The 122060-nt window shown below is 53.4% G+C and overlaps 1 protein-coding gene and 1 long non-coding RNA gene across 8 annotated transcripts; one reads left to right on the forward strand and one right to left on the reverse strand.

Moving 5' to 3' along the window:
- Nucleotides 1-38354: 38354 nt before the first annotated feature.
- Nucleotides 38355-121305, forward strand: NEK6 (NIMA related kinase 6). Of its 6 annotated transcripts, none has more exons than XM_010956154.3 (10): nt 38355-38627; nt 79682-79800; nt 88863-89003; nt 90340-90402; nt 93620-93730; nt 98083-98191; nt 99323-99430; nt 109614-109708; nt 116598-116711; nt 119758-121305. In XM_010956154.3, exons 2-10 carry the CDS (start codon nt 79711-79713, stop codon nt 119866-119868), a joined length of 942 nt encoding a protein of 313 aa, XP_010954456.1. In that variant the 5' UTR covers nt 38355-38627; nt 79682-79710; the 3' UTR covers nt 119869-121305. The 6 variants fall into 6 exon arrangements, with proteins under 6 accessions (XP_010954456.1, XP_074218307.1, XP_074218306.1 ...); XM_074362206.1 differs by lacking the exon at nt 38355-38627 and adding an exon at nt 38921-39078; XM_074362205.1 differs by lacking the exon at nt 38355-38627 and adding an exon at nt 39297-39415.
- On the reverse strand, nt 48889-64667 carry LOC123617190 (uncharacterized). 2 transcript variants are annotated; one of them, XR_006725323.2, is made up of 3 exons: nt 62013-64667; nt 52010-52268; nt 48889-50150 (listed from the first exon to the last, which is right to left on the reverse strand). It is a non-coding gene; the product is annotated as an uncharacterized LOC123617190 (long non-coding RNA). The 2 variants fall into 2 exon arrangements; XR_006725321.2 differs by lacking the exon at nt 62013-64667 and adding an exon at nt 55498-56874.
- Nucleotides 121306-122060: the final 755 nt, after the last annotated feature.

Here is a 122060-nt window from a genome sequence, read left to right on the forward strand (position 1 = left end):
GGGGGCCTTCAGCTTTCAGCCACTGCTTCAAATCCAGAATGTTCCTTTTTGCTCAAGCCCTGTGACTTACTCCAGAATCCATATTTTCTAAGATTAATTCTCCCTACGAGGCCCTGCAGCCCCTCCCTGCACCCGCCTTCCACTGGCCATTCCCAGGGGCAAGGAGCAGGAGGCCCAGCTGTCCTGTCTCCCAGACGAGGACACTGGAGGGAGGCAGGGCTGCTCCCAGGTCCCGGCTCTGTGCTAGGTTGGAGTGTGTCGGTCAGCATGTACTCGCCGGCCTCCTCTCTCCTGGGAGGGAGTAGACATCCCCGACTGGCTGTGCTGGGCGTGGCCATGTGGCTGTCTCTGGCCGTTGGAATGTGAGCAGGGCGAACGTGATCCAAGTCCCTAAAAGTGCTTGTGTGGGTTGGTTTGTCTCCCAGCTCCTGTGATCTGCCAGAGAAGGGTTTTCTTCTGCTCACTGTGGCCCCTTCAGCCTGGGCCCCAGAATAAACACATGCGGAACATACCAGAACCCATCCCGCAGCCTGCAGCAGAGTGCCCGGCCCAGCCCAGCCCAGCCTGAAATAGCTGAAGCACTGTAAACCTGCTGGCCCGTGACCTTGAGCTTGAGCAGAAATGCCTGGTGTCACCCACTGAGTTGCAGGGACTGTTGTTTTGTGGCCTTATCAATAGCTGATGAGTCCAGGTGCTGTGGGAGTGGCAGTCACTTTCCTCAAACCTGTCCCCTCAGGTCTCAGATGGCTGCTGCAGGGCCAGGAGTCACGTCTTTAGTCGGCCATGTGGAGAGGCAGAAGAAGGGGGCAGTTTTTCTGCACACATCTTTGGTTTTTAATCAAAGAGGACACTTTCCCCAGAAGCCTCCTCCCCCATAAATATCTCCTCCTGTCTACTGGGTAGATCAGTGTCACAAGCCGGTCATCCATCCTCTGACCCATCAGTGGCAAGAGGGATGGAATCAACGTGATTGGTTCACATTAGAGAACATCGCCTCCCTCCCTGTGGTGGGGAAGGGGCTCCATGAATCATAGGGGCCCCCAGTGGTCAACCAAATTGCGGGTTCCATTAGCGAGGAAGGAAGTGGGCCACAGTAAGTGAATGGGAACCCACAGGTGCAGCCACAGACTTCTGTGGCACCAGGAAACCAATAATCAAATGTAATATTTCTTCATGCGTATGTCAAACGCTGAGTGTTAAAACAGCACCGTGATTCTCTGTGATTCCGGTAGTCCTCTCTCTGCAACCTTAAGGCAGAAGTGGACTGCCAGTTTTTTCGCAGAACCATTAAAAAAACTTAGGCAAAACTCCAAAACATAAAACAGATAAAGACAGAAATACTCTGGTTCGTAAGAGATATGCGTGTGTGGCAGTTGTGGGCTTGGAGGAGGATGGTGGGGAGACCCAAGCCCCATTTTCTCAGCCTCCCTCCACCCCTTCCTGACCAGAGCCCCTAAGATATTGTCAAAGAGCCCAGGATTCTGCCAAAGTCAGTTGGGAATCGTATGGAGAAAATAAAAGCCACATTTATTGAGCATCTGCTATGTTCTAAGACAATTGTGCATACATTTGCACCTTTAATCTGACAGTATCCTTTATGCAGCGCCCATTCCCTACCTACCCCTACCCCAGAGGAATGGACCTCAGGACAGTGCCCCAGGCTGACAGTGAGGAGTCTGGGAAGAACACCCAATCTGGAGGCAAGTGGTGACTTTTGGGGAGGCCTGGGTTTGAGTCCCAGCTTTGACTTTGACTTGCTGTGTGGCCTCGGGCAAGCTTCTTGACCTCTCTGGGTCTCAGTATCCTCATCTGCAAAATGAGATATTGAGTCCTCAAGTTTGACATCCTAGGACATACATTTAGGCCACCCCAGCTAGCCTGGATCGACACGTGCCGGGCAAGTCCTCTCCACCAATGAGGCAGAAACAGCCTGGAGGAACCTGGGCCTCTGACAGAGGAAGTGAATCTGGGGCCTCTGCACCCCTACCCACCCCCATGCGCTGCCACCATCTGACCTGATTAAAACCCAGCCCGTGGGGCCCGCCAGTGACTCAGCCCAGTGCCCTATCTGATTGTCAAAGTCAATTCCTAGAAGTTGAAAGTCACTTCTCTTCTCCAGCCTTGGCCACCACCTCCCCCACGGGGCTAATTCTAATTCTGCCCTTTCAGCACAGAGCCAGGGCGAAGGCGGTAATGGCACTAGGGGGTTTCAGGGGAAAGTCTGGGTTGGAAATCTAGAGGCCGGGCAGCGCTGGAAGGGGTGAGAGTGGCCGGGACCGTCCTAGCCACAGGAGGAAATCGGAAGTGTGAGCGGGATGGGGGACGAGGCCTCAGCTCTGCCACTCACCAGCTGTGTGATGTTGGGTGCGTTACGTAACTTTTCTGTGCCTCAGTTGTATGTAAAATAAACAGGAAAGCTGTCCTTCCCAATTTCACTTCTCAGTGATAACCACTGCTAATGGTTCAAAGTGCATTCTTCCAGACTCTGTGCAGATAGACCCAGAAGAGAGAGAAAGATGGAAAGAAAGAGAGAGAGAAAGAGAGAGGAAGAAAAAGAGAGAGGGAGAGAGAGAGGGAGAGGCAGAGGTGGGAGAATTAGAATGGACTTGACCGTTGCAACCACAACAACCAGCTCACACTGTACAAGGAGGTGGTTGAGAACAGGGTTGAGAAGACGGGCTGGCTACACGGAACCAGTTTTGAAAGCATTTTCTGTCCCCCTCACTGACCTCCAGGAGAACTACAAGCAGGACAAGAGCAGGAATTTGGCCACACCCCAGCACCTGGAATAGTGCCTGGGACACAGGAGAGGCAGGAGGTGGAGGGGCCACTGCTTCACTCCCCTCTTCTGTGACACAATGCACATCCACCCCAGTTCAGACGCTCACAACCCCTTCAGATTACGCTGTGACAGAGCTGGCGAGTTAACGTCATCTGGGGTCAATCAGTGAAAATGCATTGCCCTCTGCCCAGGTAAATATGAACTGCTTCTGACCCCGCTTTCTGACGGGGATGGAAAAGCGCATTCTACAGATCAACAGCCACACTAAGTGCCAGAGGCTATGACATTCTGCTGCAGCACCTGTGATTGGGGCCACCGTGTACTTGCGTTCACGGTGACTCACCATCATCCGTGATCCCCTGGGTTTTTACAGGGGCTCCACTGCTGAACTGAATGGGGATATGACACCACTCAGTCACCACTCCTGTATCCTTCCCGTCTTTAAGGGTGGCTCTGATCTCTGCCATTCCACACGGCATGTGGCATGGCTTTGATTTACCTTCTTGGCTGGCAGGGGAGGGGTGGTTAAGGTTTAGGACCCTCCCCTCCACCTTCCCTATTATGAAGTCTTTTACACCACAGGGCAGGGAAACCAAGTGAGGATGCTGCCAACTGTTAAGTATATCTGTCCCAGTTACACACTCAGGGACCAGAGAGATGACCACAGGTGGGCCCACGGACCCATTAGACCTCCTGTGAGACAGACTTAGGCCAGCTGGCATCTGTTGCCTCTTTCCAGCCCAGGATGGCATGTTGGTGATTCTCTGGTCTTATGATACATGCATTCTCACATGTCCGCCTCTCCTGGCCTTTCGATCCCTTCCCCAGGGATCTTCCAAGGCAGTTTTGTCACCTCTACCTCCCGGTAGACCAGCTTCATGTCTAAGCCTCCTGCAGCCACCCCAGCAGCATTAGAAATGGCTCAGGGCTGTGAGTCAGTCACCTCCCCATCAGCCTTCTATCCCTGCTACCGGGATTTGGACCTTCAAGATCCCTTCCTAGGGGTGTTCTCCTGGTCCCTGCCGGTACACATTAGCCGGATCCTGTAGGTCTTTCGGTAGATGATCTGTTTCCTCCTGCTAAAAGGGAAATCTAACCTCCTTAGGCCACGCTGAGAACCAGCGGTAGATACTGGTCTGGAGATCAATTAGGAGAAGCAGGGGATGTTGTGGAGGAATCCACATCACCCTGAGAGGCAGCCAGCCCGGGGGGGCCTTCGCATTGTCTCCCACCACTGGGAGGCTCTGGCAAAGAGGAGGGACCACGTCTACTAGTCCAGAGGTTCAGGGGAATCTGAGGCTCAGGTTTATCAAGCACATCCCCACAGATGTCTCCATCCCGGGTCTCAAGGCCCTAGCCTTTCCCTACCAGCTCTTCCTTCAGCATGGAGACTCGCTGGGGCTGTGGATTTAGCCCCTTGTTCCTCTGCCGCTCTTTCAGTTCCGTCGTGGGTCTGATTTTCAGCACAATCTGCCCTCCAGCTTCAGGAATTAAAGGTCTATCTAAGTGCTGCCCTTCAGGCTTTCAGACTGGGCCCCATGTTGACAGTGGGCTGACTCCAGCCCATTATTTTCTTCTTTCAGGGCTGTCCTGACAGTTGACCTCAGCCAAACAGCTCTGTAATCCTTCAAGTTACCATTGCCCCCCTATTTCTCAAGTGCTAGAGCTCCCGGATGAACCAGTGCATCCCCTCCCACCTGCGCCTCTTCCTAAACCAGTAAGATGAGAGTCTTAGCAAAAGGGAGGCTACAGCACCCCAGGGGTTAGCACACTCCACTCACCACCAACGGTGTGGTCCCTGTTGCCTTCTGGCTGGTGAGTGATTCAGTTCCAGAAGCCCATCCTGGGAGTCTCTTCTTAGGACCATCTGTGTTACCAACTCTCTTTGGTTGGGTGCCCCCGGAAGCAGATCCTGAGACAAGGATGGCGTATAAGCAGCTAGTTTATTTTAAAGTGCATCCCAGGAAACAGCAGCAAGGAAATGGAGAGGGGACACAAAGAAGGAAAGGCAATGACGTGTGTATGAAGAAGCAGGTTCCCATGGCGGACAACTGTGGCTCGGTCTCCCTGGGACGTGGACAGAGTAGAACATGCCCTAGACTTGTCCTACCCAAAGGGCAAGGCAAGGAAGCTGGGGTATTTATCCTCCCACTGCTCTGCACCCTTGGCTGAGTGCTGCCCCCCTAGGTGTTAACAGCTCCGTGCTTCTGGCCTCTGATAATTCACTCTGCCACAGAGGGAAGAGGAAGCACTCGGGCAGAAAATCACAGGTGCCTGTATCAGACACCATCAGCAAGGGCCCAGGGGATCTAGGTGGGGCACCCACCGTGGGTGCTGCAACCATCTGTTGAGACACAAGATACACATGCATTGAAATCATTAAAGCATGCAAATGGCGAAATTACTAAGAGTGTACTCCGAGCACTTTACATGCTATTACTCATTTCATCATAATAACACCATTAGGTGAGTGCTGTTAGAAACCCTATCTTACAGAGGAGGAACTGAGACACAGATAGTAAGCCACTGGCCCAATATGACACGGCTGGTAAATCACGTACTTCAAGCTCCTCACGGGCTTATAACTGTGCCTGGTTTTGTTTAATAATATATGTGTTAATATTTACTATATACTTAATATATTAAGTGAATGGTGAATTAATTGTGTATCTATGTGCAGTGAACTCTTTGAGGGCAGGAATGAGATCTTTTGGCTTCAGTATTCAAAGCACCTAGCCCATAGCTGGCACTCAATGGGAACTTACTGGATAAAAGAGTGAATGACTTTGGAAGAGACCAAGAACTAGGAGTTTCCCTTCTCAATGGCAGATAACTGTGTGACTTTGGATCAGTCTCCTTCCCGGCTTGGCCTCAGTTTCCTCCTCTATAAAGACCCCACACTGACCCTCGCTGCCCAGCCGCCACTACCGTAATTTTCAGATTTTCATGGAGCCATCAAACCTGTTAGCCCCGCTCCCCTCCTGCTAATGCTGCTCCCCTCCAGTGCCCACTCCTGGCTTCATGTCTCATCTTGATCAGCCCCCTCATCACATCATCATCTTCCACTGGTGACTCGACACCGGGCCATCTCACACTGATGAACATTGCTGGAGAAAATCACACGACCAAGTTGCCAGGATTCACTCTAAATCCACAACCCCAGACCTCACATGGGCACTTTAAGCTGCCCTGTGGAGCCCTCTATGTTTTTCTTTCCTGGGCTGACCATTTCCTATCGTCTCTCTTTCACACTTGCCACCCCCGGCCACCCCTCCTGTTCTCAGAAGACGACCTTGCCCCAAACATCCTTGAAAGGACAGGTGCCAAGGGACGTGACTGTGTTCGAGTCTCACCCCATCCTGTGGGCCTGCTGGTCTGCCTTCACTTTTGCTTCCTCCTTCCTGACACCCAGAGGCCACATCCCCTCTCCTCTCAGCGGCCGATCTTGCCACTTATGCTCTGGACCCTGCTCTTTCTCACCTTTTCAGGGACTTGAATCCTTGTGTTATCTCCTCTCTCTACATCATCAGCCCCTACTTTTCTTCACTGGTATGTTTCCATCAGCACACGGACCTACTCCAGGTCTTGCTTCTTTACAAAACCCTCTCTTGGGCCCCAGCCCATCCCTCCCCGCTCCCATCTTCTCAGAAGTGCCTCCCCCTCCCCACCTTCCAACATCCTCTCCATAGCCCAACCCAGACTGTTCTTTCCAGCCCTAGGCCTCCAGGGAGGCGCTCCAGGGGCTGAGGCAGGAGGCGGGGACCTCTGTCCACCACGTTCTCTCCAGCCTTAGCCACAACGTGCTCATCTGTCTCTACTAGTCTGACCCAGCTTCAGCCACCTGGACTCCCTGTCTGATCACCCAAATGGACCCCCAGCTTTTCTTCCCTTTGGGGCTCCGTTGTGGGACACACTCCCTGACTCCAGGTCTGGGCTTAACTTCAGCCAGTTGAAAGTGTTTGGAGCGGGTTTAGGACAAAGACAACCAGCTAGGACCAGCTCCAGAAGTCTGAATCAGCTGCATCCTTTTGTGTAGCTCAGACAAATTCTGCTGATCCAGCAGGACCAAAGCCGGCCAACCTGGGGAGCTATGGTCAGGTACGATCAGAGAGTCCCAGCCTACGGCACGTAGCTTAAGCCAGTCCAAACCTGTTGGCTGGTCCCATCTGGTTTGCTCTGTTCATAGTGAGCTTTTTAAGTGCACTGTGGGGGCCCATACATTTTTGCTTGGGGGAAAAAAAATAGTGTTTGGAAACCACCAGGGGAAAGATTGCTGAGATGCCTTCCAGTTCTGCTCTTTATGGGGTCAAGGGCTAAGGAAATGGCCAGTGCTGACTTCTGCCCGGTGTTTTGTTTTTTGGTTTTTTTTTTTTGAATTATTATTATTTTTAGAACTTTTGTTTTAATTTTTATTTTTAGAGACTTTGATTTTCTGAGCAGTTTTAAGTTGAAAAAGAAGCAGACAGTACCCAGAGTTCCCATGCCCTCCCCCATTTTCCCTGTTCCATTGCTGCAGTACATTTGTTCCAGTTGAGCTAATATTGATACATTATTATCATCAGCTAAAGTCCATGCTCACACTAGGGTTCACTCTTTGTGTTGTGCATTCAAGGGGTTTTGGCAAAACGTGTAATGACGTGCATCCAGCATTATAGTATCACGCGGAATGGTTAAGAAAGAAAGCCCTGTGCTTCATCTGTTCATCCCTCCCTCCCTTCCACCACCCCCAGCCTCTGGCAACCACTGATCTTTTTTATTGTCTCCACAGTTTTGCATTTTCCAGAATGTCATGTAGTTGGAATCACACAATATTATAGCCTTTTCAAACTTCTTTCACTTAACAATATGCATTTAAGTTTCCTCCAGGTCTTCTCATGGCTTAAGAGCTCATTTATTTTTTTATTTTTTTAATAGTAAAATACACATAACATAAACCTTTTCCACTTTAACCATGTTTAAGTGTACAGTTCAGTTCACCTTGTGGTACAACTATTCCTCTGCAGAACTTTTTCCATTTTCCGGAACTGAAAGTTTATACCCATTAAACAATAACTCCCCATTCCTGCAGCTCATTTCTTTTTACCACTGAATAGTAGTCCACTGTCTGGATGCACCACAGTTTGTTTATCCATTCACTTATTGAAAGACATCTTGGTTGCTTCCAAGTTTTGACAATCATGAGGAAAGCGGCTGTAAACATGTGTGGGCAGGACCTAAGTTTTCGAGACATTTGGGTAGACACCAAGGAGCGTGATTCCTGGACCCCCATCCAACTTTCTCTCTTCAACATGACCGGGCAGCTGGAGTGCGGTGAGAGCCAGTCCCAACACTGTAGATGTCATCTTCTTTCACTGCCTCGATAATCCTGAAAACAGGTACTGCTATCCCCAGTTTACGGAGGAGCAAGTCGAGGCTCAAGGCAGTGGAAGAAAACTTGACCTCGCTCATGCATCTATGAACCAGCAGAGCCAGGACACCAATCCAAGCTTTCGGGTTTAGAGAAATGTGCGAGACTCGGGGGGAGTGGCAAAGAGATGGCTTCCAGTTTTCTTTTTCATCCAGCTTTGACTTGCTGCTTTTCTCCTTTGGGCAAAACAAATTCGTCTTCCGATCTGATCATTCTTGGAGGAGTATCTTTCCTTCCCAGTTACTCTCCAAGCCAACAACCCACTTTGGCGAATAAAGGCATTCCCCCGCACGCCCCCGATCACATACACGCTTCCCCGTGAACCCCCTTGCTCACCCAGCTGCAGCTCTGGGCTCTCTCGGAATCAACAACTCCTCACTATGGAAACACAAAACCTCTTCAAGCTGACAGATCACTTTCTCTGATAGGCCCCTTCTCCCCTCCATGTCCCATGACTCTGGAGTCCCTGAGGAGACCAGGAGAGGCAGGCCTGGAGGGAGACGTTGCAGGCAGCTATTGCTGTGGGTGGCTTTTCATGGTCCTTGGTGGATTCCGGAGATCAAGCTGAGATTCATGGGGTCATCTTTCTGGAGTCAAAGGATTCCCAACCAGAAAAAGGACCGAGCCCACCCACGGTCACAGCTCGGCTCCCAGGCCCCGTCGGTACCCCCCAAATAGCCTCCCTGCTCTTCCCACCCCCTGCCGTTCCCTCCGTCCCCAAGCCCCCTTAAGCACCAATAATGGAAGTGCTTACTAGGCCTCGCAACAATTCACCCTTATATTTTATTTATAGCTGACAAAGCTCCAAGCAGGAAAAATATAATCACACTTTAAATAATGGAAGTTGTAGGTATTAGAGCTACACGGGCAGTTACCGGAGTTGCCGCGATGTCTCCCTGCAGACCTGACGGGGCGCATGCCGACTGCATTTTTAATTTTTAAAACATATTTCTTCCCAAATTATTCCACGTTACAGAGGAGCCACATTTATGGGGGTGATAAATTACTGTAATAAAGTGCCTTTTCCTCAAATATATAGGACGAAGCCACGCTGAGCACAGCCCAGCACAGGCGGCCCCGAGAGAGTGGCGAGAAGTCCCACTGCCTCGCTCCTCTCTTTAATTATTTGGCCGATGTGTCCTACATTTTTAATACAGTCACAACTTTTCTTTAAGCAAAGAATTCGACCAGGCCACTAATTTGTATTTGTGTGTGTCAGGGTTCACGGGGGCACACGGATGTGGGTACCCGTGTGTGCACCCGTGGGTGGTAAGGCGTGCGTGCGTGCATGCAGATAAACGTGTCATGTGTGCGCGTGTGCATCTGTCTGTGAATATGCATCCATGTTGATGCTGGTTTACAGGTGCAAACGTGCGGATGTGTGGTAGCCTCTAGATGCCCTAATGCACGCACCTGTGTGTGAACACATCCCTAAAGCACAAAGTATGTGTGTGTTTGCACAACTTACGTGGGTACATCTGCACTGGCTAAACACACGTTTGGGTAGACTCATCTTTGTGTACACATGGCACACTGGCGTGGAAGTGTGGGTTCAGGCGTGTTATTCTAGGCTGATCTGCACTCTCCTCCCAGACCCTCATGTGCATTTGAATCATTTCTTCTGCATCGAATCAATTCCCCTTCTGCCATCCCTCCTTCCCTGAATGGCAAAGCTCAGGCTCTGAGTTCAGACTGCCTGGATGGAAACGCCTGTTATTACCTAAGCCACTTCAGGCGAGACTTGGTACCTCGCTTTCCCCATCTGTAAAATGGAGTTCGTTTTAAGAGTATCTGTTTCACAGGGCTGCTGGGAAGATGCATGGGTTTCGTAAGTGTCAGGCAGTTTATGCACAGGAAGTACAAGTGTTAACTATTGCTCTTCCTTCCTCCTTTCCTCTCTTTCTGCTGGCCATGGCACAGGCTGCTGGAACCTTCCTGGAAAGTTACATGCAAGAGAAAGCCAGGGTGGGGACATCATGACTCGAGGAGGAAGTGGCTCAGCTCAGCACTTGCCCTCCTCTTGCCCCAGCTCACCTGGTGGGGTGGGGGCTCAGCAGTATCCTCCAGGAACCCACGTCCACCTACAAAAGCTTGTGGGCCCTTGAGGGCAAGACTGTGCCCACTTGGTCTCACCCAGGGTCAGGCAGAGTGGGCACGTGAACACGTGCTGTCTGGACAAACACGTGCACAGATGAACTGGTGGGAGGATGGAGTGGGCGACAGGTGCAGAAGGCTTATTTGGGAGGCAGTGATCTCGGGAAGTAGGAGGGAGGGAGTGGGGAAAATATGACAGAGAAGGGAGAAGGGCCAGTAAGAGGGTTGCAAATGAGCTGGTTACTTGGTGGCTATTTGGAGCTTAGTCTCACTGGGGATCCCCCAAGCAACTCTGTGGAACGTACCTAGAGCTGTCCACCCGGTGACGAGCTTGGTCAGTGTCCACCATCCCTCACTGGACAACGGCTCTCCCGGGGACATTTCCAGCTCTGGCATTTTGGGTGCCCTGTGAGAAGCTGGTCATGCTCCTGGGGTACCAGAGAAAGTTCCAGGCAGGGAAGTGAAGATATGGGAGCTGGGAATGGAAGGTGCCCGCTGTAATGGGGATGGTCACTGCAGAGCAGGGACCTTGGTTGTAGACCAGGAGGACACAGGCAGGGCATGAACGGCATCTGCTCTGGGTAAACACTGCATTGCAGACTCACAGATGGACGTGAGGGTGGACAGACATGAGGATGGACATGGGGGGGGCAGTGAACTTTTTCTGACTGAGGACAGAGCTGGTCAGTGGGGTGACCCTGAGGCCCACATCTTCCCCTGCGGGGCTGGTAAACACCCCTGAGTTGTCAAAGCTGGAAGAGCAGGAGGGAAGGCAGCAAAGGGCCATTCTGGGGCCTTGCCAGGGGCTTCCCAGCCCAAAGACTGGTGTCAGGGGCTGCCTCTGGCTCAGGAGCCTGGGTCCTGCCCTTGGCTGGCACACACGGGCCTGCTCCTCACAGACACTTCTCCCACGGATTGAAACTCTGCTTGGGGTTGGGACCCAAAAAAGAAAAGCAAAAATCTAAAAGCTAATTCTTGAGCTTCATCTGTACTACTCCTGGCTCCTTTTCCTTCCCCATGAGCACTCTTCTGCTTCCTTGACTTCGCATATACTGTTCCCTCTGCCTGGAATGCCTTTCCACTGTGATCAGCTTGGAAAATTCCTTTGAGAATCCACCAGGGCTCTCCTCGAATGCCACCTCCTGCCCCAAACCATCTAGTCAAAAGGAATCCCTCCCTCCCTTCTGCTCCCGGAGGACTTCCCTTGGACCTCAGCATCCATCTGGGGTTCTAATAATGCACATGCTGACACTGCTGCCCCCTCCCCCCAGCTTTGGGCACCTCAAGGGCAAAGACCAGGCCCATGTCAGTCACAGTGGCATCCCTTGTGCCCAACCCAGAGCCCAGCATGGATCCAGGTCCTCAGTTTCCTTATCTGGAACATGGGAGTGATCATAGCCCCGACCTCGTCATCTTGTTGGGAGGACTGGATGACTGAAGGTTTAAAAGCCTGTACTTAGAGCAGTGCCTGGCATGAGGTAAGTGCTAGACGAGTGTTAGTCATCAACGTACTTTGAAATGAACTTGGAAGACCTGGGTGGAAGGGGAAACAGAGCTGCCACGTGCCAGCGCCGCAGAGTGCCCACCACTGTCCTCCATCACCCCATTTTACAGATGAGGCCCCCGAGGCTCCGGAAGGGTCACCCAGCTAGAAAGGGTGGAGTCGGAACTTGCCACGGTGCAGTGTCCTCCCCCTGCTGCGCTGCCCTGGCTCCCTGTCTCACTGTCTCTCATCCTGTCTGTCTGTCTTTCCTCCTCCCTCAGGCCCTCCTCACCCTAGGGAGGCTATGAGGGGCTGTCGAGGGTAGTGGGTAAAACACAGACACTGGTTTTTAACAAATCTTTGTTCAAATCCCAGCCTGCTGCTCACCGGCTGTGTGACTTCGTTGGGCTGGTGACACCTCTCCCTTTGCCTCAGTTTCCCCACTGTCTCCTGAGGACTTTGGGGGCCCCCTCCAGAGGCAGGTTTGCCACAATGCGGGAAAAGCTTCAGCTCCACAGATCCTCAGTTGCACAGACTCTTTCCAAAGAAAAATTCACTTTCAGAAGTAAATTTGTATGTTTGATTCTTTTTGTCTTAATGATGGACTTTCAAAGCCCAAGCTTCAGGTCCCCCGAACCTGATCTTCCCCAAAACACTCTCTCAGGCCCTTCCAGCCAGACACAAGGGAGCATCCACTCCCACCGCAACCCGGTCTCTGCCCAGAGGTCAGTTCCTGCCCAGCATCAGGTCCCACAGCACAGATGGGGACACGGGGGCTTGGAAGATGAAGGAACTTGGAGATCGGACTGTAAGTTAATGTCAGAGCTGGGCTCGAACCTGTGTCTCCCAGATCCAAGACCAGGCTCGTTCAGCTGCAGGGAAGCAGGTGGGAGGTTCCTCACACCTGAATGCTCTGAGCTGTGCCTCAGAGAGTGACTGGGTGCCTCCTCATCCTCAGGGGCCCCGGGCGCCGGGCAGCTGTGGGTGGGGGTGTCCAGGGATCGCGGCTAAAATAAGCAGCAGCTTCCTCTGAAACGCCTCGGCGGTCTGTGCAGAGGAAGGAAGCGGGGGCCCAGAAACGGGAGGGGACAGAAAGGTGAGAGGCCTGACGCTGCTGCCAGCACCTCAGAGACCAAGCTGGGGCGGCCCCCACCCACCCAGACACAACAGGGGGCCCAGGCCAGGCTGCAGCCTCGGGGCCTGGGGAGCTCAGGCCCGGCCCTAACGCAGCTACCCGGGGCGGGAGAACGCCTCGGGCCAATTTTGGCCTGCTCCTTCACCTCCTGCAAAGCACTCCTCACACCCTGACCATGTCTGGCCTTTTTTCTTTGCCTAGAATGCTCTTCCCCACTTCCCCCTTTAAGACTCAAAACCAATGTCACCTCTTCTGGGAAGTCTTCCCTGATCACCCCCTAGACACACGTGCACACATGCACAAACACACATGCGCACGTAGGATCAGATGCCCATAGACCCTCATTATAGTGTTCATTGTAACAGCTGGCGTTTATCAAGTACTTCATGTTTACAGTGGGCCAGGTGCTCTGCCTGGAGGATCTCAATGAATTCTTAAAAAACACGATGCTCAAAACATTATAAATTATCTATGTTTCAATTAAAAAAAAACATGATGGTATGGTTCTATCAACAGATTCATTTTACAGATTGAGTAAACCAAGGCTCAGAGGAGACGACCAACTTCCTTAAGGTCACACGATCAGACAATGGCCAAGCTGGGAGTGTAACCCAGGGCTAACTCCACAGCTGAGTCATTTCACCAGGCACCATCCTCTTAGACTAGGGTGTGAATGGTGCCCCCAGTGTAGTACAACACACCTGCACCAAGGAGGCTGAGCTGAGATGCTAAGGGAGCTTATCTTCCCACCTTGCCCTTGCCTGCTCCCTGGAGTAGCTGGGAGCTATAGTGTGCTCTAAGGGGAGAGAGGAAGCCAGGTTGTAATCAGGAAGCATTTCTGTGTAAACACTTCTGGTAAACTGTGTGGAGAGAGCTCAGAAGTATCTCCAAGGCTTCCCTGCTGAGTGGGGTTTTCTTTGCTCCCACTGGGGTTTTCTGTTTATGGCTCTGCCCCTCCAACCCCACCCACCACCCTGTTGCCTGTGATCTCCTCATGGACAGAGACTGAGCCTTGGTTTCTTGGTCCACTAGAGACTGCTTGGTACCCAGGGAACAGGACAGATTTTTTTAATGAGGGAATGAATGAATGAAGATGGGTCCCTCCAATGCCATCAATAAATACAAAATACATAATCCAGCTTAAAACTGCCAGGTTGATCCCCCTGTGTGCCAGCTTGTGTAGGTGCTGGGGGTGGGTGACCATTTGGACTGAGTTCAACTCAGGCCAGAATTTGACCAGGAGGCCTAGGAACCCTCCGCAGAGGCGGTGCTCCAGCCCCTCGGGCCTGGGCCCACGGCTGCCCCCCAAGGCCTTTCAAGCCCCCAGGAAGGGACACTTCCTTGCTGCAGCTGCGGCAGGTCAAAGCCTCTCCCAGAGAAGGAGGAAGTGAAAGTTCTGAGCGAGTGAGTCATCGAGGGCCCTGGGAGGTTCCAGGCAGCATGGTGGGAAAGGCTGGATGGGAAGAGATGCCAGAGCCAGGAGCCTTCCCAGGGCCCTGGAGGAAGACCTGGGAGGGCTCCCCAATGGGCAGGACCTGAGACCAGCTCCTGGCCCCTCCCCTGACACTGGGGTCCTCAGCCTGGAGACCAGGGCATGTGGGAGACACTATCCTGTTGTCATATCTCTGGGGGCTGTTGTGGGGCATTTGGGACCAGACAGGGAAATCACAGAGGCCACTGCCCACCATCGGGGCAGGGCTCTGAGGCTGAACCGTCTTCTGGCAGTCACGCTGGCCCACAGCAAGTGATGCAGGACCGTGCAGGGTCGGGGCGTGGGCTCTGGGCTTGAACCTCCTGACTTGGAGCCCTAGTTCTGCCCCTCACGAGCTGCACGACCTCAACCAAGTGGCTTCCCCTCTCCATCCCCCTGCTTCCTCTTCTGTAAAGTAGGCTAATGGTAACTAACTCAGGATTAGTGTGACATGACTACATGAACATATGGAAAGTGCACAGAAGAGGGCCTGGTCCAAGGAAATCAGCAATAGATGGTGACAACTATGTCAGGCAGGGTCTTCTCAGGAAAACTGAAGTACTCTAGGTTTTGAACAGAGCTAATACCGGGGCTAGTTACTCAAAGACAGAAGAGCAGAGAAACTATAGGAGGGATGCAGCTGCCGTCCAGAGATCAACAACAGCAGGAAGCCTGGAGGCCAGCAGGAGGAGGTGGCTTATCAGAGTGGAGCATGAGAAGAGTAGGGAGAATCCACATGACAGTGGAGGTGGGTTGGGGGCCAAAGAGGGTGAGGAAAGCGTCTGGGGTGGGGGCAGGCAGAGAACGAAGGAATGCAAGAGAGTGCCACAGACAGGCACAGACTTCAGTTGGGTTCTACTTCCTTGTACTGCCATCTTCATTTACTTATTTTTCCTCACGGAGCTGTAATTTCCTCACTTGTAAAACAGAAATAAAAATAACACATAATAGTAGCAAACACATGGACTTCAGCTCTTACAACAGTCCTGTGAAGCAGGTACTACTATCACCATTACGCCCATTTTACAGATGAGGAAATAAGGCAGAGAGATCCGGTCACATTGGCAGATCTGACCCAGTCTGTTGGCCTCCAAAGTCCCGCTTTAGCCACTAGACCATGCTCCCCAGTTTTACCATCAGTGGCTATCTTCCCAGCTGGCCTCACCCGGTTCCATGCCTCTCTCCATTGCAGAATTTTACCTGGGGCCCCCAACCCAGACTGCTGATCAGCGTCTGCTCCCAACAGTAGCTCCTGACACCTGACATCACTTTTCTCCCAGGCTCAGGTCCCTGGAGTCACACCGAGGTGGGTATGAGCCCTGGCTCTGCCATTTTCCAGCTGTGGGGCCTGGGAGAAACCACCAGTCTTCTGAACACCTCAACATCCTTGACTACAGCACAGCGAGCCTTGTCCTGAGTTTGCTGGACTGTGATGGGGATGGCACAAAGCCATACCCGGGAGCATGTGGCATCAGGAAGGGTGTGTGTATGCAGCCCATCAGACTCTATCAAGAGTTAATCATATCCACAGTCCTGGGGATGGCGTCAAGTATTTCTTTGCTTTTCCCAACAAGTCCTCAGCCCCTGCAGAGTACATCATGGGAAAGCGTGCTGGGCATTGCCCATCTGCCTTCATATGTGACTGCCTACCTCCTGCAAACTGCTTTTCCCAGGCTCCTTTGCCATAGACTTCCTGCTAGGTTGGGCCAATAGGAAGTTCTGGTGGGAGATTGGAGGGTGGGAGAAGCCAGGGTATTCCCACCACTGCTTCTCTGCTTAGTTGCGGGGCGGGCTTGGTGGGGGAAGGTTGGGCGTCGTTTTTTTCCAGCCCTGGTTGCTGTCTTCTGTGTCTTTAGCTCCCACAGAACCACCTATTTCTCTGCAGTTCAGCCGGGAGTGTGGCTCCTGCCCTGATTCAAACTACCCCCGGGCAGCATCATCACCTCCTCCATTTGTCCCTCCGGCCTGGGAGTGGTAGCCGCTTCTGTTGTTGCCCGAACTGAGTTCCCTCCCCATTTGCTGTTTGGCTTTTCAGCCCTTCCCTCTCCCATGTAATCAATTCCCTGCATTAATCTTCCTCTGTCCAAAATACCTAGAGCGGTTTCTGTCTTACTGACTGGCCCTGAATCTTACAGCAGACATCTAGGACTTTCCTTCCCCTAGAATCTTCTCCCTTTTCTCCGAGTCCAGACTCTTTATCCTGGAGGGTTGGAGTCAGACCCCTGACGGCAGGTGACGGGGTCACTGGACAGGGCTCCGGCTCCTTTCAGATCTTTGCAGCGAACCTACTCCAAGGCGACAAAGCTCTCTTGTGCTAACACCGTCTCCTGCAGCACAGATGGGGTGGGCCACGTGCAGTGACGCTGCCTCTTTACTGCGTCTTCCCAAAGGCTCGCCTGCGCAAAGGCTGGGAGGAGCTGCTGGGAGTCAGGGAGAGAAGAAGCAGTGAAGGAGGCAGAGAAGACCTCATCCTGCCACACTTGCAGAGGGCCTGGATGGAGCAGGCATTCAGCAAGCCTCTCTTATCCCCCACTTCAAGATTGTCCCTGGGACTCAGGCCAAATCCTTGAATTTTTAGACCAGCCCTAAGGGGAATAAAGTCCTTCTCTAATCAAGACCCCTGCCCCAGGGTCCTACTCCTTAAGGAGCAAAGGAGCCAGGGACAGACTCCTTTGGGTGAGCAGAGGACTGTGGTCCTGCCTCACAGCCGGTGCCCCAAGACTCCTTTGGGCGCTGCTCACAGAGGTCCTCCAGCCGTTGGCCTCTCCCTTCCCTCCTCCCTTCCAGAGCCCTGGGAGGAGGTCACTTCAGCCAGCCCCTGCCTCCAGGCCATAGTAGAGGCGAGTCAGATGGGACGCTCTGGTGGGTCTCACAGGCCCTTCCTGGATACGTCCCATCTCCAGCTTGGGTCCCTGGCTTCTTCTGTCACTTTGAAGTTTCCTGTCCCTCATCCAAGGACCAATGTAAATTCTAGGATTTCTGGCCTGTCAATTTCCCCATATTTGCATATTTTGGGGGGTGCTTGCAAGGCTCCCACAAAGGTAGGAGGAGCCCCAAAACTCCTCCAATCTAACCTCCCCCTCCATCATAGGTGGGGAAATGAGGGCTCAGAACAAAGGCTTGCTGGGAGCATGCAGAGTCATTGGCAGGTTGGTGGGGAGTCATAGGGATAAAGCATGTGATGAGCTGGACCACGGCCCCAGGGACACGTGACCTGCATCAGCACTAGGATAACATCTATACTTCACATGTGCTCACAGGTACCAAAGAGACCACGCATGTCTACAAACCATCATATGCCCACAGAGACCGCAGGCTCGGCAGTTGGGGGCTCACACAGACATAAACACATGCACACATGAGCACCCCCAATGGGCAGACACATCCACTCACCAAGGCACACGGTACGTGGGTTTACACCCACACGCACACTCATCAGCACACAGTCATAGCCACCTACCTACATATGCCCCCAGGGAATCACATCCATGTGCATAATCTCAAATGCAGTCTGCTACGTGTCCCATGATGTGCACACATGCAAACAGCTTACACACAGCCCAGCTCGCCAAGGTGCCCTCAAACAACTGGACATACATCACACCATGCAGGCTGGTACATTTCTCCCCACGCACCCATACAATCAGCAGCATCCTGACAACCCTCCAGCTTTGCTCCCAAGCAGGTGACTGTGGGAATGACCACAGCCACAGGCACAGTGCCACTGCCCAAATGCACACACATGGTCTCACAGAGCCTCCTCCACCTTCCCCAAGGCACGTGTTCTGACCCCTCTTGGTGAGACCCTCCTCAAGGAACAAGGAGCCACCTGGCTGCCCTTAGAACTAAGAAAGCACCCTGTCTGTTCCCTAGCTCTGTCCCCTAAGCTGAGTGGCCTGGGTCCTGGGTCCTGGGTCCTGGGGGAGGGGTGCCCAGCTCAAAGTCTGGGGCCAAAGTCTTGTTTGCAGGCTCGGGGCGGAAGTTGCACAACCTGCCCCAGCGCCTGGTGACTCCGGCTCATTGTCTCCAGCTTCCCCTTGGCTGCAGGCCCAAGCCTGGCCAACCGACCTGTTTCTCTGAGGGAGGTTGGGAAAGGTGGCTTTTCTCTCCCCTACCCTGGGAACTGGTGGCCAAAGAGGACTTCACTGGTCCCCAGCTATATATGCCACCCTCCCGAGGCTGAGATGCACAGAGCTGACGCCCAGGGAAGGCAGGGGGCGGGCCTAGGGTCACACAGCAAGCTTGAAGCACAACAGGACTTGCACCCAGGCTCAGTTTTCTCTCTAAAGTTAAGAAAGATCACACAGAAGCTCAATAGTTCTAATGCAGATAAGCAGAACTACTCTGGGTACAGATGGAGGGGAGCCCAGAGTCTCTCCAACCTCCACCACGGCTGAGTTAGTTTATCAGAAGATCAGTTTGCCACATCACCAACTCATTGAGCTAACCAAATTTACCCCAATTAAAAAAAAAAAAAGACAACCTGTTTTTAATTTGTAAAGTTTCTAACAATGTGTATGAGAGGAATTGGCAAGGCCTTCGAGAGCCACGGGAAGCCAGACCCCTCTCCGCCTCTGGGAACTGCAGCTCAGGCTGGGTCACAACCCATACTCCCTCGGGTCTTTATTTTGTTTCCCTGCAGTGACAGCATCAGGGAGGCAGGGTAGAGACAAAATGAGTATTCCTGAAAAATCCCGGAAATCAATGGCTATTAACACCATCCCATGCCTGCTGGCCTATTTTCTCTCTCCTTCCCTCCCTTCCTCCCCTCTCCCTTCCCTCTCTCCTTTTTCCCTCCTGCCTGTCTTCCTTTCTCATCTCATCCAGCTGAAATTCACAAGGCAGTTCCTAGTGGGGCAGTGTGGTGGCCCTTACGAGGTCAGAGTTAAAGCTGGGTGGGATCACAGGCTTGTGGGTCAGAGAACAAGTATCTACAGGGGATGGAACAGATAAATAATCCACCGTGGGTTAAAGGAGCTGGGTTTCTCACTGGCAAAGGAGGTACAAATATGGAAAGGAGCATGCTGAAGAAGCCCGTGGTACTGGACTGGAGTTGGAGCTATCACATGGCTTAAAGTGTGTGTGTGCTTGTGTTTTCTCAGCCCTGTTCACTGAGAAAGCCTGGGAGCAGCAACGCTTCAGTAGCAATGAGCTCACTTAACACCATGATCATATTTTCAAAATATCATTCTCCCCTAAAAAGGAATCCAGCTCTTTGGCGGAATGGTTGCTTCCCAGACTGGGTTAGAGAAAGTTCTAGTAGAGCCTGGAACATCTTGAGTCAGAAAGTAAAGAAATGCTCAAAGAATGAGGGGACATGTCAAAAGGACACAAGAGCCAGCTGGAAGGGACTTCTTCTGGCCAAATCTGGTGTAACTTGAACATCAAAATAAATAATAGTGATGGATCATAGCCTGTCAAATGAAATAGGAATGCGTGAATCCTTACCACTAAATGAAAAAGGAATAAATGGACAGAAGAGAATGATTTTTCCCTACAGCAGAACGCCAAATAATAAATGAAGAAGGAAAATCACCTTTTGGCAACGATGATGATAATCATTTCAGGTAGGAAACATCAATGAATGCTAAAACAAGAAGTGCAAATGGAGTGAGAAATGGTATTTTTACATCTTGCTGAAGTATCCCCACACAATATACTTCTTAATCATGAAGGTAACAAAATAACTTGATGATGGGGAAACTGGATACAATGATGAATGGATCAAAGTAAATTCCACCAGCATCAACAAATCAAGGTCACGTAGCACCTGAGAGGAGGCAGTGCTTATAGTTCACTCCTGTGATATTCCTGCTCAGGGCACATGATCAAGGCATAACCACGAGGGAACACCAACAGAGTAAGCAACATTCTGAAAGATGACTGCCCTGTTATCTTCAAAGCATCAAGAGTGTGAAACTCAAGGTGAGACGGAGGAACCGTTCTAGACTGAGGGAGGCTGGAGAGACACAGATGGGATGCTAGATCAGGTTATTCTCTACAAGTGAGAACACAGAGGCAATGGTGAAATTTGAGTGGCATGTCTGGATGAAAGGCACATGGTACAAAGACCTACTCTTGCATATTTTCCGCAATTTGAAATATCTTGAAACAAAATTATTTTGAAGCCCACGCAAGACAACTTTATAAAAGTGTTAAAGGAGGCTCCGGGATGGATGTCTCTACGAAGAAGAGGAAACAGAAGAGTGGCCTGATGATCTCAACCCTGGGAGGAGAGTTTGGGGTGAACTGGGGTGAGCACCTAGAAGCCAAGCAAGTGAAAAGCAGGGAGAAAGAGAAAAACATCCAAGAAAATAAATGTAATCACAGTACTCCACATGGCTGGGCTCTCAATTTACATTGTCACAAAATAAACTCCGAATGTTTATCTAGCCAAAATTCATGATAAGGTCATATACAGAAGATGGTACCAGGAGAAGTAGGGAAGAGACTTGCATGGGAAGAAAATTCCTGTCTTCCAAAGTAGGAAGACAGTAGATTGTATCCAAAACTGAAAATTAAGTAACAACAGTATATTGGGGATAGAAAAGAACTTCTTATTGTAACTTGCATCCTGACTTTTTAAATATAATTGTATATATTATGCATTAAATCCCTCTGTATATACATTGCTATTCTGTACATTTAACACAATAAAGAAAATAGGTCAGAATAAACAATAAATTTATATAAAATTTAAAAAAAGAAAGAACTATGTAAGCCTGTTATTTAGAAGCCTAAAGGAAAAAGGAACCGATGTGTCTTGCTAAAAGCAGTTGCCTCTGGTGTCTGGGAACTGGGTGCAAAGACAGACTAGACAGGAGACTGCATACAGAACAAAGTGTATGTATAATTTTAAAAAAAAATGAAATCTAAATAGGAAAATATAATTAAAAGAAATACATTTTGAGCAAAACAATAATTTTGGACAATTTGTGGAGTTTTCTATTTAGCAAAATCTGCAAAAGAATACTCTAAATGCTAAAGTGCTGGTAAAACAGAAAATCACTTTTTAAGGGATTTTAAAAAGATCAATCTATAATGAAAATTTCCCATATAATACAATGAAAAAACTTTTGTAGGGTATTACTTAAGAAGAAGAATAAATGCACTAGAAGAGTAAATGTCTTATGACCCTTAATTTTGGCCAAATCAAATAGGCTTTGAAACATTGGTAGGAAGGAAATATATTCATTAGAAAAATGTACATTGACATAAAAAGAATATTTCTTAAACAAATGTATGGAAAGTCAGTGAATTTAGTAATATGAGGCAGTGGTCCTTTAATGAGCCTTTGAAGAACAAATTTTGGCCAAATTGGCTTTTGGAGGTTTGACGGTTTCCCCTGCATCCAAAGACTCTCCCCAGGACCCAGACCGTTTGCAACTAGGTCCAGCCCCAATGAGACTGGCAGCCTCCCTGGAGGAGAGGACTAACACTCTTCACAACAGCCCTGTGGTGTAAATTTATAACCTGACTTTACATATGAGAAATTGAAAGCTCGGAGAAATAAATTGACTTGCCCAAAGCCTCGTAGTCAAAAAATAGCCTAACTAGACTTGGCACATAGGTTGATGAACTCCAAGACCAGGGTTCTCTTGCTCCCTCACCCCTTGGCTCTCTCACCTGCTGGCGCCAGACCTAATTAGAGTCTCGCTGGCCCCCAAGATGGGTTGGGAGGCAGATGTGTCATTAGACCATGAGATGCTGGGAGCTCCCACCATGTGTCATTATGTCTAATTACATGAGTTGAGGCTTCTGCGTGGGCTGGTGGAGCCAGAGCGTCTCTGTGCCCAGGTGGCCAAGAAATTTCTGCAGCTGAGTACTGGGACAGTAAAAATCAGTTATATTTCTATGTATTAGTAATAACAGTTTTGAAATTAAAATTAAAAATCAATACCATTTACAATAGCATCAAAAGCATGAAAAATCTAGGGGATAAATCTAATGAAATAATATTTGTACATAGAAAACTGGAAAACCATTGCCAAGAGAAGTCAAAGGAGACCTCAGTAAGTGGAGCACTATACCTTGTTCATCGATCAAAAGACTCACTTCTTTAAGATGTCAATCTTCTTAAATTATTTATAAAGTCAACATAATCCCTATCAAAATCCCAGCAGGCTTTTTTGTAGATACTGACAAACTGATTCTAAATTACGTATGGAAATGCAAAGGACCTAGAATAGCCAAAACAATTTTGAAAAAGAAGGATGAAGCTGGGGGACTCACTCTACATCAAGATTTACAATAAAGCTGCAGTTAGCAAGACAGTGTAATGCTGGCATGACTTCAGACCTATGGATCAATGAAACATAATAGAAAGTCCTGAAATAGACCCATACACAGTCAGTTGACTTTTGACAAAGGGACCAAGGCAATTCAGTGGAGGAAGAATAATTTCACTTTTCAACAAACGATGCTGAAACAATAAGACATCTATATCCACCCCCCCCAAAAAGAACCTCAACCATTACCTTTTACAATATATTAAAATTAATTCAAAATGGATCATGGACTAATATAAAATGTAATATTGTAAAAATTATAGAAAATAATATAGGAAAATATATTTGTGACCTTGATAGATAAAGATTTCTTAGGATACAAATAACACAAACCATAAAAAACAAAACAAAACAAATTGGTAAACTGGACTTCCTCAAAACGAAAAACTTCTGCTTTATGAAAGTCACTGTTAAGACAATGAAAAGACAAGCCAAAGACTGGGAGAGAATGTCTGTTAAAGAACTAATATCCAGAATTTTTTTAAAAATGAAGAAGTTCTTTTAAATAAGACAAACTAATAATAAAATGAGCAACAGCTTTGAAGAGACATTTCTCCGAAGAAGACATATGGATGGATGGCAAATAAGTGCATGAAATACTCAACACCATTATTTATTAGGTCGATGCAAATTAAAGCCACAATGAGTTAGCACTACACACCTACAGAATGGCTAAGATTTTAAGTACTGACAACACCAACTGCTGGGAAGGATGTGGAGCAACTAAAACATACATTGCTGGTGAGAATGCAAAATTGTACAACCACATTGGAAAATAGTTTCTTATTTAGTTAAATATATGACCCAACAATTCTCCTCCTGGGTATTTATTCAAGAGAAACAAAAACACATGTCCATACAAAGACTTGTACATGAATATTCACGGCAGCTTTATTCGAAGCAGTCAAAAACTGGAAACAACCCAAATGCTCAACAACTGGTGGATGGATGAACAAGACTTGGTACATTCCCACAATGGAATACTATTCAGCAATTAAACACAGGGGACCACTGAAACATGGAGCAATCACAACATGGATAAATCTCAAAGGCATAATAATTTAAAAAGTCAGACATTAAAGGTTCACACTGTATTGTTCCATTTCTATAATGTTCTGGAAAACACAAAACTATAGAAGCTGAAACCAGATCGTTGGTTGCCAGGAACTTGGAGTTAGGGTGAGGACTGACTACAAGGGGGCACAAAGGAACTCGTTGGGTAATAGATGTGTTCTGTATCTTGATTGTGGTGGTGGTTATAAGACTGTACTCAATCTTCAAGACTCATCAAAGCCTACGCTTAGAAAGGAGACGTATATCATATGTAAATTATTTCTCAATAAACCTGACTTTCAAATGGCTCAAAGAAAAATATTTTATGTGTATGTGTGTATATATACATGCATAAACATGCCTCCCACATGTATATGTATGTATGTGCATATATGAATGTGCGTATATATGTAAGTATATATTTATACCTATAACAATATCTATATACCTACAGAGAGAGGTTGGAGGGGGAAGAATGATAATGCAGATATACATATATGTGTTGGGGGGGAGGGTACAGCTCAGTGGTAGAGCGCATGCTTAGCATGCACGAGGTCCTGGGTTCAATCCCCAGTACCTCCATTAAAAAATACAAATAAAACCTAATTACTCCCCTTCAAAAAATATCTTTTTTAATATGAGGGAGAGAATGATAAAGCAACCATGATAAAATATTAACATTTGGGGAATCTGAAAGTATGCAGAAATTCTTTGTTCTATTTTGCAATGCTGTCTGAAATTGTTTCAACGTAAAAAGTTAAAAGTGAGATATGATTGCTTTTGTATGATAACATTTGGCACATATGGCATTAGACTACATACTTGTTTTTTACAACTTGATTTTTTTCATACCCCATCATGTTTTTGAAGCATGTCCATCGTTGATACGTCCACGTGTGGTCACTCATTTTCAAGGTCATATGACAGCCCACTGTGTGAATGTCCCACAATACAGTTATCCTTTCCCTGTTGAGGGACACTTAGGTTGTTCCCTTTTCTTCCCCATTCCAAACTGCTGCAGCCAACACCCTTACTTAGTTTTCTTGTGCAAAAATGCAAAAGTCTCTCGAGAGTTTAAACCAGGAGTGGAATTGCTAGGTCATTAGGCATGTGAATATTTGCCTTTATTAGGGGCCATGAGGTTGCTCAGCGATCCAACCAACAACCTTCCACCCATGTCTGCACAGGGCCTTTTGCTGTCAAGCTTCATTCTGATTTGGGCTCACTCCCTCCTTCCAGAGATCCACATCCCATAGGCATAAGCATTCACCTTGACTTCTTGAAGCAGTGGCCAAGGGGAGAGGAAGGGAGGCTGTCTTCTCTTTCGGTGATTAAAAATGTCTTAAAATTGACTGCGATGATATAGTTACGTATCTGTAACTACACTAAAAACCAGATTTTAAGTGCATTTCAATTCCAGCTTTTTTGAGATATTATTGACACAGAACAGTACAGAAGTTTGAAGTACAATGAGATGATTTGATATTTGTATACGTTATGAAATGACGACAACAGTTTAAGTTTAGTTTAAGTTTAACACATCCATCACCTCACCTAGTTACCATTTGTGTGTTTGTGGTGAAAACTCTTAAGATCTACTCTCTTAGCAACTTTCAAGTACATAATATAATATTATTAACTACAGTCATCATGCTGTACTTTAGATCCCCACAACTTACTCATAACCGGAAGTTCGTACCCTTTGAATACTCAAAACCACTGGCTTGTACACTTTGAATGGGTGAGTTGTATTATGCTATGAGAATTTTATTTCAATAAAGTTGTTTTAAAAAATCGAGGCTGGTGAGTTTTCTCCTTCCTCTCCCTCTCTATTTCCTTTCTCCGTAATTTTGCTTCTCATCAATAAGTATTTCTTGGCTCTTCCCAAGCAATCCCTGTTTTTAATGCCCTGTCTCTGCCTCTTTTCACCAAATGTCCTTATTCTGCATCAGCCCATGATCCCAACTGCCAAAAGGAAGGATTCTCCAGGCAAGTGGTGGGCAAGCAAACACAGAATTCTCTCATCCATGGAGGAGGCTGTGGACACCAGGACCAGGGGGTAGAGTGAGGTGAATGCAGTACCCAGGACACAAAATGTGGGAAGACAGTCACCCTCGGGGCGCACAAGTGCAGGTGGACACTGAGAATGACGCTGCCTTACATACAATGTACCAATGAAGCCATTTTAAAGCACACAATTCAGTGGTTTTTAGTGCATTCAGAGTGGTGTGCAACCATCACCACTGTCTAGTTTCAGAACATCTTCACCACTCCAAAAGGGAACCCCGTATTGATCAGCAGTCATTCCCCGTTTCCCCCTCGTGCAACCCCCAGCAACCACCAATTTGCTTTTTGTCTCTGTGGGTTTGCCTATTCCGGACATTTTACGTAAGTGGAATCAGACACTATGTGGCCGTTTGTGACTAGCCCCTTTTATTTTGCATCATGTTTTCAAGTTTCAACCACATTGTAGCATGCACCCATATGCTGTTCTTTTTTATGGCCATGTGATAGTCCATTGTATGAATGGATCCCATTTTGCATTATCCACTCATCTGTTGACAAACATTTCAATTGTTTCCACCTTTTGCCATTGTGAATACTGCTGCTATAAGCATTCATGGGCAAGTTTTTGTTTGAACTCCTGTTTTCAATTCTTTTGAGTGTTTACCTAGGAGTGGAGTTGCTGGGTCATATGCTAATTCCATGTTTAACTTACTGAGGAACCATCTCCTTTCATTTTGCACCTTGGGTGTCCAGCTTGCTTCATCCTAGTCTGGCCCTAGTGCATACTCGCCCACTTACAACTTTTGTCACCACCATCCCCATCCACATCAACAGCTTTGAGGCCAGAGGCGTTGACATGGGCAACAATTCTAAGTCACATTCGGGGGCCAGAGGGTTGTCCTGTGAAGCTGGAACACAAGGGGAACACTGGCAGTAGGGCTGGAGAAGTTGGTAGATGAGATGCCAGAACACCAGGTTGTCATCCTCAGAAGCTGGAACTTCACGTTGTTGGTTGCAGGGAGCCGGGAGAAGAGAAACCAGCAGGGCAACTCTTTCTGAACTGGAGGAGAGGTTACAGGTTACATACTCTGCCTCAAGATTTGCAAGCACACGGGGACACTGGAAGAGGTCACTCTAGTCCTGATCTACCGTAACTGCATGAAGGAATTGAGGTGAGCCCTTTCCACCCTGTGGGCCTCAGGTTCTCAGACTGGAAAATGACATAGTAAGCTCCTCCTGTCGGTTGTAGGTGAGATTCTGGATGTGAGCTGGCTTTGTGATCTGTGAAGCTCAGAGTAGAAGCTTCCACTTGAAATGTCTGCTCAGATGGCTTTCAGAACATGGAACAAATGGACCCTGTTTATTTGGCTCTACAGAAGCCTCTGAGAAGTCGTGTGTAGACTGTAATTCTATGAAGGAAGACCCATTCACAATATATACGGGGGAACTGACTACTTAAATGAACAGTGAATCCTCAGGAGTGACTTTTGTGTTCAGTAAATTGGAATTTTCAGATATTGGGTTTGCAGCTCAGCCAAATTCTGAAAAACTAGTCCAAACCACGTGGTGGCAGGACTCTGATTTGTATGGTTTTTCAGAGTACAGGGACTTTCTCTAGAGCAATAATCTCATCTAAAAGAGGCCCAGGGCCTCCCATGGGCTTGAAAGGAGAAGGCTCTGGACAGAAGGGGTGCAGGGTTGTGCTTTCCCCACCCACCGAGCAGGAAGGTCAAACCAGATTGCGTTCAGGCAAGAAGGCGTGGTGAGCTTACCTGGGGAATTTGTAGACTAAGGAGACTGGCAGGGAAGAAACCAAGGGACTTCCTCTGGAGGGACAGGAATATTTTAGACTCCAAATAAATCCTCATTTGTACAGGGAACTTCAGCCCCACGCTAGTCACTTGGTACTAATTATCCCATTTAATTTTCCCAACAATCCCTTAATTTACAAAGCCAGCAAGGATCCAAAAGGTCAAGTGGCTTGCCAAGGTCACAGGGCAAGTTCAGCACTGGGACCAGGATTTGAAACCAGATCTCATAACTTAAGGCTTGGGGTTGGTTCCACTAAGCCACCTTCAAGTTCCCTTGAGAGTAACAAAGAGTCGGACATGTGGGTGGCATCTGGGACAGAGAGGACCTAAGTGGTTAGAGCTAATGTGACCCTGTGGAGGGGTCATTACTTTCTTCTCTTTTTGGTTTGTCCTGGAAAGTCCCACATCTTTTGCAGAACTGCTTCCTAGTATCCTTATCTGGAATGTATGCCACGGGCAGCCAAAGACCAGGCTTGCCTCTAAGGCCTGAGGAGGGAAGCCCAGGGCACAGGGTCAGTCCATCTCATGTGGCCCTCCCGGCCAGGGGCCTCGCAGGCGGATGGATCGAGCTTGTGTTCATCAGCACCCTTCCCAATGTCCTGAGCAGGGGTCTGGCGGTGCGGGACGGGGCAGAGTCCCACAAGCTGAGACAGCCCTTCCCCTGACTGGGATTCAGAGACTACTCGGAGAGAGCAGGGACTTTAGACTGAGACTTGGATTCAAATCCCAGTCCCATCATTTACTTGGCTGAGTTTCCTCATCTCTCTGTGCTTTTGTTTCTCCATCTGTTCAGTGGAACCCATATGCATCAAATGGAAGGGTGAGCTGTCCTGAGAGCACATGCAACATGAGAGCTCACAGGAAGCAGTTCTCATCAAGGAATGGAAGCTGTCTGAGGCTTCCGAGTGCTCCTCCAGCTCCTGGCTGTCACTTCCCAGGAGCAGAACCTGTGCCCAAAGTGCTGGCACACCAGCCTGGGCACTAGTGTGGCCCAGGGGAGATAACCATGATGGACCAGTCATGGTCCCTGCACTTCAGAACCAAGCCAGCTACTGGGATAAGGGTTGCAGCAGAGGGATGCACAAGACCCGCCAGGAGATGGTAAGGAGAAACTACATAGGGTCAGGAAAGACTTCACAGGGGAGAGTCTACATATTTAACAACCTGCTGGTCACAGTCACTGACCAATCAGAAGAGACACTGGCTGTAAACAATCCATAAGACCCATCAGTGTGATTATGAATATCTTGGAAAGGGGCATTTGATTTGGGTCTTGAAGGATGAATAAGAGTTCTTCAGACAGGTGGGAGAGAAAGGGCACTCCAGGCAGAGGGAACAGCGTGTGCTGAGGCCTGATGATCAGAAAAAGCAGGGTATGCTTAGAACTGTATAAGATGCATATGGGGCGGGGCAGGGAGAAGAGAGAGTCTTGAATATCAAGCTGAGTTTGAGTGACACTGTTAGGACACTTCTGATGTGGCATTCCTCACCGGTGACCCTGACAAATAGGCACTGAAGTGAGAGTTTCCAGGGTCCGGACACTACTCCCATCCCAGGCCCATGACAGCTACTGGGGGCAGCAGGGTTGCTTGGTATCTAGCTCCATTCTCCTGGAAGAGAGTCCAACAAAGGTGGGCCAGGAGAAGAGGCTCAGTCAAGGGGCCCTAGAGAGTCTGTTGGACAAAGAAACTGAGGAAGATACTCAATTGTACGGTTGGGACCAACATAGTGGGAGGTGGAGACACTGGTGACCCAGGCTCTCCTGGCTTCCATTCCAGCCCCAGTGTAACACCGAGATTACCCGCTTGCTCAGGAAAAACTCAGGGATGCTTTGGGAATAAGGGGCCTGGTTCTAGCACAAGCTCTGATGCTTACGTACTGTGTGATCTTGAGTAAAGCACAAATCCTCTCTGGGCCCTAGGGTCTCCAGATCCAGCATGAGGAAGCCAAGCTGATCCTCCCTGACCAGTCATGCTGTCTGGCCTCCTGGGAAACACAAGGGATTTGGGCTCAGGCAGAGCCAAGTTTGAGTCTCAACTTTGAGATGTATTGGACCTTTGACTTGGAGCCAGTGTTAAGCTCTGGGCCTTCATTTCCTCATCTCTAGAACGAGGACTTGATTGCGATGTCAATATTGTATGGAATAAACGAGAAAATTCTGGGGGGCTGGTCAAGACAATAAAAGCGGTAAGAGTCTTGGTCCCTCTCTCACCTTCTTATGGTGTCCTTTGCTTGCAAGTCTGTTCAGCTGCAGGGCCTTTGCTGAAGCTGGAGGTCAGTGGGGAGCGGGGAGGGAGGCTGCATCCTTTACTGCTCTCCTAGGACACTTTTGAGCATGCAAAGGGGCACTTCGAGTAATAAATAACTACAAGTCAGGGCTGTCCTGAGGAAACCAGAATCTAGGACCCCCTGGTGATGAGGAGAGGTGCTGAAATCGAGAAGGAGCTACAGAGAGGGGAGAGGTGGGAACAGGCACTGTGAGAAGAGGGCGTGAGGTCTCGAGCTGGCTTTAGGAAGTTTTCCTGCAGGACGTGCTGATTAGTTTAGTTCCCCTTGCCAGTGTTCCAGAAGAACTTCAATAAAGAGCTGCTCCGCTTTGCAGCAGTTTGGGAATTGGATTTGGGTTGGATGATTTTTTTTTTTAATCTCATGCATTTGCTTGCTGGCTGGTTGCTTCATTTTCTTCTTGGATGAGACTCCCTGCTGAGCCTGCTCTTGGACTGAGGGCAGGAAGGCCCAATTACAGCTGGGTTAGGCAGGTAAAGAGCTTTCCGATGCTCAGAAAACAATCATTGCTCAGTAAATATCCATCCCCTTCCATCTTCAGCTACAGTGCCCATGCATTGGGACCCTGTCCACGGTCGTCTCGAACCCCCAGACTCACCAGTGACTTCATATTCTCCAAGTGGTCTGACTCGCCACCCCTCCCCACACAAGAATCCTGAACCCAGAGTGCCGGAACTCCTCTGAGAGCCTGCCCGATTGGCCCTTTCCGCTTCCTTTCTTTTCCTCTCCAGTGGGGGCTGGGCTGGGATGCAGCTGGCGGGATTGGGGGGGCTCTCCCCCAGACTGCTACTCTGCACAGCCCCCTCAACGCGGCACACCCGGGTCTGCATTCCTCCATCCTTAATGCCTCCTCTGGGAACACAGGCTTTCAGAAATCTGAGAAGACCAACCAGCCGGTGCAGGCCAGAGGGAGGTGGGCCCAGACGGGTGGGGGAGTGAGAGAGGGGGGTACTTGGCTTCTGCCTTCACTGGAAACAGAAACCTCAGGCCTTCCCATCCCCTTTCAGCTGCTCTGGGCTTCCAGGCAAGGGAGAAAAGCGCGTTGGCTTTTGCTAAACCCACTTGGGGAGATGAGGGCTGGGAAAGGAAAGGAAAAGTTTGTAATGGTAGAGGACCTTCGCCACATCTACCTGGTATAAAATCTTCCACATCAGGGACCCTTCATTGCCCCTTAGGCTTCTAGAACAGCAGGGAAGACTACTAGCAGGACCAAATACAACCAGAGAGGTGACGCTATGGCCCAAGGTCACACATCCAGGAAGTGGAGGAAGGGCTGGGGCTCAAATCCAGGTTGGTTCTGCAGCACCACACTGCCTCCAAGTACACGTGTCCCAGGCACAGTTGGAATCCAGCCCTTCCAGCACACCTCTCCCTGGTTAACGTGCAAAATTCCTCCCTTTAGGGATTTATTCATTCCATTGATGTAAGACCCCACCCCCACCCCACTATACTCTGGGAATCTTAGAATTATGACTCACTTAGACCAGAAAGGATGGTTAGAAATTGATTTCTCCAACTCCTTACAGATGGGGAAACTGAGGGGGCCAGGACTTGCTCATGTCAGACCCAGAGCTCCAAAGATGCAGCCTGCTTCAGTGGCAAGAGTCTTGCCAGGGGGACAGTTTGAATCCTGACTCTGCCGCTTACTTTCTGGGTGATCTTGGACAGTGGATGTTACCTTTTTGAGCCTCAGTTGTCTCATCCATTAAATGGGGCTCATAATACCTTCATCAAAGGGGTGATGTAAAGATTAAAGGAGGTTCTAGGTTTGGATGCAGAGGCATAGTTCCTGGTGCACACAGTGGGTTCTTAGTACAAGCTGGCTGCCTTCCTCCTTCCCTAGCAAAGAAAAATGGAATTTTAAAGCACCAAGACCCAGGCCACCCCTTTACAGGGCCTAAGCGAGGGATAGTAGGACCCAGTGATGTTCGAGAGCTGGTTTGCGCTGGCTGATGAGAGCTGACTGTTAAATAAGAGCAGGTTGTTAAATATTTGGGAACCGCAGGGCAGTTGTTGACAGTTTTAAATCAGCTGTTCTGGGAGTACGTTACACCATGGAAATTGGCAGACGCTACAAATCAGGGTTGGTTTTTTTGTTTTGGTTTGGTTTGGTTTTGGTTTTAGTAAAGGCTGTGCCTGTGAGATGTATCTGCATATCTCTTATAAATTCAAGCTTCACTATTTCCCCACTGTGTGACCTTGAGCAAGTCACTTTACCTCTCTGAGACTTTTTGTCGGGCAGAGAAGCTGAGGCAAATACCCAGCAGAATGGGTACTGCAAAGGGAGGTAACCCTGGTACCCACCTCGGTGGGTGACGATGATTAAATGAAATGACAATTGTAAAGTGCTCGGTTCTGAGCCTGGTGAACTGTTGATATTGATATTATTTTCAGCCAGATGCTGGCCTGGTATCCTCACCTCATCCCAATCTGGTGAGAAAGTTATCATCATTTCCAATTTCCCAGTGAGGAAACTGAGGCTCTTGTTCATGAGTTAGCTGTATTGTTCAGGGCCATACAAACCAGGCTTTGAAGACTGGTCTGATTGGCTCCAAAGCTGCGTTTCTTCCAAGGCCTTTGGCCCCAGCCCAGTTCTGGGGGGCTGACTGCAGAGCTTGGGTTGTGGTATTTGGCAACTGGCTTCAGGCAGAACATGTGGGGCCAAATGCTGCCTAGCCCAGTTCGGCCTGAGCACCTCGGCTCAGAACCCAAAGTCTACAGCTCTGAGCCAAGCAGCACCCAAACATGCCTCCATCTTCAGGGGTCCTGGAGCCCCCAGACTCACTGTCTTTCCTCTGGTGTGCCCCTCTACCCACATACCCAATCTCAGGAGAATCACTCCAAAACTGCAATGGCTACCCTGGACTAAGTCCCTGAGAACATGGCTGAATGAGGGAAGATAGATTTTCCTTCCCAAAGATGGGTTAGACCCTCGCTGCTCCCATTCCTGGCACAAAGGGCTGCTTTGGGCTGGGGGCAGGGAATGGCAGTGCAACCCCCTTCTCAAAGAAACCCAATTGAACTTTTTCTTATTCCCTGCCCCCTGCCCTCTTCCTCCTTGCTCCCACTCCTACTTCTCCAGCCTCTAGTCTCCACCTGGTCCCACCTCCCCTTGCCCCCATGACAATCTTGGCATGCTCTGATGCCTGGAAAAATTACACCCATTCCTAGCAAACCAGGGGCAGGGCTGAGCTACCCAGGAACCAAATGCCTGTCCCCTCCTTCAGAGCACTTCCCTCATGTTTGGGATCTGGGATCAAAGGATGGATGGTGTTATCGGCCTTAAATCCAGAAGACCCCTTGCCTCCATCTTCTCTGTCTGTCAGCAGCCAGCCCCATGGGGTGTACAGGAGAGGCTTCAGGCCCAGAAAGAAGACTCACCTTAGCCAGATGTTTTGGGAGTTTCAGGAAGGGCAACTGGAGCCCTCATTTGACCCCCAAAGCTAAGTGGACACCTAGACGCCTGGTGGAGAAATATGACCAGCAGGGGACCCTACTCATTCAGTTCAAAGCAGAATTCTGGACTCATCAGATGCCCCCTTAACTTGTGTCTTGGACAAATTGTTTAATCTCTCCATGTTAATTCTCTCATCTGTAAACTTTCTCATCAGCAAAACAGATACCCACGTCACAAAGCCAATGTGTGGGTTACACAAGTGCATAACTCAGTGCCCGCCTGGCCGCTGATGGTTATTTATTCACCTGGCTGGTTATTGTTTCATTTGACATGAGTAACAGAGTGGCCATATAATTTATTGTCCAATCCAGGACACCACTGAGAGTGAAAAGCGACACTTGTCATTGATGCTGGGACAGTAAGCAGAAGCCTGGAGCGTGCTGGGCACGTAGGGACCTCCAGTCACGCCACAAATCTTGTGTCTCCCCCGTGCCAGGCTCTGGGCCGCTGCAGAAGGCCCAGGCGAATCCATCACCACCCCTGCCCCAGGAAGAGGAGAAAGGAAGCCATGACCACGTAGTCTCACTCAGCTCAATGTCAGGAGAGAACAGTCGTGCAGAAAGCAACGCAAGGCCAAAGTCCCAGTGCTCTGTGAGCTTATGAAAATCCTTCAGAGGCCAAAATAACATTTCCACTGTTCCCCATCTCCAAGTCTGGTGCCTCTCAGCAGCCACAAACGCCAGCCCTCCTACGCAGGAGCACAATGGTTTTGAGTGTTCCTAGCGGGGACTGACAGAGCCCTCACTCCTTTGTTAGTTTAGGATAAATAGTCTCTGCATCTCAGTTTCCTCATCTGCAAAATGGGCAACAATTAGTACCTCAAAGCGTGGTTGAGGAGCTCAGTTACGAGAACACGCGTGAATGGCACAGTTCTCGGTGTTCATTACGAGTCAGGATTCGAATCTGTTTGCTGAAACACACGTACTGGAGGGTGAGGGAGGGAACTGCAGGCAGGTAGCGGGATGTGGTAACATCAGTGGGTGGCACTCTGCCTCTCACTGGCTGCATGGCCTTGAGCCAGTCCCATCTGTAAAGTGAGAGTCGGTGTAACAATCCCCAAAGCCCCCCGCCCCGCTGTCCCTTAATTGAAGGCAGTTAACTTATGTTGTTCCCACATTCCAGGGCCTCCTGGGTGTGGGGTCTACCAGGTCAAACCTCTAGCAGACTCGAAGTTGGCAACTGTCGCTGCCAAGAGCTGGAGGAGATAACTGTTTAGCAGGCCCTATCGCGGGATCAGCAAAGCATGAAAGGCTTACAAGATACTTCCCTCTGGGCAGGAAGAGCCCTGACACCCTGCGCTTAATGTACCGTTCCTTAGAGCATTGTCTTAGCTTTCCCAGATCTTCTGGCCCAAGAGTGCAGCATTTAACTCTTCAGCAAGCATTTTCAGAAATACACTTTCATGTGACCACCGTCCTCCTCTGACAGAGGCTGACTGCCCCCATTTTACAGATGAGCAAACTGAGGCCCAGAATGAAGAAGCAGATTGCCTGAACTTGCACAGCTGAGTTTTCAAGTTTCAGAAGAACCCATGTTTGGGCCCTTTCATTGACCCTGCACAACCCTGGAGCTGAGAATAAAAAGAAAGCAAGCAAGAAAAATTAGCTCCAAAGCCAAACCTCACAAATGAATTTGAGAGCTGTTGGAGAAATATATCTCTCCATTGTCGTCTGTTTTTCTGGTCCCCCAGTGAGACTGTAAGTCCCTGAGGACCATGGCTGGAACTTCTGTCATCTCCTGCAGTGCTTAGGACAGTACACGGAGCAGTGGCTTGCTAAATGTGGGTTAAATGCAAATATTTTGGGACACTATACAGTAATAAAAAAGGGAATAGCACTTCATGGATTAATAGGAAGTAGTCTCTAAGAAGTGAAGGAAACACAAGGTTTACAGCAATGTGGATCGGATGCTATCATACATGTGAAAAAGAAAAATATATACACACACATATACATACATACATATGTATATACACAACCACACAAAACACATTGTCTGGGAACAGAGTGTGTTTGGTAACACCAGTTCCCTCCAGGGAAAAGGAGGTACCTAGGGATGAAGGTAGAAAGGAAAGTTTTCACCCCATGCCCTTCTGCACCTTTGAACTTTGAACTGTGGGCAAATATGATCTATTCAAAAATAAATAAATATTTTCAAAATTAAACAAGCTAAAAATAATGTTTGTTACTTTTAAAAGTGAGCCACATGATGGCATGGAGGGGAGTGATGCTTCCTGCCAAAATGTTCATTGCACTGAGCAACAGGAAATCCTAGAAGGTCAAGGTCGCATTTTGCCAGTCAAGAAACTGACCCAGGGTCACACCAGGAGTGAAGGGCAGAGCTGGGGTAGGAGGGAGCTCTGAAAGCCCTAACTCCAGTCCTGACTCCTTCCCCAGCCAGCTGGGTTTGCTGCTCCTGAAAAGCCCCATAAACTCTTGTGAAAGTCCTCGGTCAGATACACAGACACCAGGATGTGGAGAAGAGCCCAGCAGACAAGAGGCCCCTGTCTTGTAATGTAAAATCTGAATCCCCCAATGGGGAGACCTTTGCAAACAACCAGAGTGACCCTAAAGCTAATCATTTAAACCAAGACACTTTGGGGAGTGAAAAATGGTGTTGTTAATAATCACACCTGGACTACAATTACAGACAAAATTCTTGGGAGAAACCAAACCATCCCCCACAAATGTCCACCATCAGGAAGCTGGCAAGAGGACATTTTGGACAAAGGGCCTTCAAAGAACATGGTCTGATCCTAGTACTTTGTGCCTCCCCCTCCCCTGACTACCAATCCCTCCAAATATTGACAATAATATCGGTTCTGGGTAAACCTGGGTTCCAATCCGGGCTACATTAAAATCACTTTATTTCTCTGAGCCTCAGCTTCTCTGTCTGTAAAACAGGAATCCTGACCCTTATCTCGAGGGATGCTGGCAGGATGAAAAGTCTCATGCAGAGCCAGGCATGGAGAAGGTGCCCAGCAAGAGGAGTTTCTTTTCCCCTAATGCAGAGAGATAATGAAACGACACAGGCTTAATCCTGAAACTCTTGGGGGCTAACGGAGAGCCTTTCTTCCAGACCAGATTCACAGATGCCACGTGGGAGGAAGTGTCAGGCACTGTGTGCAGGGAGATGTTGATTCTAATTCTGGGAGTCGTTTTGCAAAGCACCTCTACACAATGACTCATATGGGGACTCAGAAAAAAATCCTTTGCATTAAAAACCAAAGTTGAGTGGGGCTCAGGTTGCATTGTACCATTTCTCTCTACCTATCCCTGCCCTGGCCAGGGTAGTATGGGTCGTGCAGGGAATTTGGAGGGGCAGAGTTTAACCTGCTTTTCCCCAGCATGTCACCAGTGGTTGGGCCCTGGCCAGAGGGAAGGAAGTAGGCGATGAGGAAGAGGAAGGCCAGGAAAACAGGGTGGAGATGACTTATCCTACCACCCCCCAAGTCTTGCTGCAGAACCCTCCTGTATCTAGAAACCTACAGCGAATGCCCCACCCACTCCTGTTCTTGAGTTATAGTCCCAGAGGGAGGGAAAGGGGTGGCCAGGGCTTCATTCCCCTAACACTCAGCAGCAGCCAACAGCTGGCCTGCAGCCAGACCCATCTCTGCTCATAGAGGCTGGCTGTGTGACCTGGGGAGCATTTCTTAACCTCTCTGAGCCTCCATTTTCTAATTGGCAAATGAAGATTTTGGGAGTACCTGTTACAGGGGTTGTGAGGCTGGGAACGGGCTTTGCAAACAGTAGACTCTTACACAGATATGTGCAGGGCCCCACTGCTTCTCTTCTCAGGGGTCTGGTGCTGCTTCTAAAGATTCCTTCAAAGAGGAATTTCAGGTTCTTGCTCTGAAGTGTACCAGATGGTTCTCAGAGGCCTCTCCTGCACACAGAAGACCTCTTCCCTCACTCCTTCAGATGGTCCTCTGTTCAAATGTCACCTCATCAGAGAGGACTTCCCCCAATGCCCTCTATGAAAAATCACCCCTGGGCTCTCCTCCTCCTTCCTTGCTTTATTTTCTCCACCAAACCTATTTTCCTTGCCATACCAGGTAAATTTCTTCCCCCCCAACCTCCACCACCAGATCGAAGCCCCAAGACAGCCTGGGCTATGTTTTGTTCATGACTGTATCCCAGTGCCTAGAACAGTACCTGACCCATAGAAGGCGCTCGGAGATATGCGTCAGGTAAATGAATGAATGAATGAGGGTTTGTTGCAGGAATAGAGCCAGTATCACCAATCTGCTAGCAACACTGCAACATACTGTCTCAGAACTTCTATTTCTTTCTATTATTTTATGCAATGTTTATTTCTTGTATTTAACTCTTCAATCTATCTGGCATTTATTGTGAAGTATATCATGTGAGGTGAGGTTGTAAACAGATCCGCAGCTGACAGCGAACCAATTTGCAGAATGATCCATTTCATCACCGTTGGTTTGTGGAAGGGCTGGTTCCACGGGACTGGCTGCTGCCCCATCAGCAGCACAGAGCGATGCTGTTCACATTCATGAGGGGTGACTCCTAGGTCAGGCACACAGGCACTGGAACCAGACAATCTGCAGTCCAGTTTCTAGCTCAACCACTTACCAGCTGGATGACTTTAGGCAAAAGAATTTGCTTCCCTAAGTGTCAATGCTAGGCCTCACTTACTCCATCTGTAAAATGGGCGTGAAAGTAGCATAAAGCCTCCTTCATGGAGTGGCTGTGAGTCTGAACAGCAACAGGCAGGCAAAGAGTGCAGCCACAAGTCTGGCACACAGTAGGTGTTCAGTTGGTGTCGTTATTGTCCTAGACCACAGCTAGTTGAAACATGCTCACTCACTGGGCAAACAAGGCCCAGTGGGCAACCCCCCCGTGCCCAGCCGAGACCAAGCTGGGCTGCTGGCAAGGAGTCAGCATCAGTCTCTGGTTCCTGCCCTCCTGGTAGACACAGCAGTTTTGTATGTGGAGAAGCAGCGAGTGTGGAAACAGGAACTGTCTGAGACAGGAGCGTCCCCTTAGGTGGTGGTGAGGGGGTTGGGGCACTCTTAGGAAGTGAAGCAAGGAACTGAGCTGCTGCCTCTGGAACCCCATGCAGACTCCGTCTCCTTAGAGGGGGCATTAAGCATTCATTAACTTAGGTCTTCCAGAAACCTCTGTGCAATGACTCGTACTGGTCTTGGGGTCCACAGGAAGTGGGGAGCTCCAGATGAAGAGACGTTGGCCCTTTGACTGCAGGGAGCAGCGCCTTCAACACATGGAGATACCCCTGGAGCCTACTTCAGAGCCCGCATTCAGCAGGTGCAAAATAAGCGCTTGTTGATTAGCCGATTTCTGTAAGACCACGGCTGTGACAGGAGAAATATTAGGTGAGGAGAACCCAAAGATGCGTGGGAGGGGTCCACGGGGGTCGACTGACTGCAGACCCTAATCCTAAGTGTCCAGAGCCAGAGAAGGAGAGTTGCTGGGCCTGACTCATTCTGTGAGTATGGGCCTCAGTTTCCCCAGCTTTGAAATGGGGAGGGGATCCTCGGCTAAGTGGACTGGGGAGGGTGGGGGGATCTGGGCGTAGTGAGAGCGCCGCCCAGGCGCCCCCCGAGCCTGCGTGGCGGCAGCGCGCACGAGCGCAGGGGGCGGCGCGGCCCCGCGGCGGGGAGGGGCGGGAGCGCGCGCGCGGGCCCGCGCAGGCGGCGGCGGAACCCAGCGGACGAGCGTGCGGCCGCGGCGCCGCCAACTCGTGTGGGACCCACCGCTTCTGCCTGCCGCCCGCCGGTCCGCGCGCCGGTCCTCCCGCCGGCAGCCGAGCCCGCCCGCGAGCTGGTGAGTGGCCTGGGGCCGGGGACCGGCCGGATCGGGCCGGCGCGGGCCGGGAAGGGGCGGGGGCCGGGCCGCGGGGCCGTCACCCACACCCGGGCCGAGCGGGGTGCGCGTGCCCCTGCGCGCGCGCCTGAGGCTCCGCGGGGTAGAGCGGGCGGGTGTGCTCGGAGGTCGGGGCGCGCGTGAACGTGCAAGTCTGAGTATGGCCTGGGCCGTGCGTCCAAGCGTGCGTGGGCGGCGTGTCCCTGTGTCCCTCGGGGTTTGTTCGCAGGCGTGTGCGTCCGTGTCTGTGGCTGAGTTGGTGCGTGTGCACACCGGAGAGTCGGGGGCGCGGGGTTTGGTGAGTGCCAGGCTAGCGGGCATGGCTCCCATTTATCCGTTTATTGAGTATTTACTATGTGCCAAGCACTTCATGTGGGATCTCATTTTTGTGACCGCGTATGTGTGGATTCTGGGGGTATGTGCGTGCGCGCACGTGTGAATGTTCACAGTGACTTGTGTGCGTATTTACCAGCCCAAGAACACAAAAGTGTGCCTTTGTGGATGTGAGTGTGTACTTTGTGTACAAGAGTGTGTGAGTATGATTACTATGGAGGCTGAGGGACCCCCTTTGCGCCCACCAAGCCTACTGCATGATGTGCCAGCTGCTGGCCCGGATGCCAGGGAGCTGGTGGAGAGACGCAGGCCTGGTGGGGACACCCAGTGGGTGCTGGGCCTTGTTTGGTGAATGAGAGGCCAGAGATCAGTTCCAAATAGCCCAGGTGCGCCTGGCAAGGGGTCAGCCTCCAAGCCAGGCCTGGGCAGAGCCACTGGCCAGACCCTCTATGGGGCTCCAGACTGAGCTGCGGCTGTGGTGGGCCTGAGAGCCTATTGGCCTGGCACTGGAAGACTTGTATTCAGTCTTCCTAAATACTCTTCTGGGTTCCCTGACTCTGTTCTTGCCACTCTCTGTCCCTGGTGACTTTTACCTGTTCCCCCAGGCCTGGGGTGGGGCTGACCCTGGGGAGACCACGGGTCTGGGGACACTTGTCTGTATCTGGGGGATCTCTTTCTGCCTTCCTTGCTAAGTAGATAGATATTCATCTGACTTATTTGTATTGAGCCTGGGCTCCAAGTGTGAGCCCCCAAGACAGGAACAGATTGATCACAACAGGCTTGGGACACCATCTTCCAAGGTCTGTCCTTGTGGTTTTGACGGACAGTTTCTTTTGTGCTTTATAATTGTTGAAAATCTCTGCAGTCAAAAGTCTTAATTGCTTTAAGGCAAACTTTAGAAACTCTGGAGCTCCCTAGTTCCTCTGGATTGTCAGAATTCAGCTTGCCTTTCCAAGGGAACATGTCGTCTTAGGAGCTCAGTGTGTGCGCAGGCGAACCTTGGAGGCACATTTAAAAACCGTGGCGTTAATGGAAGAAGAATTTCATTGAAAGGGATGCGGAGCCGGCTGGAAGCGCCTGTTCCCAACGCAGCAGCCTACCGAGTGAACTTTGGACGTCTTCTTTTTGCAAACAAAACCTGGAAGGAAACAAAAAAGACCCACATTCTTTTTCTTTTTTGTCCTAAAAGAATGAAAAGAAACACTTCTGGGTGTGCTGGAAATGCTGCCTCCCCTTCCCCCAGCAAGGAAGGCCAGGCCCTCCTTCGGTCCCCCACCCCCAAATAAAATATGCCTGTGGGGAGCTGTGGATGAGTCACTCCCTGGCAGAGAGCCCCACGGGCAAACATTTGGGAAGGTTCTTGCCTAACTTCCCAGAAGAAAGGCCCAGGATTTAAAATGGTCCCTGTGGTTTGTCAGCCTCTGCCGTCCCGTCTGCTTCGGAAATGGCTAAAAAGTAGTTTCTGCCTCCACAAAAAAAAGTCTCAGACTTAAGCAGCAGCCCAGGTTGGTCTGGGTATAGGGCCGTTCAGGTTTCAAGAAACAGAGCTCCTGGCTTTGTCAGATGGCACTTCTGGACGCTTCAGGCAAGGATGGAGCAGGGAAAGGGGAAAGGAAGTCAAGTTTATGGAGCACCCACCGTGTGCCAGGCACTCTTCCGGGCACCACAATCCTCCTAAAAGTCAGGCTGCAGAGGATGGCTTTTCGTTTTCCGTGCATAAGGAAATGAAGGTTCAGAGAGGTCACACACCAGTTTTTGCCTTCTGAAGGTGCATAGACTGGGCGCTGAGTGCTTTAACATACATACACTGTTTTAATGTTCAATGTGAGGGAGGGGTTTTTATCCCCATTTTACAGATAAGATAACTGAGGCTCAGAGATGAAATGATGTACATACTTTTATGAAAGTAGCCCTACAACTAATAACCACCATTTATTGAGGGTAGGATACATCCCAGGCACAGTACCAAAAGCTTTAGTTGCCTTATTTCACTCAGTCCACACACCAGCACCACGAAATGGGAACAATTGTGATGCCCATTTTACAGATGAGGAAACTAGGGCACAGAGAGATTAAGTAATGTGCTGAAGATCATGTGCTAATGTGTGGTTGTCCCTGGATTTCAACCCAAGCTTGACTGAGCAGAGCCCATGGACTTTCCACTGAACCTGGAAAGTCGTGGTCACCGTGTGCCATGTGTCTGGCCCAGTGCGAAGGTCCAGGCTTGTTATCCAGATCTTACTGAGAGGAAGATGGAGGTTAAGTAACTTGGGCAGGGTCGCAGACTGGCAAATGGCCAAGGCAGAATTGGAACTCGTATCTCGGATTCCAGAGTTGAAGTTCTTCACTTTAAGCCAGGCCTGTCTGCCTTTGTCCTGCTGCGGATTAAGACATGCTGGGTTTCTTGCTGGGCTCCAGACTTCTGGGAGAGGTCTTCCTGAAGGCACTGCCCTCCTTCCTCACCCATCCTTGCCCCTCTGGTGCAGATGGCCAACACCCAGGTCCAGAACTGTCCCATAGAAAGGGCCACAGTTCGCATTTTTTCTTACCCCTGCCAGAGATTGGTTTCAGAAGGGAAGTGTCAAAACAATTGGCAAAAAGAGAAGAATATTCCCTTCCTCTTCTTGGGTCAGACCAAGCCAGGGAGCTGGAGGGTGGAGAGGAGAGGGCCCTGGTGAGTCATCCCAGATTAAATATGGGTTGGCACCTCCAGGCTTGTGTGGGGAGGAAGCAGGCTGGGACACTGCCCTCAGGAAGAGCCCAGCGTTCTGACCCCGATGATGGAGAGTTACCCCCACGGGGCCTGACTCTCAGTTCTGAGTATCTGACAACAGCATCATTTCTACATAGGCTTCTTGTCACTTGCCATTTCAGTTCCATGCTCTCTTTCTTCCTGTTCATTTCCATTTATATCACAGTTTATACTACGTTGTATTTGAAAGGAATGTTGTGTGCGAAGACCTGTGTGGTTTGGGGTGTGTGGTGCCCCTGAGAGTGTCCTTTGGTGTTGAAAGGAAAAGGTATTTCTCTCCCTTCCCAGTGTGTTCTGCAAATTGATGAACATTTGCAAATTGCTTTGAGATGCGTTAATTTAAGGTGTGAAATAATAGATCTTGTGCGAAGGCCCAGCCACGTTTCTGGCATTGATGGATTTCTCTCCCGTCTGGCCTGTGATTTGGGGAGGTAAAAATAGTCCTGGTTTCTGCATTTTTATCTCTCTCTCTCTCTCTTTTTTTTTCCTGCTGACGTCATTCTTAGGAAGCGGTTTTGCACATGCCACGGGCCACTCCTTGGCCATGGCCTTGGATGGTGGTCAGACCTCAGAGCTCTGGGAAAAGGGTGCTCCTGGAGTGAAGGGCTTGTCTGGGTGGTCTGGGCACCCCTAGGTGCCTGTGAAATTTGCTTTGAAATGAACGGGTGGTGGATGCCACACTTGGCCAAAGACCCTCAGTGGCTTTTAGGTAGTTGGCCATTTTCTCATTTCTGACTCTCGGGTAGTGACAAGATAGCCTTTCGGGAAAATGTTTAAAAAGAAAATATCAGACCAGTGGCCTCACCCCTCCCTGTCTGAGCTAGGTGACAGACACACAGCCCCTTCCTTTGGCCAAAACTGAATTAGACCAGCGGCCTCCTCAGACTTGACTTCCAGACAGGAGCTGACAGTGGGGCAAACCAGTTGGTGGTGTAATTTCCTGTGACGCTCAATTTGGGAACTTGAACTTGGAGAGTGAGCTAGCATTTTGACATCTGTCCCTCTCACAGGACTTGCCTGTGTGGAAACAAGACCCTCATACATGGCCTCTGCCGCTGTCTCCAGTTCTGGATTTTTCCACAACTTCGGGGGTGGTCCGGTGGCAAAGGCCGGGTGTTCTAGCCAGGCCTTCTTGGCATCTACCGGCAGGATCACTGCACCCCCAGACCCGGCTCAAGTCTGGAGCTGGCTCTGCTTAGAGGGAGGGGGGCCGGTGAGGGGCCACCAGAATTGAAAGGTGGCCAGCCGGGATCTGAAATGCGTTCTCCGTTCCAGCAGCCTTGATCCGCGTGGAGCCGGTCTTTCTTTCTCTTAGACATCTGTGTGATGGTGACCTCACAGAGAAGAAAAAGGGGCTTTATGTAGGAATTCCACAGAGTGTGAAGGAATCCCGACAAGGGAAGGGGGAGGGAGGCTGCCCTTGAGAGCCCGCAGGGCCTGTGTTTCCCGGAGTTGTTTAACCCTCACACTTCAGAATTAGGCTGGGGGAGGGGGCCGGGCTGGACCCTAGTGAACAAGGAGCCGTTGAAGGAGAACGTTTCAGGTCCCTGAGTTGCAGTTGAGGCCCGTTCTCACCATCCCCGTTTCCCCAAGGCCTGCCCTCTCTGGTTCCTGGTTGTCCCCAAAGCCTTTGAAACTGGGGGTTGTCAGGAAGAGACGTGCAGAGGGACAGAGTTACTTTACGAACCACTTTCGGCTCTGATCAGTCCCAGCTGTGGAGGAGGAATTCAGTAGTCTTGCCATCTGGAGAAGAGCTGTGTGCCCATTTTACAGGATGGAAACTGAGGCCCAGGGAGGGGAAGGCACCCACCCACAGTCACGTTCAGAACTTGAGCTTTGGCACCAAATAAGTGAGGTGGGAGGTCCAGACCTGCCACTTATGAAGTTGTTCACCTCTGGGAGCCTCAGTCTCCTCACCTGGAAAACAGGGACAGTATTATGACCCCCTAAAGTCTGAGGGAAGAACTAAGTAAAATAATGCATACAGAATGCTCAGAATGTGAGTGACACTTCGTGAGGGCTTGATGAAAGACTAGGAACTATTTAATTAGCAAGGACCTGCCCGGGATCACAGGGCCGGGGAGGTGGTCTCTTTGTCGGGGGTGCTTTCAGTGTCCCTGTATCTTGAGGTTGGAAACAAGACTGAAGCGGGTGTCAGGGGGCCCTCCAGTTGCCACTGAAGCACTTTCCTATGATCATGACCCTCAAAATAGACCAAGAGGAGACAGTGGCAGTTTGGAAAGAGGCAAGCTTTAAATGTCAGGGTGGCCCTGGGCATCTCAGGAAAATGTGTAAAAATCAGTATTTTGCTTTCCTGGCCACCCACCACCCGGAAGGCGAGGAACGTGAGCCTAGTAAGTGTTTGGTGTGTCCTCTTGGAGTCGGAGGGTCTCGGGAGGCCCCGAGAGCTGTGTCAGCCACGGTGTGTTATTAAGCAGGGCAGATGGCTCATTAATTATTTACATGGCGTCGGCCCCATCAGAGGTCTGTGCCCACAGAGCGGCTGGCATAGACCCGGGCTGGGGGCAGGCAATTCTTGGTCGGAGGTAAGCAAGTGGCCCTCTCCCCAAACAGGGTTCCCAAGGAGGGTCTGCACAGCAGGGCTGAGGGAGTCTGTGCGTGTTTGGCGCCTGCTCTTAAGCCACTGGGGTTCCCTTGGGCTGGCTTGTTTTCCCTGAGGCTAGGGAGAGGCGGTTCCTTGTCCCCAGGAGTGGCAGCTGTCCTGTGGGCCTTTGTCCGGCTCTTTACATCCGAGGCCCCCCCCCACGGTGTATGTGGTGAGGGGAGAGCCTCAGCGGGCCCCGGCGATCTTTGAATCTTCTCCTGCTTCATGTGGCCCAGCCTCTACTTCCTCATCTGTAAAATGGGCCAGTATCACTAGGCTCAAGGCTTTTGATTCCCAGGCACCATTTGGGATGATTTGCCTTCAAAATCCAAATTTAGGATTAGACTTCTGAAAAGAAAGGGCCTGGGATCAGAGCCTTCCCTGAAAGGCCACAAAGGATGAGGGACGTGAGCTCCTGTTGGGGGAAGGAGGGGCGCACACCGACCCCTCTCTCCAGCCACAGCCCTTCTCCGGTTACCTGTTTTTCATAAGGAGGTTTTGCTCAGGAGTCATTTTAAGAAAAGGGTGTTAGGTGAAATATTCAGAATCTATAAGTCCGTAGAGACAGAAAGCAGAGTGGTGGTGTTCAGGGGTGGGAGAGAGGGGAGAACGGAGAAACTGCTTGATGGGTACGGGGTTTCCTTTTGGGGTGATGAAGATGTTTTGGAGCCTAGGGAGAGGTTGTGGTTATTACACAACACTGAATGTACTAAATGCCACTGAACTTTTCTTTAAAATGGTTAATTTTGTTATGTGGAAAAAATTTTTCGAAGAAAAGTTTCTGATACATAAAAGTAAAATGTTAAGAGCCTCTCATTTTATCAACAGGAGAATGAGGCCCAGAGAGAGGCTGTGATCAGCCTAAGATGGTCCGTGCGGGCCATGGCTGCTCTGTGGCTGAAATCAGATCATCCTCCCAACTTTCAGGCCAAGGATCTGATCATGGCACCTGGGCCCAGGCTGTGGGTGAAAAGTTTGACGCAGAGACACAGACTATTTGCTGTTGTGTGGGTTGAGGGGACTTGATTTTGTTAACCAGATAACGCCCTTACCCGCTGCTCTGCGGTCATCAGTCCAGTCACTCGCTCAGGAAACCTGACGTTCTGGGCCCGCGTTATGCTGGGAGCTAGCACGGAGACCCTCTAACGGCCCCACCGCTGGGCCCGTCACCACCTGGTAGGGACAGGAGTTGTGTCATCACCCCCTCTGAGGTGCCTGTGAACCGTCTGCAGTGGACAGCCTTTGGGACTCACTCTCTGGGGAAGTGGGAGGGCTCCCAGGAGGGCAGGGCTCTGAGCCAGCCTTGAGGGAGACAGGAGGGTGTTGGAGGCCTGGTGGCCTGAGGAGGCTGGGGTGCAGGGCAGGTAGACCGCTAGGTGGGGCCATGGGATGGGGATCTGCTGCGGGCAGACCCCAGGCAGTGCGAAGCCAGGAGTTTCCTGCCTCTTCCTCAGCCTTTGAGCCCTTGAATAGACCCTTTGTACCGGGCACTTACCACATGTCACATTCTGTTCTAACCTTTCACATGGATTAACTCCTACAAGTTTGTGACATACGTACCATTACGCCCATTTAATGGACAAAGAAACAGACGTAGAGAATCCAGGACACATGGTGCTTCATTACCATTACTGTGAGTGTTGTGAGAATTCCGTGCCATGGGGGATCTGGCCTGAGGCGTCGGAGGGCAGAAGCTGCCGTCTGGAAGTGCCCGTTGTGTGGGACCTGAGTGGTGGCCAGGCCCAGGGCCTGGGAGAGGGCGTCCTAAGCAGCTGGAAGAAAAAGCCTGCATTCAGGGGCACATGGTGGTAGAGGAGGCTGCCCGGACACACCAAGACCTGTGGGATTTGGTCTTTATTGCAAGAGCAGTGGGCCCCTGCTACTTCTGCAGCCCTACTTCTCAACAGCCTCCCCTCGCTCACTCTCCCCCAGCCACATGGCCTCCGTATCTTCCCTCAAATGTACCAGGTCCATTTGAACCTCAGAGCCTTTGCACATGCTGTCCCTGCTTCCTGAAATCCTTTTCCTCCTGATATTCCCATGATTTGCTCCTAGCTTTCATCAGGACACTGCAAAAGTCACTTCTCCAAAGAGACCCCACCACCCCTGCCCTATCAAAATTAATCCCTTGCCCTTCACTCCCTATTCTCTGACCTATTTTTCTTCAGGGCTCTTACCCGTCCCTGACATTGTGTGTTTGTTGTCTGCCTCCCAGACTGGAATATGAGTGCCAAGAGGGTGAGACTTGGTCTGTGGACCACAGCTGTATCTCAGAGTCCAGCACCGTGTGTGGCACATAGTAGGTGCCCCATTAATATTTGTTGAATGAATGGCAAGTTTTAAGTGGGTAAGTGGCAGGATCCTTGAAGAATATTTATACGGAGTTCCTGATGCTGGTGGCAAACTTGACTGGCTGCAAAGGCCCTCCTGCCTCCTCCCAGTGGGCAGCAGAGGGCTGAGTTGTGCCTGCCTGACCCTCCCCTGTGCAGAGAAGGTGTCTTAGAGAAAGGCTCATCCTTGGATTATTCCAAGTAGGAGGAACCTAAGCCCAGAGGTTACGAGGGGTTTCCTTCTTTGACCCTTTTCTGCAGAGGTGGCTCTTGAATGTCTGTAGAGGAGGGGCTTTGGGTAGGATTGTGTAGGTGCCGTGTCTGAAGGTTGCATTTTCTATCAAGCACACTTATTTTTCAGAGGGCATATCTTTTGGGGGTTGCTTAGGGAAGGGGAAGGGTTAACCCTCCCAAGCCACCACTGTGCACAGACATTGCTATGCAGCAGATGAGCAGGAGCCCAAATTCTGCCCCAGCCCAGGAAACAGGGAATCCTGGATTGAGACAGGAAATGATTCCCTAGCTGGTATAACCTTGGCGGGCCACTAGGGTGGTGCCCAGATGGCAGGACCGCTGGGCACCACATGGCAGACAGACAGGGAGCCCACCCTATGCGTTTGGCAGGTCCATCCAAGTCCAGCCGGATTTGGTTACATCGGGATCTCAAGCATGGACTTGGCGTGCCTGACTCAGTGCGTGTGCATTTCCTTTGTTCATCTCCCCCAGAAATTTTAGTGGCCTCTTGTGTTTGTTTTAAATGCCAGCCTCCTCAGCCAACCCCAGAGGAAAGGAGGACTCTGATTTTTGTCAGAGGCTGGGAACATGGGTGGGGGCTGCCCGCTCTTGAAGGCTGACAGCACGCCATTTGGGGAACACACAAAGAAAATACTTTGACTCCAAGCTACCTGCTTTTGTTTGCACCTGCTCTTGTGATCTCCCTGGACACAGTGTTGATCATCTCTAGGTGAGGCACATGATGACCACCGTTTCCAAACGCCCCAGAAGACAGTGGTCTGTAAAAGTATTGTATTAACATCTGGGGACAGGAGAGACAGTTTGGAAGAAGCTGTTTGGTCACTGGTGTGTGAGAAGTTCTTGGATGCTCGAATGGCTTAGAGGGTGGCATCTTAGAAATTGCACAGTGCTGAAAATTCTGGGACATATGGTCACTGTGATGTGCTAATGTTAGCAATCGAGATATTTAATTACCCAGAAAAACCCCTCTGCCTACCCAGTACGGGTTACTGGAGCGCCTTTATTTCTCAGGAGGGAGGGCTTACAACAGTATCATTCGGACCAGCAGACAGGGAGTCATTATCCCTCATTCCTTTGTTAGCTAATTAAGTGATTTATCTGGTCACGCATTTATTCCTTCAATTGCTGTTCATCCAGCAACATTCACTGGATCCCACTCCGGGCCTGGCCTGGTGCTGGGCGGTGGGATGGAATGAAACAAGACAGCAGATGTGACTGAATCCCCGCTGGGTGCCAGCCCATTGGGCGGTGCTGCAGGCTGCAGGTGAGTGAATTCATTTCCCAGTGGATGTTTACCAAGCACCTACTATGCACAGACCTGTGGAGCTACAGAAAGGAAAAATGACAGAGCCCGAGTGACTTGAACTCTTGCCCCATCTTACAGGGTTTTTTGAGTCCTAGCCCTCTGCTGGCTGTGATAAAGCCAGCCAGCCACTGTTCACAGGCCACAGGATGACATCCCCAGAATGAACCAGAAATAATCCAGATGCCCCAGGAACTGACGTGAGAACAAGGCATCCCTTCACACGTTGTGTCTCAGTTCAGCGTCTTGCCACCACCCAGCATTTTGAGACAGAATGTGAGATCTCGTGGTTGGCTAAATACATAAATATTTTATGTCTCGATATTCTGAAAACGCAGCCCAAATGCGCAGAACTGCAGCACATCAGTGCTATAGATCATATGTTATAATAATCTGATGACATGTTGTTTAAATATTTATGGACCGATGTGACATGACAATGGGGGGAGAGAGCAATCTCGGAACAGAGTCGCGGCAGATGCTAGGAAGGAGGGGGCAGATTTGCATGATCCCGGGAAGCCACGTGAGGCTCGGGTTTCTCATCTGAGGTCTTCGGGGCTTCGTAGCAGTAGCGACGGCTGAGGTGCTTCGAGCACTGGCTGTGCGCCGCACCCTTCACTGGCATCATTCCATTTAATCATCACAGCAACCCCTCCAGGGTGGGACTTTTATTAACCCCAAGTGACCAATGGGAAACTGAGGCCCAGGGCAGGGCAGATCCGGCCCAGGTCACACCCAGGTTGGCCCGACTGTGCAGTCTGAGCTCTTCGTTGCCGTGAATTCTGCTCTATCGGTGATGAGTCACATCAGACTTGTCAGCACCCGCGTCGCCACCTGGGTGACCCCATGCTTGGTACCAACTGGACTTCGTAAACCACAGAAAGGAAGGCGATGCCTGTAACATGTCCAGTGGGGATAGAAGCCACAGAAGCAAATGTCTGCCTTGGGAGGGGGCTGATCTTGAGATCAAGCCACCATAGCTCGGGGCCCCGCAAGCATGGTAGGGGCTCGGGAAGTGGCTGGTGGTGCCTCCCCTCCGTCTTTCTTTTCACTGTTGGTTTTGCAGTCGTTTGGGGAGTTCGCTGCTGAGTGCCCTTCATCAGTGTCCTGTCTTCCAGCCTCTGTCCATGCAGTCCCTTCTCCCCGCAGTGCCCGCGCTGGCTGGGCTGGGGACACCGCTCAGGCGTGAGAGCGTCTTCGGTCTCTGATAGCCCCGAGAGGTAGGTCAGGGTGTCCCCACCCTACAAATGAGGGGCTCCTGCCCATCTCCCAGAGCCTACCCCCACGTCCCACCTTCGGGAGGCAGCCTGCACGTACCAGCTCTTCCTCCGACGCCCTCCGTGATGCTCTGCTGCACTGGCCGCTCCGCCTGACTGTGCCACCAGCAGTCTTGCCTGTTCCGTCACTGCTCTGCCACCTGGTTGATCATCACAGCCCCGGCACCGGAAACCAGGCCTGGCCCATAAGATAGCAATCAGTGACCAATAATAGGGGTTCAAAGAACAAGACCAGCAGGGCCATGGGTGTGGGGGCTGCAGGGGCCTTGTTCTGAGAAGCTTCTTAGGCAGTGATGGCCCCAGACTCGGCAACAGTGTCTTCTAACTGCAGAGGCCTGGGGTGTCGCCAAGGGTCAATAAATAAATGGAAGGAGGGGCAGTCACATAATTTGTGGGGCCCAGGACAGAATGAAAATGCAGGTCCCCTTGTTCAGAAAGCACGAAGAAAACACCTTCCTTCCTTTCCCAGTGTCTCTCTCCACCTGCCATGTTGTTTTTCATTTGTGTTTAATGCCATGATCCCTTGGGTGCTGGGACACCCGCAGGGAGAGTACAGACCCTCACAGGTGCCTGCGGCCCCACCCTGTGGCTCACCTGATGCCAACCCTCCCCACGCCTGCACCTGGGCCCCTGCCAAAGGTGGAGAACAGCAGAGGTTGCTGGGGACCGGGGAGCGGGCAGCTGAGACCTGCCCCGAGCAAGGCAGGACCACTCGTGAGCTGAGGCTCCCCTCCCCCAGCACCTGCACCAGTGCTCCCTGACTTCATTTAAAAAACACAAGTTCAAAGATAAAGTGAAGACACTCAAGAGAATGAACACAAAAGCATGAAACCCCAAGCAAGGGGCTCCCGGCTAAGGACAGGGCCAGATACGATGATGCTGGTCACTTGCCCTGAAGCTGTCCCTGGTGGGAGGACTGTAGCCCTTCAGAATGAGCAGGGTCCCTATATCGGGTCTCAACATGGGGTTGGGGCCAGGCTTATTTGAGGGGAAAGTTCCACTGTGTAAAGTTCCGTCTGCAGACCACTGGCCCGGGGTGTGCCTGCTGGCAGGTAGCCTGCTGATCTCTCTCCTCACCCTGGGCCTCCTGTGCAAAGGACACGCCATGGACATGGGCCTCCTTGGAAATACCCTTCCTGTTTTAATCCCTCACCTCGTTGCCAGATGTTACTGCATTGACAAACCCATCCCTCTGACTTCCTGTCCTTGAGTGACAAGGGTCAGAAATCGAATGATAAGGTAGCTGATGTGCTCCCTCGGGAACAAAGCCAAGCAGGCGGTGCCCTGGAGGTTAGAGAGGGCTGGGCACTTGGATTCCACGGGCCACCCACGCTGTTCTCAGCCCTGAAACTGGGGGCTTGGCAGCACCAGGATGTGGATGTCTGGCCACTGTCGGAAACATGAATGTAGGAGGCTCGGGAAAATTTACTAATGCTTAATATTTAGTACCTCCTGTGCACCAGCAATCTGTCCAAGTGTACTATCTGTGTTGCCTCGGTTAATCCTTGCAACAATTTTAGGCTGACCTCATTTTCCAGAGGCGGATAACTGAGATTCAGAGAACAAAACCATCATTTCACAGTCATAAGCCACGTGGTTTGAAAACTGAAGTTTGAACCCAGGCCCAGCTAACCCCCAAAGCCAGTGTGCTCTTTGCACAGTCCCAGGCATGGCTAGATGGCTGGAGTCACTGCCTGGCTGAGCCGCCACACCCACTGCTGCGTGTGCCTGGGACAGGCTGGGAGCCAGACCCCAGCCGCTGCTGTCTGTCGGCTCCTGCCTCTGGACAGTCATCCTTCTTGGCAGGGAGCTGGCCTTGAGGCTCCCGCTCCAGCTTCTCTCCTTCAAGATCCAGCTAGCCCGGTGGCTACTCTTAGGCCCAGAGAGGGAGGAGGGAGACGGTGGGTCAGACAGACTGGGATGCAAGTCACAGCTCTGCCTGTTGCTCACCATGTCTCACTGTGTCTCCTTGGTTTGTCTCTCCCCCCGGGACCTCAGTTTTCTCACTGCAAAGCAAGGAGTAATTTCAGTTCTTACCTCTGGGAGAGTTTTCATGATCCAGTCAGGTAAGCATGTACATCACAGGCATTCAGCAGTTGGTGGCTGTTATTGTATTGATAATTAATGACATTGTGGAGTGAGGACTGCAGCCTGGTGGCACCTGTGACACTCAGGAGCACCTCTCCACACTGGGACACGCTGGAAATCACTCAGCTCAAAACCGCTCTCCCCAGGGAACTCATCCCTTCCTTGCTCTGCTTGGTCATTCCTTGATCCAGCAGATCCAGGCACTGTTCTAAGATACATAATGAACAAAAGAGACAAAATGGAGCTGTCATTTCGGTGGGGAAAACAACCAGAAACAAGAAATAGATAGAGTATGTTCAGTGTCACTGGTCCAAGTGTCGGGGACGGATAACTGGGGGCTGGGATGTGGAGGGCTCGGTGTCTCTGGGCTGCCTCATGGCCTGACGCTCCCTGAAGTCTCTTAATTCCCTTGGAAGGCCGTCGCTGGGGATTTAACATGCTGCCTGCTGTTCAAGGTCCCAGCTCTCCCAGGGGGCCTGGAATGGCCTTGTTGGGTTGCTTTGCCTCCAATGTCTTTGAGAAAGTGGTTTTCCCAGTTAGAATGTGGAAATTTTTCTCAGGCTCCCCAGGGAATCTCAAGTGTGCCCTCTCAGGGCTGCTGGTCACCAGGGCCACCCCCAGGCAGGCCCAGGTCACACATTATCACCCTGATTCCTCTTGGTGACCCTGTGATGCAGAGTCTGTTAGTCCCATTTTACAGACAGAGAAAGAGAGGCTGAGTCGTTTGCCCAAAGGCACACAGTAGGTCTGTGGCTAAGTCAGGATTTGAACCCAGGCCTTCAGCTCCAGGGCCCACTCCCTAAACCATTCTTCTCTATTGTGGATTGCCTACTATGTGTCGGGGCAGTGCTGGGGACTGTGGGAGGCTGCGCCGAGATTAGAAAGGCCATCAGTGCTCAAATTGGCCTTAGGAGGGGCCATTTTCCACATGATCTGGGATTGCATTTACTCCTTGCTCCAGAGCTGTGAGGTGGGTGGGGTTACCCCTGTGTTTGGGATGAGGAGACTGAGGCCCAGAGAGGTTCCGTGGCTTGTCAAGGTCACACAGCCCGAGGCAGCCCAACTGCACATCCACTCACTCTGCCTGTCGTTCACCTCAGCTGTTTGTACCAGCTTCAGTCTCCACCCTCATTTTGCATTTGGACAAACTGTAGCCCAAAAAATAATTCAGCAGCTTGATCCCGAGCTAGGGGAAGAAGTGAGCTCTCTAGGTCCTCGTGGAAATGGACACACATTACACAGTGAAGTTGCTTTCAGGATGCCACTGATTCAGTCTCAGGGCAGGAGGAGCCGCGAGAGGTGTGTGATGAGGGCCTGTGGGTGTGACCTGGGCAGGGAGGAGGGGGCTGTGTCAGGGATTCCTTTGGGGACTGATGCAAGGGCCATGGGGTTTTGTGGCATCTGGGACAGACAAGCCTTTTATAAGAAAATATTTCCAAAGCTGTCCCATCCCACCGTTGGCAAACAGTCCTTAAACGGCAAAGAAACAGCCGTGTTGCATGTTCACAAAATGGTGAGCTGGCGTTCAGGCCCATTTATTTAAACCCAGAGCCAACGAGGCTAAAGACTTCAGCTCTGAGTGGCGGCTCACTGCCTCGCTGCAGCAGGGGAGCGTAATCTTCAGGGTTTTCTTCCCATTTACGAGTTTTTGTGTTGTTGTATATTTGTAAAATGAGGCTTCTGCTGGCAAAAGCAGGTTTTAGCGACCGCGGCAGCTCTTTCAAGACCTAATAAGGCCCCAAAGGAGGGTGTGTTCCAGCATCGCTTTCCTCCCCCCCGGGGGCGGCCCAGTTCCGCCTCGCCTCTTACACCTTGGGCGCCGGGTACCATTCGTCTTGCTTCCCATTAACGGAATTACCGTCATCACTTCTGTGGGACGAGATGGGCCCTTTGGAACTGCCTTGGGGACAGAGGCAGGAGTCGCTGCCATGCAGTTTTGCTTTAGGGGGAAAGGAAAGAAAAAAAGACAGAGACAAAAACCAAACTCGATGGTTCCTTGGGTTCTAAGAGCCTGGGCCAAGGAGGAGAGGGGCAGCAGGCCGCACTGGGACACCTCTCGGAGGAGAGTGGACAGGGCCTGGGTGGCCCCCTGTCCCCAATGCATGAGAAAAGGGCTTGTCTTCCTAAACTCACACCTTGATTTCAAAGGAAGGGGAGGAGGGGGACCCAGCTTTGATGGGACCCTCACATATGCCTGACCCTGAGCCAGCTGTGGGCCTGTGGGGTGTGGGTGTCATTGGTCCCATTTTCAGATGAAGCAGAAGCTCAGAGAGTCCAGAAACTTGCTTCAGATCATAGTGCGTAAGTGGTAGCTCTGGGGTTGGTTCATTCTCCTGGGCCGCCCTCTGGAGAACAGCAGTGCTCCTCTGAGAGGTGACAGAAGTAGCAGAGTGAGGACTCCAAGTACAGATGCCTGTCACCAGCCCTCCCCTGCTTCACCCACTGATCCTACATGAATGAGCCAGCATATGGGGGGGGTCTTTGCTGCTGTACAGTGATGCTGGTGGAGGGCAGTGCCGAACACTCCCTCTGATGGTGGGAGTTCAGGCATCTGGGCCCCTGAGAATGGAGGAGGGAAGTGCGGAGGGACTATCTTTACTCATTCCCCTAGCATCCTGCGTGGCCCTTTGCAGCAGGGATGGCAATGATTGGCATCTCCAGTGCCAGCTCTGAGAGACTGGTCATGGCTGCCTGAGAGGGCATGTTGAGAAGGCTTTGGGGTTGATTAGCAATGTCTGCCATGTGCACAAGCATGAGAAGAGGAGGCATGAGAGGGACCAGACCCAAGTCAATACAGTTCTTAACCTGAGCCCTGACCCCAGGGGCACCCATCATGCTTCGTTGTCGTTATTAGTTAGTTGTGTGCCTCACCACACTGTGAACTCAGGGAGGGCAGGACCACATGCCTGGGACACAGCAGGAATTCCACAAATACCAGAAGGAAGGGTTGATGGAGGCTATGCCATCTCTGAAAGAACTGTCAACCGCACTTTTCTTAAACACATTTTTAACCTTCTACGAATGAGATGTAGGTGCCCACATGTTTAAGCCAGAGCCCTCCCCTTTGTGTCACTAATTTGCTGGTTGCCTTTGAATAAATAACTTAACCTTTCTGAGCCTCAGTTTCTTCATCTTTGAAGTGAAGTCCCTCAAGTGACTGTGGTGAGGAGTGACCGAGGAGGTAACGGTCGTGGGCCCCAGAGCCCATGGGTGGGAGGGCGGTTCTCAGAAACGGCCACTCCAGCTGCCTCCCTCTTCCACCTGCCCCACCCTTCCACCTGCCCCACCCCACCCCTCCGCTGTGCTGAACTCTAGGCTCTCTTGGCCTGTAATGCCTTTCTTCTCACTTCTCAAGCATCACCACCTCCTGGAGTCTCCTCAAACCTCAGGACACTACTTAGGTCTCTGCTTTGAGCCCCACAGCCCCCTGTGCTTACCTGCCCTTGGCATGTCCTCTGTCTCTTGCAGGCCAGTGATGGGTCAGTCCCCTGGACTGGGAGCCTCTCCGGGGCTGGGACAGGCCCATTTTCCTCGATGGTCCTAACAGCCAGCCCAGGGCCTGGCCCAGCGAAGGCCTTGGTGACAGTGATGAGGAAGGGGTGATGCATCCCTCAGTTTGCTCCTCGAGCTTTGTTGCCATGGAGACAGCTGAGACTCGAGACTTAGATGCCGTGTCCAAAGCCCAGCCTCTGCTGGGGGCAGATAGGTTGGCTGAAGGGATAGAAACTGTCCCATGGGGAGAAATTTTGTGACTCACATGCCCCGTGGCCCCGCTGCAGGTGATTCCTCAAAGAAAGCTTTGATCCTATGGGTGATGGTCTCATCCTGTGATGACCCAGGGTTTGATCCTGTGGTGATGGTGTTTGGAAGGGTCTTGAGTGGGGGAGTGGCTCCCTGAAGACACGTGTGGCCTGTGTGGAGACTGGGGGTGGTGGTGTGGGCGGGCGCTGCAGATGTTGGAATGGACGAGAGGGGGTGGGGGCTGGCCTGGGTGAGTGGCGGAGAGATGGGCAGCCGAGAGCAGAGGTGAGGAGGGGCTCTCACCTGGAGACCCCTGTGTCAGGGAGTGAAGAAGCTGGGGCTACAGGTTAGAAAGAATGTTCTGCTGTGGCTTAATCTGCTTCAGGACCTGGGGAGTAATTCCCAGATCCCAGGAATCACTTCCTGAAGGGCCCAGTCTCAGTGTCCTTGTCAGTAAGGGAGGGGCAATGAGCTCTTTGCCCTTTGACTCAATACCTGGATTTGGGGTGGGGGTGGGGATGGAGTGAGGCCGAGGCCCACTGGGTCCCTCTGACAGTGAGAGGGGAACAGCAACAGTGAATTCCTGTGAGAGACTGAAGGGGCTTTTGACTCCCAGTGGCTCAGGGTGAGCAGGGGGCCTGGTGTGGCCGGGGTGTGTTCAGAGGGGAAAGGCGGGGCTGAGGTGGAGGCTCACGCCCGGTGCCCAACGCCTCCTCCACCAATGCCAGTTCTCATTTCTTAACAATATGTTATTTATATAGAGTTATCAGCTCTCTTTTTTTAAACAACAACTCCTCCTACTGCTATTATTTTTTCTTCATCAGAGCATGCATCAGGGATGTATGTGTGCTATCATCTTCTAGTCTTCACCTTTTTTTGATCGGGGTGGTAATTAGGATTATTTATTTATTTTAAGGGAGGCACTGAGGATTGAACCCAGGACCTTGTGCTTGCTTAAGCACATACTCTACCACTGAGCTATACCCTCCTCCTAGTCCTCACCTTTAAATGGCTCCATTTTATAAGTGAACCCAAGGCTCAGAGAGGTAGAGTGACTTATCCAAGGTCACAGAGCAAGGATTTGAACCCAGATCTGCCTCTGCTGGAAGCACCTGAGAATCAGTAGGGGTTAGCCAGTGGAGGGGAGGGAGCTAGGTGGAGGGCACAGGATGTGCAATGGCCGGAGGTGTGAAGGAGCCGGTTGCAGGAAACAGTAAGAGGTTCTGTGCGGCCCACGTGGTGCATGACAGGTGTCAACTGGGATTGGGGTCAGAGGTATGGAGGCCTTGGTTGCCACACCACGCTCTGGGGTGATGACTTTATCTGGAAGTCTCGAAAGTTGATAAGGAAGGGGGTTGTGGTCAGGAAGGTGTTTCTGGTGGCCTGTGTGGGGAAGGTGGTTTGGCGTTACAGGGGGTGTTCAGGCCGGGAGACTGGGAGGCTGGTGTGGATACCGGTGTGGGTTCCCCCAGAGCCTCTCAGCTGCCTGAGGCCGAAAATCCACCCAAAAAGAACCTTTGGCTTTCTCCCACCCACCTACTGCAGCCCCTTCCTGCTGGGTGTCAGGGTGGGAGGCCCCTCACCTCCGCAACACAGCCTCTCTCACAGCTTTCTTGTGAAACTTGCTAGGGACAATGTGAGAATAAATGATAAAATATGTAAAGCTTGCAGCAGCCGCTTTGGGAAGGGGGAAAAAAAGTGCCATGAATGTGTGATTTTCCGTAAATCTGGATTTCTGTGTGTTTTTTTCTTCCCGGGGATGAGTGAAGCTGGAGTTAATGGGAGTGCATCCACCCAGGGATACATTTATTTCCCCTGATTTCCAGGCGGGCTCATTAATCTGCAAGAGCCCTGGTTTTCTAAAGCACTTCCTGGGGAACCAATTGTGTTGTCATTGTGATTGAATTCTGATTCTCCCCTTATCAATTGATTGGTTGATTGATTGATTGGTCTGGAGGAGTCAGAGGCCAAGCGGCTCAGACAAGCACCTCTGAGTTTTAATGTTTGTCTGTGGCATGTTGGGGGCTGGGGTCAGAGGTTCCGCAGGCCCACCGAGTCATCGGTCATCCAGCAGCTGATGTATGGCCTGCAGTGAGGGGCTCAGAGTGTCAGATTTGGTGTGAGGCTGTGTGGCGGGGTCGGCGGTGCCCAGCAGGTGAGCCGGCTGTTCCCAGGGTCTGTCCGGGCGCCATTTCCCACAGAGGGTGAGCCTAGCTTAGCCCAGGAGTCCCCTGCGCGCCCCGCACAGAGCCAGGTAGCGCCAGGGTGGTTCTAGAGGAGACTGGCCCGCCCACCAACAAGGGGCTCAGTGGCATCCTCCCACCCTGGCCCACCACAGGGCCCAGCACCCACTTGAGACGCAGTTCCCATATTTTTATGTTGAATGGATGAACGAGGACGAGCAGACTAACATGTCATATACTGTCTGGGTGACTTCATGTACCTAGGTGGGGTCTCTTTTCATCACCCCATTTTCAGCAGGGAAGATTGAGATTCAGGCGAGGATCGTGGCCAAGACACCCAGCAAAGAAGCAGTGAGGCTGGTCACGTCGGCCCCTCTACTTGGCCCTCCCCTCCTGCCACCAAGCTCCTGGAGGGCTGGACCCAGGTGCTCAGACCAGGTCCAAACTCCCCCTTCCCTCTCACTTCCTCCCCCTGAGAGCTGTTCCCCCATCTAGAGCTCCTCGCCGCGTCCCCTTGGTGCAGGGCGGAGGCAGGGCAGGTGGGCCTCCCGTGTGCCAGGCACACCCTGGGCACTTTGCCTCCATGATCTCATCGAACACTTCAAGCAAACTGTTTTAGGGAGGCCTCCCTGTTTTCAAATCACGAAAAGTGAGGATCAGAGACATGATGAAACTTGGCCAAGATTTTCCAGCAAATAGGTGAAGGGCCCCAGATTTAAATTCAGGGAGAACAGTCACCTGCTAAAAGAGTCCTGCTGGGGGGGGACTGTGGGTTTTGTGGGCTGGCCTGGGACAAGATGGTTTAGAAGGTTAGACTTTTTTAGTGGTCTAGGCCGGGGCATGATGTCAGGGAGTCCCCCGGGGTCAGGCAGAGGGGCAGGGCGCTCCCTTGGCCCCCCTGGAAAGCGAGGGGTGTTGAGGCCCCCGAACCGCCCCAGGCCTCACACAGCCCGCTCCAGCCCTTCTCTTTCTGGCTTCAGTTGCTGTGCCTGTGCAGTGGGAGGAGGCAGGACCCCACTTATCTGTTGAATGCTGATTATTTGCTAAGCAGTTTGCTGCACAATCTGATTTAATTGTCCCAGCGACACCGTGAAACCTCGTTTGTACAACCTGGCCCGCTACTCAGCTGCGTTTCCCTCGTGGCACGTATTGTGTCTGAAATGACCGTGTCTGCTTGCTGCCACGTCTGTCTCCACCTCTTGACCACACACCTCTGGAGGGGCAGGGCCCTCTCCGCCTTGTGCCTCTGACAATGCTTAGCTCCGAGAGCCTCCCAAGAAAAGCCTGACCAGTGATGACGGAATGAAGGAACCCCGTTTTCTTGGAAAGGAAGCTGAGGCCTGCAGAGCACAGATCTGTGCCCTCAGTCCCACTGCCAGGGCAGGATTGAGCCCCTGCCTGTCCGGGGCCAGCTAGGGGCTCTCTCACCGACCAGCTTCTGGCCTGGAATTCCAGGTGTGCCAGTGTCCCCGCAGGTTCACGCCGCCCAAAGAAACTTCCAGTCTGCGCTTGTGGCTTTGGATCGGCTCAGAAAAAGCGTGTCCTGTGACTGCTCAAGGAATCTGGGCATTTAGCCCAGAAAAGAGTGTGTTTCCTGGCTTCCTGAGAACTGGGGCCCACCCTGCCCCTGGCCTGGGCGTGCAGAAGAGGAGGGAGGGAGAGATGGACTCTGGCCCTGGAAGGCAGCAGCGTCAGCCTTATCATCTGAGGATCCCCAGACTGTCCCAGCAGGGCCACCCCAGCATGGCCATTAGCCCAAGCACTCCGGACAAAAGTCTCCGCAGCATCGGGGGGCATCTGTGAGATGGGATTAGCACTCTCGAGTTACTGGAAAAGAAACATTCCTTGAACTCAGACAGATTGTTTATCCCCGGGCGGCTCCGCCGGCGCACCTCACTAGTTACCGCCAGGCACAGCTGGGTGCAGCAGTCACCAAGCACAGGGTGACTGGCTTCCACTGGGTCATCAGGCCGCTGGGGCCAGATGTTCCGAAAGCTCCTCCCCGCAGCACCAGGCATCTGGCCTTTCCCTCTGAGGCCGGGCGCGGGTTTATGAGGTGTCTTTGAAGAGGACTGGAGTCATCCGGCCCGTGATGTCTGCACGTTGCGTAATTTCGCAATTTGGTTTTCTTTTCAGGAGAAGGGTCAGTGCTTCCCTCTCCCTCCTCCTTCTCATTTTTATTTTCTTTTCCTCTTGATCCTCCCTCATCGACTGGCCTGGAATGCCTCCTCCCTCGGGCTGGGAGATCACCCAGTCCTCAGAGAGGATTAACTGGAATTACCCACAGGTTAACTGGAATATCCTTGTCAAGTTTCTGAGATGGAGAAATCCTCCTTTTGTACTCAGAGGAGAGCGGAGGAAGCCGGCCTCCCTTCTTGGCCAGGATTGAGAAAAGTCACCCAGCAGGGACACCAGACCCAAGCCAGGCCTGGGGCTGTGTGACATTCATTCTCACTGATCCATGGTGACATGAGAAAGCTCAAGGACAGGCCTGGCGTCAGCTACTTTCTTCTGTCAGGTGTCCTTTTATGCAAGATGATGATAACAGGAATTTTATTTTAAATGTCAGAAAGTGTTGGCACCCTTATGTCTGCCTTCAGAATTTAGGGGAAACTTTACAGGCCCGTGAGGTCCCCAGACCAGGAAACCACTGATTTACTTCCTCTGCAGCACCTGAAACAGAAGTTGAGTCTCAGGGAGCCTTCGATGAAGTCTTTAATGCCTGGGGAGCCCAGGGATGCCGCGGCCGCATGTGAACGCCAGCCGTGCACTGGGGGTGGGCTGGGCGCGGGCTGGACGCGGGCTGGAGGCAGTATTTGTTGGCTAGGGCAGCTTAATACAACAGAAATGTGTTCTCTCACAGTCCTGGAGGCCAGAGCCCACGATCAAGGTGTTGGCAGGGTTGGTTCCTTCTGGGGGCTCTAAGGGGTACTCTTTCCATGTCTCTCTCCACGCTTGGCATTCCTTGGCTTGTAGACCCATCACTCCAGTCTCTGCCTCTGTCGTCATATGGCTTTCTCCCTATGTGCCTCTGAGTTCAAGTTTCCTTCTGCTTATAAAGATTCCAGCCATTGGATTAGGGCCACCCTAATCCTGTGTGACCTCATCTTAACTTGATCACATCTTGCAAAGGCCCTGTCTTCAAACAAGGCCACATTCCCAGGTTCCAGGTAGACCTGAGTTTTATGGGGATGCTCTTTGACTTGGTACAGGGACCTGAAGGGTGAGGAGCAAGGCTTGCCTGGATAGGGCATTGCTGAGCCTTAGTACTTTGGAGTGTCTACAGCCATTGGAGTTGGGTTAACACAGGATACTCAGGGGTCCTGCCAGCATTCCCACAGAAGAGACAGGTGCACACAAGGACCCAGGTCCAGGAGGTAGAGCCATCACCGCAGCCAGGGCCAGGTCTTGTCACCCTTACTGAATAGACCCAGAGACTCCAGAGGTGACCTGGCCAGGGACTTGCTGACCCCAGAGTCTGCGCTGTGTGTCCTAGACTCACTGGCCATAAGCATTTAGTCCTTCGGCGGCACTGGCTGGGACTGCTTAGTGCCACCGAGAGCCTCTCCTCGCCCTGCACGAGGCACCAGCCCTGGCCCCACTCCCTGGGCAGGGAGAGCGGCCCCTCCCGGTAATGACAGGGCCCTGCCATTCTGGGTGGCGCCTGCCAGTGCAGCCTCCGCCTGCTTTGTGGGTAAAGGGTAGCCTGCAGGGCAGGAAGGAGGGAGGGATCCAGGCTCTTCTGTTCCCCCTTGGACACTTATCTCTTCTGGCAAAGGCCCTGTGGTCAGACTTTCCAGGGCTGGCATCCCAGCCCAACACCTCTTAGCCGAGTGATCTTGAGCAGGCAAGTCCCACGCCTCCTGAGCCTTCCACTGCTTCTCCTGTGCGGGAGGGGTGAGGATTGCAGCCCTGCCTGGCTCAGCAGGGGACAGCTGAGTGAGCTAGAGGTTGTAACCGCCTCTTACTGATCCTTCCGGCGCCTAGTATGGAGCCTGGCACACCGTCGGTGCTCAGTAAATACTCACCAAATAGGAGAGAGTGTCTGGAGCCCGGAATTTAGACTTCATGGCACTCCTGAGATACAGACACAGCCTGGTCTCTTGAGAGGGAGATTCTGTGGGCATCTCCTTCCTCCTGTCTGTGGATAGTTACCTGAGGTGATGGTGCCAGGGTAGGATGGTCACGTGTGCCCGTAGCATTGGCAGAGGCAAGACGCTGCTGAACTGTGACTGGGGCTTATTCCCTTGAGTAAATTTATACCTAAACTTGGTACCCTGGGAGGCAGAGTACAGAGAGCACTGAAAGAGGAGTCTGGAGATCTGAGTTCTGGCCCTGGCTTTGCACCCCTTCCCAGCTCTGTGGGCAGATTTTTACAGTGCCCTGTTGGCCCTACAGAGACTCCCTCCCCTCTGCAGACCTGAGGCCACTGCTGTCATTAAGACCTCTATCCCACAACTATTCCTGGACTTGCCCAGCCTCCGGGCCTTTGCACATGCTGTGCCTTCTGCCCGGACTGCCCTCCCCCGCTCCTCCAGTTGGAGCAGCTTCCTCTCCTGAGGAAACCACCTCCCCAGGCAGACTGCAGATACCCTGGTGTGCAAAGCAGCAGTCACACCGGGTTGCAGGTGTTGGTTTATGAGACTCCTCTCTCTAAACAAGGAGCCTCACTGAGGATGGAGACTGGTCCTAGGATGTGTTGGTCAATTGAACAAACGATTGAATGTCCTTGGACACATCACATCTCTGTTCCAAGCCTGTTTCTGGTCTTCCTGCTTTCAAGTACAGGATGTGGACTGGTGGATTCTTAGGGGGTTTTCTGAGGTCTCTGGTGAGATAGGAGACCTCAGATGAGTGGATTCAGTGTTTCTTCTGCTCCCAGAAATAGAACAGTAATGTGGTAGCGACTGCACGAGTGTCTGTTTAACAATCATCTGCCTTTGATGGGATGATATGAACACAACTTGGGAGATTTTCTGGGTGTTCAGTGCAACATCCCCAGTTAAGGGATTCCAGGGTCTTTGGAAAGGCGGGACTAAGGAAGTGATTCTAACTGCCGTTGGGCCAACTCTGCACCTGTCCCTCTGCGGGAATTCTTCCCATGAACAGAGGGAAGCATGTGTGCATCCAGACGCTGTGTGCACCCACCCTACAGAACTCTCTCTGCGCTTCCATGTCTGGCTGGAGCTCCTCTTCATGTTGTGGACAGCAGGTTCCACTGGGGTTCACCCCCAACTCCAGACGGTCACTGGATTTCAAATTCCACCTTTGCCATCCCCCAGCGGTGCAAATCAGCGCCTCTCTGAGCCTCAGTCTCCCTGTCTGCAAAATGGGGATAGTAACACCCACCCAGCAAGTGAACCCAAATATGCAGCCCAGTGCATGGCAAGGGGTGGGAGCACGTTCTTAGTGTGAGTATTCCATACTCTAGAGATCAGAGTGAAATGGAGATCAGCAGTCTGCTTGTTGAAGTCAAAAAACGTCTGTTGTCTGAAGAATTTTGTTTTGGAAGACAAGCCGAGGTTTTGGGTCAGAACCTTATTCCCTCAGGAATTTCACGGTTGAGCCTCCAGGTGGATTTTATAAGCTTGGTGACCACCCAAGCCTTTGAGCCTTCCACGTGGATGTTCCCAGGTCAGGCTTTTCGGGAATCTCTTGCACAGCTGGGCTGCTTGTCGCGTCGGTAGCATCATTTCCACAGAGCGGGTCTGTCTGGCAATGAATAGATGGTTTTTTTCTGTCTCTTTCTTGGATGTCTGAATGGCAGTCTCCCTCCTGCGGTCCCAGAGGCCGACCTGAGTGTAAAACTCCGAAATGGACATTAGAGCGGGGTCGTCCCTTCCTGCTTGGACTTGTGGCTCCCAGCGAGGCTCAAAGAGGTGGGTTGATGGCTGCCATGACCTGGGAGTTTCCCGAGGGTCTCCCGGGCTGTGGTTAGAAAGGCTGCTGAGCAAAGGGAAGGAATTGGAGTTCCCGGACCAGGTAGCGGCTCAGAGCAGCAGCGGAGTTAAGAAGGATGGTTTGGGTCCCTAGAAACAGGCCTGCTGGCATCCAAGCCACAGATGCAAAGCCCCTAAGAGCAGGAAGGACTCTGGAGATCCGCCTGCTGCTGGCTGGAGGGCCTTGTGGCCCGGTGGTTGGAGCATGGATTCTGGAGCCACGCTACCTGGCTTCAAACCCCAATTTTTCCACCTATGCTGGACAGCATGCCTGACCTTTTAATGCCTCAGTTTTCCCCTTGTATCAAATAGAGATAGTTATGTGCTCTAAGGGGTGGGTAGGTTAACATCACTTAAGTGCATTAAAACAGGGCTCAGTGCATAGTAAATAAACAAGGGTAAACTGAGGCCTAGAGGGGGCAAGGGACTCGTCTGTGGTCACCCAGCAAGTCATTGGAGCAGCCAGGCAGAAACTCATGATTCCTAGTCTCGTGGACACTTCCCTCCTCCTCCTTCCCCCTCAGTCAGACTGTTTCAACTCTGCCTTCTGCAGAGGAAATCGCGTGACCCCTCAGCCCACAAGAATTCAGACTGTAGAGAATTTCGGAGACCTCTTCAGGCTGGCTGGGGGCCTTGTTGCAATTCCATTCAACTGCTAGTTCTTTTTTCCTCCCTGTTTTGCTTTTAAAGCTCTAGAGGGTCTCTCCTTTCCCATCTCCCCAAAGAGAAAAATTAACCTTCTGGCAAAGGAGTTTGAAGATTTAGGTCCTGCTGTGTGTCCCTGAACCAACCCCCCACCCCCTTTCTGGGCCTCAGTTTCCCCACCTGTGAAAGGAGAAGGGTCCCTGCCTGCCAGCCTGTAATTGCTTTGGGGACAGGCGAGCTGAGACGTGTCACCCAGAGCGCAGGTCTGCTTTGACGGTCGGCTGAGTGCTGACTCAACTAAAGCCAGTGACGCATCCTTCTAGGAAGTGAGGTGAAACCCACCAGAAATGCTGCCCGCTTCCGCCCACCTCCTACTTTCAAAGGTTATTTGAGTCACTAGAGTTGTCTGTACTTTTCTCGCTCTCCTGTTTCAGCTAAACACTCCTCAAGCCCTCTGGGCTGAGGCCAGGCAGCCAGGACTGTTCCCGTCTGCAGGCCTCCAGGCATCAGAACCCAGCAGCCTGCTGGGCTCCCCAGCCGTGAGCTCTGGAGGCAGCCAACCTAGGGGGTGAATCCCTGAGCCCTGCCAGCAGGGTGAGATAGCAAAGCCCAAACTAGGCAGATGGGAGCCCCAGCTCACTGTGCTCTTCTTCTTGTCCAGGAGGCACAGGGTCTTCTGTGCTTCAGCTGGGGCACAAGAGATGTTAATATATCCAAAGTCCTCCCTGGCTATGGGGGACAGAGGGACATTTGACCAAGCCAGGAAACCTGGAGGCAGACCCTCACCCATTAGGGCCAGCAGCTTCCTGAGTGCAGCCCTCTCAGCCTTCTGATGGGGAGCCTAGGGTCCAGGAGAAGGACCGTGGAGCCAAGACTAGAACCCAGGACCCTAGACCAAGCGTCCCCTTGCCCTGGGTCCTCCTGGCACCATCAGGGGGCCAGCCCAGCTGGGCCTGGGAATTCAGAGATGGGTGCCATGGTCGGCGTGGAGTGGACTCAGGGCTGAGCCCTGTCTTGCTAGGCCCTGGCAGCGACCTCAGGCAAGTCATGCTCAGCCCTGAGCCCCTATTTCCTCATCTCAAAAATGGGCCTCATTCCTGCTCTGCCCAATCTCTAAGAGTTATCATGAGGCTTCGTAAGACGGGGTGTGTAAAAACCCCTCTGCAGGCAATCAAGAACTGTCCAGATGTGAAGAATTTGATATTTGTCATCCCCTGGGCATTTCTGTATCCCTGTCAGTCCAATAGTGTCTGGTACAGAGTAGGTGCTCGGTGAGTGTTGAATCAATGAATGACAATAGGTATCATTTATTAAGCACCTGCTGTGTACCAAGCATCACCCAGGAAACACCATAAGGTGCTATAATCTTCACAACAACCCCAGGAGTTTAGGTATGTCCCGTTTTACAGATAAGAAAGCTGAGGCTCAAAAAATGAAGCAGCTTACCTGAGGTCACACACAAGCTCCTCCCTGGGCTGTGCTGGGGTTTAACAAACAGGTCCCGGGGCAGAGGGGTGGTGGGGTGGGAGTGAGAGGGATTTGTACAAAGCCTTGATTTGTAGCATTTGTCAACCTCCATGGTGTAAACGTTCCTACCGAGCCTGATCGCAGGCAACCCACATGACAGCTGTCTCAGAGTATCTGAGAGTTTAGCAAAGCAGCCCACATGAGCCAGGAGCAGTGGCTCCTGTGCACCCGTGCAGCCCTCTGCTTTGCACAGCTCCTCACGTGCCCAAGGAAGGCCACTGAGTTACCAGTGTCCCCTGGCCTGGGACCGAGGACTGGAACCAGGCACCCCACGGACTGGTTTGGGTGGGCATTCCTGTGCTTCTGGATGCCCCAGCCCTCTCCCTCCAGAGCCCCTGGAGTTCCTGGGAGTCTCCATATAACACAGAGAAGGGGGGAGGATGGATGAGACTCAAAGACGAATCTGCAACATCGAGACTGGAATATTAAGGCCTGCCAACCCCACTGCGTGCGATATTCCTGCCAGGCCCGGAGCAGAGCCCTGTAAACGCCGGGATATAATGGACAATAAAAGTCGCCGGAAAATAGTGAGTCTCCTAGGACCACTGTCATCCCTGCCACACGCTGCCTGCTGGAACCGCGAGCCCAGTGATCATGAGGCACGATCGTCATGTAAATATATAGGATCTCTCGCCAGCCGCGGGCCAAGATTTATTTTATTGAGATGGTGGGGGGAGGGGGCGGCTCAGGTTCATCGTCCTGGTAACTTTGGAAAATGCTTTGCCATCACTTCCAGCTTCTGGGAGAATGAATGCAGCAGGAGCCCGTGTGGCCTCTCCCATCCTCCCAAAAAGGGGAGATCCCCAGAGGCCGTGGCCGTGGTCACCTCCTCCCACGTTCCCAGGCCCAGGGGCCTGGTTGGCCACAAGACTGGGGTCCCCTGGAGAATGAAGACCAGCCTTATTGGGATAATTGTTTCAAAGAGTGAGTTGCCAGCAGTCTTTGTCACGGGGATATTACTTTTGAATGAGCGCTGGTATTTTATGATGATAATGGTAATCAGAATAGCAGTGGCAGCTGCACTGTGGAGCTCTTGTCTGCATCCAGTCCTGGTAGTCCTGGGCTGCTGGCATTCCGCCTGCATGTCCTCCACTCAGTCCTCATAACAGCCCCACTAGGTGGGGCCTACGCAGCCCCCTGTTTGCAGAGGGGGCAATTGCGGAGAGGTGGCCGCAGGCCTGAGCCTGTGGCTGGACAGAGGCCTTGCAGGATCTGAACTTGGGGTTGTCTGACTCCAGGGCCTGTGAGCTGCCTTACCTCACTCTCTGGCCCTCGGGTCCCAGATCAAGGGCCACCACCTCCCTGCAGCCTCTTGATTGGCCCAGGTTGGAATCAGTGGCCCCTTCTTTGATTCTGTGATGCACTTAAGCACTTTGGTCTGGTCCCGCGGCTATGACCCTGTTTGCTCCTTCCCGGAGGGCAGGAGTCCAGTCTGTACAGTGCAGAGAACATCCAGGCGAGCAAATGACTCAGGCCTACATTTCCATCCAGGCTCTGCCTCTCTCCAGCTGGGATGCCTTCTGTGAGTCATTTGACCATTCTAGCCTCACTTTTCTCATCTGTCAAATGGAGGCATTGTCAGCTTTGTAGGGTCGCTTTATGAGCTCACGAGCTGTCAACACCCCTCAAGGATCTGGCCCTGCGCCTGGCACTAAAGGGGTGCTCAGTGTGTGAGCCCCGCAGTTACGTATCGCACCTCCATGGCCGTGTGTCTGGGAGCCAGGAGGGATCTAAGCCATGCCTCCACGTGACTGCGGCTTACTGAGAGTGTGGGCAGTGTGCAGGGGGCTGGGGGGGAGCACAAAGTCTTCCAAGGCCAGAGAGAGCATCCCTGAACAATTCCAGGCCCAGAAGTTCTGGTTTTCCTCCCAGACATGAGCATACGATTAGATACGGGCTTCCCAGAGCTCAGTTTCAGGGCGCGCCAGCAAGTTGCAAATCCTCCATCAGCCTCATAAAAAGTGTCAGCACAAGAACAGCCCTCTTACAACTACAGAGTCTGACACACTCATGTTGCAGGTCAGGAAACTGAGGCCTGGAGACAGGCCATGACTTTCCCAAGGCCATGTGGCCCTTTGAGAGACCTTGGCCCTATGAGTCCCAGGCCACCAAGCCACTCGTGCTGCGGCTCAGGGCAGAATTCACCCTCAATGAGTTAAAAATGGCCTGACTTGGAATCAGAGCAGACCCTGGGGGGAACTTGACTCAGGAAGCTCTGGGGCCACAGTGGTGTGGCCAGGGAAGCTGAGGTTATGTGCTGGCCTGTAACTCCACGTGGGGTGGCAGGGCCGAGTAGAGGAGACGCTGAGCCATGCTCAGCCAGCCGTGTCGAGGTTGTGCTGGAGGCTCGTGGTGAGTTGGGAGGCCCTGAGAGTCCGGGGACTGATGGGACTGTGAGCCCGTCTGTGCCCCTCAGCACTGCTCCGCCCTCTCTTCTGTGTCCCAAGTGGATAGGCGTGGAGGGACCGGCAGTGAACACATGTGCAAAGGGCACAGAGGCTGATCAGAGCCAAGGCTGATTTCTCACTGCCCCGCCAGGAGAAAGAGGAAGGCTCCATGAATCTGTGCTTTCCCTGGGTGCTGCCATGTCCTTGGTGGGGGCCCCCGAGGGAATTCCTCTCCAGCAGACCGGAGGCCAGAAGCGGAAGAAAAACAGTAGTTGGGCAAAAAGTGCCCAACTCGGGGGGCCCGACTGGGCCGTCTGGAGCCTCTGCTGTGGGTCGAGGCTGATGCCGCCCACCTCGCCGGGTTGTGCACCAGGGCCTGGGCGGGGAGTCCACCCGCAGGCCTGTGGACGGCTGGCCTGGGCCCAGCCACAGCCACCCAGGGGGCCGGCACCTGGCATATGCCCGACAGTTGGGCCCGGCTGGCGGGGAAGGTGCGCTGGCAGGTGGCCGAGCCCCGGTGCCAGGATCTGGCTCGGTGTGTCCTCCGGGGCCTCAGCTGCCATATGCCCGTGTCAGTCCCAGCGGTCGAGCTGCAGATGGGGCGCGGGGGGTGGTTTGCCTGGGGTGGAGCTGGCTCCTGTTCTGGAGGAGGACGCAGGTGCCGACCACGGGAGCTCGTTTCGGAGCTGGAGGGCTGGGGCTGCCCTGAGGCTTCCCTGATTTCCCCCACATACCCGCAGGTCCGCCAGCCTCCACGCCTTTGATCCCACGTGTCCTCAGCCAGAATTCCCTTCCCCTCCGGTGCTAATTCCGCCCATCCTTCTAGGCCACCCCAGACTGCACCTCTTGTAAGACGCTGTCCATGACCTTGCCTGGCTGTCTGTCCTTTTCTTGGGGGCACTTTTCATGCTCTTTCCTGACTTGTGGATATCTCTGTCCCTGTGTTGCTGGGTTCTCGCCTGTGACCCCGGGAGAGCCAGGGGGTTTCCATTGGGTTGTCTTGCGATCACTGGTCATCAGCACGGGCCCTGAATAGAGGCAGTAGCTGGAAGGGCATGTGGAAGGAAGGGAAGGCGGGAACACTGTGAGTCCTCAGTTCCTGGATCCACAGCCTTGTTTTGGAGAGCCTGGGGCAGAGTAAGGATGTAGTAGTAATAGTAACAGTAACTCCGTTGATTGGGGGTCTATGATGCGTAAGGCCCAGAGCTAAGCACTTTTGATTCACGTAAATGTCATGGAACCCTCCATAGCCCCCCCCCCAGGGGGGGGGCTGCATACTATTCATGTCCCTGTTTTACCCGTGGGAACACTGAGGACATACAGCTGGGATGCACCAGAGCCAGGACTTGAACCCAGAGCTACAGTCTACCAAGGGTCTCATCTCTGCAACAAATATTTTGGGCTCAGCTTACAAAAGAGAGACTAGAAAGGGTTAAGCTTTTAAAGGGCCAGCAAGAAAGTTTCTGAGTCTGCTGTCAGCCTCTGGATTCTAGGTTGGGGGTGAGGGGTTGATGGAGCCTGGAGGGCGGATTCCTTTGCCTGACAGTGTGGGTGTGGAATGGGTTTAGGAGGTAGGTCCTGGCCAGGCACCTATTGCTTTGTTCATGGCCCAGGGCAAGCCTCTTGCCCTCCTGCCTCCGTTTCCTGGAGGGCAACGTGGGGGCCAGGACTGGGCAAGCCCAGAGTGGACTCTGCATTCCAAGCCCCCTGGCTCGGGGCACACTCACGCTCTCTCCAAGACTGTCCTGTGGCCACTGCCATCAGGTTCCTGTCCCTGGTGAGCAGCGGGCTCCCTGGCGGGCTCCCTGGCGGGCTCCCTGGCAGCAGCGACAAGTTCCTTTCACCACAGAGGTGGCAGCCGGAGCTATTTTTGGAGCAGTGTGGTGGGGGAGTTTCCTTTTGGCAGTGGCGGGGGACCAGAGTCTTGGGCAGGGGAAGTCCCGTACAGAGGCAGGGCCAACCTTCTTCCTTCACCAGCCCTGGCACAGAGAGGCCACCCAGATCCCCGGAGGTCCCGGCACCACGCGTGCATCTACCCTCAACCCCGAGCTGAGCAGACCTTCCCCCGAGCTTCTCAGGAGCCACTTTGCAAGGTACCGGCCTTTGCCCTGCCACCTGCTGTGGGGAACCCCTCACCCTTTCTTGCCACTTGGGGCTACTGCCTTTGCTCTCGAGAGTGTGCCCAGCAAATGACAAGGAGGCAGGCCCAAGAGACCTCCAGGGCCTGGGCTTACAAAGCACCTGACCTTGGCTGCACCTCTGTCACCACTGCCCACCTGACCACCTGCCTGATGCGGGCTGCCAGTGGGCCAGTGCCATCAGCCTGGCACGACCTTTGCCACTGCCCAGGTTGAGGGGGGGTGCTGGTTTCACACTGGGTGATCCTGGGCTTTGCCAGAATTCCTGAGGTTACAAGGGAAGCAGGAAAAGTAATTCTTATCTCCCCGGGGTGGTTATGGCTGCCTGGGCTCCTTCCCGATGTCTGAGCAGTGAGTTCTCCACAGAAGTTTCTCCTGCCGGGATAGCCATCCTTTCAAGCCTTAAAAAGAGGACAGAAGAGAAAATCAGGGAAGGCCAGGGGTTCAAGAACTTCCCCCATGTAGAAGCCGCTGGGTGGGGCTGGGATGTCCTCCCGGGGCCTGGGGCAGGCTTTTTGCAACACTGAGGGCCCCCATCCCCCTGGGGCTGCCCAGCTGGGTTTCCTCCTTCACCTATTGGTTGGCAGGACAGTAGCTGTGATCTGAGACAGGATATGGGAATAGAGGAGTTTGTGCTCTGAAATTGTCCCTTCCCTTACACTCCAGGCTCTCCCCAGCAGCCCCAGGGATGAGCTAGCCTGGGGCCCCAGGCTTCTCCCTCTTGGCCCCTATTACATATTTGCCTCTTGGTCCCTATTACATATTACCTATTGGGTCAGCAGCCCTTTGCATCTGCAGCTTGCTGGGGCCACAGGGTGAATAATTTGGTCTCTGCCCTCGAGGAAATCTCCATTTGTGGGAGAGGAAAACGTGAGCAGGCAGTGACAGCACAGAGACCAGGGCAATGGAGCTTGGGAGTCACTGACTGGGGGAGTCCAGGAGGGCTGCCTGGAGGAGGTGCTTCGGGTTGGGGCCTGAGGGATATCCAGGCTTGCCAGGAGGCAGTTCATTCCAGGCAGGAGAAGCAGAGCCTGCCAAGACCTTTAGGAGAGAACAAGTTCATTTGCCTGGAGGGCAGGGGTCCTTGGGATTGTGGCCCTGCCTAAGGGGTCTGGGGCTCCTAGCAGAGTGAGACCACAGCTTCCCTGACTCCCTAGTGGTCTCCAAGGATTGCCTCAGGCAAATGAGATTAAAACCCAGACTTTGGAGAGTCACATCTGAATTGGAACGCAGCTGCCTGCCGTTTGCCAGCTGCACGGGCTCAGCAGGCCGATTCACTTCTCTGCGCCTTGGTTCCTTGTCTGTAAGAGGGCAGCGCAGGCGTCGTGCCGCGTGTGACTGCCTGGCACAGAGCAAGTGCTCAGACCTTCTTCCCAGAGCCGGTGGACGGGGCCGCCTTCCCCAGGTCCTGGGCCCAAAGGCCTTCCCGGACAGAAACCAAATGCCTCACCGCTCCTTTAACTGAGAGATGTTTACAGCTCCTACATTTGTTTTTCTTCCAGAATTGGGTTTTATTACCCAAGAAGGAGAAAGTGAAAGGTGATCTGGAGCCTCCTCAGTTTTAAAAAGGCTCCAGGAAGCCCTGAATGGCCTGGTGATCACTGCCTGATCAGAGACCTGGAGGATCTGAGTGTGGAGACAGATATTTCTTGTTCCCCGGCATCAGGGGGGTGGGAGGAGCCCCCCTCCACCAACTGGTCAGAAGTTTACTCAACCAGCTCCCCACTGGGCGCCAGTTTTATGCCAGGCCCCGGGCGAGGCACTGGTGGTTTAGAGATGATTGCTCAGATCAGTCCCCGCCTTGAAAGGCCAGCAGAGGAGGAGGAGCGGGTGACAAAGGAAGCAGTTTGTACGCAGACAGCCGGACTTTAGGGGAGAAGCCCATATGGATGCTGTTAGATGGGGGAGAGGTGCTGGTGCTTGGTACCAGCTGACTGCCCCTGGGTGCCCACCCTACGGGGTCCAGCTGTTTCCTCTTCATTGATGAGGAAAATGAGGCTCTGGGACGGGACGGGGCTTTCCCAGGACCCTGGGAGAAGTGCCGAGCCTGGTTAGGACCCGACCCATGAGAGGGACTTTGCCCCGTGAGAGGTTGTAGGTTCCAGGCAGAGGCTGGTAGGTGGGAAGGCCTGGAGGGGCCAGGGTGCTGTGTGGTGGGGCCCTCACGTGCAGGGGCTTGGCCTGGGATGAGGTGGGGTTGCAGGAGGGCAGGCCAGCGCCAGGTGCACAGAGTTTAGGATGCTTTCCTCTGGCGTTTGGGCCTTTTCCTGAGGAGCTTTGGGTGGGGAGTGGCAGATTGGGATTTGTGTCTTGCTGGGGGGACCTTCCCATGGTGGGCTGGAGTTCAGGTCATCAGGCGGGAGACGACTACAGGGACCCCACTGAGCAGGGGCCAGGGCAGCAGAGGGCAGGGATTCTGGATAAGTGGAGACTTGCTGGACTGGATGAAGCCCAGACGTGCGCTGTGAAGAGGGTAAGGCGTCTCTGCCATGAGCCCAGGTTCCTGCCGGGTCCCTGGGCAGACAGGAGACCCCGTCGCTGAGATGAGGACTCAGCAAAGAGCAGGCAGAAGCTGGGTTTGGGCAGGTGAGTCTTCAGTGCCTTTGACTTTTGGTGGTTGGGGTCTGAAGAGAGGCTCCAGTCTAGAGAGAGATAGTGGTGAGTTGAGGAGAGGCAAGCCAGAAGAGAATGGGGTTGAGGGTGCCAGGGAGGTGAGCTGAGTGGGAAGAAGGGCCCCCGGCTAGGTGGGCACCACATTGCCCCTTAGCCGCTGGACTCCAGATTCTGCAGGCCCCGCTGCCCGGAGGAGGGGGCTAGGGACCTCTCTGCACAGGCTGCACTGCCCTCCCAGGGGCTGCACATGTCTTAGAGAAGCCAAGCTCCTGCTGGTCATGGAGCCGCGGAATCTGAGTAGCATGTGTGGCTTTTGGGGGTGGGGGTGAGGGGACACAGGACCAGTCAGGAAGCCAGACACCATCTGCGGCACGTCCCCCGCAGCTCCCAGGCTCCCATGACTCTGGCCTGAGATCTGGCTGCTTCCTGTCAAGTGATGAATGGGCAACGTCTGCTTATCCTGAGACCAGAAGAGAAGGGGGGCTGGGGTGGGGGAAGGGCTCAGCAACCAGAGCCACACCTCTGGGCCAGAATTCACTGATTCACTCACTCTCCAAGGAGGTCTGGGAGTAGGGGAGTCAGACTTGGTTTCAAGTGTCAGTTCTGCCTACTGCCTGCTGGGTGACCTTGGGCTGGTCACTTAATCCTTCTGAACTTTCGGTTCCCCCTCTGCACCACGTGGATGACAGCAGCCCCCACCTTGGGTGGCTGTAAAGAGGAGCGAGGCGTGCACGCTCCGCTAGTGTCGGGCTCTTATGAGGTCCTCCCTGCCAGCCAGTCCGCATGGCCAGGCTGTTCCATGCTGCCCCAGGCCCTGTGCTGGGACATGTCAGTGGCCTCTCTTTCTCTAGTTAGTCACAGCCTCCCTGGTCTGAGGATCAGGCTCAAATGGCGGTTCTCTCCGCTGCGTGGACTTACTTTGGCAAGTCACGTTTTCCCTTGGAGCCTTGGTTTCCTCATCTGCACAATGGGGGCAATGGCACATCTTGGGATTCTTGGGAAATGTCAGACAACTCAGCTTGAGGAGGTGCTTGACATGGATGTTGGCAGAGGCTGAAGCTGGTCCGGCCTTGACCTCCCCAGTGGCCAGCCTGTGAGCTGCCTGGTCTCCTACTGGACCCCAGCTTTCCGTCTGTGCAGGGGCGTGTTGGGCCGTGCCGGCCTGTGGCACCTCTCCTCTCCCGGCTGGCTGAAGACCCCAGGCCATGGGCATCTATCCTAAGCTTCTGTCGCCAGGAGCCTGGTGGACAAGCAGAAATAGCCCCTGGTGCCTGCCCTGGTGTTGGGTCACTCATTCCGTGTGTGGGGGAGGGTGTGAAGTCACCAGGATGGTTTCCTACTTTGGGAAAACCCCCTGTGAAGCTGTTCACTCAGCCGGAAGGACTGACAAGGGGCCTTCCCCAGAGAAACTGGCACAGGTACGGCGTCCAGGTGAGGCCGAGCTTCCAAGGTCTCCCATCAGCCTGGGAGTCACAGCAGCCGGCTCCACCCCCAAACCAGGGGCAGTGACGCCCCTGCCCCAGTGGACGGACTGAGAACGTGGCTGGGCTCAAAGCCTGACCACATGCACACACACGTGCAGAAAAGGTGAGGAGGAGACAGATACTTACACCCACACAGATCTTGCACTCAGTCCCCCAGATCTGCCCCAAGCTGGGTCTTGGGCCTGAGCCTTCCTGGTGTCTTCGATCATCTCTCACTGGGAGGGTAGGGCTTCAGTGAGCCGCCAGCCTCCACGAAGTGTGGTATTTGGCAAGAGGCAAAGGAGGGACATGCTTTCCTTTGGATAAAGTTTTAGAAATTGGGAGGCAAATGCCAGTTAACAGTCTTGGTCAGAAACCTCACAGTCCAGCCCAGTTGGGAGCCGATCCCTTCTAGGAAGTGCCCAGATTAAACCCAAGGCCTCATGTCTCTCTAGGGACATGCCCCACATTGGTAAGAGCCTTGTCGAAGGCCAGGGCAGGAGGAGCATGTCAGGGGTCTTTGCATAGGCGGCCACGGTTCCCTTAAGCGATGAAGAGGGTGTTTGTTCCACCCCAAAGAGGCCATGCAGCGGAGTAGACAGAGTGTGATTGCAGTTCAGCAGCCCCAGCTCTGTCTTTTACCAGCTGTGTGACCTTGGGCAAGTCCCAGCCCCTCTCTGAGCCCCAGGTCCTATGTTTTTCACATGGAGGCAGCCCCTCCTCCACTGCCCAGTGCTGATTAGTGGTGATGACGCTGATAGCAGCTAAAGACTCAGGGGGGGCTCTGTTCTGTGCCGGGCTCTGTTCTCAGGGGTTTGCATCTGTTAACACACTTAATCTTCTCAGTGATCCTGAAAGGTACATCTTACTATTAGCCCCATTTTCCAGATGAGGAAACTGAGACACTGCATGGTTGAAGGAAGCAGAGCCAGGGTTTGAACCCAGGCAGTTGGGTTCCCAAACAGCCCTAGGCCTTACTCCCTGGGCTTGTCCTGTCCGGTCCCCAGCCGCCTGGCAGACAGGCACATGCGTGGGACCTGGGCTGGGAAGCCACACTGTGTGTCCCTGGCGCCTTGTAAATGCAGGGCCCTTGCTCGCTGCAGAAGAAAGGCCCCCTTTGAGGTGGCGCTCAGCGTGGCCTGCGGCTCCGGGTCTCACATTCCATGGATTTTTGGCCCCTGACTTGGGCTTGGCAACCGGGGTCCCATTGTTCTGCAACTTGGCAGGAGCAATGGGGACAGGCAGCTCCCCGTGTTACCCGGATGTGCCCTGTGTGCAAAGGGTCTTTTCCCTACTCTCTGTGTCTCGTCCTTCCAAATCCCTTTTCTTTGGTCTTTTTGCATCTGGATCCCTTAAAAAGGGGCTTCTGGTAGGAATTTCCAGGGTCGAGGGGTTGGCTTTCTGTAGAGGTTCAGACAAACACAATGTAAATTCTTTGAAGGCCAATCCCCCAAGAGGCAGTGGCTGTCTTGGCCCCCAGAGGGGCTCTGGAGGTGGTGAGGGCTGGGTTCAGATCTCCCCTCTGTAGCTTACTCTCAACGTGACCTTGAGTCTCTGCTCTCTGAGTCTGATTCCTCAGCTTTAAAATTGGTCTGACAGCCCAGGATGAGTGGGAGAGAGCTGGCCACTCAACGCCTCAGAGAACCCTCACTGCCTTCCTTCCTCTGTTAGGTTCAGGGCAGAACCGCTCTTAGGAACAGTAATTTACCAAAGGCCGAGGGAGTTGGCAGACAAGGTGTGTGGACAGTGGTGCTGTATCTTCTCGTGCCATCCCCAAGGGAGAGGGCTCTGGGGCTTCCGTCTGTGAGCTCCTGTGGAGGGGGGTGGCCCCTGGTGGCCCACAGGCCCTGGGATCACCCCTACCCACTCCGTGCCACCCTGTCCTTGAGTGGAGAGAGCTGGCTCAGCGGGGAGCCGCTGGAAAGGAAGATAATGTGTTGCTGGGAAGAGCCTGAGAGAAGTGCAGTGCAGGGGTTTTGGGTTTTGCCGTCCCAGGTTCAAGGCCTGGCACCACTACCTGTGAGCCGTGTGATCTGGGCAAAGCTCTTAACCTCCCTCTGCTTTGGTTTCCTTGTCTGTAAAGTGGAACAGCAACAGAACCGGTCTCGTGCAGTTGTTAAAATGAGATGGGCTATTAGAGGTCAAGTGTATCAGCAGGGCCCAGCATACAAAGGGCACGCAGTTGTTGGCTTATCATTAATATTACTGTTACTTCTGGTGAGGCCAGGGCCCCCCTTGCTTTGCCCCGGGGGCCCTGTGTGAGGAATGGGGTGAGCTCCTGAGAGCCTGCAGGCCGCTGCCACTGGGCACAGATGTGGGATGCCACGTGGGGACATGGGGAACAACATTTGCAAATGCCTACTAGGTCTCTGCCAGTGTGACTTGCCCAAGGTCCCAGATGGAGAGTGACGGGGTCAGGATACAAACCCAGGCCCACTGGCCCCAAGAGGCTGGGTGAGGCCGGACGAGCTTTCCTGTCCAAGTGGCCTGGGAGCAGGTGGGCGGGGGAGCCCGTCACGCGTGGGCCTGGCCCACGGGCCGCACCTGGTGCCTTCTGAGATGAAGCCCGAACCTTCTCGCTGGAGACAGTTCTTCAGCCTACCCCTGGAGGTCTCCCTAAGGGCAGAGGACGGAGAACACGTCACCCTGGGGGGTCTGGGGGGCGCAGCCCCAAGCCGCTGCAGAGCCTGCAGGAGTCTCCGGTTTTATCTCACAATTCATGCGCATTTTACATTTTATTCCTCTGTATCTGGTTTACTGTCGCACACGTTTTCCCCTCGAGTAACATCTCTGCCTCGGGAAGCTGCTCGTGTTTATCTGTTTATCCTGGGGCTTTTCGTACCCAGGTCCTCTCTGTATCACCCGAGGGGTGTGCACTCTGGTGCAGAAGCCCAGGCACAGATAGTGGGGAGGTGCTGAGGGGCTGTGGTCCCGTCTGCATTTCCGGAAGTAGCCCTGGTGGCCCACACGGAGGAGGAGGGCTTGGTGAAAAGGGCAGCAGGTGCTGGGGGGACCCAGAGGTCCGGGCGGAGGGGAGGCCTGTGCTGGGGCAGAGGCAGGGGGATGGAGGTGGGGCGAGACCTCAGAGGTACGGGCACACCTGTAATGCCATGTGGCCTCGCTCTCCGCCATCTACTTTGTGTGCTGGAGAGCAGTGTTATCCCAAGATGCTGAGGAAAGGGGTGTGAGGGAGGAACTGGGCCTGCCCTGGGAACATGGAGGAAGGAGGGGCACTGGACACCGGTGTGCCTCCGAGGGCAGAGCTGGGGAGGCCGAGGGTCAAGCTCAGCAGGTGATTCAGGCCTTGGTGGCCACCCTTTGACAGGTCAGAGGGTGTCCTAGACAAACCTGACCCCGGGAGGGCTGGCCTGACAACCACTGGAAAAAAATTCGGTGGGGAGGGAGGAAGAGTGGCGACCAAGTCCCCAAGACACCGACAGTGACCGTCCCGCAGGTGTGGGTTCCCTTCCTGCCACCAGAGCACCCTGTTCGTGTGGGGCACGTGTCCACTTAGGAGGTGCACGCAGTGGGGGCTGCAGACCCGCTGGGCCAAGGGAAGCCTGTCAGCTCAGGCTTGGGCTGGTGGGGACAGCTCGGGGCACAGATGACCAGGTTAAAGGTGGAGAGGGGCAGAGCCCGTCTAGGGAGAAAGATGATGCCCTGGGTTGGGTTCTCCAGGAGCAGACCTTGAGACGAAGCCGTGTGGGGGAAACCACGAGGGAGCGGGGGAGGCAGACGAGCAGGAGTGTGATCTCAGACCAAATCACTGACCCCACTCAGGTCTCTGCGGTGAGTTACACCTCAGAGTGTCCTGGCCGGAGGGAGGGGAGCTGGCTTTCACAGTCGGTGCCCCTGAGTCATGGATCTCCAGGGACTTTAATGCTCCAGAGGGTACAGATGAAGCTGCTCCAGAAGCCTGGGATAGTCCTTCAGGGTTCTGTTTGGGGTGGGTCACCCCCGGAACAGCCGGGGCGGTGGGAGGAGCAGCAGCCTGGCTCAGGGGCCACACCTCCCAGTTGTCTTACAGGCATTGGCTGCTTTCATCCTCAGCAGGCCTGGCCCTGGACTCTGAGGTTGAGGTGCCATGCTTGTGGGTGAATGGAGGGCTTTCTGCCTGAGGAGGAGCACTTTTCCTCTTGCATCCAAGAGGATCCCGGGCCATACGGCTTCTTCTGTGTGCCTGAGCCTGGATCCTGCCCCAAAGGCACTTGTCTGCTAGGGAGGCCGGCCGAGGCTGCCTGTGACACCAGCAGTAGAAGGGATATTGGGAGTGATACTGAGATGGCCGTTAGCTCAGGCCTGGGCACGTGGCGGATGCTTAATCAGGAACAGCTACAGAGGTTACTATGGCAACTGGGGGGCTGGTATCCTTGACTCTCCTGGGGGGCCCAAGCCCTGGAGGTGGAAGGGGCTGCTCCTTGGGGAGCAAGACTGTGAGTGGAACCTATGGCCTTGGCCATCCCAGTGTCTGGTGTGCCAGGCCCAGGAAGGATGGGGACATGGGGTCCTTCCTGCAGCTGCTACTTGCAGTCTGACTCAGGGTCGGTCTCTCTTGGCTACCTAGGATGGCAACGCGGGTTTATGTGGGGGTGGGGATGGGGGTCAGGCATACAGGACAGTAACGTGGGAAGAACAAGCTTTGGAGCCTGACGCATATGGAGCTGAACCGGTGCCTCCTTTGCTGGCAGTGAGGGGGGCCACCTTTGGACTTCTCCCTTACAGAGCCTCAGTTTCTCCCTCTATCCAATGCAGATAGACCTAGAAACCTAGGTGGGATAGCATAATGGAGGGAAGGTGTGTCACATGGGGTGTCAAGTCCTAGCCCCGCCAGTTGGGTTACAGTGGGCAAGTTACCTAACTGCTTGGCACCTCAGCCTGCACATCGGTAAAATGGGGCAAGTGAGGGGACTTCCTCAGTCTGAGGGCCGTCTAGAGGAGAAAGTCAGCAGGCTTGTGTATAAGAAAGCCCTCCTTTTCTGTTGCAGCCTGTGCCCTCGCGAGGCTGGCATGCAGGATGGCAGGACAGCCCAGCCACATGCCCCACGGAGGGAGCCCGAACAGCCTCTGCCACACCCCGGGGCCCGCACACCCTCCTGACGCCCAGGTAAGCCCTCTTCCTTTGTCTGCTATGTGTTGGAGTCTCCGAGGAACACAGATCCCCAAGTCTGCTTTGTCCCGGCCACTGGAGGAAGCCTCTCGGCAGCCCCGAGACAGCCTCTTCTTGAATGCCCCCAGTGATGGGAGCAGAGCCCGCTCCCGGACCATTCAGCCCTTTGTTTCAGTCAGCAGCACCCAGAGACACATTCTGTGTGCCAGATTCTCGGTGGGGATGCCACCCCTGGTCCTGCTCCTGGGTTTTCCATGTGAATGGAACAGCTGTATCTCAGAGGGATCAGCACTGGTTTGAAGGAGTTGTGGAGGCCCCAAGGAGAGAGGGGGGGTGCAGGGGAATGGGCAGGGTGTACGTGGGTCAGGATGCGCTTCCTTACTCTGGGGCAGTCTCCTCCTTTCTGGGCCTGACTATACTCTGGTTCTCTTTAGCCTTTTTGTCTAGAACCAGCAGAGCTTTGGGACACTGGTTTCCTTACACCTGCCGCACTCTCTCTGCAGAGCCTTGGAGAGCAAGGCAACCTTTCACAACTTTTCTGAAGGTGGCTTCAGAAATTCAGAGCTCCATGCACACCCCACACCTTTGCACATACTGTTCCCAGGGCGTGGGGTCCCCTCCTTGACTCCCCCTCCAGGCCCTCAGTCCAAATGCCACTGCTTCTAGGGAGCCTTCTTGTTCCACCCCACTCCCAGCTCTGCTGCCTCCATACCAGGTTCCAGGGTCTGCCTCTCTTCCTAGACAGGATCCTCCAGGGTGGGGCTACACCTATTGCACCATCCTGGGCCAAGTGAGTGCCTGCCGAGTTCATGAACTACAGATGTGTGCAGTGCGCCCACCCAGGATACGGCTGTGTTGTGAACAGACCCAGATCTGCTCTTAGGGAGCACACAATCTCAAGGGACAACGATAAGAAAGAAAGCAGAAGAAGCTGGGGACCAGTGGAACTCCAGCAAGGCATGTGATCTGAACCAGGGGACCAGAGAGGCTTCCTGGAGGAAGTGGCATTCAGAGGCTTGGCTGGGCAGATCGGCCAGGGCCAGATGCTGTAGGGTCCTACGGGCAGCCTGGAATGATGAAAAGCAATTGTCCAGGGTTGGCTTTTGTCCCAGGCTTGTGAGACCTAGCTCAAGAGGAGACTCAGAGACAGCCACCTTCCTAGGCCATGGAAGGATTGTCACAGCTTCTGGCTGCCTAGTCCTGTTGGAGAATTTTTAGTGGACTGATATTTGACGTGCTTGGGCAGGGTTGCCGCGTACAGTTGTACAGGTTATACACTGCCCAAAGGTGCCTGGCCAAGGAGGCAGATGAGTCTGCTTCTTCTCCTGCACCTGAGCTCTCATCAAGCCATGCTGCCTAGTGTGGGGCTGCATCAGCCCAAGGGAAAGGACACCTCCATAGATTCACACCGAGGCGACATATGAACTAAGACAAACTATGTATGTGTGTGTGTATAACACAGAAGGTCCAGAGGCATCTATGCTGTTTGTCCTCTCAGTTCCAGTTACTGGCTAGGGTGCATTTCCTAGCTGGAGTTTGGGGAAACAGGTCCCAGAAAGCTAGAAAGCTCAGGGACACTGTTGGTCCAGGGTCCACTAGGACATCTCCTCGATGGCTGGGGGCACTGGGGCCTCCTCGGGTAATGTAGCAATTTGTCATGTTAAGTCATTCACTAACAATTGAGTCCCCCTTGATTAATCTCCCAGAATTAGCCAGTTGCATTTTGAGCAATTAGGGTTAATTACAGCCTCATTTGGCAGAGCAGAGAGCCCCATAATTATCTCACGAAGCAGGCGAGGAGGTGGTGGGCTGCAGCGGTGGTGGAGGCAGCAACATCCGGGTGTCTCCTCGCACATGTTGGAGTGGGTAATGACATAGTTAAGTGTAATTAGATACGATTACTCGGCGTTAGCTGGCGGCTGGTGGGAAGATGCCCCCAGCCAGCCAGCATCTGGCCGAGTTTGTAGAACCAGGGCACAGCCTGTTGACGCTGGGGCTGCTGCAAGTCGGGCTGGAACGAAAACAGTCAGGCATTTTCTCTCTCTCTCCTCATCTCGTGGAGACGGGCGTTTAAACACTGTCTGGGGAGATATCATGGCTCAAACCTTGCCTGTTGCAGGACATAGAAACCCCTCAAGTTGACGGCAGAGGCATTTTCCTTTATGGCAGGAGGCTTTGCTGTTTCCCCGAAATCATCCTTAGAGAAAAGAGCCAGGCTCCATGATGGCAAGAATGTTGTGCTCTGGACCAGACTGGATTTGGTTCCCAACTCCACCCCTCACTAGCCAGGTGACACTGGGTAAATGACCTTACTGAGCCTCCGTTTCCTCATCTGTAAGATGGGCCCATAAAGAAAGCAAGATGATATATTTTAAACACCCAGTATGGTATCCAACATCATGGGTGTTAATGAAATGGTATGTCACTGATCTTATATTTTGGAAATCATTTTGGTTTTCACAGCTAAAGAGCCCAGAGCTGGAAATACCCTCAGTGGAGAAAGAACAATTTAGCAAACACTCAGACTTTGGCTTTTGTTAACCTTCTGTGTCCAAGGCTAGTAATTTATTCATTTCAAGGTGCTTTCTAGCTCTGGGTGCTGTCAGCAAATGAAAATATGTTGTCGAACTGGAGAGAATCATATGTGAATTTCATATATACTTGAGAAAGTGGAACGTGGTTGCTTTTATTGAGGTTTCTAATGAATGAATGCATGGAGTTGAGAAAAGGAGCTTAAAATTTCCCCATGGCTTAAGATTTTACCAATTTGCTTCAAAGCGGTTTCATCAGGAAAGAAAGGCAAGGCTCAGCTGACCCACTAAGAACCACATGAATTTCCAAGAAGGAGAAAGGTGTTCTCGTCTGAGAAAGCCCCGGCTAATGTGTCTTCCATCTGGAAAGTCTTTGTAAACCTGCTTGGGACGTGCCAAATGCAGCTATATTCGGTACTATTCAGAGAGAGAGGAATGTGCATAACTTTGCAGGGGTTGGGGACAGCTGTCCTTAGGTCTACATTGTACAGACCAAAATCTTTATGAAAATCTTCCCAAAGCAATGATGGTAGTTAGGTAAGATTAAATGACCAAATATTAACTAACGGCCATTAAAATTCAAGGAGTGTTTGCTAAGTGCTGTAAATTCGACAAGTGCTTGTCTCCTTTCTGCCTTGGGTCTGCTGGGGAGCCCTCTACATAAGTAGGTGAAGACGGTGCAGAGGTGGAAGCCCCCAGGGAGGGATGGACAGATGCAGAGGAAGCCCAGGGAATGGGGTGGCTGGTTCTGCCCGGGGCATCATGGTCAACAGGGAAAGCTCTAGAAAGGAGGTGCCATGGGCTGACGATGATCAGGAGTTTGAGGCATGAAAGGGAGAAGAGGATGTTCCAGGAAGAGGAAAGAGCCATTGGAGCTGGTTCCAGATTCTCTCATCCATATGTGTAAGCTCAGCTTTCTCTGAGCTTGGTTAGTGAGGCTCGTCCTGGGGGAGTCGCCACAATTGAGATGATTTTAGATTTTGCCTTTGGGTGTCTCCATGCTTTGGGCATCTTGCTCACTGTTCCCATGAGCTGAGTGCAGATAGTGTAGATCGACTTCCAAGTTGAGACCATCATGGTGGTTGTGCCAACATTACAATGCCTGGCACTTAGCACCTCATTTCATCTTCCTACCAACTCAGAGAAGGACATCTTACTCAGAACTCTGTTTTGCAGTAGAAGAAACCAGATGAGTAGTAACTTGTCCATTTTACTCTTGAGGGGCAGAGCGAAGAGTAGCTCCAGGTCTTGTGGCCCCACCAAGCACCTTCTGGCCACTGGGTCTGCAGGAGGGAAGACTGGCTTCGGGTATGAAATTAGCCAGATCATGAAGAGCTGAGTGGGGTTGGCCTCATACAGAGTCTGACAACATGGACTCTAAATGGCGCCCTTCTTTTGTGCAATGCAGATTTAAAACACATCGCTGTATACACATACACCAAATCCATTAGAAGTTCCCTACACACGATGTCAGATGTCTTTAAAGGTGAAATTCGTTTACAGGAAATGTCATTCTGATGAAGTGTGCTTTTTAAAATCATAGAAACGATTGCCTTAAAATTAATGATGCATTGCAAATATCAGGGAAAAAAGACCCATCCAGTGTAAAGATGATTAAAATTCAGGTCAGAAGTCTGACTTAGTCAGGCTAAATTTTTTAATGAGATTTCAGAAAATTAATTGGGCGAATGCATTTTTATTCTTTTAACATGTAATTTTATGCTCCTGCTTAAAAAAAAAAAGGATTTGTCGATGCTGAGGCTTATGGTGGTTCAAACATTTTAAACTCAAATTAGCACAGGGTGGGGGGCGTTTGTGGCCTAATTTGATCTGACTTGGGGAAGAGAACTGGGTTTCTCTGAGCTTTCTGGGGCGGGGGTGTCCTGGGGTGGTCCAAAACACCCCCTCCCCCTACTGTATGTCTGGTCTGGTCCTCCCATTTGTTGGGAGGGTGGAATTGGGGTAGAGGTGATGCAGGGACCTCAGCCATGTCCTTGGCTCCTGGTCCTGCCAGATTCCTCCTGTGGTCCAGGGAGTTGCTCCAGAAGCTCTTCCTCTCTGAGATCGTGAGTCCTCCCTGGGCCCGCTACGTCCTCCCCACCCCTCCACCCAATCTTTTCCACCTTTGGGGGAAAAACTAAGGGGCTCCCATACTGGGAATGGGGGTGAGTAGTCAGAAATGGAGTCTGGTGTCCACAGCACAGCCTAGAAAGGGAGACGAGCCTGTTGTCTGGCACAAACCCTTGGCAAACAACCCTGGGTGACTGGACGGAGGACAGTAAAGTCAGGAGGCTGCAGGTCCGTCCACCTCACCGCTTTACTCTAGCCAAGGATGTTGGGTGAATGACTTATCTGAGCCTCGGTTTCCTCATCTGTGGAATGGGGCTATGAAGACTTAAGTGAGATGGTGTACTTTAAATATCCAGCACGCAGCCAACATCATGGGTGTTAAGCAAATGGTATGTCATTGATCTTATTCTTAGAGTTTAAAGTTCATTTTAGTTTTTATAGCGAAAGAGCCCACGGTTAGAAATATGCCCAGCACAGACCCTCAGGGTTGGGGAGGGGCAGGGGGATGGGGATGTTGAGAACAACAGTTGAGAACTCCCTGGGCTGGTTCCCTGGGCCAGGTCCTCGCCAGGCTGGGCACTGTGCACACCCTGCCCAGGTCATCCCCTGCTCCATTCTCCAGACGTTCTACAATGCCAATAATAGTAATAACAACAACAAACATGGAGCGTTCATCTCCTAGGTGCTGGGCCCTCTTCTAAGGACTTTCACTTAGTAACATATTTAACCCCCGTCAACCCTCTGGAGGGGGTACTGTTTATCTCAGTTGTACTGACGAGGAAACTGAGGCCCACATGGCTTGCCCACAAGTGTCAGAGGCAGGGTTTGAACCAAGCCTCCAGGCCTCAGAGTCAGTGTCTCAACTGAGAGAGCCAGAGTAGCTGTCACCTCTGCCAGCCTGTGCCCAGGGGCTGTGTTTATTTCCCCCAGGAGGGAGTGTGGGGTCCCAGACATAACAGAACGGTAAGCCTTAGATGAGCAGTTTCCAGAAAGGCCATCAGGATGATGACTCTTGGAGCCACCATCCTACAAGCTGTTTGGGGCAGCTCTGCGTTTGCCCAGCGGTTCAGAGCTCCCCAGACCCCTTCGCCAGTATCTCCTGGAATCCTTCCGGGAAGTCCAGGGCCGACGTTTCTAACATTCCCCACGATGGGTGACCTCACTCTGCTGCAGGAGCAAGAGGGCCCAGCCAGGAGGGGAGGAAGGCCTCAACGGTGGCAGCAGGGAGAGGCCTGGCCTGTTGGGGCAAGAACTCAGTTCAGCTTTTACTTTTCTACTCCGAGCCCTGAGTTAAATCGGGGTCAAGACTCTGCTGGCTCAGGCGGCTGCACCCGGGAGCCCTGTGTCCCACCATGACCACCACCTGAGCAGAGGCCCCCCCGGGGACAGGGCCCAGTCCTAACCCCTGTGAGAGCAGTGGCAGCCCCCTGAGCCTGCCCGGACTGTGCCCCCTCACCCCTGCGCTGCTGCCTGCAGAACCTGCCCCCTCCTCGGAGCTTTCCTCTAATTAGGTCGAATGGGTTGTGACAGGAAATGCAAATCTGGGTCATTGCATATGCAGATGTGCAGTGGAGTCTCAGCGATGCCGGCAGGTCGCCTGCATCCTCTGGGAGCTTCTGGGCGGCTGTGGAGCTGGGCAGCCTGGCCCCTCGAAAACATCCTGGGGTGGGTGGAGCATGCTGGGGACTCCAGTCTTGGGGGGAAGCAGCCCCGTAACAGCAGAGCCAGGACCCCTAGAGAGCCCACCCTCCCACCCTTCACTGTCCCAGGGGATGCCGACGTGGGACGGAGGCACCCTGCCCTGCGTCACCAGCAGTGCAGCTGGCTCTCCGTCCTCAGAGCCCAAGCCCCAGCTCCCACACTGGTGACTGTGCCTCCACTCCCTTATTCATAAAGTGGGATTACTAAGCCTTGTCTTACAAAGCTGTTAGGAGATCTAAGTCATAAACCTGTCTAAGCAGCTAGTAGGGCAGCAGACACATAGTAGGTGCCTAACACACGACTTCCTGTCATTCTTTTCAGGAGAAAGTGTGGTTCCTTCAAATGCCAAGAAAGGTGCCTTTTTCTGAGTGTGTGATTTCCGCTGCACCTGTAGACGTGACAGTGGCTGGGTCACAAAGTCCCTTGTGCATCAGGCTGTTTTGAGCGCATTTCATCGTGTCATTCGACAAGCATGCCCTGAGCGCTTACTTTGGGCAGGTCCAAGCCTCAGTTCAGGGGGCACAGAGGGGACTAAGACAGGGGCCCACTTTCCATGATGCCCATGGTTAGGGGATAGGGTGGGCTTAGGGGCTGAAGCAGGAAGTGGAGGCCTGGCTAGTCGTGGGGTCTTGAAGGAAAAGCAGAGGCGGCATCTGAGTTGGGCGGCCACATGGTCCAGGCTGAAGGATGTAGGCTGTGGAGTTCCCAGTCCAGGCTTCAGATCCCCGCCATTACTCGCAGTAGGGTCTGGAGCAGGTCACTGCCTCCCCTCCGAGCCTCAGTCTCCTGAAATGGAGATAGCAGTGATACCTGCTCACAGGAGCCTGGGAGGTGTTCTGCACCATGCCCGGCACATAGTACGTGCTCACTAAATGCATGCTTGCCCATCTTAGGTGGACACTCAGTATACAGGTAGGTTTGTTCCTGTGACTACAGAACTTACCTGACAGAGACCAGCAGGTGTTGGTAAGAGCATTATCTTTCTCTTCCACCAGCCCTCCCGCCTGCTCTGGTCCCCAGGCAGAGCATCTTCAAATCTGCCACAGGAGGTAATTATGCTTCAAGACTTTAGAGTCAGGGTGGGCCCAGCTGTTGTCTTGCCGAGGGGAGGAGGCAGCAGGGTTGCGAGGCCACGTTCCATCTTTCATTCCTGGCAGGAGGGTGCCCGTTAGGATTTCCTTGGCACAGAGCTGGGCCTCGGCCGGTACAGAAGGGCACGAGCAGAGGTGGGGAGGAGCCACTCAGAGCCACTCAGGGCCCCTCCAACCCCGCCACCTCCTCACTCCAGCCCCGCCCATGCCGATCAGTAACAACCACAGGGGCCACTGAGCCCCTACTGCGTGCAGCCAGCCATCTCACAGGACCCTCACAGCCACCCTGTGCACACACATGCTTCTATACCTCCCACTTACAGGTGAAGAAACTGAGGCACTGGGTGGTTTGGGTAACAGCCCCAGGTCACCAGCCAGTGACCCAGGCCACCTGGCCCCGCATTCAACTGCCGGTCACACAAGGGTTCCCAAGGCTCTTGCAGGGCTTATGGGCCTATTGTTGGCATTCCTGGTGGGGAGAATTCCAGAACACAGCCCAGTAAAATACCTGATGCTCCACCCTCTCAGATGCTGGGCTCTGGTCCAAATCTGGAAGAGGCATTTTCACTTGGGAAAAGTTAGCAGCCTGCTCCTGCTGCAGTGTGGCTCTCAGTGTTTCTTGCTCCTCCCCTACTTCCCAAACTGAATGCTATAAACATTTCTGTCCACCTACTATGTGCAAGTCATCCAGCAACAACTGGAGACCGGTCTTCATGTCACCACCAGGTGGGGAGAGTCCCCAGTGTTGGCAAACCCCTGCCCCAGACTGGCAAGGTGGGAGCTGTAGCAGGAGGGAGGGCCCGTCCCACCAGGCTGAGGTGAAGTATCCTGCCCCCTTCCCCACCCACTTCCAGGGCCCACCATTGGCTTCCCCTCCTCTCCTCTTCCTGAGGAGGAAACACACTTTGCAGATGTGTTTTGGGGGTGGGGGAGTGCACCTGGCCACTGCTGCCTCGTCTATTGGTTCCGTCCCTGGGAAGGTCCTACAGCTTAACTGTGGCTTTCGTGCTGGCCTCTGGAGAGTCATCACGAATTCTTCGGATTCTTCACATTGCCATAAAGGGGCAGTTTATCCAAAGAATGGGCTCAAAATGTAGGACTGCAAATTTAACCTGCGTGTTCTCATCTCTGAGATGGGAATGGCTACCCCGGGAGGGGAAGTGGCCCCTCTTACAATGACCTACAGGGTCTGGGTTGGGGCCACACATGATGGGCCGTGGGGCCAGCGAGACCCCAAGGGGCCTCCCCAGGGATGTGTCACTTTGGAGGGTCGCTTCCTTCGATGTTTATTGCACCTGTCCTGCCGGCCAGCTCCAGCCAAGGCATAAAGGACTCAGGAGTGAGCAAGGCAGGTGAGGCCTTTGCCCCACGGAGCCAGCCTTCCAGGGGCAGAGACAGGAATGAGCAGATGAATTGACCAGATCCTGAGGGATGATGACGAGGGCTGCGGAGGAAACCACACCAACAGCAGGCGGTTGTGGGATCACAGGGAGGCGGTGTGCAGAGCACCAGGGGCGAGGGGGGCTCTGGTAGCGGGTGAGCAACCAGAGTCCCTCCTTCACCTTGGAGGGGTGCTGCCGGGGCTCTGGAAGGGCAGTGGCCCCTGGGGACCCGGCGCTCCACTCAGCTTGGCTGATCACCGATGCCCCCTGTCCGTCCCCTCCAGAGGCACCCGAATGCCCTGTCTTTTCGCTGCTCACTGGCTGACTTCCAGATCGAGAAGAAGATTGGCCGAGGACAGTTCAGCGAGGTGTACAAGGCCACCTGCCTGCTGGACAGGAGGACAGTGGCTCTGAAGAAGGTGCAGGTGAGCCAGCAGCCCCGTGGGGTTGAAACCACATGATGGGAGCCAGCTCATGTCTGGACATCATTGCTCTGGGCTGGTCCCGTCCCTTCCCTGCCTTATCCTTACCCTCCGAACCCCGTAAACAAGGGAAATTAGCACCCACCCCACTCACTGGGCTATGGGATAATCAGGTGGACTTGTGTTTATGAAAGCTCACCATGAACCATAAAGGAGAAGTATTAGCACACAGTGAGCACCTGCTGTATACAGAGTCATGCTGGGAACTCGCAGAACCTTGACCGCAGCCCTGCATAGGGATCATCATCCCATTTTTCAGAGGAGGAAAACTGCAGAGATGTGGCTAGCTCACCAGGGCCAGAGGGAGCTAAGGGGGAGCTGAGACTCAGACCCGAGGCCAGCTGACCCTCTCTGGTCGGTTCCGGGCTTGAGTGTCCTTCCTGACCTCCGACTCCCTCCTAAATAGAGGTGTGGGGTCGGGCAGATGGGTTTTAAGCAGCAAAGCCCTGCCAGGAAGCACTTCAGTGAGAGCCACTGCCCATTTCAGTGCTGCTTTGCTGCAGAAAATGGCTTTACATCCTCCAGGAGAGCCTCCAGGGTCCCTCGATTTGCTCATTTACCTTAAAGAATGAGATCAACAGCCTGGGCAGAGGAGGCCCAGGAGAGAGGAGAGAGAATACAGCTCAGACGCAGTCACGAGGTGGGGAAGTGGCCAGCACGACTGCTGATCTGTGAGCTGCGTGAGCAGCCTCGGGTGGCTGGAGGAGAGCTGAGCTCCTCTACTCAGGAAAGGCCTGTGTTCTGTTCTTTGTCTACCTCTGTCCTGGTTTTTAGTGCCAGGATGGGTTCTGTGGTGGGGCTGCTCCAGTGTCAACCTTCTCTGTTCCTGTAACTTAGAAGGTGCTGGGAGGACCCACGTGGAGTGAACACTGTTGGGTTGGGGTGTCAGGGCACAGTGCTGTGTGCTGGACCCCCTTTTCTTACTCAGTCCACATGACCCCCTGTGAGATTGGCCCCATTTACAGAGGTGAAGACTGAGGCTCCAAGCATGTTTCCTGTCCTGTCATTTATCAGTGCATGAACTCAGTAAGTCACTGGACTTCTCTGGACCTCAGTCTCCTCTGTAAGTCAGCAATAGTAACTCCTGGCCCATGGGAGTTGCCATGATGATTCGATGTAAATCGGTCAGCACTGCGCCTGGCACACAACCATTGTCCTTTTAGGGTTCCCTCGAGGAGGAGGTGGGAGAACCTGGACTGGAGTCCCGGTCCTTGTGCTCCCTCTGGGGGTGCTGGCTGCTGGGTTTTAACCGCTCTTCCTCTGTTTCCTCTCACCCAAGATATTTGAGATGATGGACGCCAAGGCCAGGCAGGACTGTGTCAAGGAGATCGGCCTCCTGAAGGTGAGTTCCTGGGCTGAGCGAGAGCCCCTCGCTTCCTTGGGCCAGGCTGGATGCATCATGGCCGTCACAGCCCTTAGCCCGTTAGGTTCAGAAACGACCTACTTTGAGGGGCAGCAGCTTGTTCATTTTCTTGTGGTCAGGCGGGGACCCCACCTCACCTCTGCCCAGTCCTCGTGGTGCCCCCAGACCAGCTCTCCTTGTCCCACATGGATCCTGGATGTAGATGGCATGGAAGTCCTTGCCTCAAGGCATCTGGATCACACTGCGCCCGGTGGACCAGGCCAGTGGGGAAGGAGTGAGGGTGGGTTTTGGGTTGGACTGCGGTTTGTCCATCTCCCTCTCTCTCCCATCCTCTTGCTCCCACCAGGAGATGCTCTCTGTTGGGGAGACTCAGCAAAGCCAGCCTGGGGCGCTGGGCAGGGTTAACAGCCAAGCACATGGCCCCTGGTTCTGGGTGCTGGAGGGACTGAGGGCCTCTGGGTTGTCATCCTGTTGGGCTCTTGCCAGGCTTCCTACAAGGAGGAAGCAGGATGCACAACCGAGGCTGGGTCTCCCCAAGAGGGTAGCTGATGTACCCACCCTGCTGTGGGCAGAAGTCCGTGGTTCAGCCAGATCTGGGCTGACTGAGCAGGATTGTAGGAAGGACAGACTGGCCAGGGCCCATGTGGGGTGAGGGATGGTGGTGGTGTCTGTGGTCATCCCTTCCTGCCTCCCCGCTGGCTTCCCCATTGCTCTCCTCAGAGTCAGAGATGACGGAACTTTCCGGACCAGACCTAACCCTGGCCTGGGGCTGCTCTCTCCTGGGGATCCCTCCCTACTCCCCAGGCTTAGGAGGGTGATGTAGGAGGGACACAGGGGTGGGCTTTGGAGGCCTAGGAGCCTGGGTTCAAATACTGATGTCTTCATTTACAAGCTGTGTGACCTTAAGCAGGTGACTTAACCTCCCTGAGCCTCAGTTTGCTCATCTGCTCAATGGTGAGACTATCTGCCTCACAGATAACGGGCAGATAGAGAGGATTAAATAAAATCATATCTGAAGAGGACCTGGCGCAGGAGAGCACACAGTAGGCACTCACTCTTCCTGCTCCCCACCGCCCTGAGAAACAGAGCGCTTGCTTGGCAGCTCCCTGTAAAGCGCAGCTTCTGGTGGCAGTCAGGCCTGTCCCCTCCATCGAGGACTCTCAGGCAGATGGGGGAACAGATAGGCAGCAGATGGTGACTGTCTGGGGGGCTGCCACCTGACCCAGGGACCCCAGGGAGACCCTGCAGAGGCCAGGGCCAGGTCTCAGAATCTGGAAGGCTGGGCTGAACCTACTTTGGGAACCCCAACAGCATGGACTTGGGGGCAGATCATGGTGGCCTCGAATGCCACACTCAGGATACAACGCTTGAACGTGGGAACGAGAGGAGGGCCCTGAAGTGGCTGAGAGCGAGGGGCCGCGGCCGGAGTTGTGAGCGCTCGCTGGGGTGGCCCCCGGCAGCAGTGGGTCCTGGGGGTGAGGCTGGAGGCCGGAGGCTCATGGGGAATGTTTTTAACTCCAGCTCTCACAGGTCCAAAATACCCTGCAAAGAACATTTTTAAAGTTCTACAAAATGGTCAACTTTGGGACCCAGCTGTAATCTCGGGGACTCTGATTACCCAGCCCTGGGGAGCAGCTGTGCTGGTCACACACCATCTCCCCACTTGTGGCCAAGAACACACGTGTGCCCCTCATGGGAGTAAGGAATTATACTCACATGAGCCCTGAGCCAGCCTGCTTGGTCCCTGGGCACAGAAATGTGTGACCACATCCTCTCCAGTGAGGCCAGCCCCAGTGGCCTGAACTGGGTCCTGCTGGGGACAGGGTCCTGACCACCCCCCCAGGCTGCAGTGTAGCCGGGTGCCATCGGCCGTGGGCTTTGGAGGTGGACACACCCCTTGCTAACTAGCTGTGGGGCCATGAGCAAGCTGTTGACCACTCAGGGCCTCAGTTTCCTCATCTGTCAAAGGAGGTGATGCTAACAATGCTGTCCTCAGAGGTGTTAGAGGAATTAGTGAGCAGGTGCATTGGAAGGGCTCACTGTAACCTCTGCTCAGAGGCAACCCTCGTTGCCATGGTTACACCCTCTGCCCCAGTGCCAGCCCCTTTCTGGAATTGGACCCAGCTTCCCAGCCTGCCCGTGGGAAGTTGACAGCATGTGCCAGGGCACGAGGTGTTTCTACAAAACAAGGAAACACGGTTCTCCGAGGGGCCACTATACGATGTCACCCATTGCGTTCATGCCAGGACCCAAAACCAAGGACCTTCCAGTGCAGTGGCTGCCAGCCGTGGGGTAGGAAAGCAAGCCCTGTAGGAACCTCCAGGGCTGGTTGAGGGGATGAACCAAAGGGGGATGGCGTGGTTATGTGATGTCTGCCAAGGTTCCTCCTCATCTCAGGATCCAAGACTAGGCTCTGGGCGGCACACAGCATAGGTGCACCTGCCTCTCCCAGCACCTTCCAGGACTTTTGGAAAATGTGCTTTAAAGTGGCCTCTGGTGCTGATGGACAGGAGCCCCTGTCGATGGGCCAACTGTGTTCAAGTCGCCTCTGCCTTCCCCAGATCCTGGAACCATTTTGGTGTAGGCAGTCAGTGTCGGTTATCAGCAGTTGGCAGGGTTCCTGTTAGCCAGGCAGGGGCTGACTGCAGTCAGTGGGGCGCAGTCCCATCTGGCAGACACTCAGGCCACGGTGGTCAGGCCAGAGGCAGGGCTTCGGTGCTCAGCACCTCACTCAGGGCATCTCTCACACCAAAAATGATTTTTTTTTCAAGATTTCACAAAGTGGGGATCAGAAACTGAGAAAGAGTGGGAAGGAAGAAAGCAGGAGATGGATACCTCTAAGTATTCCAGATCGACTCAGTGCAGCAATGGAGCGGCAGGGGCCTGGCCCCACCCTGGAGGGGCCTAGGTAGTGGTGACGAGGAGGAGGGTCATTTCCATGAGTATCTATTGAGTCTTAGCTCCATGCAGTCACCATGTTAGACATTTCAAGGGTGTCAGGCCAAATAATCCTTCACAATGGCTCACCAAATCATTATGCCCATTTTACAGAGGAGGAAACTGAGGCTTGGGGTGCAAAATGGCTTCCCCAGGTCTGCCTGACTCCCAAGCAGAGGCCTTTCCCCCTAAACTCTCACCTCTCCAGCTGTACCGTCTCTCACTGGCTCCGTCTCCTGCTTTTTCTCTCCTTGGGCAGCAACTGAACCATCCGAACATCATCAAGTATTTGGACTCATTCATTGAGGACAACGAGCTGAACATTGTGCTGGAGCTGGCGGATGCTGGCGACCTCTCACAGATGATCAAGGTGAGGGTGCCTGGTAGGAGAGCCGGGTCTGGGGGCTGCCCGGGGTCCAGTACTCCTGCTTGGCTGGAGTTCCTCGCGGCTCTGGCCACAGGCAGAGGTGGCCACTCGAGGACACTCAGCCCCCCTTGCCGGTGCCCTCAGGCCTCAGCTACGTCCTGGTGAGGCCCTCTTAGGCCCCATCCCCACTTGCTAAAAGAAGGCCAGCCACGGACAGAAAGGACTCCTCTGCTGTCCTGCACTGCCGCAGATCACCCACGGGCTCGTGGGCCACTTCTGCCTTGCAGGAGGATTGGGGACAGAACACCATATAGGTCGGACCCTAGCTCACGGACTCCGGGGAAGTGTCTTGTGGCTCCAACTGCCTCATGTTATACAAGAAAAAACAGCTCAGAGTGGTTGAAAGACTTTCCTGAGGATCCCCAGCAATATGGGGACAGCCCCATGCCTGTGGCCCCAGTCACTGCTTCCGAGCCTGGGGCCCTCCAGTGGACATTCCCTGAGGCCCTTGCTACCCTTGAGAGGGCTGCATTCCCACGTAATGTCTGAGGCCGGGGGTCTCTTGAGAAGCTGAGCCACATGCCAAGTCCCACAGGCAGACTCGGCACCAGGTCTGGCTCTTATTCTGCATACCCCAGCAGCCCCCGCACTGGTCTGCCCACCTCGCCCCACCTCCCGGGGCACAGGACCAGGTCCACTGTGGGTCTGGACTCAGGGACCATCGCAGCTCCACCTACTGTGGGGCACCTGCTGTGAACCACAACTATGCTGAGCACATGCATCCCTCCCTGAGTCTACACGAGCCTTTAAATAGCAAAGCTCAGCCTCCAAGCAGGACCCCCAGGCCCAAGTCCTCAGCTCCACTCACTGCTTCTCCCTCAAGGTCCTCACTCCCCTACTGGCCTGACCATCATTTTCAGGCCTCCTCCCCCAGCCCAGTTTGTCACTGGGCCAGGCTGGGCCACACTGGAGCACCCTACCCCCACCCCCAGCCACACTCACAAACAAACAGGGCCTGACATGGATTCTCTTATCTTTCCCACCAGGCACTGGGGTTGAGCAATTGCTCAGTGCTTGCTCTTCTGAAATTTGGCTCCTAGGAATACGGGCGTTGCTGGGAAGAGGCATTACTTGAGCTGTTATCACCTGCTTTTATATTTTCGTTGACATATTAATGCGTTTGCAGGGATGTTAATCTCCGCACAGATCCCTGGTGGAAACAGATGTGCTATATCACGTCTTACTTCTTCCTCCCCCCGCCCTACACTTTGTTTCTGCGTCTCTCACCAAACATGCATGTGTCCAGCGCCCACTGTGTGGCTGCTGCCCACATGCTGAGACCTAGGGGTGCTGCTGGCCTGGGTGCTGTCCTCAGGGAACTCGCCTTCTAATGGAAGGGCAGACCTGCGAACAGGCAGTTAGGAGCTGGCACGAACAAGCCAAGTTCAGAGTCTGCAGGAGCCAGGGAAGGCTTCCTGGAGGAGGTGACACCAGAGGGGAGACCCCTAGTCTAGAGGCAGAACAGGTCGTGCCAGAGCCCAGGGGGTTGGAAACCCAGGTATCCACAAAGCACTTTGGTTCAGGAGCTCATTGAACGAGGTGAGGGGTGGGGAGTGTGGGACCAAGAGTGGTTGGACCACCCAGGACCTTGTGTCCAGGCTCAGCATTTGGAACCTTGCCCCAAGGTCAGCAAGAGGCTTCCTGAGACTCATGATGGTGAGTAAACACAGTCAGCTTTTTGTTCTGGAAGAATAACTGGATGCTCAGTGGAGGGAGGGGTGGGGCTGGGGGTGGGAGGGGCAGGGGTGGGCAAAGAGGAAGAAGGGAGACCATAGAATGTGGCCCATGGTGAGAGTGCTTCACCCTGTCAGCCCCAGTGGACCCCAGACCCCCTCACAGCTTCTCAGCCCGTGGCATGGGGCTGGAGTCAGATAGTCGGGGGTCTTGGGTGTCTGGGCAGTTACAAATCCCTCCCCTCCCCGAACGTCAGTTTTCACCCGTCCCGGGGTCCCCATGGGGAGGCAGTTGGGAACTGCAGGGCCCGGATGCAGGTTCCTTCCGATGAGAGGTGGGAGGCGCCTGGGTGTCCAGCACCCTTTGTGCCTGGCCTGGGGTGGGGCACCTCCCTTTCACCCTGTGTCCCTTCCCTGGCTCCCCCGGGGCCAACCCTGGCTCCAGGTTCAACTTGTCACTCACCCCCTGGGTTTCTGGGTCAGTGGCCTGGCTTCCAGGTGCTTCAGGCCCTCCTGTCTCAGGAGCCCTCCTCCTCACCTGGCCTGGTGCTGCCCCTCTGGTCACCAGGCCCCCTCATCCTTCCCTTCCCCTGCCTATGCCTGTTCCCGCCACCGTGGCCCTTCACCAGCAGAGCCTGCTGCGTGCTGCTCCCCACAGGAGGGGCTGGCAGGGTGGGGCAGTAGGAAGACCCTGGGCCCAGGGTCAGACACACCTGCTGGATGACCTTGGGCAGGTCCCTGTGACTCAGTTTCCCCACCTGTAATCCCCCAGCGCAGTGCCTGGGTCATGGTAGCAGCTCGGTTTCCTTGTCCTTTTCCCCTCTCTAGCTGCTCCAGGGTTTCGAGGGGAATAGGTGCTTTGCCAGGGCTCAGCTCATCGTGGTCTGGCCTGGGAGGCTGCTGGCCAGCAGACCTTGCGTCCCAAAGGCTTCCAGTCTCAGGGGCCAAGCAACACCACAGTGGCCACGGTGCTGGTGTTATTTACGATGGATGGAGAAGCTGGGAGCTGCTGCCACCCCGAAACCCACCAGAGACTCTGCGCCTTCCTGCTAAATGTCACACGCGCCAATAGGACATGACATTTAGAAAATCACCGTTCATAGCCTTGCACGTCCCCACTTAAATGCTGTAATGAGGATTAGCTAACATCACAGCATAAATAACACCCCAGCCCGGCCCTCCACGGAGGCCTGAGGTGGCCCTAGGGGCTCAGGGGTCCTGTGCTGGGGGCTCTGTGCCTGGAGCCTGGGGCAGACCACATGTGAGGCCCCCCTCCCAGAATGGAGCCTTGGAAGAGCCTCCTGAGGCTTTAGTGCCAGGCAGGGGCTTCCCGCTGTGGCCATCCCAGTGTTGGAGGTGCCCATAGGCAATCTTGGCTCTGCCGCTCCTGCTGGCTGACCCTGGGCAAGTTCCTGACCCTCTCTGAGCTTGGTACTTCATCAGGTGGTTACTGGTATCGTTAGAAGTGGGTTAAGAGCTTGGGCTTCCTGGGCAGAAAGCCAGGAGTTGAGTGGCTGTGACTCCGCCCCTTACTAGCTCCTGTGTGGCCCTCAGTTTCCTCATCCGTGAGATGGGTACAGTCATCCCCGCGCAGGGCCCAGCATAGCAGCTGTACATGGCAGGTGCTTAGCAGAGATTAGCTCGGGTCCTGCCTTCTACCCCATGCCCCCTTCCCAGGCTGGGAGTGTGTTCTGGGTCAGTCCCTGTCTCCCCTGTGCCACTCAACTGCCTGGACAAATGGGCCACAACTTTGCCTCTGGCTGCTTTGGGAAAAGATGATTGCTCTGAAGTGAAAAGCCCCTGAACAAAAACCTGGTGCCAAGTGTGTGAGTTGTCCCCCCAGCCCCACGGGCCTGGCTCACAGGAGAGCCCCCAGGAAGGATGCAGGTGTGAACTGCAGACAAGGGCGTGTTTCTGTTTCCTTCTTCTAGGACCTTCGGTTACTTATGGCTCACTCAATGCAGCCTTGGGGGACTTTTAGTTTTTTGGTTCATTTTTGCTGGAGTATGATTTTCCAGGTGCAGAATAGGTGAATGCACACTGAAACTAGGGGTCCACTAGAGAATGTCAAGCCCCTTTCCTTGAGGGTCTTGCCGTGCTTGTTAACAATTACGTGTGCTGAGATTTGCTGGCTCCGAGGAGGGGGCACAGCTCTGATTTAATCACCAGGCATGTCTTGGGTGCCGCCAAGCCGGGGCCAGGGCAGAGAGTCCACACCAGTCACTCCTGCAGGGAACTCCCTGTCAGGTAGTAGGGAGGAGCTGGACGTGTGTCCAGGAAATTCCAGAAAAAGTGTGATTGAGAGCAACCTTCAAGATATGGCCCAGGCATCCCTTCAGCAAAGCAGTCCAGGACGCCCACTCAGGGCCAGGCCCGCCCCACCCTCAGGGAGCCTGCCGCTCGTGGGGGTGCACAGATGACCACGGAGGGTGATTCGGGCTGATGCAGCGACGTGAACACAGTGCCCTTCGTTCCACGTTTATTGTTTCTCAGCAGCCTGATCACCCAGTCCATGCCAGGCATCGCCTGCCTGCTAGGACAGGACAGGGCAGTACCCTGGAGCCGCCCTCCCTCTCAGCCAGTCACCCCAGCCTGTCTGTGTGTCTGTCTCCCCCACCACAGTACTTCAAGAAGCAGAAGCGGCTCATTCCCGAGAGGACGGTGTGGAAGTACTTCGTGCAGCTGTGCAGCGCCGTGGAGCACATGCACTCCCGCCGGGTGATGCACCGAGGTACGTCCTGGCCTCCCCCCAACCCCTGCTCGGGGCTGCGCAGCCCAGAGCCTGTGGGAGGGCGGGGCCCCGGGGTGCAGCTTTCCCCTTGGTTCCTCCCGGCCTCTCAGGGGGTATCCGTGAGGAAGTTGGACCACTTTGTACTCCCAGTGATGGGTGTCCAGCGTCTCACTTGTCCTTCTGGGGTCAGAGAATGGGGTTGTGAGGCCTCAGGCTCGACTACACATATGTACCTCGTGCCCCATGTCAAGGGCCCCCCATGGTGGGGGCACCAAATGCCAGATAGTTACATGGACTCCAGAAATAGGAACCCTGCTCAGCACATAATGTCCAGCCCCCGACACCAGTCCAGAGCCAGCACAGAGGAGACTGCAGCAAGGATGGGGTGGAGAGGGCTGGCAGGGGGTGGCCCAGTCATCGCCAGTTCTGGTACTGCCACCACTTCTGCCTAGGAGGGCAGGGAAAGCATCCTGGAAAAGGGAACTTTTAATATGGGCTTTGAAGTCTTAGTAGGAGTTGGCTGGGCAGAAGAGATGAGTGTTTCTGAAAGTTGACATCATCCCAAGTTGTAAGGAAGGTGCCCACTGGGTGCCAGGCAAGGTGCTGGGTGCTTTATGTAGATTACTTCACTGATTCCTCCTTTCATTCATTCCACCTGCATTTTTACTTCACTGATTCCTCCTTTCATTCATTCCACCTGCATTTATCAGTGTCTGCTGTGTGCAAGGCACGGCCCTAGTCATTGGGGAACAGCACAGGTTACCTCACTGAGCACCTCCTTCATTTGTTACATGAGTTTTCAAAGTGCCTACCCTATCTGTAAAAGAGGAAACAACAGCACAAAAATCCTTGCCCTCCTAGACCTCACTTATGGCAGCCCTGTGACATAGGTTGATTTACACCCATTTTACAGGTAAGAAAACTGAGGCTAAGTTTTTCAGGGCCCCACAGCTGGGCAGAGCCAGGGTCAGGGCCTTGCCCTGAGGAAGCAGGACTGAGGGCTGAGTCTCCATCTCCTAAGGGGCCTTCCCCTCTGCCCAGCCCCAAGCCACCTCCTCCCTGGTCTCTCCCCAAGCCATCCCCATCCGGAGGTGGGGATCCCACACCAGCCCCCTTCTCCTTGCCCTGCAGACATCAAGCCCGCCAATGTGTTCATCACAGCCACAGGCATCGTGAAGCTCGGTGACCTGGGCCTGGGCCGCTTCTTCAGCTCTGAGACCACCGCAGCCCACTCTCTAGGTAAGGGGGCCCGGCCACGCCCAGCTACCCCTAGGGGCCTGGGTGACATGGGGAGAGGGTAACCCTGTCCCCCGATGCCTTTGGTTAGTTAGTCCAGGGAAGTGCCTCGTTGAACCCCAGCTCTCCTCTTCAGAACAGTGACCAGAGGGAGGCAAACCGAGGCCTGGAGGAGCCCTGGCTGGGGCTCCCCTGCAGTGTCACGCCCTCATGCTGTGTCCGGGACGGGATGGCAGAGCCCACTCCAGGGAGAGGTGGCCCTGAGGTCACACAGGCAGCCATCTGTCTTTCTCATTGCTGCATGGTGTCCCATCGCACAGGCCACCACACTCGGCCCGTTCCTCCTGCTGGGAGACAATTGAGCTGTTTCCAGTTTTTGGCTTTTAAACAGGCAGTTTTGAAGCTGTGGGGGCCACGTCCTCACCCAGTAGTGGTGACCTTGTAGCTGAACTGTGGGGAGTGAATAGGAACTGGCAGGACATGAAGGAAGGGATGAGGTGAGCAGGGTCGAGGGACCCTGAGTGGCAAGGAAGGCAAGGAAGTCCAGGCTCAGTGGGCGGGCGTCATCCCAGGAGTGCTGGGGCGCTAAGGGCTGGATGCTGGAAGAGACTATGTGTGTTTTGGGTCGTGTGAAGCATCATCCAGCTTCAGAATCTACATGCCGGGGACATGAGTGATTGCAGAACTAGGACCAATGGAGAGTTTTACATCTAATTAGAATACAGAAACCAGCAAAGTCCCCAGTGGAACATGGAGTAGGGGCCCCTGTGCACCGTGGGTAGGGCCATGTGGGAACGTTTCATGATGGGACAGGGGTGCAGGGGCATTCGCCCTTTCCCCGAGCAGCTCCTGGCTCTTGAGGTGGTGTTTGCAGGGGCAGGCACTCAAGGCTCACCTCCCCGTGAGCTGCCCCGTCCACAGGAGGGAGCTGAGCCCCATGTGCAGGCCAGCCACCTTGAAACCACTCTGTTCCCCACTGGCCTCTGCCCCACTCCACGGCCCAGCCAGTGCGTCTCCTTCCTCCAAATCCCAAGAGCCTGCAGCATGCCACAAGTGCACACAGCGTCTTCTGGTGACAGCAGAGGTGCTTTCTGGAAGACACACTTTCCTGGTGGAAACTGTCACTGTTCATACAGGTCTGGATGGCTGGAGGCTCTGAGGGTGTAGCACACAATCTGGAGAAACAGGCTAACTCTGCAGATAACAGCTCCCAGCTGCGTGTCAGAGTGAGCGTGAGTGAGTGTGGTTGTTTTCAAGCCCTTGTCCCCGTCTGACCCTGGAGGACACTGGACCTGGCCTCCTTAGCTGCTGGTGTGTCGCGGCTCTTCCATGAGGTCGGAATGAAAGGATGTTCAAGGACCCGCCATCCCGTGTGCAAGTTCACAATATTTCATTCATTCACGCCTCAGACAGATGTCAGGGTCCTTCCTTTGTGCCGACGAGGAATCTAAAATACAGGGAGCTTGAATGGTCCCTCTAAGTCATGCAGACCCAGGAGCCACATGCAGGCCTCCCCTGGCAGAGCCCACACTTCTTCTAGAGACCAGGGGTGAGGGCGAGAAGGGTCTCCCTCCAGAGCCTGGCCACTGACTCCCCGTCCCGGGGAGGAAGCTGTCTTTCCAGCTCCGCTCAGATCCTTCTCTTTGGGGCAATCGGTGTCTCTTGTCAGTTTGGGACTGTTTACCTCTCTTGTTTAAGAGTTTCAAAAAGGCCAGATATTCAAGGAAAACCATCAAAGAGAAGAGTTAAAGCCACTGCCTCCTGTCCCCTGTCAGTCAGGTCCCAGCCCTCCTCCATCCTGCTGGGGAAAAGACTGCGGCACTCGTCACAGCCGGTTAAGATCACATCATTAGGAACGGGCAGAAATGCGGGTTCGTCCGACAGTGTGACTTTATCGACTTGGACTGGTGCACTTATTATATTAATGAGAAGGAATTGGAACTTGGGGAAAGGCCGCCCGGGTGAGCTGGGCTCTTCCTGAGGCCTCCGAGCGGCTGACAGACCGCGTGGTGGGTGGAGGGAGCCCTCCTGGGGCCGTTTGCCCACCAAGCCGAGAGGCCTGCATGGGGCTTGGCAGGGCCCTGCTCCCGGAACCCTAAACCCAAAACTGAGGGCCAGGTCTCATGATGGTGTCAGCGCCAAGCTGAAGCCCAGGACCTGAATTCTCCAAGATGCAGGAGAAAGACGCCCTTTCCATAGCGAGGGTCTGCAGACAGCTAAGTCTCATACACACGTTTGGTGGGTAGAAGATTGAATTAATTGCAGTTGGCATGTGACACAGGAAGGACTTGAGGGCGGAGGTTCCTTCACACCCTGCGCGTGGGTACAAATCATGCGTCAGTCACATCTTTGCGCACCTACTACGTGGGGATGCTCTGGTGGCAGCCACGTTGCCCCAGCAACCACCTTGTCTCCCAAGGCTGCTGACCCACAACAGAGCTTATGCAAATCCCATCTCCTCCTGCTGCCCCCTCCCCCAGCCCCCTCCCCACCTCCGTATTTGCTAACACGAGGCTGGCATGAAAGGGCATTAGTCATGCCATGGCCGGGCTGACAGGTGCGGTACCCAGCGGTGGCAGAGCGGCTGCCTCGGTGTCAGGAATAGGAGCCGTAATTAGAGCGCGGAACAGAATGAGCGTCAGACGAATTACCAGGCAGCAGATCATATTTGTCAGGAAGGATTGCATACATAAAAATTAAGTGACAGTACACGCCGGCATAATGAAAGAGAAATGAAAGATTTGCCTACACACAGCTCACAAGGTACAAGCAAGTGTCTCGCTCCAAGCAACGGGAGCAGCTGCAAGACAAATTGTGGGGCCGGGCAAGCAGGCCCTGCCCGCGCGGCAGCCGAGACAGGGCAGCCTGGGGCTGGGATCAGGGTGGGGGGCGAGGCCGGCTCACACCCAGCGCTTGAGCAGGGCCCCACACTGCCTCTCGGGGGGCGGGGGGGTCTAGGGGAACAGGTCCGGTTGGAGGTGACCCCTGCGGTCAGGGCAAGCTGGCTTTCCCAGGCCAGTGGCCCTTGGCCTGGCTGTGGGGTGTTAAGCCCTTCCTTCTCTCTTCCTGGAGCCGAATGCCCTGGCCCTGGGCTGGACAGGAGATTATGCAGCCTCCCCTGCTCTCAGGGGCCCCCAGGCTGGTTGGGAGATCGTCCTGGGTAGCTTGTATGGGGATGGGCGGAACCGTCTCCTGCGGGCCCACGTGCGCAGGCTCAGAGCTGGGCGCCGTGACTCAGCTGGGCCCTGAGAGCCCAGGGATCGCCTGAGGCCTGGAGCTGCCTCTGCCCCTCCCAGGGCTGCCCTTTGCTTCCATTGCCTGTAGTCACCAAACTCACCAAAGAGGTGCGTTAACAAGAGGACAAGGCTCTTAAAGGATGTTTAAAAACATTTTGGCTTCTTAAAAAATTATCCCAACAAGCTTATTATCTTCGTTTGACAGATGAGGAAACTGAGGCTCAGAGAGGCACTACACATTCCTGTCGCTCCCAGGCAAGCAGGGACTGGAGCCCCTTGGGAGATCAGCTCCTCTCTGGGGCACCAGCCCACCGCATCCCGGGAAGTGGGCTCGGGGCCCGACAAGTTCTCTGGGTGGGGAACGCTGAGGGTGCAAGGAAGCCCACCCGACCTCACCGCCGTGGGCGCAGGGCGGGAGATTGTGCCTCCTCTTCTAGTCACGCCAGCAGTCCCGGGAGTGCGCCCACTGCCAGTGCCCCTGGGGCCCGGTTGGTGTGGGCTCAGACCACTGTGCAGATGTGTCCCTGGCCACCTCCTGCTTCCAGCAGCCCAGGTCACCTAGGAACAACTGGCCCAGAAACCTGCTTGAGCAGAGAGAGCCCAGGTTCTGAGCCCTGACACCTGGGTGGGAGGTCAGGCGCGGCCACATGTGGCTGGCAAGTGGCTCCTGGCTTGTCTGCAGCGTCCTTGGCATTTTCAGGGGCACAAACTGTTAGAACAAGATGAGCTGGTGCCAGAGAGGGAAGGGAAGGGTCTCAAGGGAACAGCAAATGAGGAATCGATCCGGGCCTAGGATACAAACTAGTTTGCTCATTCACTCACTCAAGGCCGCTCACCCACCTGGAAGGCCCCTGCCCTCTGGACCTTACGGCCTGGAGGGGGAAGCTGTTTGGCATCCTCACTGGGAGCCAAGCACTGTTCCAATAATCATGTGCCACGAGTTGCCTCCTTTAGTGCTCCAACTGCCCTGGGGGTAGGAACCATCACAGCCAGTTAACAGGGGAGGAAGCCCAGAGCGGCGGGGGGAGCCAGGCGGATGATCCAGCCAGAGCCACGTGGAGGGTGAGGCATGGCCACGTGCGAGTTTCCCACCCGGGGCTCCCTGAGCCACCTTGGACGAGACCCTGATACCTGGAAAACGCAGGGGGCTGTGTGGGATTGCAGCATTGTGCTACCTGACCTTCACGTCTGTTAGAGATATTCACTGCGGGGGCTAAAAATAGGCAGATATTTGTGTGGATATAAACAATCTGGAATCCAGTTGACACTGATAAAAGTACAATGTTTTTTCAACATCACTGCTTCTCCAGAGGGCGTGTAGCCTGGCATGGGGTCAGCTGGTGATTAATTTGAGGAGGACTTGATAACAAGCGGTGGCACAGGTGTGCCTGGTGTGTGTTGCTGCCCAGAGATCCAGTGTCAGGAGGGTGGTGGCGAGAGTCCGCGGAGGCCTCGGACGCCAGGCTGAGGACCCGGCCTTTCTTGGGGGATGAGGAGCCAGTCGGCCCTGGGGGCGGGGACATGGCGCCTTCCTTGAGGTGCAGGACAGTGGTGGGGCTAAGCCAGCCAGTCATCCAGGTGAGGAGCCATCCAGGGGGCTGGCAGGGAGGGGAGAACCCTCAGAATGTGAGTCCTGATGGACGTTGGGGGCGGGGAGGAGTTTCATAGGACGAGATCGAACGCAGATCACGCCGCCCTACACAGAGGACTCTGGTCGGCCCCGCTCCCGTGTTCTGCGCCCACTCACCTTTCCTCAGGCCACCCTGTCCCACCCCCAGGGGGCTGTGAGCAGCAGAGCCTTCCCAGAGCCCTTCCACCCGCACCTCCATGTGCAGGAGGTTGTACTATACCCATTTTTCAGAGAGGGAGACCAAGGCCCCCAAGTGTGGAGGGGGGACCCCTGGGGCCATCAGGTTCACCCCTGGGTCTCACCGATGGGGAAATGAGGCTGAGGGAGAACATTTTAGTTCTCTGCTAGCGAGTGATTGAGAGCCGGCTGGGTGCAGCTCTGCGTCCGTCCAGGTCCCGCCAGCGCTGCCAGGATTACACCCTGGCCCCGCCCGCCCGGAGGAGGGATGGCGGCACCCACACCCCGTTTCCCCAGCCATTTTCAAAACCACCATCTGGGGAAGAAGTGCAGCCCGCGGATGCCAGCCTCTCCTTCACGGGAAATCTTTGCCTTTTTCATATCTAATGAACATGTTTCAAACACCACGAGGATTTCAAAACACGGCCAAGTTTGTTTTGACAGGAGTGGCGCATCTCGAGAAAGCGGGTCCCTTTAATCAGCCTCCACTTTGAGGTCCCCGTTCTCCTCAGATATCTGCCCGGTTTGAAATCTGGGAGTTCTGGGTACAGAGGCAGGGAGGGTCAGGGTTTGCTAGGCTCCTCTTTCATATGCAGAGCTCCGACCCCAACTAGGAGAGGGTTGAGACTGCGCTGGGAGCCCGCGGGTCTGGTGGGAAACTTCCTGGGAGGGGATTTGAGACCCTGGCTGTGTTCGCTCTGCGTCTGAGCATCTCCATGAGACTGCTGCTGCTTTGTCAGCTGGAAGTGCCCACAGAGGTCCCCGTGGGGCAGGACAAGGGGCTGGGCCGGCGTAGCCTTCAGGGCCCCTGTCCATTGGAGGCTCCTTCTGCCAGCTTCTCCTGCTCCCTGAGATTTGGGGTCCCATCCTCCAGGGCCCACTGCAAGCTTGGAACTTCTTTGAAGTCTCTCATTTTATCTTGAAAAGTCATGCAAGTTGTGCATCACCCTTCATAATGCCTGAGTACTTGTCAGTATAAAAGTCAGGTTTTGTAGGCTTGTTCCCCGGGAAAGCCGGCCAAACAGGAAGAGGTGCTGTGTTCTTCCCCTGCAGCTTTGTACACCCTGGCAAAGGTTGAGGACCCTCTGATGAGGCAGAGCACCCCAACTTTAAGACTCCCAGATTAAGGGGGAGTAACCCCTCTCCTAGGTCAGAGACAGGGCCTCAGGGACCAGTGCCCAGAGGAGACAGGCTGAACTTCCTGCAGTTAACGCTTCATGAATTAGTTTGTTGCACGGATGTTTCTGAGCATCTAAGAGGAGGGCGGGTGGGTGAGGCTTTGCACAGCTCCCCTCAGGTTGTAACACGTATCAGACTCTCCCAGGAGCTGGTGGGAGACACAGGTGTCCAAGTTCCAGCCCTGGAGAGTCCTCCCCCAGGCCTGGGGTTGGGCCAGGGAGCCAGATTTTAACAACTTTCTCCAGGTGACCCAGCTACAGCCACGGATCAGCCTAGTCTTTCCTTGTTCAACTGGCTCCTTCTGGACACTTCCTGGGACAGGCAACTCATTGCCTCCTGATGGACCCTCTCTTGGGAGAGCCCAGCACAATGTCAGGGCTCAGTTAACATTGGATGCAGATGGACAGATGGATGTGGATGGATGGATGGATGGATGGCGTATGCAGCCCTGGCATCTCAGAAGAAAGTACAAAAACACATTTGGGTGTTTGCCTTTTTCTCCTTGTACCAGCAGAAACTAGGATAAAAGCGGAAAGCAATGGCGAGGAAGAAGATTGGGTGGAGAGTAGAGGGAAGGGGTAGGGTCGCCCCGACCTTCCTTTCCTGGGTGCTCCAAGGCTTTTACCACAGGCAGGGCTGAGGCAGGGATCTGGAGCCCCGGAAAGGGACAGAGGGACAAACCAAATGTCCAGACCTCCTTGAGTAGCCAGCTTTCCCTGGCCATGGGAGGGGGCAGCTTAACTAGACCTTGAGCTCACCAGCTGGCAGAGGCACAGGTGAACTGGAGAGCAGGTCCAGGATGGGACTGCGGTGGCCAGTGGGGGTCGGGGAACTACTCAAAGCCTTCACTTTCAGATCATTCTGGCTAAGGCACCCCAGAGTAAAGCCTGGCCAGGTCATCTCTCCCCCGAGACCCTTCTGTAGAGGCCCAGGTGGATCTAGAATGAGCAGAGGGTAAGACTGAGGGTGGTGAGCGGTGTCGGGCCAGCCTGCGCTCCCTGCCAGGAGGGGGTTTGGCCAGGAGTCTTAGGGGTGCAGTGCAGCCAGACGGTGGATGCTGCCGACCCTCGCTGAGGACAGGGCTTCTGAGCTCCACCCCTCCCCCACTGTCTCTGTGTGTAGCCCACCAGCTCCCCGTGGTTGTCCTGTGTGGGAAACAGTTCTCACATCATCGGCATGTCCACCCACAGCACTGGAATCACTTATATCTTGGTCTGAGGTTCCCGCTGTTAAGTGAGAACTGTTTAAATTTCATCCTGTGGTTTGGATATGACAAGCCATCCATTTCACACTTGCCCATTCATTTTCGTTTTGCTCCCTTGTGACCGAAATATACAAGGGGTTGCTCCTGGAAGTCGCAGTTTGCTTATAGAATCCCATACGGATTCATACTTTGACTGACAGCTCTTTCTGCTGAATAGCAATTAGCCCCCTGATGTCATCCATAAAGTATGCATGTAGGATGACACATTTCTCAAAACATGTATTTAAGTGATGGCTACTGTCTTGGTTTAGGGATTATTGCCATCAAAGGGCGCTTGGTTTCCTGATAAAGCAATAATCAGGTAGTCCGCTCCTGAGCAGACATCAGTTAAGTAAACGGTACGTTAGGCTGCAAAAAGAAAAGTGTTAACCCTGACACGGGCTATCTGATAACATGCGGGTGGATTTATTGACTCATTGAGTAAACGCTTAGAAGGCATCTGCTGTGACCGGTCCTGAGCAGGGCACTAGGACACTTTGGTAACAAGGTCCTGCCCTCTGGGGAGCTCACCGTAGGAACAAGGGTTTCCAACACTGTTCACAGCCTCTTCAAGTCAGCGGTGATAGAATCTCTCACCCATCCATTGCCAGTGAGATGAGAAAAGTAAGAAGATGATAAAGTTTTCAAACAGCTAAACTTTTTCAATGCAGATACTGTCCTCGATCTCAAGATTTTTTTCTGCTTATTCTCGTATTAAACTGAATAGTGGTGGCACTACATGGTAATTGGGATTTTGTGGTTTTTAAAAACACCTTTACTTGGCAAAATTCGGTTGCTGTGAAACATGGCCCATGACAGCCTGAAGTCTGGGCCCCTGCTTTGGGGGCTCCCATCGCTTTCCTGGTCCAGCTCCCCAAAAGGCCTCTTCTTTTCCCATGATGGCCTGTGTTTCTGTGGTGCTGGACATCACTCCTTCCTGCGGTCATCAGCCCACATCCCCAGGCTCAGCCTCTGCCACGCTGGACTCCAGCTCCCTACACAGACTCTGACCAAAGCAGCAGCAACCTCCATCATGTTCACATGGTATCTCCAGGCCAGTGAAAATGTGTGGCACCTTTAAAATCCTAAAGCCTCCAGATCAGTCATCCTCCAAATGGACTGATAGCAGAATCTCAGGTTGCAGATCTCTGGTTGCCCATCAGATTCCTGGGCCCCTCCTCAGCGCTGCCAAATCAGCCCCCCTGCTGCAGCTTGCATGCCTCTGGTGATGGGGAGCTCACCTCCTCACGAAATCTTCCCATCTTTGCCCAGCTCCAGATCTCCAAAAGTGTGCCCCCTCCGAGTTTTCCTGTTCTTAATAAAAATGGAATCAAATAGCGTGTGCTCTTTTGTGCCTGACTGCTTTCCCTCAACACTGCGTCTGTGAGATTTTTCCATTTTGTGGCACATACCTGAGATTTGTTCTTGTTCATTGCTGTTCAGTGTTCATTGTGAGAGTGGACCACATTATCCATTTATCCTTTCTGCTGGTGATTACCACTTGTCTCCAGTTTCTGGCTCTTATGAATAAAGCCACTCTGCATTTCCTTGATCATGTCTCCTGATGGACAGCTGCAGTCGCTGCTCTTGGACACATATCTAGGAGCAGAATTGCCGGGTTATATAATGTCACCAGTGTTCGGCTGTAGTAGATCCTGCCAACAGTTTTCCAAGGTGGTTGTGCCATTTTATGGCCCCATCAGCAATGCATGAAGGTTCTATTTGCTCCACACATCACCACTTTGGTTTATCTCAGTCTTTTTAACTTTAACCATTCAGGTAGGTGGGTGGTGGTACCTCATTGTGCTTTAAATTTGCATTGCCCTGAGAAGTAATGAGAAACACAACGTCATTTCATGTGCTTGTTGGCCATTTGGATATTCTCCTTTGTGAGATGCCCCTTCAAGTCTTTCACTCAATTGAGGGAGGGGGATGTTTTTCTTTTATATACTGGTTCATTGAAGTTTTAAAATATATTCTATATGTGAGGCCATTGTTGGGTATATGTGTTGAGACGGTTTTCTCCCAGTCTGTGGCTTGCCTTTTAACTCTCTGAATGGTCTTTTGGTGAACTAGAGTTCCTAATTTTAATGAAGTCCAGTTAATCCATCTTTTCTTTTATGGTTAGTGTCTTTTCTGCCCTGCTTAAGAAATCTTAGCCAACCCCAAGTTTAGACATGCTGATCGGTGCTAGGAGCCAAGGGTAGTGGCTAAGAGCTCAGTTTCTAGAGCCTGAAGATGTGGGTTTGAACCTCAGTCCTGCCACTTTTCTGAGACTCAGTTTCCCCATCTGTAAAATGGGCTGATACTCATGATGTGGTTGGTCAACATTCACTGTTGAGAGCCTTATCTGGACTCTTCTGGGATTCAAGTAGCCACCTTAAAGGACACTTGGTCACTTTCTTTGTAGAGCCTGGCTGCAGTGTCCCACTCCCCTGGGCAGTTGGCAGGAACACCAGTCCCCAGCCCCCAGAATGAGTCTCAGGTCTAGGGAGGTCCCTGTCTCCAGGGGCTTTTAGGGCCCTACCATCATGAGAACCTCCATTCAGGCCCAGCCCTGTCATTTGACAGTGGAGGGGGTACAGAAAGAGAGGGAGAGGGGTCTGCCCAGGGTCCCAGTGATGCTGAGGCTGGGCCTCTCCCCACCCCATGCCCTCCCCACCTCGCCCTCGAGTGCGGCCCCTGCACAGACTGTAAACGCCCCTCTCTGCTGTGTTTCAGTGGGGACGCCGTACTACATGTCCCCGGAGAGGATCCATGAGAATGGCTACAACTTCAAGTCTGACATCTGGTCTCTGGGCTGTTTGCTGTACGAGGTAAGTGTCTGGCCCACGGCTCTGCAGCGTTTGGTGGGGTCTGTGTGGTGGGCGCCAAGCCGTGCAGGGTTCACCCCACCAGCTCAGGGTGCGAACGGGGATGCACAATGTCTGCCTGTGGCATTGGGACCCCTGCGTCCTCTCCTTCACTGCATGCAGCCCAGCGTGCCCCTGCTTGGCAGTGCCGGGCTGGAAGAGGTGAGAGGTGTGACCAGTGGCGGGCTGGGTGCCCTCTCACCCTTGGGCTGCTCAGATCTGGGAAGGAAAACAGACTGGAAGCAGACAGTCCAGTGTCTGCTTGTTGATGGAAGGAGCACAGGCAGGGGAATCTGGTTGCCCCTGTTTCCCTGGTAACCAGGGCAGTTCTGTTCACCGTGTGTCATACACGTGTGGATCAGGCCCCATGCAGGGCCCCTGGGACAGAAGGAGTCAGCGCAGCCCATGTCTCTGGAACACTCCCCTCCAAGCGGTGTCCACGTTCTTCCAGCCCAGCAACGTAGGTCTCACTAGAGACCTCCACCCGCTCCCCTGAGCTATGAAACGGAGCCACCAGATGGCCAACTTGGATGGAGGGACAGGAACTCTTCTGAGTGTTGGCGGGCTCAAACATGAGACAACAGGAACTCATAAAGCCCCCACCCATTTTGGCCAGCCATCTGGGGCCCTGGATAACTGGGAGCTGGAGAGCACAAACCACTCTTGGTCATGATGGGAGGGAGGCCTGAGTCCTCTAGCTTCTCCAGGTTGGCAGCCACATCCTCCCACCTGGACCACCCTGTGCTGGGCAGCTCTGGGATTCCATCCATCTCTTCATCTGTAAAACAGGAATAGTAGTTGTCTTGCATTGTCACAGGCCAGATAGATGAAGTAACAGGTATGAAAGGCTTTGAAAACCCTCCAGGGACTTTGAGACACCAAACGTGGTTTGGTTTTAAAATTGGAGCCTTGATTATTATTCTGCTTTCTCTGGGGTGGACTTGAGCGTCTGTGGAATCTGGCTTAGAACTGATTAGCTGAAGAGTCTCCCAGGGCAGCGACGCTTGGGTTTGAGTTGAGGGGCCACCAGGAATGATCTGGAGTTGGAGAGACTGACTTCTTTGCTTCTGTGAGACTGTTGACTCTGGGAACTGACCTCATGGTCCATGGGTATAAATTCAGGAATAAGCTGCCCACTGCGGATGCACACATGGCGGACCCCGGACCATGGCAGCTATGCAGTTGGGGTCTTTTGGTGGTGGGATTCCCCCCTCCCTGCATTACAGATTGAGGCTATGAGATCAGAACTCTGATCCCTTTGCAAGGTTTAAACTTTATAGTGTCTTTCTTTTTAAGCCAGTGGCCTGTTATTAATAGCAGACGTTTCATTTTAAAAGAGTGGCCTTGTGGTTAAAGATGAAGCCAAGTGGAGATGTGGCCCTTGTGGCTGTTATCCCTGGGCCCCCTTCTCCTGGAGGTCCACAGTATGGGTGCCCCACGGAGTTACTGGAAGGTCTTTGGGTGAGTCAGTCCCTGGCAGGCAGAGATGGGGAGCAGACTATGCTTTCCGGGATTCACAGGGGTGTGTGTTGTAGGAGGAATTCTCTTAATGATCACCATACGGGAGCGTCGAGGCAGTGCCCTCTCCCCCTTGCCCCCCCAGCCCCCTCCCCACCCCGGGTGGCTGCAGTGGATCAGGAGTGCGGAGCGATTCCTGGCCCCTGAGGGTGCAGGAGGGCTGAGCTGTGAATCCTTCCCATGTGTGTGAGCACACAGCTCATAAAGCCGGGATGATGTGGGTTGAGAGATGCAGGGCCTGGTGTGGGCCCAGACCTTAGCCAGAAAGACTTGAGTTCAAAGCTCAGCTCCCATTCACCCCCAAAGGCCCTGGGCAAGTCAGCGCCTCGCCGGGAGCTGCAGGTGTGAAACAGCCCCGGCTCAGAAGGCCCTTGGCAGAGGCGGGCAGGTCATTGAAGTGATACTACTGCATGGGAGCCCCGACCTGACCCAGTGCAGGCCAGCAGCTCGCCACATTTCCCTTTTCGCTGTGGCCAGCAGGAAGCCAGAGTTCAGCTGTCTTCCGTCCCCGCGGAAACGCCGCTTACCTCCTGTCCTCACGGGTACTGTCCCTGGTCCGGATGCTTTTCACCTTTCCGTTCTGCTTTCGGGATTTCTGCCTCTGTGACCCATGCAGGCCTCAGAGGAGCAGGCGACCAGGGTGTGCCCCGCCTGCTGCTCTCCTCGGGGCGGGGAGCGCCCCATGCTTGTGCCACGCTCCCTGCCCGAGCCCTTGCCTGACCCTGGAGGGAGACGCAGCACCAGCCTGGTGGATCCTGGGCCAGGCAGTCCCCCGAGTCCTCGCTGTTGGGCATTTAAACACATACGTAAAGAGGCAGCATCTGTTAGCAGCCCCCCAGCACGGAGGTGCTGATTTATTTTATTATTGATTTATTTGTTGGTCCTGCGGCTTGCAGCCAGGGAGGGACAGATCGGCAGCCGGCAATCAGTGAAATCAGTGGAGTCCTGCGGGCACTGACGTCCTCGAGGACAGCTGATCTAAACCTCGTGGCCCCGGGCCTCCCACAGAAGAGGCCAACCCCTCGAGGGTGAACGGCAGTGGGGGCTCTTCCCCAGGCTGCCATCCCTCCCCACCCACAAGCCTTGTCGGGAAACAGAACCGGATGCTTTCCCTGCAGAGGGAAAGGGAGGGAGGTGCCTCTGAGCCCAGGGCCCTGGTAATTGGAAGGGAACGCCCTGCAGACACGACCGGAGCCCCCGCTGCCCAGCCTGTGGGGCCTGCCGTCGGAGAGCACCAGCCTTCAGAGCTGTAACAGGCTCCCCACCCCAGCCCCAGATCGCATGCGAGGATGGAGGATTCCGCGCAGCCCCAGTGGAGCACACCTGGGCCAGGGAGGCCTGGAACCTGAGGTGACGACAGAGCCAGAGAAAACCTGCCCGAGCTAGGGGCAGGCCTGCCCTTCCCGCAAGTTCCAGCATGAACTGACGTCTCAGGGGTCCCCATGCTCCATCCCTACAGCCACTGTAACAGATTCCCAGTTGGCCTCATGAAACCATACAGTAATTCTCTTACCGTTCTGGAGACCAGAAGTCCGAAATCAATTTCCCCGAACTGAAGGCAAGGAAAATGCAAAGGCCACCTACATTCCGTGGCTTGTGAGCCCCTGCTGTATCACGTAAGTCAGCACACCTCCTTCTCCTCTTCTGCACTCACATCTCCCTCTGCTCCTTCTTACAAGGACACTGTGATTACACTTAGGGACACTCCCCCATCTGGGGACCCTTCATTTCATCATGTCTGCCAAATCTCTTTTGCCATATAGGGTAACACATTCATAACCTCCAAAAATAAGGACATGAACATCGTTGGGGGCCTTTATTCAACCCGCCACACCCTCTTCCACCTGGGCAACCAGATGTCCACTTAGCGCCTCCTGAGGTCACCTTAAGATGCTGATGTTGACCCATGACTGGAGGAGCCGCCACAAAGCACTACACTTGGCCTGCGCCCCTCAGGATGGGTGCCAAGTGAGATCTGTCGTGAAGAGGTCAGCATAGGAGAAAAAGGCCAAACAGCCCAACAGCTGGGAGCAGCGCTACCCTGGACATCAGGGTGAATCACAAAATTGCACCAGGCCAGTCCCAGCTTCGCTATAAGGGAGGAAACAGGCTCAGAGAGCTGGAGAGACTTCCCAGGGTCACACAGCAAAGAAGAGGCCTAGATGGACACCGGTACCCAGGCTGTCAACGCCCGTCCCTGTGCACAGAAGCCAGGGAGGGGCCAGTGGTCCTTGTGGGCCAGGGCCTCTCCCCTTATCCCCAGCCACCCGGGGGCGGTGTGCCTGATGGAGAAAGAGACACAGGGCCTCTGCTCAGAGCCCCTTTGAGGGGAAGGCCCGGTTGTGAGGAGCCCTTGGCGACTTCAGTGGCCCCTCCTCTGCTCTGGGAGCTCCCAGCAGAGATGCCTGAGCTTGGCCTATTGGAAGGCCTGGTGCTTTATTTTCATTACCCAGCACACCCCGTAGAGGCACTCAGCAGGCTGCCTGGGCTCTGCAGAATTTATTTATTTGCAAGCTCTGAGCACGAAGCTGAAGGAATTGGCTCACTGGGCTCCAGCCCCAGGATCCTCAGTGGGATGCCTTCTCACAGCAGCCTCGAGGGGGCCAAGACCAGCAAGAAAGTGGGCTGGGGGAAAAAAAAAACGAGGGATCAGCCGTGCCTTGTATGGAAACCTGCTTTGGAATTCTGGCTTGTGCCAGAGAATGGTCTGCCCCCTAATGCTTCATGGGGAAGCAGGGCTGCAGACCACTTGGCAACTGGCCTCTGGGTTCAGCCTTCACTCCAGGATGCGCTTGGGAGATACTGATGAGGAGATGGATATCTGAGACCCTGACAGGGCCAGAGTCAAAGGCAGTCGCTGTCCCCTCTGAGTCAGAGTCCCCTTCTCCGTCTGACATCTCAAATCACACACCAGTTTCCCTGAGCCCTCCCAGCGGGGGCAGGTGCCCACACACTCCCATCTCCCTCGCTATGTGTCATCCCAATAACGCCAGGGAGGAAAAGTTCTGCATGTGAGAAGCGACGCAGAGAGCCGTGGCTTTGGCCGTTCTAACACGGCAACCAGTATCAGCCCCAAACGGCAGTTTCTCCTCTGCTTCAACCAGTCAGAGGTGGGTGGTCGCCGGTACGAGATCTCGACAACCGGGGTAATCGTTCTAATCCCACCGTCTCAAGCAGCCCCAGAGGTTCGTTCACAGCCCAGTACGCTGATCTGGGTGGAAGGCCCGTGGCCGCAGCTGGAGGGGGAGCAGGCAGGGATGCTGCTTCCACGAGAACCTGCATTTACGGATGGAGAAGCCACCGTGAGCCAGGGAGACTGAGATGACTTCTCTGCATAGCCCACTGCCGACCCTGTGCAGAGAGCTCTTCTGAAGCAGCACGGGGAAAGTGACGGAAAGAAAGGATGGAGAGGCCATCTGAAGGAGATGCTGATACAGGGCTCATGCCCTGCCATCCTGGGGCCCTTTGGAAGCCCCAGATAGCAAGATTTGTGCAGATCAGATCAGGCTGGCTTGTTGAAAGGATCACCCAGTCCCTCTTCCAGGTCAGACACATGAAAGACCGGAGCCCGTGTTGTGGGGCCAGCGTTTAAACATCCTTCCTACTCTGAACAGAAACACTTTCCAGGAAAATCCATCTGACTCCTCCTGCATGGTTTGAAGGGCACCAGATCACGACAAGTGCCCACCCTGGTGCCCCAGCTGCTCTCTGCTGTGGCAACAGATGTCCTTTTGAAACTGCTCAATTAACCCTTTGTACCCAAGTTTCTCATCTTAATTATTAGAAATGCTTCACCCTAGCAATGCCATTTTGCATACTAGATGGTAAAGCCAGTTCCCAGCCCGACTGTTGGAGTCCACGGGGGCAGGGCCTCTGTGTTCTCATCCTGCCCTGCCAAGTGCCAGGGCCGCTCCCTGCAGCCTTCCCACAGGGTGGGCTTCACAGTCAGACAAGTTCCCAGGCCTCCTCAGAGGGACCCAGGCGCCTGGTCGGTGGGAGGAGCGAGGGAAGGCTAGATGCCCATCTGAAAGCTCCCAGCCATGGCCCAGGCGCCTGGGCCCACAGGTGCTGCCCCAGGCAGACTCCTGACCTGGGTCAGAGGAAACCCCCAAATCTCCAGGCTACATGGCCTCTCCAAAGGCCATTTGGCAACCTAGGGACACTGCCTGGGCTCTTCTGAAGGAGGCAGGCCCTGCTCCGGGGCTCACCCGACCTGTTCACGGGGGTGAACAGAGGATGGGGGCGGACCAGGAAACTCAAGCTGGTGGGCTCCCACGGGTTCCTCCCTGCGCTGAGTTGGGGCTCGCTGGCCCACCCTCTGGGTCCAGAAGGGGGTGAGCATTCCTCGGTGTCCCGCAGTGCCCCCGCAGAGCCTGGGCAGAGTGGTCCTGGCAGTGCAGCTCCTCAAAGGGACCCTGGGCCGAACGGACAGGCAGGCGGCCGCAGTTCCCCGGCGGCCCTTGATTAGCAGGAGGCTAATCAAGGTAGATAGTTCCCTGCCTGGGTGAGAACCCGCCAGGGCCACCAGCAGAGTCCCCAAGGAGAGGGCCTGCCTTCAGGGTGGCAGCTCAGGTTGGGGGGCCTCAGCCCTGCAGGTGGAGCCTCGTCCATTTTATGGATGAGGAAGCCAAAGGCCAGAGCCCCAGCGAGAGAATGCAGAGCCTGGCTTCGGGAAGCTTCCACCCTGGAACTTATGTGAAGCAGAGGGTCCAGGGCCCCTCATTCAAGGGCAGCCAGGCAGCCTGCCTTCCTCCTTCTGCCTCCCCCCCCCGATGATGGCTGGGCACCTGCTTCCGCAGACAGCAGCAGCCACTGCCCCAGACGCCAGGCTTTCTCACAGCCGCTCTGTAATGGGCTGGCGACAGCAGCCAGAGTGAAAGCCAAAAACAGAAATGCCTCACTGCCCACTCCCCGGCCCAAGGGTTAGTCCTCAGGTAAGTAGTTTCCCAAATAGACACCCTCCCATGGGTGTCTGTGGATTTGCTTTCTGGAAACATCGGACTGCGCACCAAGTACCAGCTCCCGGCCCCAAGCACAGCTCCTGTGTCCCCATCTGCTGTGTGCGTGCGACCAGAAGCTGGCTCTGGGAGCCGAGGTGTGAGGCTGGCCCTTCCTTGTTGTCTGTAGTTTTGTCACTGAACCCTCTGTCCCATTTAATTTGCTTATCGAACAAGGATCGTGTTAAAATTGCCACTTGCAGCTGAACCCCAACTTCCTCAGGATGTGGGGGGGCTGCCAGACAGCCGCTGCAGGGCGACCAAGGAAGCGCTGGTCGGAGAGGCCCTTTGCCCCTGGACCTCAAGGCTGAAAACCCATCTCTCATCCCTCGTTGCAGATGGCAGCTCTCCAGAGTCCCTTCTATGGGGACAAAATGAATCTCTTCTCCCTCTGCCAGAAGATCGAGCAGTGTGACTACCCACCGCTCCCTGAAGAACATTACTCGGAGAAGGTGTGTCTGCTGCCCGAGGGCTGGGCCTGGTGCGCTCCCCACCTGCACGGCTCCAGGAGGGGCCGTTCCCAGGTCCCACAGCTGCGGGGCTGAGCTTGGGTTCACTTAACAGGGTGGAGAAGGAAGATTTCTGGGAAAGTGACTCAGAGGGAAAAAAGTAGATTGATTTTACAGAAGAGGTTTCAGGGACCCATGTGGGCCTCTGGACAGCAGGGCTGCGGCCCACCCCCCGGCACACTTCTGCCCACTAGGCTCCCAACCCAGAGTATGAGGTTCCCTGCTGTGGGTCCTGGAGATGGGCTCATGTGGTGTCAGACAGCAGTGGGTGGCAGGGCCTTGGCTGGCCCCCAACCACCACTGGCGGCCTCTCCGCTCCTGTGACAGGAAACCACAGCCAGTAGACTGGTCTTGCTGTCACAGACCTAAGACACACCCCTTGGTCTTTTATTTTCAATATTTCACACTGAGTGCAGGGGCCCTGGGCACAGAGTCTGATAGGTCCGGCCATCAGGCTGTGACAGGTAAGGCTGCGTGAGAGTGTCATCTCCCTCAGTTCCCTCATCTTGAAAACAGGGTTAATACTTCTGCCTTCACGGATAACATGTGAGGATGAAATGACAGGTTTACAGCACAGCATGGTTAGGGTGTAGACAGATGCACAGGTTTACACACTCCCCTCACTGTTCTTGGCTGAGTTACTGAACCCTCCGTTTCCTCATCTGTAAAATGGGGACGATCCTGGACCTACCTCACAGGATCAGTGTAAGCATTGAGGTGATGCACGTGACATGCTCGGTCCAGCACCAGCCTCACGTTTACTACCACCACCAGCCAAAGCAGCCGCTGGAGGTAGCAGAGGGCCTGGCTCAGAGTGAATGCTCCATTACGGAACAACTATTATTGTTACTTCTGTTCAAGGTCAACGCTAGTGGGTGTGATAGGGAGTCTGAGGTCCCACCCTGCAGGACCACAGGCCACTGCCTCACAGTAATAGCAGATCAGATTGATGACTTACTGTGTTGAATCCACCCCCATTTTCATTTTACCAGGAAGGAAACTGAGACAGACTGGCTAAGTAACTTGCCCAAGGTCACATAGCTTGCAGGTGAAGGCAAGGTTTGACCCAGGTGACCCTGTGCCATCCTGCTTCTTGAGGGCACGCCTTGTCCGTGGCCCAGCTGGGGTGTGGCAAGGTCTGTGCTGCTGACCACAGTCCTGAAGGCTCTGAAGGAGCAGCCCTTGGCCACCAGGGGCCTAGGCCTGAGCTGGCCAAACCGTAGCGACCAGGCGTCCCGATACGTGCTAAGCCTACGTCCAGGCAGGCCGCCTGGGTCGTCAGCCTGTGTTCCCAATGCCCGGCTTGCCAGCTCTGTGAACCCCCAGCCACCAGAGTGAGGGTTGGGAGCTCACGTTCCTACAGAGCTGCTCAGTGGTCGGTGCTCTTTCTCGCGTGGCTTTTGCTTCAGTGGCTGCAGAGTTCTGTGTCCCTTTGGAAGAAATACTTATGCTCTGGAGTGGAAGTTGACAGGAAAGGAAAATCTAGTCAGAGTTGTTCAGCAAGTTTATAGTTGCATTTGGTGTTTCTTTCCCATCTTTTGTTTGGATTTGGAATTTTGTTTGTTGGAATCTGTTAAGGAGCCATGCAACTTGGAGCAAATGACAACTTCTCTGTGCCTCAGTTTCCCATCTATAAATGGGAACAGTAACCTCTGCCTTTTGGTTCTGAAGCCCAAGTGAAGTTTCCTCCCAAGTCAGCCTTCCGCCCTCATGCACTCCTGCTCCCCAGACCTGGCTTTCGCCAGCCGCGTGCAGCGTCTAGAGGTGCTGATTCTTAGCGCTGCAGCACACCTCACTTCTGAAGTTAAACCACCTCTTAGAAACGGAAATAAGACACTTTCTCTGCTGAAATTTTCAAACGGGCAGTGTTGCTGTCTGTGTAGTCTACTCAGTGATGAGCAATTCGGGTCACATAGATCTCACCTCAATCTGGTTTTCTTGGGCACTTTAACCGTCAGAGGCCAACATAGCTACCTTCTCCTGAATACTGTAAGGTTCTAAAGAGGACCTCTCACCAGGGGCAACCTCGGGCTCTAGGAGCATCCGAGCCGGCTGCAGGCTCAGGTGCATCTGGCCGGGGGCTTCCCAGTGTTGATAAAGTGGTGGAATCCCCAAAAGGCAGCACTTGGGCTGGAGCCTCTCCCAGCGGGAGGCACCCCAGGCCCCTCAGCCTGGACACCTCAGGAGTGAAACACGGAGTGTGTGCAGTAACCCGGGCCCCCGTGTGACCCTTGTGCCCTCCCCAGACTCCCTGCGCATGGCCGCCGAGTCCACATGAGCCCTCTTATTCACGACTCCCCTCTGCCTGCTGCTGCCCCGCAGCCCCTCACGCAGCAGGTATTTAAATGAAAAAAATTGCAGTGAGCCCAGTGATACAAGTTAAGATGTAGGCTTTTTAAGGTCATTATTTTAATTACCATTAAAATAATTGGCACTCTGGCTATCAGAAGAATGGAGGCGATCAGAGGCGCAAGGCGCCCCTCCCCCACCCTGAGGCAGGAGCAGCCTTCAGTGTCTGTATAATTAAAAGCTCCGTCTTTCATGAGCACAATAAAGAGGCCAGGGGGTGGGCAGACTGCAGCCCTGCTGCATGTTAATGCATTTATTATGATCAATAAGCCCTTGCCTTGAGTCTTCTCCTCTGGTTTGGGCATCTGTATGACTGACAGCAGACATACACACACACACACACACACACGCGCGCGCGCGCGCGCGCGCACAGTACACAGATTTGCCCAGTAGTGTAGACAGTTGAAAGTTCAAAATTATTTGGAGGTAACCATTCTCAAGGTCTCAAAGCATGGCCTTTGGGGCCAGAGAGGCCTAGGACTGGTCCCAGCTCTGCCCTGGGGACTGTGACTCCGCACCCACTACTCGCCTGCCTTAAGGTCACTCCTCACCTTCTAGTAGCTGCGAGGGTTTACATGAGTTAACGCAGAGCCTCAACAAGGCTGCTTAAGCATAACATGCATCATCCTCTCTGTTGCAGTTACGAGAACTGGTCAGTATGTGCATCTACCCCGACCCCAACCAGAGACCCGACATCGGGTACGTGCACCAGGTTGCCAAACAGATGCACGTGTGGACTTCGAGCACCTGAGCGCGGACACAGCGGGCCTCATCGGAAGCCACACCGCTCTGCCTTGCCTGAGTCTTCTCTCCAGAGTGGCCACCTGGTAGCCGAGACCAACCAAGAGGGTTCAGCAGGTCCCCAAAGGGGGGCCGGGCTTTACAGCAGACGCTGAACGTAGGGCTGCTGGGGGAGGGGCACTGGTCACATCATTGGTGGTCAACTTCGCAAGTCCTTTCTTTAAACTGTTGTGGACACTCTCAGCTGGGTTAACAGGGCGGGTGGTTCAGCGAGCCACTGATGCACCCCTTGTATCTGGCTTGTAATGTGAATCTTTAGGATAACCCTTTCAATGGCCTGTCAAGGTCTGTACTAACAGGAGAGTCGCAGGAGACTGTGTGATTTGTAGTGAGCCTTTGAAAATGGTTAGTAGCAAGTTCTGTTTAGCTCTTAGAATCTTTTCAAACAGTCAAGCTGTGTGCTTCATTTACTCTGTTGTAAAGGGACAAAGTGGAAATCATTTTTTTTAAGTAGAGTGGAGATTTTCCTAATATTTTTATCTACGTTTGTAACCTGATGAATGACGATGAGGAGAACCCAGCATCTGGCACAGGGGCAAATATTATTTGAAAGCCATGAGTGTTTTCTGTGCAGTTGGCTCGGCCGTCTTCTCCTGAACACCTGCTATGTCCCAGGCAACACTGCCTGCTTGAATGCTGGCAGTGCCTTGAATGATCAGTGTTAAAAGTGTTTTCCTCCATGAGAAGGAAACACAGGATATGGAAACTATACGGGCTTTGCCCTCAGGCTGTTCTCTGTACAAGTTCTGGTTCTGCAACTTTTAGCAGCGAGCTTCGTGGCCTCTCTGAGCCTGTTCCCTCATCTGTAAAATGGGACTGATAACATCTACCTTCAGGGTTGCTGACAGAATTTGAAATAAAATATGTAAGTTATCTAGCACGCTGGAGATGTTCCAAAAGTGGCAGCCACTCACCCCTTCACAAAACTGAAGTCCATGGACCATGTAAGTCAAGAGTTAATGTACAACTGTATTATTTGTAGGAAACCAGGAATGTGTTCATTTATTTCTCATTCCCAAATAGGATTAACTGTGAAGACTAATTTATAAATGTGAACTTAAGGAAAACTCAAGCTCTGAAGGAAACAGTCTGAATTTTGTTTTTATACTCAAGTTAATCCCCAAATGGTCTGAAGTGTCATCCACTGACTTAGTGACAGTTCATCCCTGGGACAGAGCACAGGCCTGCCCTCTCCCCTGATGTCCTGTCCGGGGCTCTAAACCGGCCTCCCTGGGGATAGAAGGATTTGGGCTGGGCCACTGCTTTGTTTCCATGTGTGAACTCTGTTCTACTGTAAGACTGTTGGATTTGAGAGATTTTCTTCAGATGCAACCTTTGCTTTGTACTCATTCTCCATGATTGAAATAAAACGGGGTAAGAGGGCTTCCTTCTGTGAAAGAGTACAATTCACGAATAATTTTAAAACAGCTCCACATTGCAGCACAATTTCTTGAGCCACCTATAAAAACACAATTTCTTGGGCCCCAGACATTGAGTAATCTGGGAATTTTTTTAAGCTTCCCAGATAATTTTAATAAATCGTCAGCCAAGATGCTGTCCTAAATAATTCCATTGTTCTCTGCACCCCACTTCTGGCAGTTAACAAGGGAGGCAGCCAGACCCTGTCCCCTGTCTGGCACTCACCACTGGAAGTTTTTCTGATTCTGGACAGATTTTTTGCAAGTATTCTGCTTATGCCTCTCAGAGCCCCTACTGCCTGTCTCCCTTGGCAGTGCCAGCCTTGGACACAGATGAACTTGCTTCCTGCACGCCATCCACCTGCAAGCCCACGAGAACTGTTCTGCCTACTACTGGGACCCTCTAGAAGTGTACAATTTCAACCACTCACCAGGCCTGAGTGTTTGAGAAATGATCGTATCCTCATTATTACAGGTAGTGAGCCCCAAAGCATTCCTCTGACTTCCATGAAACTGGAGGAACTGGAGGGAGGGCACCGAGTTTCATGCAGCTATGGCAAAGCGAACTGTCCACCTACCTGCTTTTTCATGGTACTTAGAACCGATCATCTCTCTTTCTTTCCTACTTGGCTGCCGGTGGGGCAGGGGAAGACTGTGCTGCACTCATCCTAAAACATAACAAAACAAAAACAAAAACAAAAACAAAAACCTGGGACCACGAGAA

The sequence above is a fragment of the Camelus bactrianus genome, chromosome 4 (genome assembly GCF_048773025.1).
Source record: "Camelus bactrianus isolate YW-2024 breed Bactrian camel chromosome 4, ASM4877302v1, whole genome shotgun sequence".
NCBI classification, from domain to species: domain Eukaryota; kingdom Metazoa; phylum Chordata; class Mammalia; order Artiodactyla; family Camelidae; genus Camelus; species Camelus bactrianus.

Coding starts and splice junctions, on each gene's coding strand:
- NEK6 (XM_045517554.2), top strand. CDS start 73,110: ATGAGCCCAGGTTCCTGCCGGGTCCCTGGGCAGACAGGAGACCCCGTC. Junction 90,403..93,619: donor AGGAGATCGGCCTCCTGAAG/GTGAGTTCCTGG, acceptor CTCCTTGGGCAG/CAACTGAACCATCCGAACAT. Junction 109,709..116,597: donor TGGGCTGTTTGCTGTACGAG/GTAAGTGTCTGG, acceptor CCCTCGTTGCAG/ATGGCAGCTCTCCAGAGTCC.